Source organism: Electrophorus electricus, chromosome 20 (genome assembly GCF_013358815.1).
Source record: "Electrophorus electricus isolate fEleEle1 chromosome 20, fEleEle1.pri, whole genome shotgun sequence".
NCBI classification, from domain to species: Eukaryota; Metazoa; Chordata; class Actinopteri; order Gymnotiformes; family Gymnotidae; genus Electrophorus; species Electrophorus electricus.
Genome location: NC_049554.1, coordinates 7,808,618 through 7,934,412, shown reverse-complemented (window position 1 = coordinate 7,934,412; position 125,795 = coordinate 7,808,618). Strand labels below are relative to the sequence as shown.

At 40.2% G+C, this 125,795-nt stretch overlaps 2 protein-coding genes and 1 pseudogene across 11 annotated transcripts; 2 read left to right on the top strand and 1 right to left on the bottom strand.

Annotated features, from left to right (window-relative positions):
* Positions 1 to 26,620: 26,620 nt before the first annotated feature.
* Positions 26,621 to 31,325, top strand: park7 (parkinson protein 7). The gene is made up of 6 exons (XM_027002048.2): positions 26,621 to 26,777; positions 27,678 to 27,779; positions 28,710 to 28,769; positions 28,945 to 29,014; positions 30,333 to 30,419; positions 30,841 to 31,325. The coding sequence occupies exons 1-6, from the start codon at positions 26,631 to 26,633 to the stop codon at positions 30,999 to 31,001; spliced, it is 627 nt and encodes a 208-aa protein (XP_026857849.2). The 5' UTR covers positions 26,621 to 26,630; the 3' UTR covers positions 31,002 to 31,325.
* A 1,401-nt stretch (positions 31,326 to 32,726) lies between these two features.
* On the top strand, positions 32,727 to 108,712 carry kcnab2a (potassium voltage-gated channel, shaker-related subfamily, beta member 2 a). 10 transcript variants are annotated; one of them, XM_027001952.2, is made up of 17 exons: positions 32,727 to 32,851; positions 42,144 to 42,347; positions 62,355 to 62,543; positions 64,540 to 64,581; positions 92,051 to 92,094; positions 92,386 to 92,423; positions 92,713 to 92,792; positions 97,536 to 97,580; positions 98,328 to 98,372; positions 98,659 to 98,702; positions 99,002 to 99,088; positions 100,334 to 100,419; positions 101,017 to 101,137; positions 101,330 to 101,424; positions 102,496 to 102,616; positions 104,372 to 104,460; positions 104,913 to 108,712. In XM_027001952.2, exons 3-17 carry the CDS (start codon positions 62,467 to 62,469, stop codon positions 105,000 to 105,002), a joined length of 1,104 nt encoding a protein of 367 aa, XP_026857753.1. In that variant the 5' UTR covers positions 32,727 to 32,851; positions 42,144 to 42,347; positions 62,355 to 62,466; the 3' UTR covers positions 105,003 to 108,712. The 10 variants fall into 10 exon arrangements, with proteins under 10 accessions (XP_026857753.1, XP_026857754.1, XP_035376109.1 ...); XM_027001955.2 differs by lacking the exons at positions 32,727 to 32,851; positions 42,144 to 42,347 and adding exons at positions 42,418 to 42,725; positions 47,234 to 47,314; XM_027001953.2 differs by lacking the exon at positions 42,144 to 42,347.
* A 4,565-nt stretch (positions 108,713 to 113,277) lies between these two features.
* On the bottom strand, positions 113,278 to 118,709 carry LOC113572433 (annotated as a pseudogene).
* Positions 118,710 to 125,795: the final 7,086 nt, after the last annotated feature.

The following is a 125,795-nucleotide window of genomic DNA, read 5'->3' as shown; positions in this document are numbered from 1 at the left end:
CCTGTAACACTGGCGTAAATGTTACCAATTAAAGCTCTGAAACAGATCAAGGCTGGGTTGTGTTATTGGTTAATATATTTATTTTATCCTATCTACCACACATAGTTTTTATGAATGTTATCATTTACATTTACATTTACAGCATTTGGCAGACACGCTTATCCAGAGCAACTTACAAAAGTGCTTTGTCATTTACTCGTAGAATATATCCTAGCCAGTAGAGAAGCTTCGAGTTCAAGATACCACTGAACTAGAATGCTGTTGAAATACAGGAAGCAATGCTGATACCTAGAAGTGCAAAACCCATAAGCTCCATAACAGACAACAATAAGTGCAATAAACAATACCCTACAATAAGTTAAATATTATACAAATAGATGGGTCTCCAGCCTGCGTTTGAAGACTGCAAGAGACTCTGCTGTCTGGACAACCCGCGGAAGTTTGTCTCACCATCTGAGAGCCAGGACAGAGAATAGTCTCGATGCTTGTCTTCCATGAGACTTGAAGCATGGTGTTTCAAGCTGAGCTGTACTTGAGGCTCGAAGTGCTCAAGGTATGAAGTGGGCTATAACATGGTAAAATGAATAATAAAATATAAAAGTAAGATGTGTATTTCAAAAATATCATCTGTTGACTGATCATATAATTACATTTTCTCCTCAGTGTTTGAATATTCATTCATTCATTCACCCATTCATTCATCTTCTAAACCACTTCAAGGTTGCTGGTGGCTGAAGCCTATACCAGCAGCACAGGGCACAAGGCAGGAACCAACCCTAGTGCCAATCCGTCACTAACTTCAGTTAATGTACACATAGCAAACCTTTAAGGATTTAAAATGATCAATCGTTTCTTAACATTTTTCAACATCTATTGAAGTGCATTCCTGTTCTTATTTAGGCATTAATTCCAGTAGGAACAGCAATTATATGAATATCTTATACGTCCACGTCAGACACAGATACTGTTTACACTCTGATCAGTTTTCTCACTAATAGTTACATAGTTTTAATCCATTTTCATTAATCTGATTTACATTTACATTTATGACATTTAGCAGACACTCTTATCTAGAGCGACTTACAAAAGTGCTTTGTCATTTACTCATAGAATACATCCTAGCCAGTAGAATAGGTTAGAGACCAATATACCAATGATCTAGAATACTGTAGAAATACAGGGATCAATGCTGATGCCTAGAAGTACAAAATACATAAGATCTAATCTGATGTAGTTAATACATACAAAGACAATGTCTACAGTACACATTTCAATGTATTGTATTCTGTTCTATTAGATGAATGATTCACTACTCTGTTTTGGAATTTGGTCTTTGTAACTGAAACACTGCCAATATGTCTTTAACAAGCTGAATCAAGTTACAGGACATTTATTTGAGCACTACACAATTATCCAGAAGATTAACTGCTATCAAACATGCTGCCTAAATACCTAATTAATTTCAGATTTTCACTACCGTGACATCTTCCTCACTAACCTTAGCCTTTATGCTTGACTACCTATTTGGACTACCTATATTTAGCTAATAAGCTACTGGCCAAATAAGATTTTTCTTGAGAACCTTTACTACGCAACGTACATATTTTATAATAACGAAAATAAATTATAAATTATTAAGTAAATTGTTACTATTAATTAAAAATCATATTTGAAAAATCAGTTTAAGAACCATTTGTCCGTTTATATGCCATCTGGTGAAGGATATTGTTCAAGCTGAAGGAGGGTCGTGAATTATAGAGGCGCCACGTAAGACCCGATGGAAAGCGCCCAACTGGAATTGCAGGGGGCTCCGTCATCCAGTGTGATTGCCCCTCTGCCTACTATTCAGCTCAGACCTGCGGCCATACTGACGAGGCTCTTAAGTTACGGTGATCTACGAGTCTGACGCAGTTTATTTTCCACGCATTTCATTCGTGGAACTCCCGTCTCAACCACTATCTGCTCGCGTCTAAACGGGACGCGAGTAGCTCCGGAGCACCGCTGCGTACAGCTGTGGGAAGCTATTTATCCCGCCAGTGTCCAGCGCTGAAATCCCTCTCCACTAACGTCTGTCTTGTTTGGCCCGTCTCCACTCGCTGTGGTCTGGTGCCAGGGAAAGCAGTCGTCCAGACAGCTAAGATATGCCGAGCGCACAGAGGAATTCCAGTACTCTGGGGTCCATGCCTCAACTGCCACGCATATAACACACATATAATTCGATCACATCTAAGTGCATTCTTCTAGTGACATGACAAATGGTTATGCTGTACATGTATGGCATCTGTGGACAGTAGGTGATAATGATCCATTAATCATTAATTTACAATAATCTCTTATGGATATCCCTGCATCAGGCATGATGCATACCTCTGTAGAAATGAATCAGGAATATAAATTTAAATAATTTGTCATGAATGGCAGTATGATGTAAGATATCATTTGTTATTTAATTAGATAATACACAGGTGAATTTGTGTATTGATGTCCAGATCTATTTGCACTGTCACTTGGTCCTTCAAGAGTTTGCGTGTGTGTGTGTGTGTGTGTGCGTGCGTGCGTGTGTGTGTGTGTGCTTTTTCCTGCTTTGTGCTCTGGTATGTCTAGGATTAGGCTCAAGTATGTGTTCTGGCTGTCCCTTTTGCTCTAACGTGCATACTGAGGCCTCCAGCTCCACTCGTTTTCTCCTCCTCTCCCTGCTTCCTTCCATTCCTCCCCTGCAAGGAGGCGCCCCATTCTGCCACATGCCTCCGCTTTACTCCACTCTCCTCCCCACCTCCTTTGATGCTGTAATTGATTGAGCACAGGCGGAAGGATAAACAGAACCCACAAGAGCCAATTCCGCTCGCCTCTCCTGCAAAGGTTCTGATAAAAAAAAAAGTGTGCTGCCACCATGCAGGACTCTGAGCGTTCGCCTGCACTTAGACGTGCGGCCGGCAAAGGTGGCGAGGTGCCACGCTAGCTTAGCTCTGCCACTTCCTCCAAGCAGCCGGGGCCCTGTGTCCTGTCGGTAATGGGCTTGTTTAGATCAGAGGGATGTAAATGGCACTCCTGAGCTCCAAGAGGAGAGAGTGATGCCTGCAGCAGAGCTGCTATCTTCTGGGAGGCAAGCCTGTGGTGTGGGGCATGGTCTGAGCCTTGAGAGTGTGCTGTGGGAGAGAGGGGGGGACCTTGATTTGGATCTAATAAAGAAAAGTGGGTGCTGGTGAAAAAAATAGGTGCCAGGAAGCAGGGCTAGACAGGCATGGAGAATGAGACACCCAAGCTGGCCTGATTGGCTAGGACCTGAGAGAGCTGGGCTCAAAATGGAGTTCAGTGAAGGTGGTTTAATGAAGTCATTATTGCTCCACTTTCTGAACTCTTGATGTGAACTTTTGCACACATGAGAAAATTGTGAGGTGTGGAGGATTGGCATTTCACTGCATGGAATGAAAGAAGTGACACACCAGTGCTGTGTGTTCAACAAAGCAATTCCTGACCCAGAAATGCAAAGGTGATCTGTGTGATGAAATAATGGGTACTGTTTAGCACTTTTTCATTTGCATTACTGCAATGAATGATTAGCATTTTTGTTATGCCTTTAAGATTGAGTCATATGTGACATGTGGGTGCAATTTATGTGCTATCTATTTAATATTACTAAAAAATTAACACAAAAACAAACAAAAAAGCAAGGACTGAAGAGTGAAGATTGTACATTTGCATGTTTCACGTATCTCGGCAGCAGTGAACATGATCCCGCCACATTAGACCTTAGGTCTTCTTTTCCCAGCTTATGATGGATATGTCTCTGCATCTGACTCTCATGGCTGTCACGCTGAACACATTTATGGCCCATAATTCCCCAAATCCTGTAATTATTCCAGGATACATAATGTACCTGTGCCGCGGCCTGCCTGACTTCCCACTCTGACTCTGGCTTTGCACAGATGGAGGTCTTGTAAGCAGGGATTTCACTCTCATGTCTGGCAGTAGGAGATTTTTTTCATCTGAAAGGAACATATTCCATTTTTACTACTTAATATGGCTTTTAGAAAATGTGGCTCTAATCACATGTTAAAGGAATTCTGGGAAGCAGGTGGAATTAAAATTCTGATTCAGGTTGATTCATTTTGAATGTCTGCCATTCAGAGTGGATCATATTTCTGATTGGCTTGTCCCCATACTTAAGTCCTGTCCATGTGCCAATGACCCTACTTAAATCACTCTCCTTTACAGAAGACTCTTGAGTCTCATAGCATGTTTCACTTTGCCCTTGGAATACATGTCTTAACTTTGCAATAAAAGAAGTAATGAAGAACATGAACAATTTCCAGCTTTTGCATTTGACATATTCTTTCTTTTTTCATTCTTCACTCACATTTACACACACACACACACACACACACACACACACACACACACACACACACACACACACACACACACACACCTATCTTTCCTCCTCAGTAGATAAGGGAGGAGTTAGGGTAAAGAGGGAAAAAATCAGCAACTGAAGTTGAAAATCTGAGAGACACTCAGCTGTGATAAGAATCGCTGAGAAGACTGGTTTTGATTTACATATAAAATCTTGGCACGGCTTGCAGACTAATTAATATTAATAACTAAAATGGAAATGAGCTCTAGACAGAGGAGACCTTAAGTGAAGAACAAACCCCGGGTTTTGTTAGGGAGATGTACATAAACCCTCTCTGAATGGAAGTGAGCCCTTAACAAGCGTGACTCTTGGGCAAAGACCACCATACACAGAGACAATTTTTCTAGATAATAGCCTATCATGCAGGATACAATTTAAATTAAAAAATGCAATTTTCACCTTGAAATGAACAAATGATTACAATTTCTATACAAATTAAGGCATCCAGGCTGCGCCTCAGTACTGTGCCGAGGCCATGAAACTTGACATAATTACCATGAAATACATTTTCAAATATTTGTATTTTGCCCATCACTTTAAAACATGCCACTCTTGGCTCCTGTGGGTGTGTGATCTCACCTTCTGGGTGCAAACCCCCCCCCCCCCCCCATAAAATGTAGCAAAAATCATCAGAGATGAAAAGCTCTTCAATGGGTAAGATAAAAAATGTGAAGGAACAGAGGAATACACACACACACACACACACACACGTTTGTACATTTGTACACAGCCATACACACAGTAAATCAGCATAGTTCAGGTCTGTGAGCCCTGCAGCTATCTCTAAAAGCCAAATTATGGGTTCTTATCTGGATTATCATATCTAGCCGTTATCTGCTGCTATTACAGTCTCCCCTCTCCTGTCCCCAAACTTCCTCTCTCTCTCACTATTTTATGTGTGATTATAGCCTTGAATAAATGATACATGAACGTGCTTGGTTTCTGAGACTAAATGCTTTGCAAGATTTGGATTTACAACTTTGTTAGCTTTTCTGCAGTGCTTGTAGTAGCAGGTCTTATTTGAGCAGAAGTACAAACATAATGGCTGAGTACCATTTTTATTGAAATCTGGATGAATGAAATTACTCATATAGAGAAAAATATTTTCCTATTGAAAATAAATCGTAAGCCAGTTAACCCATATTTTACATATAATATCACCAATGACACCAGCTAGCGCAGCTAGTCTTTACACATTTATATGTATACTTTATTACATGCATATATAGTACATATATCAATCATTATAATCATAAGAAAACATTGTTTATCAATTATTTTTTATACCATTTGAAGATGTCTCTTGCCCTTTATGCTAGAAACATATGCACAGTCCATCAAAATAATGGGCAAACCTGGGTTTTCAAAATGTTTTTAATTTTTAAACAAGATAAAATTTTCTTTTTGCAATAAGTTAACATATTAAAAATTAAATTAGGTTTGTATTGAGGAAAACCATATCTCAATATTTTCTGACAATAATTAAAAAATAAACTAAACTATACAATCACCAAAACACCTAAGCAGCTATAATTGTTGCATCCACATTTTTAACATTATCATGCTAACAGTTTTTCCAGGCACTTTTCAATGATGCTTAGAAGATTTTCATTTTGCTTTTGCTGACATGTCAAATGAAAACACTGCTGGACATGATCCTGAGTGATACCTAGTCTTAGTGTTTGATGCAAACAATAATTTTGCAGGTATTTGTTCTTAAGAAAAAAAGTGCAGCAAAGCTAATGATGGTTAAAATAGAAATTAATGACCAGAGGCTAAGAGTGCACCCCCCCAATCGTATAACCAGACAATATGTGCTATGGGCACTGACACTACAATGCCCAAAGAGATCCCATTTAAGTCTGATCTCCTCCCATTTCTCCTTTCCACTCCAATCTGTGGGATCCTCTCGACCGAAAGGCACACATCAGATTTCAATAGCCGACCTCTTAATGCTGTGGGTCAGTGGCACACCGGCAACAATTTCACACCAAAGATGAAAGGGAAATGAGACGGCAGGATGCTGGGGGTGCCCACGGGGCCCTGGCCAGGCTGCGTGCCCTGCCTCAGTGAACTATGGAAAGGGACACAGAATGGAGGTATGGGGGGGTGACCTCCAGAGCAACACCACTGTGAGCTAGAGTGACTGCTTAGAGGAATAGTGTGAATAGAAATGCCAATTTGGTTAACAACTAATGAAAGCAAACAGGCCCAGTAATGAAATTCAAATGAGATTATACATAAACACTGTGCTACTTTCAACTGCTACACTGGTGATACTCCTCTATATGCATCAGCAAAACCAGAGGACATATACCAACTTAGTATTACTGACGAATGCACAAAGGACATCAGACACTGGATGTTGAGGAACTTTCTCACTTAATCCTGCCAAACAGAGGTGCTTCTATTAGGCCCACAGACAGCTAGATCCTCACTCTCTAATTACTTCATGAACCTCAATGATGCAGAAAAGCTAGTTCATGCATTTACTACTTCAAAATTGAACTACTGTAATGCCTTACTATCTGGCTGTACCATTAAGTGCCAAAACAAGCTCCAGCTAGTTCAAGATGCAGGAGCCAGAGTTCTTACTAGAACTAGAAAATTTTACTCCTACCTTAGCTACTTTACATTGGCTCCCAGTAAAAAATCCTAATTGATTATAAAATACTTCTAATGACCTACAAAGCACTGAATGGTCTTAGCACCACAGTACCTTAGAGAACTCCTAGTGCATTATGATCCACCATGTTTGTTTAGATCAAAAGCTGCAGGCTCTTTCCAATTCCTTAAAATAGGAAAATCTACTGCAAGGGGCAGAGCCTTTTCCTAGATCTGGGGGTCCGTGGGCATTGAGAGTTATGGTAACTGGGATGTTATGATGCTGTCACTTGACCTCTCTTTTGTCACTCATGTTTGTTGACTGAGAATGGCAGAGTGCTGATGTTCCAGGGTGCCCTCATGCCTGTGGTTCCTTCTGAGTCTATCCTTTCAGCTATGCTGCCATAATTAGATCTGCCAGAGTCCATCTTTGCACATTATAGTTCCCTAATTTACACACCCTCGTACCTGGACATGCCTAATAATCTATTCTCTTTTTCTGCCGACTTAACCCCACAGCCCTGATGTCATGATGTTACTGAGCATCAACCCATCTCAGCTGCTACAGTTACTCCCACCACCCACTGATGTCCCCTGCTGTAGCCCACCACACCTCCACCCCACCCAACTACTTCTCTGTAGGGCAGTGGTAGCTCAGTGGTTAAAGTACTTGACTTGTAATTGGAAGGTTGCTGGTTTAAGCCCAACCATTGCCACTGTTGGGCTCCTGAGCAAGGCTCATAATTGTAAGTCACTTTGAATAAAAGTGTCACATAAATGTTGCCACTGATGGACATTCTCTTGTGGGAAGGGTTTCAGACATGCACACAGCATCAGGACAAGACTAGGACTTCCAGAAAAATGGACTAGACATTGCTTAATTTTTCATGTTATTAGTATTTATTTATTTTTCTCTTAAAATTGTTACTATTGTGGTGACTGTTTTCAGCCAGAGGAGGATGCCCCCTCCCCCCCGCTGCTTTGAGTCTTCCTCTCAAGGTTTCTTCCTCATGCTCTAGGGAGTTTTTCCTTGCCAATACCACCCTTGGCTTGCTCACTGTGGGCTTGGACATTTGCCAAAGTCCAATAAACTGACTAAACTGACCAATATAAATGTATTTGTTGAGTCAAAATGTACAAATGGAAAACTCAACATTTCTACAAATAATGGACAAATAAAGCCATTGTATTTAAATAAACAGAGCAGTTCTAAAGGGCCCAGTTGGCTGAGGGACCAATCCGTATCTGTTTAACCGGCGGAATGGTTCCCAGAGAACCCAGTGCATCAGGAACATGACATGGAATAAAATGCCTCTGAAAAGCAATGTCAAGGATTCAGCACACCACTGGACTGATCTCTCCACCGGATGGGCTATAGAGAGATCCTTAGTCCTGTGTGTATGTGTGTGTGCAGGTATATAAACATTAAACATGACCATTGTTTCCAATATCAACTTAAGGTCTGTGAAAATCAGTATAGCAACATGAAAAAAATTCACATACCACTCTGAATAAGAAGTCCCACTAAAGAAGCATTTGCTTTGGTTGACCAGCAGCCTGCAGGCACAAGAAACAAACCCAGATGAACTGCCATTTTCTTCCTACTGTGTTTTCCCACTTCTTGCCTAAGGGCTGAAGCTCCTCTGAGTGATGTGTTCCTTAAGTGGCTGTCAGGTTTGCCAGTAGAGGAGAGGACTAAGTGAGTGTGTAAATACACTGTCAGATCAGCACCTCTGGGCACTGGAGTGGAGAGGGGGCTATATAGGTGTGTGTGTGTGTGTGTGTGTGTGTGTGTGTGTGTGTGTGTGTGTGAGTGTGTGTATTTATCATGTGTATTTAAGGTTTCCACAGTCATGCCTATAGCCCTTAGCGTCCCCTGGTCCCTATCCTCCATTTACTGGCAGACGCTCCAAAGGCCGTTGGTGCGCTTTCCCACACTCTGCTCCTCTCTTAGCAGGGGGCAGCTGAGAGCCTCCTTATGCATTCATGAGAGGAGCAATGGATAAATAAAAAGGTTCATTACCACGCTAAAGTGTTACTAATGCCATGTACCTGCCACCCAGCACCTCCGAAAATCTAATGTGACACACTAGAATGGAAAATCTATTCTGCCGCAGCAAGCCTCCAGTGGAGGCACAGCGCGCTCGGTGGAAATTTCTCTGTGCCTGCCCCTCCATTTGGATCTGTCTCCAACCAATATTTACAATTCCGTAGCCATTATGTCTTACCAGGCCCTCTGTGCCACTGCCGCGACCTCCATATTAGCTGAAAAATTGGACTTTGCAAACTTAGCAGGGTTGGGCTGTTCGGTTGGGGGGTAGATTGTCTAAAGCTTCCTCAGAGATAGTGCCTGGGTTTATACCATGGGGGATGACATAGGGGTAGCCCCACCTTGCCTTCTACCCCCCTGCCTTTTCCCAATGAGAGTGTATATTTAGGAGTGTTTTCTGGAGAGGTACAAATGTTTCACCTTCGCAAATATGCGCACACACACACACACACACACACACACACACACACCTTCCATCATTGAGCTTGGTCAGCATCCATACCTGTAACAATTGAAAATAATTAAATGGGAATGAAAGTAAAAGAGTTAAATAGCTATTTATGTATAATTCATTTAAGGTAGTTTTTAAACAAAACAGTCTATTTCCTATTCATAATATTCAGTGATTTCAGGAGTTGCACAGCTGAAAAATACATAAAATAACATTGCACATTAACTTTTGAGTTTCTTGTAATTAACTTATGTAAATAGGCATCATTATCCAGTGTTTCTAAACAGCAGCCGTGGAGTACGCTCATGTAATTAGCTCATTAATATTGGAGGTGCAAACTCAGATTTTAGCCACAGAAGCAACATCTCAGTATGCTGAGGAAAAGCCTCTGTGAGGCTACCATGGAAACAGAGCTTAAGTGACTTACTGGGTCCTCAAGTGTGCTTGGAGCAAAACGCAAAGGTGAAAGCGCAGCCTGTGTGTGTGTGTGTGTGTGTGTGTGTGTGTGTGTGTGTGTGTGTGTGTGTGTGTGTGTGTGTGTATGTGTGTGTGTGTGTGAGAGAGAGAGAGAGACATTAGTTTGGAACCATCAATGTATGTACAAAACGAAAGCCACAAACATCAACCTATTCAATTTTTATATTTACAGAAGTTCAATTACTGATGGCAAATGTGTGTTTGCTCATAATGAGTGTGAGTCTGAGAAAAGAACTCTACACAGATCCCTTCATATGTAGTGTGTTGTGCTCTAACCTATATCAAAAGAATACGAAATAATATAGAAAAATAATATATAGTCCAAGCATAAAAAAAAGAACAGGAAGGTATCAATCCTACAGCAAAATATTACTCGACACTTATGAAACATACCACAAAAACTGAAATCTTACAATCACTGTCTTAGAGGCTCTTAAATGCACATGAATCTGCTGCATAACATAAAACATTCCACACTCACCCTCCTTCAGGCATAGGTCCTCTACCACAGGCCTGACAGCTTGAGGGTCCTTTGTAGAATCTTAGCTGTTCCCAGGACTGCACTCTTCTGGACGAAGTTCTTGGATGTTGTTCCTGGGATCTGCTGGAGCCACCCTCTCAGTTTGGTGGCCATAGCCTGTAGTGCTCCAGTTACCACAGGAATGACTGTTTCCTTCTTTACACATATTTGCTAGCTATTCTCTCCGTGCTTGGTATTTTTTGGTTGTAATCACTTGGGATAGCTACATCTATCACTATGGTCCTCTTTGGCACTTTTGCCTCTTTGGCTCCATCACTACTATGTCCAGTTGATTAACCATTACCATTTTAGCAGTCTAGATCATAGAAGGCCCATAAGATCTTAGCTCAATTATTCTACACCACCTTCAGGGGTCTGTCCCACTTTGACCTCGAAACTTCCAGCCTGTACAAATGTTTGTGTATACTATGCCAGCCACTTGGTTATGGTGTTCCATGTACGCTGTACCTACTAGATTTTGCATCCTGCTGTTATGTGCTGGATTATCTCAGGGACATATTTTCACATACTGCTTCTGGGATCCTACCTTGTGTGGTAAATCCCAACCTCTATTGATCTCGTATTCAGAGCTTGTTCCTGTGCTGTCATGATCAATGCCACCATGCTGCCTTTCAATCCAGCATTTTCCAGCCACTTCCACAATATGCCAGTGGTACATACTAGGCAGGGGTTTGTCCTCCCATGATGGTTCCTGGTCCTTCTTATTCCCATCCTCCTTGGGTTTCTGCTGTCTGGGGTACTCAGTAGGCACGCAATCACTTAGGGCCATCATCCTGGTGTACTCCAGGATCTTGGTTGTTGAATCCTGGATAGTGGCTCTGACGCTCACTAGTCCTTGGCCCCCCTCCTTCCACTTAGTGTACAGTCTCAGAGTGCTGGATTTGTGATGAAACCCTCTGTGCATTGTGAGGGGTTTTCCTTGTCTTGTTTCCTTGTCTTCCTTGTCAGTGGCTTCTATCTCCTCCTTTGGCCAGCTGATTATGCCTGTGGGGTATCTGATGACTGGTAGAGCACAGGTGTTGATAGCCTGGATCTTGCTATTACAATTCCAGCTGACTTCTCAGGACTTGCCTCACTCTTTGTTGGTATTTGGCTGTAGCTGCTTTCCATGTGGCCTCTTCATGATTCTCATTTGTCTGTGGGATTCCAAAGTACTTGTAGCTACCCTCAACATGTTATATGTTACCTTCTTTTAGGACAATCCCCTCTGTTCTAGCTACCTTTCCTATCTTTTAACTATCCATCCACACTTATCCAGTCCAAAAGACATTCCGATATTGTTGCTGTATATCCTGGTGAGATAGATTAGTGAGTCAATGTCTGGCATACAGCTTGATGTCAACCTTGTAGAGGAGGTGGCTGATGGTTGTTGGAGATTATTTCAAAGAGAGCATCTCCTTAGTAAATCCCCACACCTAAAGGTGACATTATATATATATATATATATATATATATATATACACACACACACACACACACACACACGGTATTGTGAGTTCTCTCATAAGGACACCAACAACGCACCACCACCTTTTTTAAAATCATAACTGAAGCCAGCGATGAATAAGACAAGCATAATTAATGTCAATGAGCTAAGTAATGAATTTTCCTCATGGAGTGATGAGACTTAATATTTCATGAGTGTAGTATCCTTTGCTCTCATAGCCAAGCATAATTCTTTGTGTATGTCCCCATGGATCAGTGAGGTTAGGCAAGCTACTTCACCTGCCAAGCACTAAATTAGACTTTTAACTGAAAACATTAATCAAGTAAAACAACACGCAGACTGGCAAGCGCCTATCATTTTTTTAAAACTTAACAATACAACCAAAAAATAAAAATATAGCCTAATAAACCGGTCAGACAACTACATTTAATCTGGGATGGAGTTGAAGCAGTGCAGTTTGACTCGTGAGTTTGCACTATACCACCATGAAAGGTATACCATGGCTTATGCGTGTTTGTTCTTGGTGTTAGGGGTAGCCCTAAAGCCTCTGTATGACTGTTCCGTGGTCAGAGGCAATCACAAGCACTTGCCCTGTCAATCATTAACGAGGCAATTAGCACTATGCAAAGAGTGGCCACAGGGACCACCAGCCTATTTGCATGTCAGTGTGTATTGAACTCTTTTTTTCGAGCGTTGCTGACATAGTATGCCTGTCTCTCCCCTCTGACACGTTAGTTACATCTTTGAGAGCTCCTTAATTTAATCACTGTCCCCCATCAGGCCCTCTGAAATGACGCAAACGTCTGCTTGCCCAATGCGTCCGCTGCCGTTTGACTGATTAATTCAAATGACGCCAAACGGAATGTTCTGGCTTGTTTGTCATATTATCCCGGCTCTGAGCTCAGCTTTCTCCATTAATTGAACGTTTTCTGGATCCTCCTCTCGGTCCCTGCGAGCGGATGACTTCAAAAAGCCTCTTTCTCCATGAGCCTGGCACCGCGGGTCGCTTATTATGACAGTAATAAAAGGTAACAGCTCGGCGGGTGCCAGCAGCTGCCAGCTAGCGGAATTTTCTCCTTCCTCGTGCTGGCATTTCACGAATTCAGTGTATTTAGCGCAAGCTGTCATTGTGGAGAGTGTGTGGCACACCAGCAGGCTCTCTTTCTCTGTGCATGCCTGCAGCATGGAGGCCATCTCCTTGCCCAAACGCAACACAATGAGAAGATAATTACAAGAACGCGAAATCCACCTTGCTTCGTTTCAAGCTCACAGGCCCTCGTGAAAATCACAATGCGTTTGGACTCCCAGGGGTCCTATAAAACCTATTAGCCACTCATACAGTGTATTCATATTGTAGGGCCGCTACAGAATACAGCAAACAGTACACAAATATTGGCTTAGAGATGCCTTGTAATGTTGGTATATAACAAGGCCGTTTGGCTAGAGCTCAGCACATTATGCATTAGCTGAGACTTGGCTTGAGGTTCCTCAGGAACGGACCATTGATCAGCGTTGACTGAGCGTATTCTTTTCATAATCCTGACATTTGGTGTTTTTCCATGACTGACTGTTGCATCTGAGAGGCACGTGGTAACAGAAGGCGTCTTTTGGCATGCACTTGTTAACAATGCTTCCCTGTTCCTGGCCTTTGTTAGTGAAAGGTCAGTGGTGTGCTTTTATTTTGCTAATAGCCCGTCACCGACGGACTTCCTGTTTCTCTTTAGTCGTGCCAGGATCAGAGCCCAATCCCTCACACTCAGCAGATAAATAGGGGTTGCTTAAACCTGTTACTGTCAGCTTCTCACCTGGATCACAAGAGCTTTGCAACAGCTACTGCTAACCAATTCTCTTTCCCCCGTCACCATCCATCACCACGGGTTTCTCCGCCGTCGATCTCGCTCACAAAGGGTCCAGGTGAAGTGAAGGACAAATACGACGCTATAGAGTTACCGGCAGCTAAGCCAGCGCAGGAGCGTTACAATAGCAGGCAGGTAATAACAGCGTAGGCGCTAACCCCTCGTCCTCGTCCTTTTCCCCCCTTTCCCGCGCCTCATTTCCGAATAGCAACTGCCATTTCACAGCTGTTAAGTGCTGCCTCTCTCTTTGTCATGATTAGGGGCAAATTAATGGATGCCTGCCGGTAATCAGCTTTCATTAAAGCTGTCAAGTGTCCGTCATCAGATGGCGAAAAGGTCGTTCGGCGCGGTGGACATAAGGTGTTCTTCTCATGGTCAGCGTGCGGTACCTATAGTGCATTAGAGAAGATATAAGCGGAGAGAGGTGCGCTAACCGGCGCATTAGCCTCACCGACTGCGGTTTAGCACGAGGGAGGTCATCGTGGGAATAGCATTAAAAGCGTTTTTCCCAGGCAGGATTTAATTCACTCCATGTTAAAATGCACTGTGAAATGTACGTGGGGTCAAATAATTGATTTTCCCCCCAGAATGCAGGGCTGTTTAGTGAGTCATTTACAGCAGTAGAGCAGGACGGACTAACGGGCACTACTTTAGAAGAGCTCCCGGAGGCAATGACCGAGATAACACACACCTGACACCCTTGAGCAAACACACAGATGACATCGCGCCATGCGAGTTAGCGCATACACTACTGAATCTTCATGAGCTTCTCAGAAGAGAAGTGTAATAAAAATGTAGCCCTCAATAACATGGATAGAGCTTACTTTTTGTAAATAAGGGTGATAGACTGTATGTTTGCAACAATTTTAGATACATTTTCCGTTCGTATAAGTAGGCTTACACAATAAGTACACAATCAGACCAGACTAAATAACAACCCTGATTATTGATACAGTACACACACACACTCTCTCTCTCTCTCTCTCTCTCTCTCTCTCTCTCTCTCTCTCTCTCTCTCTCTCTCTCTCTCTCTCTCTTTTCAAGTACACCACATGGGAATGTTTGTTCATCTCATCTTCACTTCTGAGGAAGAAAGATGGGCTCTGTCAGTACAATGGCCAGTATAATGTAATTTTATTGATCTTCATAGCCATAAAATGAGCATTTATTTATACTGACAATGGCTAGAAAAAGGTACATAAAACAGATACATTTTGAGAAACAATTTCAAATAATTGTGAGGAAAATCAGCTTCTTTAACTTAGAAAGCAAAACAACAAGAATGTGGCATATATAAATGAATATCACATCCAGGTGTTGTAAATGATTGTTGTTTCTCCCTTAGTTCCCAAGTTCATCAGGTTTAGACATGTGAGGAGGTGTCAATAATCTTATAACGACATGTGTAACGAACTTGTAAATCTGTTTACTTTCTATTGTACACTCCTTTGCTTTCAGTTGTTTTTTCCTCCCTTAGTGTCAGCACCATGCAATGAATTTCATTAGATGTTTGCATCCATGCAACACATGTAGTCGCTATAGTCGCAGCAGCTTTATTCAAATAAATCGGGGGTTATGGAAAGCGTCTTTTTGCATTGAAAGTAATTACAATAGGATTGGATGTTCTGGTAAGAGCCAGCTTTCGCAGGTACGCCAGTAGATGAGATCGAGACTGCCCCCCCCCCATATCTTGCACATATGGGAAACCCAGCTGGGTTCCGAATTGGAGAAACAGAGAAGGGTGGGAATCGATTTCATTTGCAGGATCATTGGAATAACCGAGATGCTGTGTGTGTGATACATAAAGTCTCATTTTAAGAACTTACTAGACACAGTGTATGAAAATTTATGGGTGTCAGTGAGTCATTTTCATTTTCTAGAAAAATAGTTTACCAAAAAAGTTGACCAAGTTTGGGAGAAGTGGCCAACCTGTAGTAGTGGAGAGACCTATCAACAAGCAAATCACATATTTCAGTCATTCTCATATATTTATGTGAACACATACCATCATATATTTCTGCTTGCAAACTGCTGTAATGAGAGCAATGTGTAGTTTAGAAAGTTTAAGGCTTTCTGAGATAGTGTAACCCTTGGTTTAAAAGATCATTCTCCAACTTAAACTATGCTTGTATGCCTTTTACCTGTTCTGCCAAACCTAAAATTTAGACATGTGATTAGTGAACTTTTGCAGTGTGGAGAAACGGAGATAGGACACATCTTCCCATGGTAGTGAATTGAGCAGCTAGATCTTGCACTCGTTCTTCTTATCTGCTGTGTGAGGGTCCAGTGCTAGTACATTGGGTTTTCCCACATATAGAATGTAAAGGGGACAAGAAATCAGTACAATGCCGGATGGGTGACTAAGCTGTGAAATGAGACTGAAGAAGCCAACCAAGTTATACACCCTCTCTTGTGTTTTCAAAGTGATGTTAAATGCTGGGAGAGTGCTTGTGGTGTAGGAGGTGCTACCGCCTGCCACCATACTGACACAGCTGGGGGAGGAAATGATGTCACGACCAGGCAGCTGGCAGCAGTGAAGCGCGTGGTGAAAGTGGTCCTGGATTATGTAAGAAGCGGTGGGAAGCTGCCTCAGAAGATTCTAAAATTCCATCTGGAGAGAGCTAGAGAGCTGCTTGCTGCATGTTTGAGAATGTCCAGTTGGTTTGATATAATTTCATTATGGGCTGGGCAGGGAGTAGTGGGATCTTAAGTATCAATCCGTTATAATAAAAAACACTGAACCCAAACAGGCATGGTGTTAGCATGGCCCTGGGAGCTACCAGCAGGCCTGGAGCAGAGCTTGTTTAATAAGAGACTCCCCAGATCACTCTGGCCTCTGGCCCTATGGTATAGGTTTTGAGACTAAGGCCATTCTGACACGCAAGAAGTTAACACAAACATTTATATGCTTTAGTGTGCAGTATTTTAGTATCTTAGACGCTTTTGCTTTCGTGATGGAAGAAGAATTTTTTCCAAACCCATTATTAGCCTTTTGTGCTTTTCCACACTCCTTATAATGTCAGTTTACTTCTGTCTGTCCACTCACTTTTGCATGAATTTAAAAAAGCAAAAGGTCAAAAGATTTCTGTTTCACAAACCAAAAGGAATAACAACTTTTAGCTTTATCTTTGATAGCCTCAACGAGCATGAGTGACCGAGGCAATAGTGAAGATAGTTATGTGTTATGCAATAATACAATATTGCATTATTCATTATTAGGCGTACAGCCTCACGCTTGACCCTGCTTCTGCCACTGATGTCACTGCAGTTTATGAGAGGCGGGTTGAACTTTAGGCTGGGCACAGTGCAACATGCCTGCTCTGCTGATGAAGCAGAGGCAATGAGAGGCTAGGCCTGCTGCTTTCCTCATCGTGAACGTAGCTCCAGCTCACTTGGGTGTCAGTAGACCTGTTAGACTTCAAAAGGAGGCCAAGGACCATGGCATTCATGTTGATAGCCATGTTGATAATTCTGCAAGGCTGGTTATCACTCACAGGTTACCATTCTTTTTTAAAAGCTGAAAAAACATGGAGCTAGCACCAAAAATGATCTGTGAGTTGTAATGTTGGTAGACTTAAAAAGACTTTTCATTCTTGTTTCCCATGTATTTTGAGTTAATAACATGCTTAAATAGTTTAAATTGGTACAAATAATTGAGACTGTCTGGAAAGCAAGAGCATCTTTTAGTTCTGTTGTGAAAGTGCTGCTGTCTGCTCAAGAAAACAGGCCAGATTTACATTATTTTCATATTCTTTAGAGACCAATTGTATTATAATGTATAATCTAGACATATGCAGAATCTATATGAATTGAGTCTTTGTCTTCTGCGCAGTGTTGCAGATCAGGCATTTTGTAATGCTGCCACCTACCGACCAGACCTTGCAAAGTCCTTTTTTACTCTTGTAATTTATTAGGAACTCGACTGATTTGGTCTTACTGTCAGTTCCTCTAAAATGTAACTGTCAGGGAGACTTGTAAAGAGGGCATATTTGTTCTTTCAACAATTTGATTTTGTTCTTAAAATACTGGTTATTTTTAATCAAAGTAAAAGAACATTTCAGATATTTTTGAAAAACAGTAATTCACAAGTTGCTGAACTCGCATATTCCTTGTTCATTCCATTACATTTATGTGTTTTTGTTGTGTTAACTGACAGTGTATTCTATGTACATACTCTTTTTTGGCATCAGTAACTGAATACTGAGATTTGCCAAGTCAATGTAAAATATCCACGCAACTTTGTATTCATGAAAGCAAGCCCGGTCTCCATTTTATACCATCCCTTATCCCTTAAGGTTAAAAGATGTGAGACTTTTATTCCATTTCTAAGCCACTGAAGGCCACACAAGCAAACTCTTACATGGATGTACCATTGATTTCACATTTACCCATCCAGATTTAAAGAGACTAGCGGATTGCTCACAAATCCGCAAACCTGTGTGCAACTCTTAGTCTGTCAAGTTGACTCCAGCTCTTCCCTCTGTAAACTGGCGAGATTATTCACTCAACAGGATCCCCCTCTGCCTTTCATCCCCTGAACTGCAAGCCAGTATGAGCACTGACAGCTCTGTGATAGCATACAGATGTAAATGAAGAGACAGAGTGGTACTGTTTATTAAACATGCCAGGCTTGGAGCTGGACTGGACATGAGGGAGACTCTTCTGCGCCATGGCTTATGTTGGGAGAGCATCTTACCAGAGCGGCAGGATGGCAGAAGCCTTGGTAGCAGGAAAGCCTGCCAAGAAACTGTATGGATTCAACTTCTTGGGTACTGGCCCAGTGAGGAGATGCTGTGGCATTTTAGTGCAGTTCAGAACACTGAAAGACCAGAATGCAGAGAGCAGTTTAGGTTACAGGCTCATTAAGGTTGTTTTGTGTTTTTCTAGTATTTGTGTCTGGGATTTTGTTGCCATTTGGCACTTGCCTGGACTGGTTTTCTACACTAGTAAAAAGTGTACATTATATATGTGACACTGAGATCAGTATAAGTACTTCAGGGGATATTGTAAAATGTTTTTAAATTGTCAAAGTTTAATCAAAGTTTAATCAAGTAATTTATGGAAAACACCTGAAGCTGACTTATTTGTGTGGCCCAAATTGAATTTATTTCTACATGATGGTTCAGGGTTCAAAGCTCTGAGGGAAACTTAAATTCTGAAATTAGTCATTAATTTTTCATTAACTATCTATTTAATAGATTAATGAATGCTGCATACAATCTTGATATGATTGTAATTCAAAATTTGTAATTAAAAACAGGAAAGAAATAGCAAAAAGTAGGTTGTTTCTGTTAAAGTAATCCAATACAGATCTAAATATATGGAGCATCTGAGACATCTTCTAAATCACTATAGCTGTTTTGTATATGTTCGGGTGAGGGCAGGGATTGGATTAAAGGCTAACCTAAGATTATCTTTTATTGTGACCCCCTACAACACAACACATCCTGACGTGATTAATATGTTGTTGTTGTTTTTTAATAGCTAAATCTATGCAGCAGCTTGCCCTATGAAGATCTAAAAACAAACAATAATAAAAAAAATTAAAAAAACTTTAAATGGCATGCCCTTTATCTTAATTTTTAGGCAACACAGCTATCTGAAATGACATATTTTAAGTTCTATCTCCAAACGTATATTGATAGTTTTCACTGATTATTTTCACTTTGTTTACAGCATGGCAACGATTCTGACTGAAAGGATGATGTCTTTACTGTGAGGCCAGAACAATGTGCTAGGGAGAATCCTGATTTCTGTCTCCCTCTCTATGCTCTTGGTTCCCCGCATTCCTACTTATCAGTTCTTCTTCTTCTTCTTCTTCTTCTTCTTCTTCTTCTTCTTCTTCTTCTTCTTCTTCTTCTTCCTCTTCCTCTTTTTCTCCACATTGAAAAAAAGTCCTTAAAAAAGTGAGCGGAGGATACGGCTGCTGTTTGGCACATTCATGTCATACACAGCTCTGGCCTGTTATGCATGGCTAACTGATTACAGAAGTAGCATAGCCAGTGGTGAATCTTGATGGTGCAGCCGAAATGTCACCTGACTGATGTTACAGTGGCAGAGATATTAAAGGAGCTTTACGCTCAAAGGCTTCTGTTCATCTGCCTTCCTCTCCCACTGTGCTCTAGAAGAGAGAACTGTTTGTCACTGGGTTCTTCTTTTCTTCCCCCCTTTTCTCCCTTTTCAGAAGCTTAGATCACACATGCATAGTCTTATCTGCACTGGACAACAAACCTGCTTCTTTCAGACCATTGAAAATTTCCAATCAAAATGTTTGCATAATACAGCCTTTAATGTGTAAATCATAGTTGTGATGAGCAGTCTTGAGACATAAATGAGATATTGGGACATCTGTGTGCATATGCATATGATAGCTGCAAACATTCTTCTGTAGGCTAAATGATTCCTCTGAGTGATAAGAAATTTTTTTTGTTGGAGTGTTTCTGTGCTTGTGTTGTGAGTTATTTTTCATGGTGAATGTGTGTGGGGAAAATAGTACAGCTGCACTGACATACTTAGAGTGAGAAAAATAATAAGTAAGAACAAGAGATGTGATTGAAGAAATAATGAATTTACTGTTAATAAAATGTTAATAAAATGAGCTGGCCAGTTGAGATTATGAAATTAATACATCTTAACTATGGGACAGGCCTATATACATTTTTACTCATGCTCTAGACAAATGGTGAACATCATATATCTTCAGATATAATTCAGATGCCTAAAATCCTGTGCAACAAAATTACACAGAAAAAGTGTAAGCCAAATTGATTTCATAATTAATTCATTGATTCTAATTAATAAAAAGGTGAAAATATGTCATGTTTACACAAAACTGCAGAATATATTCTACAAAATAATTGTTAAAATAGCTTACAAAACAGTTACATGCAACACTAGTTCCATTTTTAGTTGTCCTGATTTCTGTAAAGGCATCTGGATCCACTACAACTACTGTAGCCTCAGTATGGAATTAAGTGGAGTGTAATCTGATTGGTTCCAATCAGCACGGTTGTGCGGCATGTCCAGAAATTCTTGGTTTAAAGTCCCACCTCTGTTTAGGCCTGTTGAATATTTCATCCTCATGATTTTGATTTTGGAATACAAGTGAAAATGTTTGCATAGGCAATCGGGCATGTGAAATATAAGTAAAGATATTTACATAGGAAATCTAGCATTTTTTCGTTTCAAATACTGGTGGTATATTGCAACATGCTGGTTATATCAAATTAGCATATTACATATTATCATTGCATATTATTTATGCTCAATAAAAGGAAGTATTTAATAGTTTGGTTTTATATATGACTCCATATAAGTGTTCGGAATTGATGCTGCAAGGTGACTTAGAAACATATTTTCCTTGTAAAACTTTTTTTTGAATCATAGTGAAAGCATGGCAGAACATGATTCCATTGCTATTATTTCAAGCAACCATTACTAAGGACACAGAGCACTGGTCTCTGAATGAACATGTATGAATGAACATGTAAACTTGGCCAAGCAACTTAGCCAACAGTCTCAGCCCATCCTTCAACCACATGAAAACTCGTGTGTGAATAATTGTTAGCATGACTGAGGCAAAAAGCAAGCTGATTTTTGGTGGGAAGCCTCAGCATGTAGACAGAGTTTGGACTGTGGTGTTGACGGGTGGATGGAATGAGTGGCAGGAATTGAGGCTGATGCTCTCCATCTGTGTATTGGCCAGGGTTTCCACAGCAAATTACATTAGCCAGAGCACAAACGGGAGCCAGCCAGGAGCTGGTGCATTTCATGGCTTGAGACAGCCAGTGTGTGATGAGGAGGTCTAGGTGTGGAAGAGTGGAATGTCAGGATCTGTCATGCTTCTTGTTTAGGGACAACAGACAAAACAGCTGCATCTCTCACCTGACTTCTCCCAGATGCATTTATTCATCAGACCTATCCAAAAACAAATCACAGACTGGTGGCAAACTGAATTTCCGGCTATCTTAATTGTGGTCTCCTTACCTGGTTCATACCTTTTAATTTGACATGGTAACTGTATAGTTGATTTGTTGTAACATGTTGCAATAGCAAATCAGAAAAAAGCCCCTCAAAAACTAGGAGTGTCTGTTATTTGTTGGGTGGGGATGATATTGTCTTATGGCCTCAGATTAGCTCATCCTCTCCCATGATTCAGGAACATGAAGGCAGAATCATTAGTGAGAGTTTTGCAGACACAGGAAAGGGAGGAGCCTGTGGTCTAAGTCTATGTGGTGTCTGGCACTCTTAATTATACCCTGCACAATAATCCATCTGTTTCTCTTCTGTTGTCTCTTCCAGAAATGCATGAAGAGATCATTCTCCAGGTCTGAATGTCATCATTACACTGAGTTTGAAGATAGGCCATGTATGGTATTATATAATCTAATTGTGGCTGTAGACAAGGGGAAAGGGCTATAAGTCCCTCTTACAGTGTGGGGGGACCACTTTAGACTGTTGGAAAGGATATCAGTATGAACCCAAATGCAAGTTACTACTAAAAACAGCACACCACACTACACGCCTCCATTTACACACACACACACACACACACACACACAATACACTGCTATATGGTACACTGTACATATTGGGAATAGTCACGAAAATGGCTCTATGAAACCAATGTTTCATAAGTGTCCAGACAAGGATAATCTTTTGTTTTCTTTTTTTTAACTTTGCCATTTCTATATGTCAGTTTCTGTGTACTGAAAGCTGTGTTCCAACTGCTGATTAAAAATTATTTCTGAAACCTTCATCCTGTCACAACTGGCCCTCCCTAGCATTCTATTCTCATGGTTTCCCTGTCTTGTGTCTTTGTTTTTCTTTCGTGTTTCATTTTCTCTGCCCATTATTTGTATCACCTGTATCTTGTTTAATGCTCGTTAGACCATGTATTTAAGCCCTGTGTTAGGTAAGTCTTGTTGCTGGTCATTATGAATCCAAGGCTCTGGTAGTTTAAATCCCTGTCATTAGTTTGCTACCTGTATTTGTATTCCTAGCCTTTGTCATGTTCGCTTGTCATAGATATTTGTGCATATTCATCTTTATGTAAGTCATGTTGTTCGTTATAACCTGCTTCCCCTTTCTGTTGCCATGTGTTTGTGTATATGATGTATTCCCAGACTCTTGGTTCACTGACCCTGGACTGCTCTCAAGACTCTGATTATGCATTTGCCCTAAATAAATCTCGCTCTTCTCAGTGTATGCGTCCGCCTCGTGATCACTCCATGTTACACATCCATACTATGTTGTATTTTGTGTGTGAGATGGACTGAATGATAAGATTTCTAACCCAGAAAAAGCATTGCAATAATTGGAAAGTGATGCAATTAATAAATGCTTGCTGGCTATAGTGTTAAAACAGAAGCTCCATCTTTTAAATGTTTTCTGGTTTAATTTGCTCTTATACACTACATAATTTTGGAGACTGTTGTCTTTTGGGGGGAAATCTTATGTGAAGATACCATTACAGGCCTGTATGTGAATGGAGCAGGGCCCTCAACTGCATTTTGTGCCTGCAAAAAAAAGAAGGGGAAAAGGTGTTTATTTCCATGTTTACACCATTTCATATTCACATCACTGGTAACAGGATTAATCAGTGACAAACAAGAATTTGTAGAATTCACTGACTTCTTGTTTTGGTTGGTTGCATTATTAAAAAAATCTCCTGCTATTAAAGAATCCAGAAGCCCCTCAGGTTTGAGTGGAAACCTCTGTATTGCACTGCATAAAGCTGAGTCTGCAGAGCATCTGGCAACCACAGGGCTGCCGTGGAGGATGCCAGACAAAGAGTCATGTAACTTCAATGAGAAACACTAAGGGTCCTCCTATTCTATTAGACAAGAAATGGAACCCCATCCCAATTCACTTGACCATACATTCACTCAAATCCAAGAAAAAAAGTCAGCATGTTTTGCAGGACTGCCAAATAGAGATCAAGGTGCTGATACTTGTTCCCTTCCCTTCTAACAAATTTGTTCTCTGCAGATTTTACACATTAAATCTGGTTTATATTAGTTTTCTTAAGCTCTGTTTTGGTGGCACATGATGTTGGGAGGGTTCCAAGATTGTTAGTGGTGACTGCTGCTTTATTTGTTGTGCTTATGACACTTCCTTGATTCTTTCCTGAACTCCACAGACAGCTAAGCAGAATTTCTAAGTGCTCTGAGTGCTCTGGGGACTCTTATCCGTCCACACTTCATCTTTTGAGGGTGACTGACATTTGTAGATATCTGCTGAAAAGTGACTTGGGTGGTTGTAATCAAGTGTTAATCTATAAATCACTCAAGTCATGTCTAATTTAGCCATACTGAGTATAGAGAAAACAACAACACAATAATAATGTAAAGATTATATTTTTGTAAATACTTCTGCTAGAAAAATATTTTCTGTAAACAAACTACAAACCAACAAACAAAAAATTATTTCTGTTTTATATACAATGATCATCCATTAATTTTTTCTGTTCCTCTTTACAGACATGGCAAAATAATTGGACAGATCTTCTGATTAAGTATTTCAGGGTGGCATGACATGTGTATAGGTGAGATTACATATAACTGCAGGTATATGCAGACTATGGAAACCCCATCAGTGTTGGTGTTGGCACACAAAAAATCCAACACCAATGCTGTGGTCCACACTAGACCCTGAGTAATTTTTGTCTATACTTGGCTCCTGGAGGGAGTTCCTGCATTAGAACCAGTCGGACTGCAGCCAAGACAACGGTAAGAGTATGATGCCACAGTGAGGGCTAATTCTCTATCCCACCCAGTCCCACACAGATGGTCTAGAAATATTAGTGTTTCAGAGCCTAATTGAAAGCCATACGAGGTTACTTGTGTTACAAATGATTTTAGGCCTTTTATGAAAATGATCGTATGTGCACTATAAGCTTCTTATTCAAAGGGTGGAAGAAAATAAATAATTAAATAAACATACATTTAGGGAAATGAACTGCAGAAGCTCAGAGGCATGGGCCCAGCAGATCCCATCTGAAATATGCAGGTAATATACTCCTGCCTTGTGGATTTGGGTGCAGGTACACAGCAGCCAGCTTGCTGCCAGCACCTCACACTTTTGTTTTTTGTTTTTTTTCACCTCATACTTTTGTCTAATCTGCCGCTGTATAGCACTGTCAGCTCTTGATAGTAGGCAACTGCACATCTGTATGTAAACACACAGAGGCACTGAAAATTGAGACACGTGCTCCAGAGACTCTTCTAGGTCTCGTGTGAGCTGTGAAAATCACACCTTCTGTAAAGCTCATTGAAGGTGCCACTAGTTTTCTGTAGAGTTGTCTCTTGATCTGGCTAAGGAAATTGTCTAAATTCATCCAATATGCATTTCGGTTATGGATGACAGTCTCTATTTAATTTGCATATAATTCTTATCAAAGTAGTTGTGTACTCTATAAGACATTTACTTGTTTTACTTTTCTACAGCTGTTACCATATTAATCACATTACATGTACACATATCCTCTACCTCTCATAGTAGTCCAAAACATTGTTCTTATGCAAAATATTCATTTTGCCATGCATTACATGTTATTTCAAATTTCAAAAGTCATACAGCTGTGTGGCAACTTATCCACTGTTGCAAAGTGTGATCAGTTTCCTAAATCATAATTAACATTGGGACTTTGCTATATCACAGCCTACAGTGCACTCTAGTGGTTGGAGATAAAGGAGAAATTACACTTTAGCCCCACACCAAAATCATAACCTTACCTAAAGTCATGGCTTTATTGATCATCTTACCATCCAGCTGTAGATGTCACCATCCATTAGCATTGGCTGTAAACTAGCCCTCTAAAAAAGGGATTTTTAAAGTAAAATTGCCTCCTTTTTTTTCCATTTTGAAAACACTGCTATTCCAGTATTTATGATCCACTGTATACCGTGTTCTGAATAACAGAAGAACATTGTTGCTGGTCTAAATGCCTGTGGATGACAGATGGAGTGACCAGATGTCTGCCTTTTTAGCGCCTTGTCCTCTGTGGAGCAAAAGAGCCTGGGCGGACACCTATTTTTTATCCTTCTGAAGTGGTAGTTGCTTTCCATTGATCAATATTATTTTAGTGTATCACTGGGTCACATACATATCAAAGTAAACACTTTGTATTTCATTGGTTTAACAGATCATCTAGTAATACCTCACCTACTGGCTAACCACAGAAAGTCAGTGGTCTAAATGAAATGTTTACAATAGTGAGAAAATAGCAAAAATGACTTCAGTTCTCAGGGATCAGCACATTATTTCTTTGAGCTTAGTTAATTGATTTAGAGATTTTACATAATCTCTGGATCTAATTTTTTAATTTGCAGTGGTGCTCTGGCACTCTGAACTGCCAAGGGCCTTGTGGTTAGAGAGCCTCAAGGCCCCTGCCAGTCAGAGGTTCTTGGGCACAGGCCTCACTGGCCTGGTCAGTAATCCATACCTGCACTTCTTACTACATTAAACATATTGGTGGCTAAATATAGCCTGTTTTTTAACACAGTAAAACATATATACCAGTGTTATTCAAATCTGAACCTATTATCCAAATCTGTTCTGGATTTTTTTTTAATCCCTTGTAGTTGATTAATGATTAATGTAACTAGTTGGGTACATTGTCATCATACCTGACTCCTGGGTAAGGAAAAGGTGGAAAATCTGTAGGGCCTGAACCTTAAGCACTGTGACATGAATACCACTCATCTACACCAAGAACCTAAAAGACTTTATTTTTGTAGAGTGGCTTCCCATAATTCCACTCTCACGGTGCTTTTATTTGCTCTGTTAAATGAACTGTGTTGGTTGCACCACAAGTCTGAGGTCTTCTGAGGTCTCGGTTTCAACTATGGCTGCGAAACGAGCTTTAGTAATTTTGTCGAAGGGTGCAGAGGAGATGGAAACTGTTATACCAGTGGACGTCATGCGTAGAGCTGGGGTTTGTAGTTAGCTTTAACTGTCGTATGTCAGTTATCGCGAAAGCACTGGGTACTCTACACTAGTACTGTTATTAACGTGTACATGTAGCTAGATAGCGTTATGCTAGCGTTAGCGAACTTGAGATGCACGCATGCTTTCCTTCGGAAACACTGTCATTTATTTACTTTTTTAATGTGTTTTAGCTAATGTAGTGAATGCCCAGGTTGAACATAATGCATTTTCAGCCTCGCGGGCGGTAAGAAATACCTAGCTGTCAGCGTAGCTACGTTTAAATTTACATTTGTGGCATTTGGCTGCTGTTACATGTAGTGGTGAAACTAGACTGTCAGTTGATATCTGTCTTGCTGTGGACTCGACACAGTGTAAACAGGCCAGCTAGCCAGAGGGAGTGCGCTCCAGCTAAATGTCAACGTTTGCTGCTGCCACACAGATATAGGCTTTGGCATCATCGCATTGACAGTCCGATGACTTTGGTTTAACAACAATGTACTTTAGCAGGGTCTTTTATATTTCACCGGGTGTTTCATATAATATTCCTGCATAATTCATATTTGATCGCCCCTGTCTGGTATGATTGGCAGCTGCTTTTTAGCAGGCTTGCCCTACGAAAATCTCTGGCCAGTTCAAACCACTTTCCCGAGGCCTGCTCCACTGGCCTGTTTTCGCATTCAGTTTCCAAAGCTTGATTAATAAGCATGGAAATTTTGGCTACCATACAAGACAAGCACAGTTATTAGCACACCAGTTTACTTAACACATTTGGCCAAATAACGAATTTTTGGTAATTTTAGATACAATTAAGACAGCAAAAATGTTATGATTCTTCTTGTGATATTCATAGGTGAGGTATATAAGATTAAAATTATTAACTGTGATGTATATTCTCTCTGACTACCAGGTCACTGTTACTGTAGCAGGATTGACAGGGAAGGAGCCAGTTCATTGTAGCCGTAATGTTATTATCTGTCCAGATTCAAGCCTAGAGGAAGCTTCCAAAAAGGTCTGTATTTTATGTATTAGGGCTGTGCAATAAATCATATGTTAATCATCATCACCATAATGACTTTTAAGTAATATGCAATATGTAAATGAGCCCTTTAACAAATCACTACTGCATCCTGACCAAGAGATGTTACCTGTTGGTGTTTAAGAGCCAATTATTGAAACAAACTAATGCATGCTATATTGGCCATGGTTACATGTATAGTTCACAAATGTGCTTTTAATATATTGATATTGTAAGAACTACATTATTTTTTTAGTTTGTTATAGAAGTTTTTCAGCATTATCTTATTTTTCAAAAATATTTATAAAGTACACTACCTGTTCATCATAGCATTTCTGACTTTGAATAAAAACTGGAGCTTTTATGATTTAAGCTTAGGTTTTTAATACCAGCAGTTTATTCCAAGAGTTAAAGTGGACTATATAATGCTTTCTGATACCCACCTCCCATCTACCCTCAAACACCGATCTCCCATATCTTCACTGTTAGTCTCTATTAATTGAAAAACAACTGGCCACTTCACTTTAATTGATAGTGTAATGCATCTGTAGTGTCCTGCAGGACTGAACTAAGAATCCCTGAAGTAATGTTTCCCCCTGCTGGACATTTTTTATTTATACATATGGAGCAGGGTGTTCAATTCTATTCCTAGCAATGGGGCCTCAGGAGCTTAAACCTTCTACCTCATAATTTATTTATACATGTTTTAACTTTCATTTTGCTCATCTATTTAACACTAAAGAAACAAAATACATAACTGTTTACTTCTATAAAATAATATTATGGACTAAAATTGAGCATTACCTTGCATGTACAGATTAAAAGCATGAGCTAATTGCTGATGAATGCTCAGTGAACTAACGTGTATTTAGCTCAATATTGTTTTTACTGAAGGGAGATATCAATTACATATTTACATTTCAGGGTCCATATGATGTTGTGCTTTTACCTGGAGGAGCACTTGGTGCACAGAACCTTTCTGAGGTAAGAAGTCATTGTATGTGCTGTTGTCAGATTTTACAGTATGTTTAAAACAGCATACTTGATGCATAGTAAAATAAGGCTTGTGCAGTTATGCGGGTACTGTCACTGGACACAGGATACTATTACGTTTTTCTCAGTGATTCATTGTGTATGAAATTTCTGTTATCACTTCCAGTCTCCTGCTGTGAAGGAGGTGTTGAAGGAGCAGGAGAGCAGGAAGGGGCTGATTGCTGCCATCTGTGCAGGTACTGTTTAATTCTCTGTCTACATTAACCTCCCTGAAAAACAATTGCGCATCACATGATAATCATGCATATAGGAACAAGAAACACCATTGCACATAATTAATTTTCCTTTTGCCCCCTAATTACTGTGCATGTTTGAATATTTCAGAATATTAAGATTGTAGAATATATATGAAGTCGATTCCAGTTGCGTAAAAGATGAGTAGATCTTCGCCAAATTTTAGTGAAGAAACAGGATATTTTTAACAGATGTGTAATGTGTGTACATGTGTGTTTGTGCATGTGTTTAGTATCATAGTCATCAATTTCATCACATTTTCTTAAACATTAAGCTTTTGGAATTGAGTGAGTGTTGGGTGGACAGCAGCAATTTTGATGAAGTGCCTTGCCCCGTATCTCAGTGCTGGGGGCTGTGCTGGAGAAGGGCGATGAAAGGAGATGCTGAACGAGGCTGTCAGGTCTGCGCACATGCCAGCAGGCAGGGGTGTCCTAGAAATCTACTAAGGCCCCCGCAGGGATCTCTAATGAGTGAGCAGTGACTCGCTTGGCATTCCTTCATAAGGTCCAGCTTATTTCCCAGTACCTGCTCTTGACATGCCACTTTTTTAAGTGTACTGTCAAACCATCTAGAGGAAAGGCACTTGAAGACACTGAGCTATGAAAGGTGGCAGATGAACAGAGGCAATCTTTGGCTAGGAAAGAATGAAAAAATTTGGTTCATGATCTGTACGACACTTTACGATTATGTCCTTTCTCACCTTCTTGAAAACATGATGTGGACGTTTGGCATAATTGAGCCATGTAAGAGGAGGTACTGAAGTTTAAACCTTAAAGTATCTTCTCAGATTGAGAAACTGTAATATTTAGACTACACTGCATGACTGCCAAGGTGCACAATCAATAATCAAGGCTGCTTTTTATCAACACATTGGATAAGATTACTGCAGAGTCAGTATGCTGCCTAAATTAATCCACTGAGCAGGGCCCATCCTTCTTAGAGCTACTCTAAATATGTCCCAAAGAGCTGGATGGAAATTAAATATTTGGGCAATTTTAGATAAGACTGTACCGATGTGTGAGACTGATACTCATATGTTGTGTGCCTCATTGAGGTGACTTTTGTTTTTGTACCAACAGGAGTTGACATTTCACATTATTAAAATAGCATTTGAAACATTCCCTCCTCCTAACATTTGAGTCCTTTCTTAACTAATGTGTTTGAACTATTTGACAATATTTTTAAAGGCTGAGGAAAAATGCTAATCTTGCAGAATTAATGTACTGAATGTACTAGTAATTCTTTTTTGTGGGTTGTCAGGGCCTACTGCGCTTTTGGCTCATGGCATTGCCTATGGCAGCACCATAACAACCCACCCAGGTGCCAAAGACAAGATGATGACTGGGGGTAAGGTCCATGTCTGACAATTATGTATTCTGATTTCACATATCTCCTTTCCATATGTAAGCATTTGAACACTCTGGAAACATGAATGTGTTTCTTGTTTTTCTTTTGTAATTCATTGTTTATAAGTGACTGTCCTCAGCTCTGTACCTAAAAATTAGCCAATCAGGAAATGTTTCTCTAGGGAAGTAGTCCTTCCTACCTGTAAATTACTTTGTATGTGTACACATCACATAGAAGGGAAGGCTAAGGTTAATGGTGCATTTCTTTGGATGGTGGGCATGGGACTAAAGAGACCTCTTTGGTGGCTATGTCTGTTGGAAATTATCAAGATCTTCAGAATCAATTACAGCATTAAGAAAGAGATGTTTATAGCCTTAAATTCCATGCATGATTTAGTACTTGCTACTTTGCTGTTTTTCAGATCACTACAAGTACACAGAGGCTCGCGTTCAGAAAGATGGCCATCTAATCACTAGCCGGGGCCCAGGCACCAGCTTTGAATTTGCTCTGGCAATTGTAGAGGAGCTTATGGGTGCTGAGGTAGTGGCACAAGTCAAAGCACCCCTGATCCTGAAAGATTAATTATAATGCACTGCCTAAGGCCTCTTTACTGTTTCCAGTGCCATTAAATGGAGCAGCAAAACCTTATCTATAATAAACGCTTATGTCAGCCATCTCTGTATGGCAGAGAACTTGGATTTCCCAGAATGCAAATAAATAAAAGCTTTATGAATAAGTTTATTTTGATGCATTTTGACACACAATCATATAACTTCAGTTAACTTGTATTTTGCAATAAAACCATGTGAATAGTCTTGGGACATCAGTGAAGTAACCTTACAGATCATGATAAAGTGACATTGTATTTATGGCCTTACATAATAAAAATCTGCAACGTGGCTGCAAGAGGTATTTTTTGTTTTACATAGGTGGTCAAATGGCTGTTACTGTAAATACCACTTTGATAAAGTTACCAAAATAACTAGATTATGTATTGAATTTCCAATATGATCTTCCCTTTCACAAATACATTTTCAGCGTGTGGGATTCAAGTACATGTAGTGTGAGATGGCAGAACTGTGGACACAATGTTTTAAGATATGGGTAAGGGCAAGGACATGAAGGAAGTTGTAATATTAAATGAAAGGACATGAAAGATGTTTGTAGTATTAAATTAGCCAAGTCTCAAGTTTAAATGTTCCATTAAATGGTTACATTTTCTAAGATAAAGATTTAGGTAGCTATGGGCAAACTTAATGAAACATTTTAACATTGTATTGTTAAATTTGCCTAACAGAAATTAGCATTACATGACCAAGTTTAGTTGCCACATGTCTGTGTGCATGCAAGTGTGTGGGTGCATGCACGCATGCATGCTTTTGCATGAGAATTGTGGGAGAGAGATAGTGAACTAGTGTTTGTGCAATATCTTAAAGGCATGTTCTCTACTCTTTTTCACCCCTCCCCTGATGAGTCTGGATTATGCTTTCCCATGAGAAAGATTTAGTTACATGTCTGGTTAGCATTTATGTGTGAATTGATATGTGGCATAATTATTTACAAGGAGGGCCTGCAGATTGTTTCCAGACCCATTTTGAAATGATTAAGTGAAAATCCAGTGAATAGTTTGAAAAGTGCTTTTGACAAACTAATTTAGGTTTAAAAAAAACACTTATAAGACACTTATTTGTGAGACAATGTCGAACAAAGTGCTGTACTGTTTAAATTGAGTTTCTTGTTCACAATTTAATCAATGGGATCGACTAATTTCTCTGATTATAAATAATCTTTTATATGTTATTGCACCAAGATCAACAGGCTACATCAAAGTCCATAAATGAATGTTCATAAGAATATTATAATAATTATATAATTATATATAATTATAATTATAATGACTCCCTTAGTGATTTGTTAATCCCATGTTTTCTAACGTAGGCAGCCCACAAGAAACTGACTGGGTTGTCTTATTTTACAGTTATGGGGTAGGCATTTCAGATACATAAACGTATGTGCAAAAGCACTGAAAAGGTGTATTTTCCATAATACATCCTCTAGAATAAATCCTACTATAAAAATAGATTTTCAGCAAATTCGGTACTTGAACTTGTACAACTAGCAAATAATAGCAAAGTAATACGTAATCTGCTCTTTACTGGAGCAGACGCGTGTCTAAAACAATTTCAAGCAGATGCAGAATAAAAGGCCAATGAAACGCATCTCTTCGTTGTCGTGTACTTCAACAGACCAATGAGAATCTCCCTGCATAAAACAAGCGTGTACTCTGTGGCGCGCGTGTGGAAGGTGTGAAGCGGTAAAAAGCCTCTTCGTAACACGTTGTCCTGTGTCTGCGTACTTCAGACTTGGGCATTTATTTGTGGAAGGAACGGTGAATCCTGTCCTCTTTTGAATTCCATTTGTCGTTTTGCGAGGTAGGTGTTGTGCAAATAATGCTAGTCACTTCATTCACTACATTGTGCTTGTACTAAATTGCTTTAAATATCAATCTCCACCTAACCATTTCTTTCTGGTGAGCTAACCAGTCTTTGCTAGCTAACGTAGCTAGCGTTAGCTATCCTGTCGTTACTTCAGATATTTCGATACTTTGATAATGACGTTGTAAAACCGCAATTTGAACTCGCTTCGAAGATATGGTTTCGTAACAGTTTAGCGTTTCGATGTGTTTTGATGAATCTGATTTAGCTACTACTTCGTGGTGTATGAGTGCGATGATATTGTGTTCATAGCAAAGGGATGATGTAGTATAATCAGAAAAGAGAAGAGTAGCAAGTTCGCTAGCTCTGATGATTCATGGTCTTCAAATGTCAATCACTGACCTTTGACAGCTAGCGTTAGCTAAGGAAAAGAGGATGCACATAGTTGGCTAGCTATATAGTTTTGTTATCTGCCTCTACTGGAATTCTCATTCCAGTTCACTTAACCGAATTTTTTATTCATACGGTGGTCTTTTTGATCTTTTAGGCTAAAATTGCATTTGTTGTGCATGCTACATGTAGATCCTGCAAAGTAGCTAGCTAGCGTTATCTAGCTAGATAGTTAACCTATCTATCGCCTTCCCCTTCGGATAATTATGGTTGCTAATTTTCACACTTAAGCAGAGCTGCACTTTTTACTCCCCTGCCTCGACCAAGTGTGAAGTGCTCAACACAGGAAGGTGAAGAGTTCGTAGTCAGAAGCAGTTGCAGTCCTTTACTGCTGGCCTCTGCTTTTACAGCACTGTATGCTGCTGTAAAGATAGAAAACAAATAGCATCCGTTCTCGGGAACAAGTTACGTTCTAGATTGCAGCAGCGCAAAACATGCAATTTGTCTGCAAAATAAGGCTTTTGCGCTCTCTCTCTCTCTCTCTCTCTCTCTCTCTCTCTCTCTCTCTCTCTCTCTCTCTCTCTCTCATATTCATATATATATGAGAGAGAGAGAAATAAAAAAAATAAAAAAATTATAACACTCATAACTGCTATTTACACCTTGATTGTTGATGCTTAAAATATAGAACATCCTAAACAAAAGGCATCTTGATTCAGTTTTAGCACACAGTACCTAACAGGCTATTTGTCATTAACTGCCAGTGGTGAATTTAGGTACTGGCTGTTAGAGCGATGTGCTTTTCCCTAAATTAACCTTGTACTCAACAAATTGATTTGTGACAGTTTATAATGTATTGTAACTGTATTGTAGTGCCTTTTCATTGGATTGGTTATGGTTGCAGGTATATTATTGTCTGAGAGTTAATTTGGATAATTCCTCTTAACATAAAATTCCAAACATGTAAAAATATTTTGAGCATGTTTTCAAAATTATTTACAAAATATGTTGAACCGTATCTGAATAAGATGAACGTTTTTTCCCTTTGTTTTCTGTATAATGTGGTCTAACTCACCAGCTAACACTCTTTGGAGAGTTATTTTTGTCCCCTCCTCTTCTTACAAGATGACCTGAGAAATATTTCTATAGTATTAACGTGAATAAAGACTAGCATTTTGCCACTTGACTACAATAGAGAGCTGGGCAGCTGGGCTTTCTCTACAAGGAGAGGTGAAAGCATCCACATTGCAACATTGGTTAAATGTTGAAAATGTAGAAAACATCTGCATCATCTGATTGGATCTCCTCCTTAGTGGAAATACTGTTTGTGAAGAGACTCCATAAGTGGCTGGTCCCAAGCATAATTGGGCAATGCTTGACTGAAGAATCTTCCACAGCCCTTTAAGGTTTTATTGACCTATGTCAGCGTCAGTGTCAGCTTTGTCATTCAGACTATACAACAAGTACTGCAGCTGAACGAGATTGTGTTTCTCCACACACACGCACACACACACATATTTTATTTATATCCTTACATCTATATATAATAAATGTATGTATGTATGTGTGTGTGTATATATATATATATATATATATATATATACACACACACACACATACATACATTTATTATATATAGATGTAAGGATATAAATAAAATATGTGTGTAAGGATATAAATAAATTGCACATAGGAATAAAATACTGCACATTGTTCCAGTGATTATTGCTTAGTATAACTGGTATTGTAAACTTAGCACTGGAAAATGTTGATAAGGTGCTCACAGAGAGAACATTAAAATTATTGCAAAAAGTAGCTACATATGAAGATGGGGGGGGGGGGGGGTGGGTTATAGATAGTGATCATAATAGTTCTATGTTTCTAGGTATAAAGCAAATTTAAAATAAATGTGTATTGTTAAAGGGAGTTGAGTAGTCTAATGGCCAGTGGGAAGAAGCTCTTGTTAAATCTGGCAGTCTTGCACTGCATGCAGCGGTAACGTTTACCAGAGAGCAGAAGGCTGAACAGTCCATGGTCAGGATGGCTGGGTTACCTGACCATCTATGAGGCTCTGCAGAGGCAGTGTGACAGGTATAGACCATGTATAGATGATGGAAGTGAGGTTCTGATGATTTTCTCTGCTGTCCTCACCACTCTCTGGAGAGATTTTTGGTCTGAGGCGGTGCAGTTGCCATACCAGACTGGCAGGCTGCTGGTCAGAATGTTCTCTATCAGCATGTTCTCATTCCGGCCACTGCATTTCAGCCCTGCCACAAAATGGCCTGCTAACCTCATTTCAGACGCGCTGGATGTTATGTAACACGGAACTAACAGGAGACACCATAACGAACTTGACAATAAATAAATAATAATAGGTTTAATAACAAACAGACAAACCACCAACAGAATGGAACCTAAGGAAAGACAGCACTAACAGGAAAGACGGTGTGGACAACAAACATAGAATGATAGTACTAACAATATCTAACTAAACACGAGGACGAGGAAAACCAAGAACTAACTGATTACATACAAGCTGAGAAACACCGAAAGCTAACCAAACACAGATCTTACAGAACCACAAATGTAATGACTAAAACAATGACCAACAACCAAGAGATGTAGGAACGGGGTTAACATAGGACTACAATTAGGGACAAACTCAGAACAGCTGGAGACTAAGGGGAGGAGATGGAGAACCATGGAGATGTATGAAAACCCGGAAGTGATTCGGTTGCCATGACAATGAGAGATGCACAGGTCTGTGGATGTGACACTCGTTAGCTCAGGAGAAAGTGTTAGACGGCAAGGCAGCTGACTTAATTCAACCACTTATCAAATCAAGAACTTCAAGCAGAGGGGTTAAATTACAGTGAAAAAGGTTTCGGGGCACCCAGCAAAGTCAAGAAAGAGTCAGGACTGTCTCCTAAAGAGGATGCAGCTACAGGATTGGGTCACTGCCGGTGAAAAGCTTGCTCAGGAATGGCAGAAGGCAAGTGTGAGGGCATCTGCAAGCACAGTGAGGAGAAGGCTTTTGAAGGATGGCTTGGTGTCGAGAAGGGCAGCAAAGAAGCCACTTCTCTTCAAGAAAGCATCAAGGACATTCTGCAGGAAGTATAGGGATTGGACTGCAGAGGACTGGGGTAAAGTTATTTTCTCTGATAAAGCCCCCTCAGACTGTTTGGGACATCTGTACAAATGATTGTCCAGAGAAGAAAAGGTGAGTGCTACCATGAGTACTGTGTCATGCCAACAGAGGGGCATCCTGAGACCATTCATATGTGGGGTTGCTTCTCATCCAAGGGAGTGGGTTTGCTTACAGTTTTGCCTAAGAACACTGCCATAAATAAGGAATGGTATCAAAACATCCTCCAAGAGCAACTTCTTCCCACAATCCAGGAGCAATAATATGATGAACTATGCTTTTTCCAACATGACTGAGCACCAAGTGGCAAAAGTGATAACCAAGTGGCTCAGTGAATAAAACATTGAAATTTTGGGTCCATGGCCAGTAAACTCCCCAGATCTCAATCCTATTGAGAACCTGTGGTCAATCTTCAAAAAGAAGGTAGACAAACAAAAACACAGAAACTGAACAACTCCAAGCACTGATTAGGCAAATATGGGTTGCCATCAGTCAAGATTTTGCCCAGAAGCTGATATCCAGCATGCCAAGGTGAATTGCAGGAGTCTTATAAAAGAAGGGTCAACACTGTAAATATGAAGTCTTTGCTTAAACTGGATGTATTTGTCAGTAAAAAAAAAAAGTATGAAATGCTTATAATTGTACTTCGATATGCCATATAAACATCTGACAAAAGCATCTTACCAAACAACTTAGTAATTTGAGCCAATCAGTTATTCATCACAATGTATAGCAGCACTTAATAATGTCTGTCACTTAGTTTTGTTAACTGAAGTGCTCACTTTGTTATGCTTGTTTAGGAGAAATTATTGTAATTTAATAATTAATCATCACTGTTCAACTTGAAATAATAGCGTTTGCATTGATTTATTGTTTGAAGCTGGCAATATGAGAGTCACAAAATACTACACCACTTAAAATCTCCACTGGCATGGAGCTAAAACTTGGTGCAAACAAATGTGAGACTGGCAAAGTGAGACCAAAAATCTGCTGTATTGCAATCTAGGTCCAAACCACAGCTTTTCCTTTATATTCCATGTAGTATCTTCAGATTCTGTGTGGATTTGTGTGTATCTGGGGCGAGGGACTGCGAGGAATGTGATGAGGGTTTAGCTGGTGGTAGAAGAAACGCACAATGCTTAAGAAAAGTACACATGGCCTGGTTAGAATTCCAGTTCATTCTAACCTTTTAATAGACATTTTTGTGTGTGTAGAATTTTGCCCTTGTTCTTTCAGTGGCAAATAGTCTGCAAAAGGGCTGTAGCAGCTGATCAATAACATTGATAATATGGGCAACAAATTATTTTTTGCTTGGTTAGTTAACTGACAACTCACCTTCACTGAGTGAATGGAGTGACTCCTTGCTTTCATTGCTTGAAATGTTTTAGTAAGAACCAAGGGTCTTGCTATGGAATTCTGTGATGACTTTCAAAAAAGACCAAAGGTTTTCTTTTGGAAAATGTAAAGTCTTTGAATTTTCTCAGTTATAAGGTATGCATGAGTGAAAATGTTCCCAGTGTACAATTTCACCTTCTGCCCTTCATCTCTAAAAAATTCTGTGTTCTAGTGATTGGGGATGCATACGTTTTGCTTTAAACATGGTTTGCAATTGGACACTTTATTTTTTTTTTTGTTTTCTGCCCATCTGTGTTACCATTTTATTATGTAAATAATGTGACAGGTACTCGCACTGTATGCTGCTGCTACTCCAACAGCAAAATGTCAGCTGTTTTAAAATATATTGAGGTTTGTCACAAGGATGTCAAAAGTGCCGACTAATGTTTGCAATGAAAGTCAGCTGAGGAGGAGCTACACAGAAGACTTTCAGTATAACCAATTTGATTTGTCACTTGAAAACCACACCCAATATGTCAAATAGCTATATAATATTCGCTGCAAACTGCAGAGACAAAGATGTGCCTCTTAGACAATTTTCATTTAATGGTGGTATTTCAGAAAAACCAAAGCTGTGGTAGAGATAATACAAAGCAAAAACCATTATGGGATGCATCAATCTATCGATGTAATGGAATTCATTGTGTTAGATCAACCTTTTTCGGTTGTGGATGATGCAAGATTTTGTCCAGAATGCACAATACTATATCATCACGTGTCCATAAAAGTGACATCAGTGCAGTCAGTTTTATAACCATTATATGCCATGTTAATGCAAGTCCAGTATCAATGCTCAGTTTAACAAACAGTGGATTGATGCTTACTTTGAATTTCTTAAAGTTCTCCTACATGCTCTAGTGTTTTCTGGCTCACTCTCAATTGCATTTGATGAAATGCTTAAAAATGGGACTATTCCACAGATCATAGTGCATGCAAGTCTGCAAGATAATGCAGGATTATGGAGTGAAGACATTAAAAAAAACAACAAAAAAAAACACTGTTTAGGAAGCAGCTGAGGAAATATTCAGCGAACATATGTTAAATTAAAGCCCCTTTTAATGTGTGGCTACAAATCTTGTTCCAAGGTGATGATGATGATGATTTTATTATTATTTTTATTATAACTAGCCTATTAAAATATGTATATAATCATGTCTGGCACAACCTAGTTGTTTACTTTTAATTAAAAGTATAATGATCAATATTTCCACAAATATCTCAAACTGAGCAGAGGATATGCCTCTGTATGTGTTGAAAAGATGTACTGGAGCAACCAGAAGCCAGAGTCAGGATGCTGTGAGCTTGAGAACACACAGGCATGACCAGAGCAGGAAAAAAAAATAAAATTTTGAAGAGGAACGGGAAAGAGTAGCAATTCAGCTTTGCAATCGCAATGCTACTTGTCTGAGGCACATATTCCAAGAATTGGAAGTGACCAGGCACTGGCGTGCTGCAAGACCAACAAGAAATGCTTTCCCTTGCTTGCTGAAGTTGCACAAGCTTATCTGTCAGCATCCTGCACCAATATAGACAGTGAAGTTTGTTCAACTTAGCGTCATGTGGTTGAAAAGAAAAGGAATAGGCTATGTTGGTGAGACTGAAATGCTTCTTAAAAAAAACAACGTGTAAAGAGAAGCCATAAAATAGACCATTGGCAAGTACAGGCAGAAGCATGTCTAAGCATTGCACTTATTTTGATTTAGTTTAGGTTTTTTTTTGTTGTTGTTTTTTTTTTTTAGTAGATTTTCATATTTAAAAAAAGATGATTCTCATTTAAGAACTTAAAATGATGGGTAGACTGTTATATTGTTTCCTTAATACACAAATAACCACTGTGGCAGGTTTTTCATTTAAGAATTTAAAATAACAATTTTGCTAGTTAAATGTTTCTTGCAATGTCAGTGTTGATGATAATAAATAGTACTTGAAATGTGCTAGTGTCTTTCCTGTATGTAGTTCATACACACAAAACAAAAAAAAAAAAAACGTCCATTAAAAACTGATGATCGGTATCTGTGCGTTACTAGTGATGGCATGACCTAACCTACAATGCTATAATGTTAATCATGCTAAAACTACATTTTTGTGTGATATTGAATTCAGTACGTTTTAGGAGCACTTTGAACACAAAGATGCATCATATGTTTCAAGTTCTGTTTTTTGTTTGAAAATTAATGGATTCATTGAAGCATGATCAAAACAGTAAGCAGTTGCACTTAGTCTAAGGTGCAAGTAAAAACAAATGTTTCCTGAGAGATTCAGAGACCTTTCTCTTGTAAGCTTAATACTTTTATGTGTAGTAACTTCAGACTGAGATGCAGTTCTTTTAATGGGTTTATGTGGCATGTTTTAAAAGTAATGTCTAAAGGACTCCAAATGGTAGTTAGACCAGACTGATAAATATTCCAGTGTTGTCTTTAATGTTGTAGTAATTAACAGCTTTGTGTCCTAAATGCAGCTTCCTCTTCTAATGTTAGAAACCATATTGATGTTTCTCCACATTGCAATCTCAACTGAGTGTCCTCTGTTTGTGTCTAGGGGCAGAGATTTATTATAATTGAATTCTCCCCCCCCCCCCCCCCCCCCCCCCTTAGTTGTGTGGCTGCTGTTAAGGTGCATGGAGTCATGGGTAATGTAGCTTGGCATAAGTCATGGATCAAAAAAATGTTTTCTGAGGTTTCTGGTACACAATAAATAAGCACTCTATGGTCAGTACTTGCAGGAACCACAATGAATTGTGGAATTCAGCTATTAATAAAAAGTCCTTCTTTAATACAGAATAATGCTAGTAAATTAATTGGTTATTCTTTGACTTTACAGGCAATGTAATGAGTAGCATCCATAATATGAGAAGAAGGACATGCTTGTTGCCATCAGTCACATGAACAATGCGAGATGGCTAGTCTCTAAGTGGGAAGAAACTTTGTTGAGGATGTGCACAGAACTTTTGATTGGGGGGGATTCCAAAAACCTTGTAGCTCCAGTAAAAACAAACACAACAAGTTTGAAAAAATGTAAATAAGTTTTTAAAAATTTGAATATTTAACATGTCTTTGCAGATTAGCTACAATTGGGTACAATTATACAAAATACATTTAATAGATGCATTGTTCTTTGCATCTGTGTATTCAGAGGTTTCTTGAGTTTGTGGTATTTAGCTCAAGATTAAAGGAGGAAGACTAGATTGGGCAAGATCAGAGAGCTTTAAGTCCACATGAGTCTTATGTCAGCTCATATGCCTTTGCTGCAGAGTATGAAAAATCCTCACTCTGAACTTTTTGTCCTATTTGGAGTGACTTGATTGCTGAGGACAGCATCCAAATGCCAGCCTTGCTTTGACGAAGTTCACATGGACAGGCTGCTGCAAGAGCAGGTGTAAGCAGGGTGGAAGGTGGAGCGATGAGCTCGGGGCATTAGAGCCTGGGCTGGGTGACGGTCAGGGTCCAGTAACACAATGGCATGCCACTCCTGCAGCCTGTGGGATGAACTGTTTAGCCTCGGATTCTTGATGGAGTAGAAGGTTGCGTTTATCAAGTTGTCACGGGTGAGTGCGATCCAGCAAGTTTTGGGTTTTGGCCTTTGAGCACTGTTGAATGCTGCAGGGTTGCTTTCATGAGTTTTGAATTGAGTAAAATTGTATTTACTGAAAGCAGAGTTGTGTGCACCAGCACCACTGCTCGAGCGGTTTTTGTATCTGAGGAGCTTGGATGATACTTGAGTGTGGGTAAATGGGTTATAGGTAAAATAAGACAGGACAGAGTGATTACAACACAATATTGCTCTGAAATAGTCCCATCCTGAGCTAAATTTCCCAAATGAACTGACTAAATGAACCTTCTCAACTCTCGCATTTATGAAAACAAAGCAAATTAAGGAAGTGCAGGTGCGCTCTCGGGTGTTGACAGCCTTCACACTGCTGTGTCTTACCATTTCTGGACAATACTCATTTTTTTTATTTCACATGGACAAGGTTTTGCTTCCAGTGTCACATGACCTAGCATTAGAGAAGCATTTCCATTATGATCACGTATTTGAGAAGGCTCTGTTGAATCGGGTTTTCACCAGAAAGTCTTCATAATACACCAGCTCTCGTTTCCTCCATTTTCTCATGTCCGTCTGTCTTAAGCCTTCTGTTCCTCCATATGCTTACTCTCATGCTTACTGTGTAGAGAGGTGTGTGTGTCATGCAAAAGGGTGGGAGCCCCCTTTTATGCATCTGCTCTGCACTATATTCAGTGGCGTGCACTCCTGAGATTCACTTACTCGCCAGAATTTCTCTCTCCGTCTCATCATCTCTCCCCTTCCACTGTTTCCCTCCTCTCTGTTGCATTACCCCCCCGCACATTCGCATTCACACAGGCACAGCACGCACAAACACTGACGGGAGCACAACGCGAAGAGACCGAACCCGCTCGCAGCTCCTCTCTTGTCCCCTCTCACCGCCTCTCTCCTATCTCTTGTGGCTGCTCCTGCTGCTCGATCGTGGCAATACGGCTGTGCCTGCCCCGCACTCCATCCCTGCTGAGTGGTGAGCGCTGCATCAGGCATCGGCAGAGGACAGAGGTGGGTAACTGAGAACCATGACTAGATCTGTCGTCACTCTTCCCTCATTTTTCCTCCCCCCCGACCTCCCATTTCTGCTGGTGTGTGTCTGAAGGGGTGTGTGTGTGTTTGTGTCTACATGTAAAGGACAGATGCTATGCAGAGAGGTCTGTCTGTCTGTGTCTGTCATTACCATTCTCTCAACCTTTGGTTATAGCTGCTGCATTGAGACATACCTGCATACTGTATTGCACCAGCAGTTATTTTTGTCTGCTTGTACCCCTGAGTATTTTGCATTTAATGCAAGCTGTCCTCTTTAATGTAAGAATGACTGACTGACTTGTCTCATAAACTAGCTGCATGAAAATCCGCTCTTCAACTGGCATTTGTCAAAAGGAGGTAAGTTTCCTCATTCTACCTGCTGCAATGACTATCTCTTGCCTACAAATGCTGCTTTTATGCAACACACTTAAGCTTTTGAGGTTGCCAAACTCCATACAGCCCTCTGTGACTGCATGAATCTTCATGATGTAATGACTGCGTTGCTCATCAGATCAGAATGCTGTGGTTCCATGGCATTGTCTGTGTCACTTACTGAAGGGGAAGTTGCAGCTTGTTCTGGGATGTGTGGATGGGTTTCTTTGTGGTTTGGGCATAGGTCCAACGCTAGGGTAGAGAAGGTAGGTGCAGGTTGCAGGGTTTTGGTGCAGTAAGTTGTTGAGGCAGGACGTACCGTCAGAGAAATCCGGTTCTTCCTTTGCAGTTAGTAAGCTGGCACACAAGATGTCCCTAATGTTATGTTGTGAAGCAGCATGCTTTTTATGCCATGTGTTCTCGACAATTCAGTATCTGCTCTGATTTCATGTTTTCTGTTTAATTTCAGAACGTGATAATAACATGAATGCTGCATTTGCTGCTCTGCACCAGTATGACTGTGCAGTCTTTGATTTTACTAGACTATTCTAAATGAGCCATGAACAATACATATTGGCATAACAGCACAGTAAATATTACAATTTTATGTGGGAAATTGCAGATTGCTGATAATGAGCTGAATTAGGGACTTTGCCTATGTTAGATTTTTTTTAAACAGATACTGGAATTGGACTGGAGAAGTTCAATAGTTACTAGAATGGTAGTTAACTTGTATAAAAAAATAAAAACCTAAACATGTTACATTATATTGGGAACTTATGTTTAAGGTCTCAAACTACCTTCAAGGTGACATAAATGATTGAGAGACCTGCATATACATACATCATATGATGTACCTGAAAGCTGGCCAAAAACAAAGTCTATAACCTCTTGTTCCCTAGGACAAAGCCAGCAATTCTGCTACTGCATGGGGTGGGGGCAGTCTTCCAAAGGAAATATAATTACATGAATATAATATAGTCCTTATTTATGTGTCACTACTATAGTATCTACAAATGAATTAAACTGCTAAGACTTGGCGAGGATGAATGCCCATGTTTTTATTGGTTAGCAGTAGCTTTTACATACTGCACTCCCCATAGGCATATATAAATTATGAATATCCATTGTCTGTAGACTCAAGGAGACTTGCATCCCCTTCTAAAAAAAAAATAAACTGACTCTATACATACAAGGATATTATGCAAGATACTTTTCAGAAACCAGACATAAATTGACATCGACTTGAATCTGACTTTCATGCATACATGTATATAAAGATTCTTCAGCACCCTATTGGTATCTTGTGATATTATATAACATATATTTAGCTACGCTTTCAATGCGTTTGCTCTTATCAGTGTGAAGTTGACTAACATATGGCATGACTCCTATTAAAACAATATTCAAAGGTTCAATTTTAACACAACTTTCTTAACTTTTTTAACGTTTCCTACTTTTTAGAATTTTGTATCTTTTCTGGTGGTTAAGTCCCAAAGGCTCATGGGTCTAGTATGTCCCATAGCTTTACAAATACAACCTGATCGAGTGATTTTAACACCGACATTTCTTTGTGGTTTTCAGCTTTTGTTACATTTTACTCTTGGGATTCTGTTTGTGTCTTCTGGCACCTCCTTGTGGACTTTTGATGTTACAGTTTTTGCATGTGATTGCAGAAGGTGATGATCTGGGTGTTTCTGCAGGCTTGATGATTGTGGCACCTTTCCAGTGCCTGAATAGATGCTGAACATGGATTGTAGTTTGTAGTACAGGTGGTTGCCTAGAAGATCTATCATAGTACTACTTTTTTCTCCTTTTATCTCAGGTTACAGCTGTTTACCAGTAGTTGCGAGGATGGAGCAAAGCCATCTCATGAAGAGTTGGCCTGGTGACTTCAGGCCATCCACCGGTTTGTTACTGTATTCTGACCGGCTGAGATAAAGATTTGTTTGTTTATTTCTGCAAGTGCTTTGCTCTTGAGTGAGTTTAGCTGTCTGGTGCTGACCCATTAGTAATAGAGGTAATAGCAGACAGCTTGTGATTGTGGTTGAAGCCCCAGGCATGAATGAAATTACTAAAGTCACACGAAATATAGCAAGGGCCATTTTTACTAATTACCATCTCTGGTATTCCAAGTCATGCAAGCATGGCCGTAAGCTTCCTAATAACTGATATATCAAATTAGATGTCAAATTAGACAGCTGCTTCACCTAAGAATAGCAACTGCATGGACTAGGCACTACTACCTAGTCCATGTGAACAAGTTGGTGGCAATTACTTGCAATGGTTGATCAGGAACTGGGTGTGGAGTTAGAGCTGTGCAGTATGGCAATTATATGATATTTTTTCCCCATATTGACCAATATCGATATTTAACACAGTATGGAATGATACTGCCAGCTTGAAGAGCATCCTGCTAATGACTGAATATAGTTTTTTTTGCAAAATAGAATAATATAATCTAAACATTTTACACTGCAGGCATGCTTTATCTGGTGTCTCTCACTTCCTGCCAATTGTGTGCACTTGGGAATCTATGCCTTCACTTGGGTAGCTGTTACAGTAGTCAGTGGATTTCCAGAGAAGGTGTTCGCAACTGGAATGTCCTTTTCATATTTCAGTAACTGTAGTATTATTTGCTGAATAGTGGGGTTTGGGGTTCAGCAGGTAAGGGCTTGTTCAATTCTACTGATTTGGCATCACTGTTGAATCAAATGTGGTCTGTTAACTGTCATGTATACAGGTATTGGTGAAAAATGCTTGCAGCCAAACACCATTGAATATAGCTTTTTTTAATGCACAATTTTTCAGTTTTGTTCAGTACTTTAGAGGCATATGCAATTGTCTTGTCACAGTGCATCAAGACTGCTTATAGACCATTCTTGGAAGCAGCAGCTTTGTGCACTAAATCTTTTGTATGGTTGAAAGATGAGGACAGCATCTGGATCTTGTGATGAAGTTGTTGACTTGCCTAAAAGGAAATGTAGTAGTTTGACCCCCATATAAACTCACTAGTTGTTCGAAAAAGCTGCTGAAGTGAGGCTTCATATGGTCTAGGGGCAAGTCTGGAGATATAGGTGGCTGTTCTTAATAGTCTCTTGCTTGGCTTTAATGTGAGGAGGCTCTCCATTTTGCTAAGGATCAGTCTGATCTCTGGCACATAAATTACACTTTTATCTGGGTTCAGTTTAATTCCCCTTTTTTTGGCATGGTTTACAGGTTGGCATCATGATCTTCCTTGCTGCTGCCATAGATGTGGGTTTTTCTGCCATTGTGGAAGATATCATTGAGCCACTGGAATGATTGTGCCTTGAACACGAGCCTCAGAAACATTTACCTGAAGCCAGTGTTGAACGTTGTCAGCATGCATGATTATATACTTATATAACTTTATGGTCCAATACCCAGACTTTGCATCTAGAACAGTAATGTCAAGATTGGGGCCTCTATACACACAGTGAGGTCTCTGGATGGTTTTATTCAGATTACAGGTGTCAATGCACAGCTCTCATCTTTCACATTTTTGTGTGTTACCTCCACTAGTGCATTCACCCATTCTGTCAGATCTGAGACCTTGTGGATTATTCCAGTCTTTTCCACTTCTTCTAGCTCACCTTTTGAGCTGTCTGCGGAGAGTGTATGGGATATATTGTAGAGATTATCCAACAGGTGTGGCTGAGGATTTGAGGTGAATGTTATTTTCCCCAGGAAACAGTCCAATCCATAGGAACATATATCAGCATACTCTTATTTAGTGCTGCAAGATTTTTTGGCTTGGACATGGACTAATCAGTTTTAAATCCAGGCATGCGCAGTACTGAGGGAGCATTTGTGGAAAAAATGTCAGACTAGTAGTGCTGTATATTCATTTGGTGTCTGCTTGTCAGCTTACATGAACCCTTCATGCCCACTATAGTGCATGCCCACTATTACCTGAGAGTTTACTGCATGGCAAAACAGACAATGTACTTGCATACATCTAGTGGAATGTGGTGGCTGCTATTGCATTGGTTTGAGGAAAAAAAAGAATAGCTTGTTGACTTGCTCTGAAGTGCCATCTTTGGGGACATAATGCATGTTTTTGGGCATTTATTTATTTAAACTCTGTGCCTTGCCTGTTGCTGTCCTGCACACTTTGGCAGAATTTCTTGCATTTGTTGCACTGGCATCGCATGCTGGACATTCCTTGGAACTACTATATTCTCTCCCACTGCATTCATTGTTTTGGCCTTTCATTACTGGTTATTGCAGTACATGCAGGCTTTCACAAGTCATTTAAGTTATGTAATTAACTCATCAAACATTTCACTGCTGAGCTGAATTTTGTCCTGGAACAAGCAGGCAAAAGTAGTAGTTTGCTGCAGCAAATTCCAAACTGCATGACTTAATGGTCATAGCAAGTCTTTATTTATCATAGCAAGTACCTTTTATTTGGTCCTTCCTCCAATGTAATGATGTTCCTCTCTTTCTCCTCTATCCACAACTTGAGGTAGATGCATTTCTTAGCCTTGGAATTGCCATGCAACTGAAGAACATGACCTCTGCATTTTGGCAGAATATTTGGCAAGCATTGGGTAAGTTGGACGAATCCCAGTCCATCCTGGATGAAGGGACTTCTAGCTGCTCCATCTCTACAGCTTTGAATTTGTTTCCCTTCTGACATTATGTAGTATTTCCTTATTTTTGTGCCACTCAGTATTGTACGTTCTGTTTATTACACCTCTAAATAAGAGGAGCCTGACTTTAGTCCTGGAGAGTCATGAGACTGATGAAGCAATGACGAGCGGAGTCCATTTTTCCTGTTAATCAAAATGCAGCTAGCTGACATTTAGGGTGGCAATAATACTTTAATATTTTGAATGACATGCTAGCATGGTTGTGTTATCAGATATGAGATGAGTGTGAACCATAGCTCCACTGCACAAGAGCAACCTAGAATACTGAATACCGATTTCTTTTTGTTCCTGTGTTTGCTGAAGACATAATTAAAACAGTTCTATTTTCATTTGTGTTGAATTTGGACAACTTCTGTGACTACAGCCTTTACATTTATGTTCTCAAACCCAACAGCTGCGACACATGCAACTTGAGAGTTGTTTGTCTATCCTGTGTTCTTTCCATTTGTGTGACATTGTTGATCATGTTGCCAATATTAGACTGAACCTCATTATGCCCCCATGCACCAAATTCATTTAATGGGCTGCTCAGGAAATGGCTGTATGGCTTAGCCCACTGTGTGGCCTCAGAAGTTGTTATTAATTCTGTCAAACCAGTCATGTATTTCTGATTGCCATTAAGGCATACACCTTTGCACACATCTGTTCATCCATTTATATGGACAGAATATCATTGGTAGTGCAGTATCATTTACAAAATGGAGAAGTGTTTAATGGGGATGTATTAAACAATTGACTGAATAAATGGGGATGTATTAAACAATTGACTGAATAAAGCATGGAATTACAATTGAATGAGCCATTTGACTTGGCTTTCCATGGCAGAGAGACGTTTTTGCAGTAGTGATGCTCATTCAAGCGTGCTTGCATTTTTATCTGTGTAATTTTAATTTTTTTCTTCACATCTGCAAAATCAGAATTTGTTTATTGATCAAGTATGTTTCTGCATAACAGGAATTTGACATTAAACATTTTATTCACACTGCAACATCCCTGATGATTTTCCATATGATGATTTTTCCATGGGTTAAATATAGCTGAGGCTGAGAACTAAGACCACTGTGAATAAGCTATTCAAGCTATTAAGTTAGTTGAGGTTTTTCTTATTCTGTTTGTTACATTCACCTATGTAATATGCTTGCTCTTGAGAGTCTCTGCAAAATGCATAATATGTAAATGTTGCAATATACTGGAGTGGTAACTATGCTAAGTTAGAAAGCAAAGGAATTCAGTAACTACTTAATGGTGGCTGGTAACCATTTACTAAACATTTAAATACGTTACACCGACTATTGAAATCCCGAAACTTCAATTTCTGAAAGTAGCGTGTGATTCTGGCCCACAATCAGGCTAGAGCAGCATCCTTTAGAATTTGTCAGGGAGTAACGGAAACGTCCTAGTTCTTTCAGATCACTTGGAACGTTTTACAGTGTGCTTCACTAAAAGCTTTCCTGGCTGCATTTACAAGGAAAAACAAATGCAGGAAGGTGTATTGATGATACTTGAGTTAAACCTAGCAAGAATAGAGCATTTTTAATAGAATAGGTTTTAATATTTTAATAGAAAGAGTAATTATTCAGGTATCTTGTACTACATTTTTAATCACTACTGATCACAAAACTACCAGTAATAACAGAGGACCATGTCTTCTAGGTGATGTATTCGCTACCATTCTACACAACTGTTTCCCCAACCGGCTGTCTTCTCTGTTCTCCTTGATTCCTGCAGTCCACTCTCACCTCTGGGGGGCTTTCTAGCTCAAAGAAGCTGTTTTAAAATAAGAAGGGTCTCTAAGCCAGTTTCCTTAAGTGATTGGCTCCCACCTGTCTGTGTGGGAAGTCACAGTGAGACGTAAACACTTCAGGCCAAATGTTCTGGGTCCCATGGTCCCTTTTTTTAATTCTGCCTCCCAAAGCAAGTTAAGATACATGGGGCAGATTGAGAGCAGATCAGGAAGGAACTGAGATCACACATTTTGGGAAGGTACAGTGTAAAGCAGTGAAAAATAGTTTGAAGATGCCAGCTGGCTGGCATAAAGTTGGTACAAAAAGGAAAAAAAATAGCATTAACAGGAAGGTGTTGGATATGGTGTTCTGCTGTTTAATTGTGCCTCAGTCTCCAGGTCTCCAGTCATACCTTAACAGGTGCCAGACTGTAGCATTCCCTGGAACATTGTAGTGTCTAGTATATGTAGCTTTCCTTCTTAAGCATTTTCCCTAATCTCCTGTGGTAAATATTTGGAATTCCTTTCTGGCTTCATTATTTCTCCGTGTACTATGCACAAGGAAGAGGATGTGCTCACAGGTGTGAGGAGCATGCACTATTTATCACTTCCGTGTGCTCAGCAGGTGTGCGTGCAGGTGCATGCAGGTTTGTGCATGTGCTCAGGAGGTTTGTGTGTCCTTATCTGGTGCAGTTAAATGGATTGCCAAAAAAACATCTCGGAGGACTTTTAGTGAGATTCTGCAAGGGACCGAGAGCAAGCTCACAGTGACAGGGTGCGTGTGTGAAAACAGATCCTTCCTCTCCAGGGGTACAGGATACAGACGTCCTCTCCACCTGCTTTTTGGCCACTGTGGAATGCATGTTTACAGAGTGTACCCATGTCCTGCAAAGGCTTAGAAGGTAAACAGGCTTACAAGGACTATTCTAGTGGAATTTCTATTCTCATATAGGATTTATTTTTTTTCATATGTATGAGAGAAGTACTTCTGAAGTTCTGAGGATAGTTGGAAAAATATCTTTAAAACAACATTCATAACATGAGCAACAAGACATTTCGTGCATATGTGTGTTGTGTAGTATGTATACACACAAACAGGATTGTCACTTTAATAGAGAATGGCCCCTTTATTAGAGACACCTGCCTCTAGCAAGATTTGAGCTTCTCTGTATGGAAATTAGACCTGTGACCCCACAATGCAGCATACAATCAGGTGAACAAGTTTTCCATGGATCAGTGTGAATCTGCGTTAGAATGAAAAAATTGAGTGATATGAGCAAATCTGAATGAGGCATGGTCATCGATGCTAGACTAGCCTGGGCCAGTATTTCAAAAACTTGCAATTATTTTTTTCTTACAAGGGTATCAAGAATATACTGAGAAGAGTGTGATTTTAAGGAAAAATGTATAGTGAAGGGGGATCTTGTGGACATAAACCACGCATTGATGAAGGAGGTCAGGAAGAATCATCAGGAATCATTCTGATGAACAGGAGGTGCACAGGCAAGCAAATTGCAGCCAAATACAACACTGGTGCTCCAGCTAACGCGTATGAATGCACAACTCTTCATTCCTTAGCACAGGTGGGCTATAACAGCAGTCAACCCGATCGAGTGTTTAACCTATGGCAGAAGGACATTTTTTCAGCAGGACATTGCACCATGCAACAAGGGTCAGATAGTTACTGGTTCCAGGAACATTGCAGAATAGGAATTCTGCAAAGGAACTGCACACTAGCATTAGCTTAAATTACCTGACTAATTTGAAACTACTAATTTGAAGTTTGTTAGCTAGTTAATATTATATCGATTGTTAAGATCCGCTAAGAAAACAAAATGCCTAATATCACCCTAAGTTACATGCCTATACATGGTGGTTCTTAGTGTCTGTCTTATTGATAAATAATTTACTGTGTAGCATTAAATAAAATGTAAGCTATCCATATAGCTAGCTATCTAATGTCAGAAAGGTTACAAACAGATACAGCCTGCCATAGCAATGAACATTTTAGAAACCGTGTCATGATTGGTCCAATGATGGGAATGGCAACAAGAAATCTGGCTGGAGTTAGTACAAATATTCCGGCATTTTACGTTGAGCAGATGTAAAATTTGAGAGGTTTGTGGAGCTGAGCACAAACATAGCTTCAGAGTATGTAAGAGATTTGAATGTGGATAGTGTTAAGTTTTCAAGTTTTGAATGAATGTGTTATTTGGAGCACATCTGAAGGTATTTAGCATTCAGTGCAGATACGTGCATTCAAGTTTATTAGCTGTGTGCTCAGAGCACTGTTATCCTTTCATAGTATGTTAAGCATGTTTTAAAAATGGGTGTGTTTTAGCATGGATTTACCAGTGTCAAATGTCTTATGGTTTGTCAGATCAAAATGCATCATGTCTTGAGCTCAGATTGTGGATTATAGGTTCGATGTTTGGTTGATTTGCATTTGGATAACTTGTAGGGGCTGAGGCAAAGACCTACAAATCCTCCCCACACTTAGTGTCGTGGTTGAAAGCAGTCTTTTGAGAGCAGATGCTTCAATCATATGTCTTCCTGTGTAGCTGTTTGAATGTGCAGCAGTCATTCCTCACACACTGCATAATAAATCTCAAGATCTGTTTGGCTTGTGCACTTGCTGTGATACACAAAGGCTGCTGCCTGTTCTGCAATTGCTTGTAAATGTCTGCTGGCCTACTGGAAACGTGCACACAAGCAGATTGAAGAATGTAGGCACATTTTGCATTGTGAGAGATTCCTTCTCCACCCACACACCGAGTCAGCTACAGGTACAGCCTAGGGTTGGGAAGGGGGTGCAACAGAAAAGTGTGTGTGTGTGTGTGTGTGTGTGTGTGTGTGTGTGTGTGTGTGTGTGTGTGTGTGTGTGTGTGTGTGTGTGTGTGTGTGTGTGTGTGTGTGTGTGCGCACACACACACACACACATTAGACACACAAGCACTGTAAGAGAGAAAGGCAGAAATAGGTTGGAAGGCATTCAGTGCTGAGAGACCAAAAGTTGGGGAAATGCTGTCCGGGGGTGGGGGGGGAGGTTGACTTTTCTTCAAAAAGGATCTTTTTGTTCTGTAGCTGGTCTCTCACTGCTGTATGGCTGCTGCAACCAATGGGCTCTTTCCCATCTACTGCTCCAATGCATACGAAAAAGGAGTGGTATGGCCACCTTCTCTTCTGTGCCCGGAGTAAGAAGGGTGTGTGTGAGTGTGCGTACATGAGCAGTGGAATGGTCACATTGAGCCTTTTAGTGGCTTTTAATTGCAGTCTAAAGACAGGATGTCCTGTGGCCAAATGCAGTGAAAGCAGGCCAGCTATGACATGTAAGTCATGCATGCAGACATGTAATTAGATATGTTTTATTCGTGTGTTTATGAATATTGGTAGTAGATGTTGGTCAGATCCATTAAGGCGAGAGAGAAGCCATCAACGCAACATATCACATCACTAAACCTTGGCTAGCCCCCCCACCCCCACCCCCCGCGCCCTGGTGTGTGTTTGTGTGAGAGAGTGATTTTTTAAAATATTTTTATATATATTATATTGGTGGGAGACTGGACACACCACAAAATCTGGAACAGAAAGTAAAGGAAGAAGTATTGCTTGGCTTATTAAAGATTCAAGGTTATGCACTACCATAACCTTGATGCAAATTCAACACAATGTTTGAAGACTGCGCTTGATCCTTGTTGAGTGCAATCTTTTCGGTTTGGGTATTTTTTGTTTGTTTTTTTAAAATGCATGCACCTGAAGCAAATGAATTTAATAAAATGATGCAAAACTTGCTTTAAGTTGTCTTGCACAACTTCAAACACATTATTTTATATATTAATATTTTTCTTTTTTTTTAAATTGTGAGTTCTGAATGAGTATCTTAATGTATGGAATGACGGTTATTAGCATAAAACTGTTTTTTGCTGTGTCATCCAATGCCTTGTGGAAGCTTGTGAGGTTTTTTCACCCTAGTACCTTATCACCATCATTGTTTTAAAACACTGAAATATGCAGAAAATATTTTTTAAGGAAATAATGTAATTTTATAAATGTTCTCTGCATGTGATGGGCAGTCAGGAGTGGACATTGAAGGACATCTTAACCCAGAAGATGATTCACTTTTTTCTTACAGGATAGCATTTGCTTATCCGGAGGCTACTTGTTTTGTGTTAGGAAGACAAAGGGGCATCCTGATAAAATGAGCTTTACCCTACAGAATTTTCAAATTAATGTTGCATGATTACAGCATACAGCACATGCTGTTTTCAAAATTTCATATAGCAAGGATAGTTTCAAGAAATAGGGCAGGTGCCTTGGAACCTGACTTAACACAAGTCAGATTTGCATTAACTGACACTAACAGGATCAAGTTTCTTTGACTTCCCTACTATTCTGTATAGGCTCTAGGTGAGAATCAATGTGGCTGGATTCACTGTTTCTTTGTCCTTAGCTTGGATGGCTACAGCTGCCTCAGCTTCTCTTGTTTGATTTGTTCTGTTGGTTTATTTTCTAATCTTTCTCTCAGCCCACAGGATGGCCAGTAGCTCCATACAGCCCCTTCTGGAGCTGTTTCTGAGTCTGCTCTCAGAGCTTGGGCATGCTTGTGGAGACTTGCAGCATTTGTGCCTCCTTTTAGTGTTAATTCTGAATAATTCTCATGGCATTTATTTCCCAATAGTTAGCAGTGGTATTAATCGGGTCGGTTTTTCTGCAAGTTGGAGGTATGTCATTTATGGAAATATAGGAGAAAAATATGTAGGAGGAAAAAAATACAGGTGGGGAAATTTTTTTTTGTTTGTTTGTTTGTTTGTTTTTTGAACTAGAGAAACTAAATGTATTTAAGTTTTTCTTTTTTTTTTGTGTTTTAACTTCTCTGCTACAGTGTAAAAAGCATGACGATGCAGTGTCTGCAAAACCATAAGCTGGCTTAATAATGTCACTGGTTAATGTTGGCTTGACTAACATTCCAGGGCATTATCTTGGAGGCGCTGAGCAATGAAGTTTGCTTAGCATGTGCTTGGGGCTAGACTCTAAAGTCAGTATCTATAAAGAAACCCTCCAGCATGGTGTCCTCTACTCTTTGGTTTGTCCCTCCTTACCAGAGTTTACTTTCCTAGGTTTTCCAAACTGCGGGAGATTGTTGTTTGCAGTACTCTTTAACATTAGAGTCTCAGCATTGCTCTGAGTTATCTTATCCACCCCAGCTTCCTGTACTGTACACTTATAACTCTAACTCTACACCCTCATGGTTACAGTCGTTTAGTCCTCGGCGCATCTGCACCTCAGCTGCCTATTGTGGTCAAGGCGGCAGGCCAGAGACCTGCATTTAAATGTACTGGGGCACTTGAATGCTCAAAGACCGAATAATCTGAAAGAGCACAGCAGCACACATGGTACCGGCCAGGTGCAGCACTGAGTTGGGTGGAGAGGAGCAAACGCAGCTCTGTGGTCAGCCATGCCAAGTGTGGAGGAGTAAAGCTGGCATAGACTGAGCCTCTGCTTGTGGAACAGCGAGTCAGACAAGACTGTGTGAGGAGCAGCCAGGGCTTCCCCAACCCCACTACAGCCAGATGATAAAGGCACTCCTCATGCCCTGCCATTGGATGAGGGTGTCCCTTATCTTGGCCATACAAGTTTCAAATGTTGTATAGCCAGGAGTGATCTTATTTTGTAGTATAATCCACTAATGAATTTGTTAAGAATGCGCTCATTGTTTTTTGTCACTCATTCACTCACCCATTTGTTCATTCATTTTCAGCACACTTTGCCATCATCCTCATTCATTTCCCCAGTGAATTACTGCATGTAAATCCTAATAAGCCAGAATCTAGGAAAATGTGATGCCCAGCTTTATTGAGATCCTGAGACGAGTCAACATGGGTTCATGCTCAAGGAGCATGGTGATTTAATGCTAGGGCTATGTAGTACATGTTATTTGTAAATGCAATATTAACCAACCTTGTATATATCACATGGGTATCTCATGAAGTCCACTTGCCTTTGTACCTTGTGTAAATCTTCAAATGTTTATCCTAATTTTATCATAGTATTTTAAGCAGCAAGATGGCACTAGCCATATTGTCCAAGCCATCATTTGTATGAAGGTTTGTGAATGTATTTCTGCAATAATGTGTTATTTTTAATTGATTGATCTTTTCAGTTTTAAGATTTGCATGATGCCTATAAACTTGGATGCCTATAAAACATTGGTGTGAAATTTCTAGTTATCACAAATGGAATTGGTTTAATTAGGCAAATAAGATAACACTTAGAAGAAATTTGTCTTGGTAGCGTTTATTGACTGACATAGTAACAAGTAAATTAAGTATGGAAAAAAGATTTAAAAAAAATTAAAAGTAAATAAATAAAACACTTTTGTTGTGCTTGTTTAACTATGTAGATTATTTATGATAAACCTACACTCGTAGCTCTAATATGCCAAATGAGAACAGAGTCTTTGTTGGAGTTGTGTTTTAAACAGGTTACTTGCATAAATGCTTTTGAGGTGGTGCTAATGTAATCAAGGACCCTATGTCTCATCTAAGAGGATCCTAATTCTCACAAGCTTGACTTATTATTGTCATTTTTTTTCCCCATGTGTGGGAGGTACGCATAGACAAGGACACTGAGCATTACCTGTTAACAATCTATTTTGCAGGGACCACTCCTAATAGTATGTAATATCTGTCATGGTACTGTGCATGGCAAGCCCATGCCTTCTGATTTTACTCAACTCTGTTTCCTGCCTCTGATTCCTCATAGCGAAAAATAAACCATCTGCATTAACTTTGGAGTACAGTATCACTCTGTATTTGAGTGTTATGCAAATTTTCCCACAGAAAACAACTTGGTCACTCCACCAAGTAAACTGGTCTGCACAAAGTAAACTGCTCTGCACCATTTATGAAATTGTGAACATTTATATTTGTTCCCTCATTTATCCTTTTTGGAGCACCAGTAGGTGAACATTTTGTCATGAAATGAGATTAGTTCTTTCTTAAGGTTTCTGTATAAACTCTCTGGTATTGTATACATTTTGACAGTGATGTAACTTGATGTCATAGATATATCAGAAAACTACCAGAAGCAGTGTCCTGGTGCCTCATTTAAAACTCTGTGGGTTCCAGTGTGAAAGTTTGTGTTCACAAATAACAGGAAATGGTGACTCCATGTTTATGAAACGCTTATGTGCACAAGTGAATGAGCATCATATCCCTGTTATCACCCATAAATATCTAAATAGTCAATGGTAAATTACCTCATGAATGCTTAAATATGGGGTCTCATTCCTTTTTATGAGAGAGTGGTGACGATACCAGAGTGAAAAGCAAAGAAGCATAATTTTGGGGTTAGAAAACATTTGGTGGTTTGTACTTTTCCCAGTTGCCAAAGCTTTGGTGAGGTCAGGTTAGCAAAGTACACTGTTGTGTTTTTATGGCCTTTGGAAGATTTAATTGCTTAGCTGCTGATGAGTGAACCATTATTGTTATTTATGTCTAGTAAATTCCAGGACAGTAGTCTAGCTTTGAGAATTTAAACTATATTGTTGAATACTACGCTAACTTTATTTTTATTTTTTTTCCTCTCATGTACCATTGCCAAATGACTAATTTGCAATTAATTGTGGTCTACACAACACCAGCTAATTCACTACAAATATAAAACAGCAACTGAATATTGTATAGCTGTTCAGTCTGGCATAGAATGTTTGGATACATGTAAATGAAACAAAAGTGGTACATGTCATGATTCGACATAAGCAATGGCCCAATTGCTCAGAACCATTAAAAAAAAAAAAATTGTTGAACAAGTTAATTGACTGGTTGCTGGTCCATTTGGGCCAGTGACAGTCATGAATCAATACTAACTGACTGAAGATGGTTTCTCAAAAATTACAGATTTTAGAAGACAAAAGCTAGCATAACATGTTGTGTTTCATGGCATTTATGAAATAAATACATTGTAACTTTGTAAGTTGGATCATTTTCACACTAGAGCTTTTTTCCAGACCTAGGTCTGTGCTCCTCAAGTTCGATATATTTAGTCGAGTGTGAAGGCAATTTTCAAGCCTGAAAGCAGTTCAGAGTTCCAATATCTGGTCCTTTGAAATCCATGGTCTGGGATTTGCTTCTAGCGGGCTCTAATGCGGTCCACAGCAAGTGTGGAAGCTTTTTGCTCCTGCCGCCATGTGTAGGGCTGGTTCATGTTGTTATGTGACTGCTTCGACATATGAGAATGGATCCTTGTTTGCAGGTGCTCCTGAACTGTGAAAATTCCGTACATCCCAAAGCACTGTTCCTTGCTGCCTGAGTGTTTATATCCAAGCAGTATAATAAAAGGCGGCTAATGGATTAACCTTCTACATGCAGAGAAGTGACGTATGGAATTGCACAATCGATCCATGGTTTGTGTAGAGCTCTTGTGTGTTTGAGAAAGCGAAACGGTGATTGAGCCCATTCCTCAAACGAGCCCAGAATCCGTCTTGGGTGTGGACTCGACTCAAGTACTTGGAACAACTGAAAACGCTCTTAGCCTCACCATTCTAGACGGCATAGTTAATAGCCTATCTTAATGGCAGATTTGTTAAGCATTGAACGTCAGGTGACAGTGTTGGGCTTCATCTCTCACTGAGATGAAAATAATTTTGACACATGCATCTCTCTCTGTCTCAGAATTACCAATCATGCTGTTAGTTTATCAAAATGCTGACACGTCAGACAACTTACAAAGCATAACAGGTTTTTATAATTCCAATGAAAGGTTTTTGTCAAAACCAGGAATGTAAATGTTGTTTAAATCTGTATTAGAAATCAAAAGGTGAAATTATGCAGATGAAATGCATAACAATGTGATATTTTAATTTGACATCTCTAGTCAAGTTTTTTGCGCTTTTTTACCTGGGACAACAAAATTTAAAAAGTGGCCAGACAAACTCTGATTTACTGGCATGGTGTGCTGCAGTCGGGGGAAAATGTCATGTTGGACACTGTGGTCTTACTCTCCAGTAGTGACTGTAAAATGGATGAGTTTGCCCAAAAGAAGTGTATGGATGCATTACATGCTGCCTCTGGGCAAAACATATTACAACAAAGGGTGGTACATTGAATTTGCAAGCACTTCTCATAATGCAACATCCAGCTCAGTATGCTAAACAGGGTCTGCGAGCAGAGGGTCTAATGAATCAACAAGTGCCTTTGCAAAAATGTCAAAATGCAGAGGTATTTGGCAGAGTCTGCCATGTCAGTACAGTTAATACGTCATTGTTCAGAGTGATACTTCAAATCATGAATTCAACACTTCTGAGCAGTGACACATTGTTTGAATTGGAACCAAATGTACAGCTAACGAGGGAAATTGAATGCCTTATCCTTTCAGAGCTACTTTCAAAATATGACTGCGAATCAGCAAAAAGATTGCTTCGCACTACAGTGTTGCTAGATTCCTGATTTTGTGGTGAATGCATAGCTGCAGAAATTTGTGGCAGACAAAATCCAAAATATGTGCAGAAATGGTCAAAATGGAGCTGGAGCAGGAACAACCCAAGTGTGTCATTGAGACGAGAAGAGGATGAACTGTCTCCCAGTCATACCTCCCCATGACCAAAACAACAACAATAACAAATCACTGGGCATATATTTGGCAAAAAACAAAACCATAATAAATCTGTCAGAAGCAGTCAGTGAAGAGGAACGAGCTGCTTCTGAATTGATTACATATGAACAAGACTGTAACGAACTCCCAGACACAGGTAAGTGAGGATCCAATAGCACAAGTTTATTGGCACTGACAGGAATGGGTATGTGGTGGATATGACCAGCAGTCTTCAACGCAGGGGGAGTTCGAACGAGGAGAGTCGAGGTTACCGTTCCCACTACTGGTCCGTTGGTATGAGTAGTTCAAGGGGCTAGAAACGAGGTGTAGTCTAAGGAGGAAGCAGAGGTCAAAAGCCAGGAGAATCAAAAGGAACAGAGAATGCTTGGTATGCATATAGGGATACAATACTTTGCAAATCGGAGGTGGGAAACAGATATTATATGGGTGACTGGAATGAGAGAGAGAGAGAGGTGTAGCTTATCAGTACTTATCAGTACGATGCTGTCACAAAGACCCAACTGTTGATGGAGATGTACGCACCAAGTACCCCATCCTAGGTTGGTGTTTGTCTCACACACATACAACTTAAGCCCAACAAGTAGGCATGTGCAGTACAAAATTTATCATGATAATTATATTCCATTTTATTTTGGTTTATGGTATCACAATATGGTAAAAACCAACCAACTAAAGTCTGAACAAAAAACAAAGTATGCTTAAGAACAACAACTAATTTTATTGCTTCCTGTTGTGTTGGTAGTGGCACAGCAGTTTTCATTAGTTTTCTGAAATTCAGGCTTTTCAGTTACTTGAATGGCCATCTCTTTGGTAATAAAGTATGCCATTATTTGATTAAATTAATACTACACAACTTCTTAAACATGAGAGTAACTGTTAAAGAAAGATACTTGCTGATCTTTTCATAGTTTCACAAGACTGCAGTGTAACTATTTACATAAGTATTGCTACTTATGCAACTGTTTCCCTTTATGTCCAGGTGTAAAATCTACCATATTGAGTATGAAAGATGCGAATTGATATTATACACCTGCAGGTTCGTACACTAACAGTATTGTTTTATATTGTATTGTTCAATATAGTTTTGCAGAAAGTCTAATGATTCATGTTACAGTGCAGTTAGCTATGTATTAAGAAGTCCACAGGACAAGGAACAGTAACATTTATTTACAGTATACTACATCTTAACAATGCAAAGTAGCCTGTCAGCATAGCATGTGATGATTAAAATCAAAACACAAATCGTTACTGGTTAGTAGTACTTAAGCCCTGAATCTTCACAAACTAAGATGTGTTTTGGAGGCAGATGATTCATAGCTGATGAAATTTAAGCACAGTTCCTCCAACTGTTAGCCACTGCATTAAATTCTCTTGCAATACTACTGTTACAGAAATACTTGGCTAGCTAGCATATTTCAGGCAAACTTGGCAAGCAAGGATCTACTATGATCTTTCATTCACATCTACCACTGTTTGTAAAGGTTCACTCGCTCTTCATTCACTGTCCACCAGTGTTCACTCTATACAGAACTGATTAGAGATTAGTATGACATTATGCTAGGCAACATTCCTCTTTTGCTGAGATGCAGGGAGATTATCACACCTAGCTATCTAGCTATAGATTATAACATTACTAATAACAGAGTGTATGAAGGAGAGAGAAAATATATTCATCTTGGAATGCTCCTTGGAATAAACGCCTATCTACTAGCTAGCTACATAATTTCAATCATTAGAACACAAACCCGCCCAACTTGATACCTTTCAGCCCTGTCAGTTTTGGGTTTGCAGACCTCTAATTACACATAGCCAGAACTTTTGTTTTACCAATTATTGTTAGACAAGTGCAACTGTTAATCCATCATGCTGTCCAAATGGGGTTACAGTCTTAGCATAAGTGCTCTAAGTTGCTTTGAGTGATTCACAATTACAACACAGTTACAACCATCCTATTCCTCCTGTTGGCCAACATTGCTGTTCCCACACATCATGTATATTTGCCAGCTCTCTGCAATCACCTGTTCGTTTTATCCGTAGCTGAAATTTTATCTGTGGAAAAGTTTTGGGGTCATGCCACATTCCATTGTGCTCTGCTGTCTCTCTTTATACCTCTCTCACAGCAGCAAGGATAGTGACACATGATCAGAGTGCCATATAGCAGTGCATGTGAGAGGTGGTTAATTCAGGGCTGCTTTGAATGTATGGAAAATAAGCCGTATGATTGTATTTTTGAAGTGTTCACAATATTACTGTAATGTAATATATACTGTATTACAGTATACCAGCACATGTCTACAGAGAAGGTTAACATTTCTTGTCTTTGTTGTAAAAATGTGACAAAAGGTTATGAATAAAGTTCGTTTTATTACCAAATGTAAATTTGTAGGGGTTACAGTACACTTGTAGTGTTCAGCATATTCTGCTATAATAGCCTAACCATTTAATTTATATTTTTGTGTTTTTAATTGTTTGTGTTTAATTTATACATTGTGTGTGCTTGTCGATTTAAAGTTAAAACTGGAAAGCAAATGCATTCTAATCTTTAAAATGAAATGAGTGTTTTCTCCTATGTTCCCTTCTTAAAATGATTTAAAGTACTGGGGAAGTGCTTGAATTCTTGGAGAGAGGGAGTACTTTATTCCTGCTGTGAGGCTGGCTTTGACAGGTAATTGAAGGCAGAACAAGGTCACCATCGTAAGGCACTGTGGTGTCATTACTGAGCCTGTCACCACGACATATAAGTGCAATGAGAGGTGGATGTGAGCGTATTTGGGGAGTGGGGTGTTCCCACCATGCACATTTCACGTTTCCTCCATTGCAGTAAATGCACACCTGTATAGAAGAGGAGCCTGGAATTTTTCAGACTTTTGGAAGGGAATGCTTGGAACTTTCCTTTTGCCTCTATTTCCTATTTGTAACTTCGCTTTAATAGGAACACCTACAGGTTAACTTTTTTTTTTGGACATTATTTTTTACATTATTGCATGGGTCAAAAATACTTAAACAGTGTGCATGATTTTCTTTCCTTTGTATGTCATGTTACTGCAGTTATGTATACAATGCCACATTTGTGTTGAAGAGAGATGTAAGAAGTTAAGGAGTGCATATAAGGATGTAAGGAGCAGTGTTGTGCAGTTGTTTATGTATAATGCATAAAAAAACATGGCATGATGTAGCTAGAGCAGCAGAAAATGGGCCAGAATGGTGTAGGGTACCTGCATAATGCCATGTGTGAAATGTGCTTGTGTCATGCAGCTATGCAGTGCAGTATCGTATGGACGATCTGCATCAAGTACTGCTTGAATCCATATTACTATGCTTCATTTTTGCTTAACACCACGATACTGAGTCATCTTGTGAAGATAACTGACAGATTTTGCCCACATTCCTTCATGGAATTCCTTCATGGAATGTGTAAGACTCATTGTAAAGTAATAGCACCATCTAGTGGTGTGTATGATTTGCTGTATTTGATTCTTTCTTTCTTTTTTTTCTTTCTTTTTTTTAAGTTTGTTTATTTGTTTATTTTTAACATCTTGGAATTTGAGTGAAACCAAAACTAAATACCCACACACTCTACCTTCTGTCTTCTCTCTATGCAAGAGACCCTGCGAAGAGAGGGGCAGAGCTCCTGGTGATTTGGAGATAGAGGAAAAATAGAGAGGGCCTTTCTCCCCATCGGCAGGCTGGCCACATACTTCAGTCTCCCGACTACATGTATCCAGAATCTACCACGGACTCTCCTGCTCGCCTGTCCCTCCGACAGACTGGCTCACCAGGCATGATCTACAAGTTAGTGACACGCTACTTGCATGCACACACTGTCTTACATGGTGTTCAAACCATGAACATTCACTAGCTTGTTAGTGAAGGTTAAGCAATACTTGATCTGTAAAAATGAAACAAGTTTTATTTAGCCTTATGTAGGGGTGTAACAATATACACATTTTCAGGTTTCAGATTTAATTTGAGTTTGAGGAATTTAAATAATTTTTAAAAATTAGTTTTAAAACATAAAAATTGCAGTGTACCAAGCAAGGAGGTGATCCCATAAAACTACATTTGAACTGTGAACAATATAAAACTCTGCACTGTCTCATATAACCTTTTTATATAGCTCAGTTCTGTATCGAGATATCTGGAAGAGATTGCAGATTCTAAATTTTGATGCAGCAGATGTACTGTTTTCTATTCAGAATCAATAAACTGAAATTGATACACCCTTAGTCTTATGTATTAGATTTTACCAGAGTTGCATTTTGTTTAATGTGTGGCAGACATTGCTCCCCATAAGATCTAGTCTCCCCCCATTTGCTTAGAAAGTGTGACAGGATTACATGATCTGTGACATGTGACATAGTGCTCAGGGCTTAGAAACACACATCAGTGTCCTTTCCTGAGGATACTATGTGCATGTGTTAGAGAATACATCTTAGGCAATCGTATTCTAAGAGATGCATCGTCACTGTTATTATATTGCTGACCTTACTGGTGGAGAAACATTGTTTATCCTGGTATGCATTAAAAGGGTTAGAGGTTGTAAACCATGGTTGAGTTGTTTCTCCCCTATTGACACTCCGCACTACAAATTTAAACAATATAATATTGACCCCAATTTCCCCTAGACTGCTTATGGAGACATAACATCACCTAACAAAATAGTTAAAAAGATGTAATTTCTCCTATCCTTTTCATATATAACAAGTGACCTGAATGAACTAAAATGTATACCATTTCAGTTAAATGTATACTGACAAAATTTATAGGATCATAAAATTGTGACTTTAATGTCTGGCATATTTTTGCATTTTTACACAAGTTACTTAAATTTCTCATTTTCCCACTGTCAGGTTCAAATGCAAATAGAGTAACTATAGTCAAATTAACAAATACTATACTCAAATGGACAAATAGTTGAATTTACAAATACTGTACTCAAATGGACAAATAGACAATTTAGACAGTCAGTGACATAATACAAGCAGATGATCAGGTTGCATTAAAGTTGGGGTGTTTTTGTGATTTGCCTAGTTCCTGCCTGATGCTCATTAGTAGGATTACTCAGTCCATTCTACTTTTACTGAAAGAACTGCTCCTGTGAGTCTGTTGGTTAGTCCCATGGGGCTGTGAGTGCCCAGCAGATGGTGCTAGAGGCTCAATTCCTATGATTCTGAGAACGCTGGTTTGGCAGAAATACTGTACTGTACAACACTTGGCATAATAAATGCTACAATGTGGTATGTGCCATATATCTAATGGACCTACCTAATGGTTTATAATGCTTGTATGTATTATTTTGATTTGTAATATGTATTTGGTTTTACTGAAGGATTTAATTTAGCTTTTAAATGTAAAGAAATGTTTGGTTGGGTATAAATATATAGTTTGGTGGTGTTATTGGTATACTGTATCAAGGTACACCACTTTAGCCTCTTTTTCTTCTGGTTTTGTTAAATGATGTGTAACTTTTATATAATGTTGTTTTTTTTTTTTTTTTTCTTAGTTTCACTGTTTTGTTTTAAATATGAATGCTCATATATCTACTCGTGAAGCACTTTTTGTTGTTTAACTTTTTTAAAAACTTGAATGTTGAGTCTCTTTTCCATTGCTTTGCATGATCATTTGTGTGACCCTAAGCAATGTCAGTAGTGACACTTCATGTGGAGCTTGCTTTATGACTCTCCATCTCTGGCTTTTCTTTCTGCTGTATTAAACTTGGACCGTATTTTTATTTTTTTATTTTTTATTTTTTCTTCTTCCCCCCATCTCTCCTGCTTCCTTGCCTCAGTGCACGGTATGGGAGCCCCAAACGACAGCTGCAGTTCTACAGGTACTTGTTCAATCTGATCTGATGTTTGACAGATGTTTGTCAAGTGTGCAATGTCTGTGTCTACTGCCATTGGGGTCCAATAGTGTTGTTACAGGTAAGTAACACTGGTGTTGGATGCAGTTACCAGTTAGAGCAGAGTGGAAAACATTCTGATGCACACCAGTGTATGAATAGAGTCTGTTACGGATAAACATGACTTTAGGAGTTTCCACCCGCCCTGATTTTGGGTTACTGAACAGGCACACTAACATTTCTATGTTTGTGTGGTATACAAGTACTCCCTTCACTTCAGAAATCCAATAACTAAATAGCAGTTGTGGTGTTCTGGTGTCCAGAAGCTTGAATCTCTCTCTCCATTTCAGCAAGGGGTTGCAAAAGATAGGACATTAATACACCTAATTTTGGGGAAGCAGGGTTGTAATGAGCTGTATATTGAATTTTGAGTTTCCTGCCTCACACATTTATGGGCTTTTAGTCACAAAACCTCCTGCTGACTTCTGCCAAATTATCAAAAGAAACGATCAGTTACATTGTTGATATGTCTCACACTGAAAGTGCGGCAGGAAATGATTACCTGTTTACAGTTATTCTTTTTAGCCCTACAACAACTGGCAGGTTTGCTTCAAAGAAATTCTTAGAGGTCTCAAACTTTATTTGCCAAGAAGAACCAGTTTTTTTGTTTGTTTTTGTTTTTGTTTTTGTTTTCTTGGTTACCATTGAGGTATAGATGGTGGCACTGTCCCACAGTCAGTTTAACCCTTTTGAGAACAGTACAAAAATGTGACCCTCTATAAAGCTTTTGTGAAGTGTACTAATTGATCATTGCTTTTACCTTAAAAATGGGATCAGGGAATTCCTGGTTGGAATAGCTTCTTACCTCTACTTCCTTTTTTTTTTTTGTGTTCAGACATACAGTAATTGATTTTGAAAATTAATTTTTAAACTCAGGCTCTTTTGACATTTATGAGTTTAAAACATATGTTATATAGATTTAAGTCAAGGATAATGACATTTATTTGTGGTATAAAAGTAAGAATTTATGATAATGGCTCTCTTAATGGACTTTGATCATTTTAGGACATGATATAAAGGCAGAGCATATGCTGGCACTAGATCTTGGTGGATTGTAAAGTGGGATTAGATGGCTACCTCTGTAACCACAAGACCAGCAAAGAGTGGATAAATTAAGCAACAGAGAGCTTTGCTTTCTCTCCCTCTGCTCACAACTTGACTGTGAGATGATGTGGTGATGTAACAACATTGTCTTTACATACACTGCCACCTTCTGTATTGCCGCGTCGATCATTAAATCAAATGAGGCAACTGAATCTACTGCTGTCAGTCAAACTATCCCACATGCTCAGAACCCTCTTGGACTTTGCCAGAGGGAGAGGGAGAGGGAGAGGGAGAGAGAGAGAGAGAGAGAGAGAGAGAGAGAGAAAGAAAGAGGGGGAGAATGTGGGTGTGGAAGTGTTCATATAGATCCATATGCTTAGGCCTCATTACATACAGGGATGCCTCTTGGTATTCTTGCCTGTGGAACAGCAATCAAAAGCTTTTAGCACAAAAGCCTCTGAATAATTTACCTTGATATTATTTGCTGTGGTGTGCAGAAACAAGCATGTGCTTCCCTCCTAAATGACACAAATGGATTTCTTTCGTGGACTCTATTAGCAAATGGTTAGAGAGAGAGAGAGGGTGGGGGATGCTCTTTCCATCACTAATTGGTTTAGATGATGGCTAGTAAGACACTCCCAGTTTGGGTGGATCACTGCATTGCTGGCTGCAGTCTGAGTTTATAAGGGCAGAGTGGCACCTGCAAGCCTTGTTCATGAGCCGACCCCCAAGACCTCGGGTGAGTGTCTCTTCTTTTTGAGCGTGTGTGTGGGTGTGGGTGGTGTTGTTTATTCTGTCATGGTTTTAGTTAGCATGGTTTTGTTTGTATACCTGCATGTTTTGGGGTGGTTCTCCATATTCTTCTAAGCTTGAAGTTCAGAGTGACGACTAATGGAGAAACCGGGTCACTCACAAGGAATATTTGATGGGCTATTTGCCTTTGTTTATTGTAAATCTTAGCAATGTGTGTCCACAGAATAGTTGGAGTAGTTGGCAAACCCAAAAATGACTTGGTTTAAAATTATTTTTGCATAGTAGTTATCAGAGATTTAAAGTGTTTGTATTATGGATTCCATGTTGTTGATTAGCACAGTGATATCTGCATTATAGAAGACATTCAAGAGCTATAGCACTCAGCAGACCTCCTCAGGATCAATAAGTGTCTAGAGGAAAGCATCCTTTGCACAACTACAGATTTCAGTGTAAAATACAAGGGGGTTATTGGGATGGAGTTGCACAGTAAGTTTTAGATAGTGTCTCCTTTTTTGCTTTGTAATGTGGTTTTATTTTTATAGGTGTATTTGAATGTAGGATATTTTTGTCATTTTGAACAGATTTGTCATGGTTATGAAATTTAAGTTGTCATAGTATATAGCCTATCATGATCCTGAAATTTTGTTGACATTTAGTTGTCATACAAGTGATTGCAATTTGTCACTTTAATTGCCTGTTTTTGTAGTGTGTGCTCCAATTATAGTATCATAATGTAACAGTACTTAAACATCTTATGAAAAGGGGTCATTTATTGAAAGTAAATATTAAAACATATAAATAAAATTTACAGGACAGACATAATGAATGTTAACTTAACTTAAATATACAAAGATTTGGTGCATTGTGGAATCTACTGAATAAGTTCCAGTACCCTAGGATCATATCTACAATGGTAGAAAATTGAAACACTATTTAGTTTATTACAGATGGAACGAGGTTGATTTGACATACCAAAGAGACGGATTTGAAATTGCTCAATCTGTAATGCTTGTGTTGGTCTACCTAACATTAAATAAGTGGCTCAAGACAGTTATTTAATATAGAAGAATGTTTTAATTAGTCATTTTGAGTCAGGCTTTTTCTGAAGTTATTGAAAAGATGCATAGAAATAAGTCCTGCAAAACATTCACATTATCACTGAAAGATGCACTCTTTTTTATTTGTATATTATTTTTATTTAGTTATTTATTTATTATTGTAATTATTTTGGAGCCTGTTCCAAGTGATGGAAATTCATTCAATAACTTGTGTAGTACATAATAGATTAGGTATTTTATTTTAATTGGAATGCAGTACGCACTGTTTCTCGTGTGTGTGTGTGTGTGTGTGTGTGTGTGTGTGTGTGTGTGTGTGTGTGTGTGTGTAAAATAAGGAAAAGAAATACTGCCAGTCCACCCAAGAATGTAACGTCCCATCTATACTACACTACTATTGTTACTGTGTTTTTCAGTGAATGTGCGCATATACAAATATACATACACATGTATACAAACAAAACTCAAGAAGAATAAACATGTTTTAGGTTTTGAAAGGGGGCATTCTGATATAAATACATTGTGTATATATATATATATATATATATATATATATATATATATATATAATGTATGTGTGTATGTGTGTGTGTGTGTGTGCAATTTACACATATATATAAGTATGTTCTGTCGTTTATTTACATATTTATATTTATTGTGTACTTTATTTACATATAAAGATTTGTAGGTGTGTATATATGTGTGGGTGTGTATATGTAAATGATACCATATCAGTTTATCTACATAATTTCGTCAAAAGAAATGTGTGGCATATTGCTACTTTGGCACTTTAGAAAACAAAAGACCTGGACTTAAATGAGCTGACACTAAAGCAACAGGTCTAGATAACGAAGTTTTTCTTTCCAACTAATTCACATACAATTTGTTGTGATGTAAATGTGATTTGTGGAATTTAATGATTGAGCAAAATGATTAGTCATCTTAAATTTGTCATGATTAGTCTTTCATGATAATTGCGTTTAATGAAATTATTCAAACATTTTATACATTATACAATTTAAAGAGTTTAAAACATCTCATTGTAGATTTCGCTTCTTTTCTCAAGCTCCCCATCTATAAATTAAGTTGCTGTCTGAAATCTATATGGAAATTGTTCAGAAAAATGCATTTGTTACGGCAGCGTGAAATGCCTGCAGATGAGTCTTTAATATAATATGCCAATATATAGAGGTTGGGAATCCTGTACACACTTTTAAGACTGGTTGTATATTTGTGCTTTAAAATTAATCATCAAAAAAGTAATGCATTAACTACTTTTAGACCTTTTGTGAGTAGCTAGCTTATGGGTTTGGTGTACATGTTGCTTGAAGTTGTGCAAACTAATTAATAATGAATATTTGTATTCAAAATTAAAACTAAATATTAGTTGGCCTGTAACTAAAGGGGCCAAGTATTTCTAGAGATAATGTATCATTTATTTATTTAATCTAGACCCATTATGCAATGACTAGGGTAATGTTGGTCAGTTTGCTTAGTCACTTTAACATTTAATGGGGAGTAAATGCTCCCTAATGCTGCATTTTACTAATTTTATAGGGTGCATGCACATTTTATCACCATTTGTTAAAGAATTTTGGCCACAGAAATACATGCACTAGCACAAGAGGCACTTGTGCTACTGGCTCCTTAAACCTGCTCTTGGCACAAATGTAAGTGCATCACTATTTTCCTCACTTCAGGGAGGCACATAAAGATTGTGTCCAATTTCTAACAATGGGATTTTGATCCTGAACATCACCCCATTTAAAAATTATATATCTCATTTGCTAACTAAATACAACTGATTTTTTTTTTTCATAAGAAAAAAACACTTATTGTGATTTATTAAATGTATCCTCAAGCAGTTGGCACATCATTCCTTACTGAAAATAGAATAATTCATTTTTTTAATAGTCATATCATAAATATGTAAATATTAATTTTATTCTTATCATAGTGAACAGAAAACTAATGGTTTGAGGTTTTTTGTTTTTTTTTTTGGAGCTGCTATCCCTCTATGCTCACTGCCATGATTAAATCATCATTGCACTGTCACCAGCTAGCACTCTGCTTTAAAGGGAATTGAAAGGGATTAATTTAATTAGGTATAATGGTGGCATGCCTAACCACACCTGTTAATTATATATTCAGTGTAACCCAATCTATTTTTGTCACTGCACTGCTCTGCTTCAGATTAGTGTGTGCAGGTTATGAAAATAAACAAAACATTTCTGCCACGCTCACTCATGCATGCACCATAGTACGATGCCTTTTAAAAACGTTTTTTAAAAATCCGCTACTTCAAATAAGGCAGTTGATTTGCAAAAAAAAAAGTCTGACACAGTATTATTTTTCTGCTGTACCTTGTGGTTTCACTAAGCACATTGCTGTTTATCAGGCTGCCATGAAGTATTGGGAAGCTTTATAGACATATGCAGCAAACTAATTGGCTGCACGCCTTTTCACTCCCATTTGTCAGCTCTGTTCTCCCCATGTATTCATGAATGCTGCTGTTTGTCTATGGATGACCTCTAGTGCATGTGTGAATGCGGAACCCCAATGGAGTCTGAATGGACAGGTTATTAGCATGTGTCCCATCCCATGAGTCTCCCAGCAGCTGCTTCCACCTGCCTGGGACCCTGTTGCTACTGCTGCTATTGTATCAGTCACAAAAGAGGGTGGGATCAGGTCTGATTACAAGAAGCTTGCCCACAGTACTGGGTACACCAAGCTGTATTTTTTTTTTTTCCCCCTCTTACTCCATTCCCCCCCCCCCCAACTTCTTCAGCCCCTCCTTTATAGCCTGTGCTATTTAAGGCGATGGCTAAGCCCGGCCAGCTCTCGCCTCTATCCTGGTCCCAGATTCCCAAAGCTTGTTCACATTTTGTGCACTGGAAAGGTGCTGGAGGGGGGTGTGCAAGCGTTTTTTTTGTTTGTTTGTTTGTTTGTTTGTTTTTGTTTTTTTGAGAGGGCAGTGGGGAGTGGGCACAGGGTTGGATCATGTTTGCGGGTGGGTATGCAGGAGGGCCCATCAGCTGGCGCCTATCCACCCTCCCTTCCGAAAACCCGCAGATCCCGAAACCGGCCGGGCCGGGAAGCGGCGTGCGCAAGAGCAGCAGCAGCAGTAGTGGGGGCAGGATGTTGTCCATGTCGTACAGCGAGAGCATCCGGAGCGGTGTTAGCCGCTACCATTCAGACCAGGGGCTAAACCAGGCCCAGAGGCAGACGGACCAAGCCGAGCTCCAGAGGCTCCGCGAGCAGAGGATCGCAGCACAGGTCAAGAACATGGAGGACTTCCTCAAGATGAATGGCCTGGCCTTGGAGGAGTGTGTGGCCTACCAGACAGGCATGAAGTACAGGTAAGGGGGTCAGACCTGAAGCGGTGGACCGGGAGAGAGGGCAAAGAACAGTATGGTCTGGAGCAAAATATCTGGATGCTGGATGGCTGATCCAGAACAATGGCCACTCGCCTGCTGGGCTCTGGCTCTGGTTTTCTTTCTTCAGTTTAGCGCAGCACTTTAAGCACATGGCTTTTAATTCAGCCTGGCTTGCAACAGGTTTGATTTCATGCAGGACTTCTCTGCAGTACTGTTGCTGCGGTGTAACACTTTCCTCCAGCCAGCCTGTTGCTTTCACACCATTCTAAGACCTCTGGTTTTATTTTCATTATCTAGGTCACTGCATATTTGCCCAACAATGTGAAAAGTGCATATCAAGCCTCAGGCAAAGGGGCTAGGAGTGATTCTCAGGCAGTGTGGGAAGGTAGTCTCGCTCCCTGCTACACATCAGCCTTGTGGTCCATAATGCACTTATGTTATATTCTTATTGTTAAGTCAAAGATTGATGGATATTTGCAAAATGTGAAATTAGTTTTTTTTTTATGGGAAGTATTACTGGTTATACTCAATGAACACAGTGTCTACCAGCTCTATTCTTGGCTTCTGTCATGTTGGCAGTGACCCTGAAACCATCTCTGTTTATCTGTGTGTTGAAAGTGACTAATTTAGTTTGCATGAAGATTACCATCATCGGTTCTTGTCTTGTGAATTACAAACGACCCTGTCAATTCAGTTGTATCTAGCTACTGGGTAGTAGGCCAGTCATCTGTTATTTAGTCAGAGGCTGGTGTTGTGTGTCAGGGACAGCAGTCACTCGACATGTTTTACTGTAACGCTTGCCCAGCTAACCATAAAGATCTGATCCAGTGTCAGTTCTGAACGCCAGAGTCCAATTACTGGACATACAGAAAGTTGACAGAAGTAGCTTGGAAGTAGCTTTTTATTTATTTCTCTGTTTGAGACAATGCTATTGAGCTGATTTCTGTTGATATTATAGTTGTCATCATTGCATTATGAATGTTTAGCATTACAAACATGGTCTTTTGAAACTTGCATAGATCGGTCCCAAAAAAATAATGGCTTGAGTTTCAGATTCAGAAACTTTAGCTGCTTCAGCTAAAGCTAGGAGCACAAACCTGGAGGATTTGTTCGCTTTGAGCAGTTATCCTTTGTGCCGTTATGGTCACTGCATCGGTGTCAGGCAGGTACTCGCATTTCCGACAGCTCTCATCCTTTCTCATTCAGGGTCTAAGCCCTTGAAATAAAGTAGAGAATGAGAGCGGAAGAGAGAGTGGCACTTTTACCCTGACCTGTTCCCCCTCATGAAAAATGCTAATACCCTCTTGTAACTCTAGCACACAAACATGTCACATAGTTAGGTCTGTTGAACGGGTCTGTTGTCAGTAAAGGTGGCCTAGGCTGGGCATTGATTGCCATGCAATGAACTAACTATAGCAACTATAGGCAGTCCTAACTATAGGAACTTTGGAGCTGCATCTATAGGTTTAAGCACTCAGTAGAATTAAATGGCGACAGAGATTGCCTTACCGTTGCTTGTCAACAGCAGTACAGCTTTTATGCTACTTGTCTTATACATCCACCATGATCTGGATGGTGAAGTCATCTGTTTCTGACAGAAGACATACAAGTTCAATCCAACTCTTTAGTTGTGAAGTTACACAACTAAATGACCTTGAATAAATAAAACTCTTTGTTCAAAACATCTCATTAGTCCATCTGTCTTGGATTCTAAGATGAGACAAGTAGACTCTACATATGTTAAAGGACAGTAATGAAGAACTGCCTATGTCTTATCTTGTGAACCTGTATTACTGCTTCCTGCTGCACCATTCTGCCATTTAGCCACCAAAACCCTCTCTGTTGCAAGTTGGATGAGGTTGGAAACGGTGCCATTTATTCGTTAATTCTGTTTTTAAATATGAGATGACAGAAAGAGTACAGCAACACTAGTGTCACTTTTTTTTGCTTCAAAATAATCCAATAAAGAATTATCAATCCATTATACAACAATAGGGACCTATTAGTAGCTGTAATGGTGAAATATAGGTAAAGTTACAATTGTCTGTAGGTGTAATGTACAATACAACCACTAGGTGCTGCAGATTAGCCAAAAAAAACCAAAACATTTAATCTGAGGTGTCTCCAAGAATCTGAACACCCCTGTCTGCATCCATTATTTCAGTTCATTGATTGGTGATTGAGATTTGCAGCAGCTCTAATTTCTCACCATGAAGAATGTGGTCTCATCAACTGGTCTGTCTGTAATTTTGCTCATTTCTTTTTTGTGCCACTGGGTGGCAGTAAGTGTCTACTTCTGTCTGACCATCAATGATAAATTGGAAAGAAGCATGTGCAGACCTGCTTGAAAATACACATGTGCATTGAATTTTAGTGTGAATATTTCTGGGCATTCTTCTTGTATGTTGTACAGTCACTTTTTGCAGTGCAGTATGTCACTTTAATCTTCTTTCTGATCTGTAGGAGTTGTTGGTATGACTGAGCAATGCTGATGACAACTTGAGTCGCTCTCCTGCCATCGTGTGTGTGTGTGTGTGTGTGTGTGTGTGTGTGTGTGTGTGTGTGTGTGTGTGTGTGTGTGTGTGTACTTGTGTGTACGCACACGTATATCAGTCCAATGTATTTGTCCAGTGCTGTGTGGGCAGAAATATGTTGTGCTAGGTACAAATATCAGGGTTCAGTAACCTTTGGACTGGAACACTTGATGCAATGTAAACATGCATGTATCTATCTAGCTATCTATCTGTCATGATGTGAGCATAAACTTCCTCAGTGTGAAATATACCCATTTCATTTTTGTCCCTTTTTCTCTGTCCCATTTTACTCACTTTTCTTTTTTGTATTAAGATTGTATTAAGGTTTGTCTAAATTTGTATGTTTTGATACAACAAACAGTTCCTTGAAACAAATATTTTTGGATTGCATTGGTCAAGCCAGAAAAACACGATTCCAATGACCAAGCTGAATCAGACTAATTTTAAGAATTGCTACTTGCTAATATTTCTGGTCTAGAAACATGCATGTACAGTTCAACAGACAATACCGCAAGTAAGACATGCCTTTGTATCTGAAATAAATTAGATATTGCATTGCTTTCGCTACAACATTCAGTTTGCTTTGAGGTCAGGTCTCTGCTCTTTCTAGCATCGACAAACACAGTGACATGCATACCCACACACTGAAAATCATGCCTGTTTGCCAAATTACAAATGTATGTAAAACACATTTTTGCCTAGCATTAAATGCTAACCCCTAATTACATGGTAAACTTCTTGATTACTTTATGGCCTCATACTTATGATTCATGTTTAAAGTTCATGTTACAACTTCCACAATGAATCGTTTGTGGTAGTGATTACCTCACCGAACTCGGCTTCAGCATTAAGCGTTTTAATATGGTACAGGTCTCTGTGAAATTACCTAGAAGTCCTCAAGCTTGTGAAAATATACAGTGCAATTTCATTATGGGCCATTGTGCTTAAGTGGTATTGTGGAGATCTTGGAGCAAGAGAAAACACCAGTGCTCCAACTTTATGAAAATCCACTGCTCTCCCCAGGCTAAATTGCATCACTCTGCTTCAGGCTTTGTACCATTCACCTACTCTTGATTCCAACTAACAAACTAAGAACTTTTAATGTTATTGTGGATCCTGCAGCAAGTAATGTTAACAAGTTTCTATTAAATTACATCTAATATATTAGCTCAGCATAGCTAGTGCTTAAATGCCCCCCAAGCACATTACATGTATGCACATATTGTAGCATAATTAAAATTCGGATGACATGGCTATGTTTGCGGTGTACTTTTTCTATGTAAGCGTGAGTCATTTGTGATGAATGTATAAAGAAAATAAAAGCGTGTTAAAATTTTCATTTTCATCATTCTCATCATTCACCACAATTGAAATTGGCTAATAAGGAAAAGAAAACCCTACCTTCAGTTTGGCTTTGCTATTTCATTAAATGTGTTATAAGTGTCGAAGCTAAAATCAAATGTGATGTATACTTTTTTCTTTTCCATAGCAATATGCTGTATATCTGACACAAAATACGCTGTAGCCTCTATCTCTCTGAAGCCTCTATCTACTCCTTAGTAGCCAAGATTTTAAGGAAAGCCACAATGGCTCTTTATCAGAAAAAAAAATGTAAGCATGGTAGCTGACTACCTTATGTCTGTGTCTCTAGCTATGGACCAAGCTTATGATCATTTCATGTTTGAGTGGAGGGCATCTCATGAGATTTCCTAAGCCTGCCCAGAAATGGAGAGATTATACAGGGAGGATTTCCCTGAGATCCCCTGCTGCCTCCCCACATCTTTGCCTCAAGGGACATGGATGAATCGTGACAGGAGTTTTCTGTTTGGCTTACTGAAGAACTATCCCGAAACGAATCATTTTACTCTCTGTAGTCTGTACTGTGCAACAGAAGACATTTATGAAACTGGAAGATAAATTGGATCAATGTATAAACCTAATAGGTAGTTTAGTAGAGTGACCTCAGATATAAGGAACATAAAGTATAAGATGTATATAAGAAAATAGAAAGTGATCATGCATTAAGGGATGTCCTTCAGAATTAAGAAGGTAACTGCATTTATAGACATGCACCCACCTTACAGAATAAGATGGTACACCCCTGTGCAGACCTTTATGATCACCACGAGATGGTAGTATTAAATCCCATATGCTTAAAACACAAAGTATATCAGAACACAAACAAAACAATCCGGTGCTTTGAGAACAAATATGAAGACAGTTTTACCCAAAAGTACAAGAAGTGTGTTCCTTACCCCAAACTCTTGCAGCACAACACCTACAGGTACCAGGACTGCGAAATTAAGAGCAATGTTTTACAGACTCGTGGCGGTGATTAATTGCACACCTTGGTCAACCCTGCTGCTCACTTTCAAGAAGTTGCAGAAAAGTCGTACCTCCCATGGAAGGTCCATACTTGTGTTCATGACAACACTAGAGATTTCTGCAATGGATCTTAGCCTGCTGTTTCACCCACACTCTTCATCTTGCAATCAGTGATCGGTTCAGAGAAGCCTGCATGAATTGTAATTTGCTCTCTTACGGCAGCATTTTCTACAAGAGCACAAACTTCAGTGCTACTGGATGAAACACTCCACTGAGCATACTAAGAACAGTGTTTTGAAATTGGAGTTTTCACATTACTACTGATTTCGGATTAATCTTACCTTAAATTGTAAATTTTCACATTTTGATATTTAGAAAACTTTTTAAATGTGAATTTTTGAAATGCGTAAAACTTCATCTTGCTTCAGCAGTAGCTGTCTCAATTAACTGCTCATTTTGAAGGCATTTCATTGGGGAATTATGCTCTCTTCCACACTATGCCAAGTTCAGAAACTACAGTAGTTGGAAAGTATGGTAGCTCCAGCCAATATCAAGCCAAGTTCTCCCTAATGAACTTGAGAAGAAATGGATATATATAAGACCCTGTTCTGTCAGGTCATTCTGGCAATCTGAGATTATGACAAAAGCAGCCCATTGTTCAAACCCTGCTTGTGGAGTTTTAGCCTTTTACCAGCTTTGCTCCCTCCTGTTTTTGGAGTTTGATTGATGAGACTGAAGGGAGTGCACTTGGGTCAGACAGAGAAGTAGTTAGATGATTACTGTCAGACTGCCTGTCCCTTCGGTGATTGATTGTGTTGTCTGTGAGTGACCCATGCCTGGAGCCTGATGTATGTTGAGCCTCTGGTCCCTGTAGACACTCACAGTATCTTGGCATGAGTGATTGGAGTAGACACAAGGTCTAAATCTTCTCTATAGCTCCAGAATTTACATGGCTCTGATGATGATGATGATTTGATTTTCTGGTTGTGCTGTGGAAGTGTAATTGACAATATTGTCTGCACTAGGTGGGAATCTGTCATTGCCCTTTTCTCATCAGGCTTTGAACATTTATCTTGGTAATATCATTCTCGCATTTTATTTACAAACAGGCTTGAATGCATGATGTGTAAATTAGGCTGGTTTTGTGCTTTACTGCAGTCTGGTCTACGATATAATCTGCAGTAAACTGCTGTAACTTGGATTGTGTGAGGAGACACTGCTTCCAAGAGTAGTTTCACACAATTTAGGTTTTTGCATAAGATTCAGTTAGGCTCTTAATCAAAAGTCAGCTACTTGAGCCATAATATGAGAGTAAAGTTAGGAGCTTCACTGTGCCGTGGAGAATGAGGTCTGCGTTAAAAAGAAGCTTCTGTTAGAGCGAGCAAGAATTAATCTGAACCTCTACAGTCATGGCCAAAAGTTTTGAGACTGACACACATTTTGGTTTTCACAAAGTTTGCTGCTTTTTTAAAAAAAAAAAAAAATTATTTTTTAATTTTTTTCTTGTTAGATCCTTTTGTCAGATGTTTATATAGTATAGAAAAGTGCAATTATAAGCATTTCACTTTTTTTAACTTGACAAATACATCCAGTCTAATGGTAGTGCTCACCTTTATTTCTCTGGGCAATCTTTTGTCCAAATGTCCCAAACCATCTGAAGGGGGCTTCATCAGAGAAAATAACTTTACCCCAGTCCCCTGCAGTCCAATCCCTATACTTCCTGTAGAATGTCAGTCTGTCCTTGATGTTTTTCTTGCAGAGAAGTGGGTTCTTTGCTGCCCTTCTTGACACCAAGCCATCCTCCAAAAGCCTTCGCCTCACTGTGTATGCAGATGCACTCACACCTGCCTTCTACCATTCCTGAGCAAGCTCAGCACCTAACCTGACCTGATCCTGTAGCTGCATCCTCTTTAGGAGATGGTCCTGGCCTTTTTCACTGCAATTTAACCTCTCTCCCTTAAGTTCTTGATTCGATAAATGGTTGATTTAGGGGCAGCAATGTCCTTGCCTGTGAAGCCCTTCTGATGCAATGAAGTGATGCCTGCACATGTTTCCTTGGAGGTAACCATAGCTAACAGAAGAAAGTTCAAGCACCTCTACCCTTTTAAAGCAACCAGTTTGCTCTTCTAATCAGCATGACAGTGTGATATCAGCTGCCTTATCCTCATTAATCATCCCTGAAATTATGTTAGCAAGACGTTTTGTGGGAGGGCTGAAATGCAGTGGCTGGAGTGCAGTAATTTTTGTGATTAAGTTAATTTTCATGGCAAGAAATGGCTGCAGTTAATGCAGTTCTTCTGATCCTTCTTCACAATCTAGAGTTTGTGCTAGTGTCAACTTTTGGCCACGACAGTAGTTTAAACAGAATGCCTCACTACCGCCACATATTGGCAGTTTACAAAAACTAATTTCATGGCTTCTTGAAAAGGTTTACCAGAACATGGAGAGCTCCATAACTCCAGATGTGCTTAAAAGAGCCCAGTGTTTTCTTGGATTTGATTATTTTTAGAATATTTTAAATTATATGGGCAGTTTATCTCGGCGCTAAAGGTAATAATGAGAGAATAGAGTTATGGCTCTTCATGCCCTTCATGGCAAACCACATCCACATTTTCTCAAACCTGGACTGACCACACTATCTGCTGTGAAGAAGTCCCAAGAAGTGGCTCAATGGCCCAGAACCAGAAAAAAAGTAAGCTGCACAGGTTGATTAGCCAGTCACTGGCCTGTTCGGGATTCCACCAATCACAGTCACGCTTCACAATTTAACTGTGACACTAACTGACTGATTCTCCAAAAAAAAAAAACGGATTTCAGATTTTAGTAGACCCATGTTAGCATAGCTACATTTCACATTTATTAAATAAACACTGCATAGGTAGATCAAGTCACAATGGTACAAAAAACCTTATGCAGTTTATGACTATATTATCTCATTTCAAGTCAAATTTAGACTGAATAACCAATCAGAAAACTACCTCAGGCTGACTGCCGGTGCTAATTCAGCATGTACAGTTGGTCAAAACAGTGCTGACAAGTATCAACTAAGACACTGCAGACAACAGGCAGTGGTTGTTTTGGCAACTGTGGTCACGTTCTAGTTAAATATATCCATCAACAAAATACATTGAGACTGATATATTAAATTACCTTTTAAGCAGTAATTTTGGCATCACTCAAAAATGTGTCCCTTAACAGCAATGTTCATTATATTTAACTACCTCTGTCATGTTGTGCTGGAATGGGAATTAACTGGCCAGATGAATTGACATGCTCACAGCAGTCCAGCTATGATTATGGATTGCCCGTTACCTGGCAACTATAACCCGTGCGCAGGTCAAAGCATTTAAAATGAGCAGCATCCCAGATGGCCGATCTCGTGCTCAGTGTTGTGTGACGGTAGCTTGGTGTGGTTTTCAAACCAGCGTAGTATGTACTGATACTCAATACAGTAAGAGAGACCCCTTTCCCTGCTCAGAAATGACTCTTGGTACCAAGAAACATATCCTAACAGGGCATCATGTTTCCACTTTGCCTGTGAGTATTAGTGTGTAATTGTCTGTTGGTTACATGCTACATATGGTACTTTGTGAAATGGGACTGCAAGGAGAGGCATGCAGCTAGACCTCTGAAACCCTGTTGGAATGTGTGTGTGTGTGTGTGTGGGGAGTTGGAGACGGGGTCGGCTGGATTCTTTTGTTGGAAAAGCACTGCTCTGCTGACGTTTACACACCTGTGGTCTTCTGCTCTACATCACTTGTAATTATCTTCTAAATAGACTTGTGGCAGGTCCTAGGTAGATGAGTGTGAATATTTTATCACTCTATGAACACGTGCCCCAGCAGGTTCTTGGTTCTTTAGCCAATCCCATACTCTCTAACTATCATGAAACGTCCTTTGACCTGCCAGCCTTATTTTTAGCCTGGGCTTCCATGTGGTGAGTTACTTTTCATTGCTGATCTAATTGGTTGATATGTTTCCTCTCTTTGGATATGTCACACACTCAGGTAGCACTATGATAATTGGCTTTTTTCGGCACATAATTGAAAGAAACAGCTGTCAATTATGGGAAAAATATATTTAGTACACGCAAGGAAGATAGGAGAGGTGGCATAAATTGGATATAACCGGTTTGCTTTATAGCTAAATTGTCAGATTTGGACAGGCCCACTGGGAGGTGAACTCTTAATGTGGCAGCAGTGCTGTGGTCTGCCCTTACCTCCTCTTTCTTTGACAGACATTCAGTCTCAATTGCATAATGTGCATTTTACACAAGTGCACATTTCGAAGGGCCCTCCTCTGAATCGAGGTTTTTCGTGTTTGCAGCACTTGCTTGAGCGCTCTGCATCTTGCTTCCACAGTTGTCCATGAAAAACAGGGAATTGGGGAGAGACTTCAGAATCCAAGCCTCACAACACCACACACTGGAGAGAACTCACTCTTGCCCCACTCATGCATCCCTGGTCTAGGTCCTCATTTATTTCTCTCTCTCTTTCTCACGGTCGCTTACCCTCACACACTCCCCACGTTTCAGTCCGTTTTCACTGTCCCTCCCCCCTTCACACATGGTCTGCTTCTTTGTGTCTTGCTCTTGGCACACTCTTATAAGTTGAATCCCTGCGAAGCAGCAGCAGTTGATTTTGAGACACCTCACTATGTGACATACAAACGCTGGGCTCCCTACAGAAGACATCTCCTCCTGCTGAGTGTGGCTTCTCTTCTGCTCATCACAGGTGTGTGTTCGAACGCATTGTGTCCTGTTCCCCCTTAGCAATAACCTGCTATGCTGTGCTCGAAGTAGCTGGATGCTGCTTACGTTAAATCTGCTGGTCGACTGAAACAGAAGGTTGCAGAGACTGCATCTGAGCTGCTGAAAATGGACATTAGGAGAAAGAGCCCACTTCTCTGTGGACACAGCGCTGTGTAAGACAGTGTTTGCTGGAACTGCCTGAGAGCGTATGTGGCGTGGGATCTGAGCAGGCAATGCTGTGGGGTTGATCGGCACGGTAACCAAGCTCCGTGCGTCTCCCTTGCTGGTTGGAAGACGCAGTGAGGCAGCTAGAGACAGCGACGGCAGCAGCACAGAAGACGGCTGTGTGTCCGAGCGACCAATACACAGAGAAGCGCTCTATGACACACACTCCCTGCTCCTTCTGTTGCTGCCTGCGTGTGCCTCCAGCCATCTCCTTCCAGCTCGCCCAGGGCTGAGACCTAAGAAGCAGGCGGAGACTGAGAGAGAGCAGTTCTAGTAGGAAAGAGGAACTTCAAACAAAGCTTTGCTCCTGGAGACCTGCCTTTTCTTTTTCCACTGCTGTTGCAGGAGGGAAAGAGGGGTGATTATTTGGCTTATCCTGATCATCCCGCATCCTCCGGGCCAGGATGCAGGTCTCGTTTGTGTGCACAGACCACCGGTCCATGAGCCGCAGCACGGACGACAGGCTGAACAGGCAGAATGCCAACAGCCCAAACACAGGCACCCGGAGCAAGTTCAGAGCTGTGGCCATGGTGGCGCGGAGCCTCGGGCAGCTGTCTGTGCAGAGCGTGCCCTCCTCCAGTGACCAGAGCATGAGGACGGGCATGAAGTATAGGTAGGACATGCACTGCAAGTAGGGCAGTGTCACTTGGTGATGGAATGTATCCTATGAAAGGACATGCATTAAAAAAAAATAATAATAAAAGTCGGGGAATGTTGACATCAGCTATTACTTTTTGGGAAACTTTCTTTGCTTTTGGCAACAGGTTTTGCATTTGTTTTTCTACATGTTTTGCTCTTTATGTAAAGATTAAAGATAAGAGTATTGATACTGTAGAGACAAAAATCTTTGTTTTGGGGGTTTTTGTCTTTAAGAAAAAAGCATTTCAGAATTTACACATTCATTCCTGTTTAAAGAGTAGTGGTGAAAAAATTGGATTTGCTCTGTTGTGGACCATCTTGATCTAGTATGCCTTTTTTATTTCTGTATTACTTTGTTTATTGAGAATGAATTCAGCATGATAATACGATTAGCCCTCCAACTGTGCAGCGTATACTGTAGCCTAAACATAACGCAGCCTGAAGATTGATGCTAACTCTGGTCTTTAATCAATATAACCCAGTTGTCCCTAGTAGTCAGTGTTAATAATCCTTCGGTGTCTCCATCACTTCCTCTCCATAAATACCCTATGACTAATTAATTAAATAATACTTTGAATTAAGATCAATTTCTCAATGCAGGTTGTGTTGGCAGACAGGGCGGGGCGGGAGGGGGGGGTGACTGCGTGACTGAGAGTATGTGATGTGCATGTGTGTGTTTTCAGAGCAGTAATTTAATTTTGGTAACTGCTGCAAAATATAAATGCGTATGCCGCATGGCATTGTGGTGGCTCTTATCAGAGAAAATTGCAATATAAGTTTTTATTGGGACCTTTGTATTGCTTTAGTTTTGCTTTTTTTTACTGGAGTTTGAAGCTACCCTATATTGCTGCCAGTGACTCTAATTTGTCAAGCTTTATGATGCACAAAATTAAACACATTTTTTCATGAGAAGTGCAAGTTCTATTTTGTTTTACCCATATATTGGTGTCACTAAGCTATTTGTGTAATTTTTATTTTGTTACTGAAAGTCACTGGCACTGCCTGTCCATTTTAAGACCTGTGGTGAAATGACCGAAGTTTGGTAGCAGGCCCTTCTGTTGCCTTTCTGGATGTAAGTCATAGCTCAGTACTCAAGCCCCCCTAAGGGACCTGTTCAAAGACCCTTCCGGCATGAAGAAAGCCTCCATATTGACTGCAGGGTCAGCATCTGATCTTCTGCCAGAGGTTGAGTTTCTGTGCAGACAAGCATGAGTGTAGTTCTGAGCATATCTCTAGTAATGCTCAGGGAGACAGTAAGAAAGACACAGTCCAGCCATGAGCAGCTAAAACCCTGTGTGTCGTAGTGGGTCACTTGAATTAGGACACCCCCCCTCCCCCCACCTTGCTTCTTCCCCGCACTCGCACACACCAACACACAAACACATTCTTGTACACACACACACTTGTACTGCTCTGGTGGTGTTCTCCAAATGTATGTGTATATTTGCTGAGGCACATGTGATGCCCTTTCCCTCGAAGGAAGATCCCAGCCTGGGTTGTGCTGCAGTCTCATCAGTGTGAAACTCGGTGATGAGCCCCCTAATGTAAACACATTTCAAAACTGTAGTGTGTGCCGATGGGCTAGCATTCCAAACATTATTGCTGATGTTATCCAATGTTTTGTGGTAAAAATGTGTCCGTATGTTAGTTTATTGGTCCCCAAAAAGTCTGTATTTTTAAGCATGCAAATGAGCTTGGCAACTGCCAAATGCAAGTTTTAAGAATAACTGAAATTGGATTGCAGTGTTGGTGCAAGCTGAAGCTTTTGGTCAAGAAAATTTTGTGTATGTATACAAACTACCATTTGAATATTCACATAGCATTTCAAATGAAGGAAGCTAGCTAGCAAAAAAAAATGACTGAAGCTAGCAAGCTAAATGCAATCATTTGGAAAGTTATGTTGCTTAGCAACAGGATGGGCTGTCCTGTTGCCTTGATGGTTACGCTTAAAGATGTGCATCAAGTTTCCTAGAGGTAGTGTTATTGGAGATGGCTATTTATGAAAGCCTATAACAATGCTGATGCATTTGATTTATAAAGTAACTTGACTGTTCAAATGCTGTTCTTTATATAGCTATCAAGAGCTGGATGAACCCTGTGCTCTTAATGCTGAGCCTTTTTAGTTTCAAAGCAGATTTAAAAAAAATGCAAGATATGTTTAATACTTGTGTTTAAAATGTTATACTGCAATTCCCATTCAATGAATGAATGCATGAGCTGCTTAGTAATATTATTTTAAAGATACAGCCTTAGAAAACTGCATCTGCTGCCTGGTCATTTTATGCACTTCGGTTTGGCTGCCTGTCAGATGAAATGGAGAAGGCTGTGCAAAGGGAAAGTGAGATGTTTTGCTTCTGCAAGATTTGGCATAATCTCTGGCCAGTAATTTAACATGTCTGTCTATGGGTTATTCTAATGTGCACACAATAGGCCATTAGGACTGGTCCTGTGCAGGGTGAATAGAGATTAGTGATCACCAGTATGAGAGAGAGGGGATTCCTGTTGTTTGAGGTTCTTTGTGCTTCTTCAGTTCCAACAAATTTTGCAATGACCAATGATAGATGCAGCATTACATTAAAGTGTTCTGGCAGCCATTTCAAATTTGTTCAAATATAATGAGCGTCTTGTGTCATTTATGAAAGTGCTTAAACATTTGTCTATTTTAATGTTCACATGATCAATGTTGGCAGAAAGGTGGAGCTGTTTTTCAGAACAAACTGAAATTACAAATGTCATTCCTGGGATCTGTTGCAGCTACTCCTCCAACTTGGGGGTCACAGCCCCAAGTGCCCCCATCACCATGGTGTTAACCATCCATATTCACTCTGTTTCTTCTTTTAGTCCCCGTTACTTCTCATAATCCTTCCTTTGTAAAGTTCTAATTAATTGGTCCCAACACACAGCCATGCTGTTTTCTGATTCTGGCACATTTATTACAATGGATTTCTGCATTTTGGGCACTGTCATAATGATGCACCCATGCATGGACACACACCAATCAGCCACAGCAGTAAAAACCACTGACAGGTAAGGTAAACAACATTATCTCAATACAGTGGTACCTGCCTAATGTACTGCACCAATAGACAACAAGAGAATGCTCAGTAGCTCAGTGGATAAGATACTCGACTAGTAATCATAAGGTTGCCAGTTCAAGCCCCACCACCACCAATTTGCCACTATTGGGGCCCTGAGCAAGTTGGTCAAATTGTATTCAATCATAATTGTAAGTCACTTTGGACAAAAGTGTCAGCGATTATATGGCAAAAATGTAAATGGATGTGCTAGAAGCAGGGGAAATGGGCAAGTGCATGTTTCTGAGCAACTTTCATCAGAGCATCTCCAAAACAGCATGTCTTGTTTCCAGTTTGTAGTAGTTAATACATATTGGTCCAAGGACAGACAACCAGTGATTCAGTGACATGGGCATGGTTCAGTCCCACAGAAGAGCTGCTGTAGCACAAATTGCTAAAAAAGTTAATAGTGACTGTGTTGCACTGTGTTCTGACACTTTTGCATCGCAGCTTGCTGCTTGTGTTTGTGTAGCCACAGACCATTGAGAGTGATCCATGTCCACATACAATGTGCACATGAACATCAGAACAGGCCTATGGAGCAATCATGTTTTCCTTTGCATCATGTGGAAGGCTGGGTACACGTTTGTCACTTACCTGGGAACGAGATGGCACTGGGATGCACTGTGGGAAGAAGGCAAGCTGGAGGAGGCTGTGTGATGCTCTGGGCAATATTATGCTGGGAGACCTTGGGTCATGGCATTTCTATGGATACTACTTTGACATGTACGGTATTCTCTAATGGCAGTAGCCTCTTTTGGCAGAATAATATGCCCTGTAAAAATTTGTTCAAGAATGGTTAGAAGAATGGTTACAAGTATATGACACATAGTTCAAGGTGTTGAACCTCTAAATTCACCAAATTTCAGTCTGATCAAGTATTTGTAGAATGTACTGAAAAACAAGTCCGATCTATGCAGACCCCACCCCGCAGGTTCAGGACTTAAAGGATCTGCTGCTAAAATCTTTGTGGCAGGTCCACTGTGTGTCTTGCTGAGTCCATGCTTTGATGGCGATGCTGTTTTGGCAGCATGAGGGAGACCTACATAGTATTAGGCAATATTACGTGTGTGTCTGTGAGGAAGGCTCCAGGTAGTAACTGGAGTAATCTTACACTTTATAGGCCCCTCCTCCCCGCCTTCTGGTGAAAGAGCCCAGATACAGAAGTTTTTGGGAGGCAGAAGGGGCATGCAAAGATCCACTGTCCAGGGTGAGGCATGAAACATCCATGAATACATCCAAGTAATGCCAAATCACAGTGATCATATTAAGCTTTATGCAGTCTTGTTGGTGATTCAGGCTATGGAAGGTAGTTGCTGCATGTTGGCAACATAGGTGATGTGTCCTCATGTCTTCTGAGTTTGTCACAGAGATGAAGAATCTCCCCACTCAAATGATCCACTGTGTGTCACCACTCATCCTGCACTCTTAAAGGGAAAGAAAATACTATCCACTCTCTAGTCTATGTTTAAGCTTGCTTCAGTCACTTCAAAAAAAAGTTCTTGCTGCTTACCAGGAGCACACGTGTGAATTCAATTTGCCAGCGACCACCAACTGTCAAATCAGGAGGGCCTCTACACAGGTGATGGAGACCACCATTACTATAGTAGAGCCTCAGGATGAAATGCTACTTTATTGGAGATGATGGCCAACTTGTCATTATAGCTTAATACCACCCTCTTTCACCAAGACATTGTGGCCCTTTGTGGATCTGCTCAACAGACATTATATGGCTTTGGTCGTATCTGAATTAATGGGGCAAATGAAATAGTTTTTGATTATAGCCTCTCCTAGCTGAGCTGCTGCCTGTTTGCCGTGGCAAATCAGATTGGGAACCAGTCCAGCAGAGCTGGTTGGTGAGTGGGCCTGACAAGTCTCTGCTGACACAGTTTTGACAATGACCTGTTGTGGTTTTGCTGTGAAGTGGAAAGCCAATCTGATTGATCTAATTGTGCCCTCAATGTGCAATTGAAGATGGTACAACCCCCATGCTTGTCCACCTGCCATCTTGGTAGAGGAGTGTTTTAATGTTTTTGAGTGTTTTTAAGTTTTAATCTGGTATCTTCTTCATTCTCATGCTATTTAGTGCAGGCAGAGGACAGATGGTCTATAAATTGCACAGCTCTTACAATATCTTTCCTCGTTTATTTTGCAAATATGCCCACATTCCTTTAAGGTAACCAGGATACAGATGGAAATGTTTGTAATTTAACAATCGTATTGGTTAATATCAGCCAGAGGGTGCATCAAAATAGGTCAATAACCGAATGCTGACAGATGGCAGAGTACCACTGACATGCCATTGAAATGAGCATGGTTTTCCAGTGTGTCCAGTGTCCATGTAGAACTGCGTGGTTTAAAAAAAATCAAAACTCTCATAAATGCTCAGTGGGGTTTAAGGGAGAGTGTGTATATGACCAGTATTCTGCATAAAGAAACTTTTTGCCATCTACAGCACCTCCTGTGTGTTTGGGTTGGGGAAGCGCTGAGAGGAGTGAGGTGATTGTACACTGGAAGTGTTACTGAGTAGGCGTGCTGAGATTTTACAGTACTTGTGGTGCTCCCTATTACTGGTCTAGCTTTGATATAGCCTCACTCCTACATATAATAAGATTAGATGGATGTTTAAGAGCCAATGTGAAAGGCACATTGCAGTAAAGCACTGAAACTTGCATTGCTGCAGTAGATCTTTGCAGCACAGAAAGTGTGTGTGTGCGTGTGTGCACATAAGTGTTTTGTTGAATGAAAACAGCACATCTATCTGTTGTATACTGTTCTGATCAGGTTTAATTAAAACATGCATGTATGCAGTTTAGTTCTATTTACAGTCTCTCAAGCAGAACATCATTTTTTTCTGAATGCTCCAGAAGTAGATTAAACCACATTCTGCCAGAAACAGATGCTAAGCTTCCATTCATCCCTACTCTAATTTGTTTTGCATTAGTGTACATGTGTTTATAATGGCTGCTTTGCAGGCTATTTGTGTGCTTCTCGTCGGATTCTAAATTTAATAGTCTGTGTCAACTTCTTGTTCATTCTTATCATTGTTGAATCATTAATGAATTCCCTGATCTGTTTGAGTTGTTCATTCAAAAGTTGTTGTGGATTCCATGCTGATGTTAACAGGGGGACCAACTCAGTGTTTAGGTGGACCAATACACAGGAGGTGCAAAACATTTTCATGGCCTTTGTGAGTGTGTTTGGCAGTGTTTGGCACTGTTTAAGATTCTTCAGCAGTGAGCAGAGTCTGCTCCCTTCCCCCTGTTCTGAGGCAGCTGCAGCGATCATTTTCTGCCTGCCCATCTCTTTCACCCTGGTAACTAGAAACCCAATATCTTTAACTAGGGTCAGCATTACATCTCTGTGCAACATCAACAAAAAATTTAGAATAACCGGCTTACGTTGCAGTTCTGAGTAGTTCTAAATCTCATTTGGCCCATGTCATGTGTTGCTTCTTGGGTTATCATTTTTAATGGTTTAAACTAATTGATGACTGTCAGGTAGCTGAAATAAGTACCAGCATTTTGCCATAATAGATCCTCACCCTTCTTCTGTGTCGGCGCATACATGCGATAACAGGTGGCTGTACTTTGAGATGTGCATGTAATAAGTGGCCTACTGCACTGAGCCCTTTAAAATTTTAATATATTTAAAGTCTAATCACCTTGGGGTTCTCTAATGCCCCAGCTTTCCTAAGCTTCTGTCAGCAGATTGCATGTTCAAATTTCAACAATGCCATGAAAGTATAATTGGCTGGGTTCTCAAAAAGATGTGGTAGCTGACTTTGTGTCTCAAGAGGAAGTCTCGTGTCAAATGCCGTGCACTGGGAGGAGACCTAGGTAGTATGGTGGAAATTGGTAATAATTAGTATAGAAGAAAAATGTGAGGTAAGAAAATGGGTTTAATCATTTAAAAGCCTAATTGGTGGTTACTTGACTGATACTTACCAGTTAACAGTCTTGCTGAGTGGCTTATAGCCTACATTTATTCAGCACATGTGTGGGGGCTAAAGAGAGAAGAGGTGGGAGCAAGACAGAAGATATAAGCTTGAAATGGGCCCCCCTTTCTGAGCATAGATAAAGGTCACCTCAGGTAGTGTCTTCTGCTGTTTGAAGAGGGAGTAGGTGGATGAGTGGGCCTGAATTGATAATAATCACAAATTTTTGTGAACAAAGGTACACAAAACCTCTTGGTTTTGCCAGTTCTGCCAAATGAGAGGCAGCTGGTGGACTTGGGATATCTTTGTGTAAACCTTAATGACACAGCTGTGCATCATCTTCAGGAGCCCATCAGGGATTGTAAACAGGGATTGAGCTCTGTGCTTCATTTTGGTGTAATCTGAAATAATCAGATTAACAGTTATTTTGAATGTAGCACTCAGCCACCACATAGTGTTTGTGAGCATAGCACTGTGGGAAGAGTTGTGTATATGTTTCTACAGTTTTTACTGCAGCTTCATCATGTTATGCAGAACAAATTAGAATTAATTACAGAAAGCGAATGAGTGTGCAATTCAGAATTCACTGAGGAATACTCAGCATCTGAAACTGCTCAAATTACTTCTCAAAAAAATTACTATAATGTACCCTTTTTGCCCATTCTTGTATAACCCTTCTTATCCTCATTACCGGAGCCAAGTATCCTCACTATCCCTCTCAGATCTTCAGGCTGTGAGCCATATACCATCAGTACTGAGGCATCACACACTTCACTTTTGTTCAGAGAAGCCAGATGAAGGGTAGCTATCCTTAGTTGGCACAGTGAGGCCCCACTACCACAGAAATTAGATTCTGGCACACCACTCCAGAGGACTGCACAGCTCACCTATCTGACTATGGATTGATCAGCATGGTCAGCCTTTCTGAGGTAGTCTGAAGTTCTCACCTTGAAGTTCGAAAAGATTATTGTGGCAAAGAGCCATGTCCAAGATCAGTCATTCAGTTGGATCTCCTGCATGCCTTGTTCATCATTATCTGGTCCTGATGAGCCAGGGCACGGGCAACCCTATGTCATGTCATATTTAGCTTTGCTGTGAAATATTCAGTGGGACATAGTGCCAGCAAGGAGGCAGTGCAATCACAGGAGCACAGTCAGCCCCAAATGCACAAAACATCTTGGTTTTGCCAGTTCTGCCAACTGAGACGCAGCTGGTGGATTTGGGATATCTTTGTGTAAACCTTAATGACACAGCTGTGCATCATCTTCAGGAGCCCATCAGGGATTGTAAACAGGGATTGAGCTCTGTGCTTCATTTTGGTGTAATCTGAAATAATCAGATTAACAGTTATTTTGATGTCACAAAATGAAAATGACTTTTGCTTAATCTCTACTTTTAAGGCAAATTTAGTGCACATACTTTTAACAGAGACCAAATGTAGCCTAATTTTCGCACTTCAAAATGACCAACACTTTGCAGTGGTAGTAGAATTTTGGTTGAATTGTAAATAACACTGGAATTTATCTGGAGCATAAAGTTTTCCTTTGGATGCTTGAAAATGTGTTGGCAAAGCTTCCAGCTGTCAAACTGTGTGTTAATCAAAGTCTATGGTGTGGGCCCATATAGTCACAGTGGTCCTTGCTTACAACAAAATCATTGAACAGCTAAGAGCAAACCAAAAAATGTGATCCTGTTTTCTGTGCAAAAATTAATCAATGCTTTTATATGCATTCCTAATACCTCCTTTTTTATTCCCCCAGACATAGCTTTGTGAGCAGATGGAATGCAGATCAATTTTGTATTAAATCACCAGCCAACAATGTGTCACTTGTTTGCCATCATTGAAGTAGTCATAGAATGCAAGATGAGGTTTTTGTTTGTTTTTTGCTAATTTAATAGTCATTCTAATTATTGTCAACTGGTAATTGACCATTGAACACTGACCCTCCCTCTCACCTCCTCACTGTGATATATTTAAGTTGATGAGTCATATTCTGAGAGAATTCAGAGAATGCAGCATGAATGATGAGCAGTCATTAACGTCTCTAGTCTGTCGTATTCCCCAATGTTTTTAAGGATTAGTGGTGTTTCCAGTACAGTGTTGTCTTTGTGGTATTAATGGGTTAGACATTTTCTAGAGTTGGAAGTTTGATACTGCTCCTCACTTAGGGCTTTTATTTTTTTGTTTATTTTTATTTCATGTACTTTCCTGGAATCTTCACATTTATATTTGTGTGTGTATATGCATATGTGCACTCTTTATACTCCTACTCACACAGAAAATCCCCTAATCCCCAACACACATGTTTATCCTTGCACATGGTGAATAATAGAACACACACAAAAGCTGTTTAAGGTCTTATTTGTTCAGTGGCTGTGCTTGCATACATCAGTACATCATGTTCTAGAGCTTGTTCATTTTAAGGCACTAGTCATCGTAGCGCACAAATGGATAACTCTTGAATCTTTTATATATCTTTGCTGAATTTTTGCAAGGGCAGCTGAATAAAGAAGCTTCTTACCTAATGATCTTGTTTATTATATTTTACTTGCTTTTGCCTCTGACACAACCACTGACCTTTTAACAGCCTTTTTTTCTGATTTTTTTTTTTTTTTTCAGATAAGAATATTATCTAATACTGTGTAATACTATGTAATCACATCTCTTGGACTTATTAGAATTGGGGGGGGTTTCCACTCTCGAGCTCTTGAATGCCTTCCCCAAGGTATGCATTTTCTGCCCCAAATCTTGCTCTAAGTTATAAGGCTTCAGGTAAGGAGAACCTGTCTGTAGAAACAGGTTTAATCAGGTTTAATCAAAGATTTACCTGCCTGTGGGAACACTTCAGTGTTCCGTGAGTTTTTGTGTAGAGGATGCCAAAATGAATGGGATTAAGGGTTCTCTCAGTTCCTGGGCACTTGATCCTTGGGCCGGATAGGCATTTGTTCATGTCCTGGGCCTCTTGGCCTTGTAGCTCCTGGAACTTGCAGGCTCTGAGGACTTTGTTTAGCTATCCTAACAGGTTTCTAATTTGGATTTTAAAAAAAGTTATCAGTGTTAAAAATTAATTATTTTAAAAATACGCATAACAGAAAAGTGAATAAGGTAAAGTTACCGCCCCTTTTAGATAGTGTTTTCACACAGTACATAACTCATGTTAAATGTCACTAACAGTTGTTTATGACCTTGAGATGGTGGGCAGGCTCACAGCCCCAAATTTCAGTGCTGGTTTGTGATTGCTGTGAGCCAGTCAGTGAAGGATGTCATTCAGTACTTAGGAACATTACGGTGGGAACAGAAGCATCATTAGAGGGGTGTGCCTTTGGGCTTAAGCCCCAGATGTTTCAGTGCCAGCCCCGAATATGTTTATTAAATAGTGCTGTACTTTAAAGCAGTATTGACTTTTAGGCTAATGAGGGACAAGTAAAGCAGCCAATTTATAGATGGACACTTAAACCTTTTTACTGTCAGTGAATGTGATCATGAGAGGCAACATCTGATTCTAAAAGTTCTGTTTTTATTTTTAAATTATACCTATATGCTGTCCATTTCCTTTAAATATAAGAAAATTACCCGCTTAAGGGTGTTCTAATGACCACAGTTACCTTTTCACATTTAAGTAGCAGCTTTTTTTTTTTAGGTTAAAACCATTTAAAAATACAAATTATATTTTCTCTTCACAGAAACCTTGGGAAGTCTGGACTAAGAGTGTCATGTCTTGGTCTAGGTGAGTGGTCTTTAACACATTAGAAAATGTTGAGCTGTTTATCTTCCCCCTGTAAAACACAAGATATATCATATCATATTTTTTCCCTTCGAAGTGCTGGGGACAACTTGATGATGGTGCAGTCTTTTCATGGATGGTTCTTTTCAAGAGCGCATTATCACTCTCTTGATTATCACCACAGATAACTGTGGTTTCAGATTATGTCTTTCTGACCTCTTCAGGAAGGGCAGTAATACAAAGTGGATTATCTTTATGCAAAGCAGATCTGATTCCATCTTTTTTCTTAAACAGGAACATGGGTGACATTTGGTGGTCAGATCACAGATGAAGTAAGACCTCATTAAAAACAATATTTGTTACTCCTTAAAGATAATTGTGCTTAGAGTAGTAACTATGAAAGACGTTTCATACAAACCCCTTTATACATATACTCTTGAACATTTCTATGCACTATTGAGAGACATGTTCTTTGACAAGCATTTTAATCCAAGCCAACATGTAGCTGGAAGTTGGCCTTGTACACATGGAGAGTTCCGTGCTGAATAATTAAAGAGACTGAAGACCCTTAAACACTGCTGTCCCTGTGTATCCCTCCCCTCCTCTCTTCCCCTCCAACAGATGGCCGAACAGCTGATGACTCTGGCTTACGAGAATGGGATCAATCTGTTCGACACGGCTGAAGTCTACGCTGCAGGAAAGTGAGTGAGCCAAAGGTGTCAGCCGCCGCAGTTCATCACACTGAATTTGCCACACCGCCATACACACGAGTGTATGATGCCATTTTGGCTCAGCCCCACTAGTTGCATAATCAGGATGGCTTCAGGAAGGGCTGACATACATCATCAGAGGATAATATACTTTGATAATATATATCAAAAATATACATATATTTTTGAAGGCCAAAGTCGTATATGAGGAGCACGTGGGTAGACACGGAGGTAAAAAAAAAAAGCAAAAAAAAAAGCTATGGACATGACTGATAAATGAAAAGACCTGCATGAAGGTTTCCAGCAAAATTCTTTAGAATACCCATTAAACAGCAGTAGCACATTTTAGCAAGTCATTTATCTAAAATGTACAGGATTCAGTCAGCAGGGGTTAGTCTTTGTTGTGAGCAAAATGAAGCACAATAATGAGGGATTTCCCCTCCTACTACAATGACTAACATTCCACAAGCCAGAGCCATCGCTGCTCCCCAGAGTGTCATCACTGTTCTTTACAGTGGATACTGGTGACACTTATCCTTCCTGAAAGCACACTTGGGGAGGATGAGAAGGAATTAGACCACAAACATGAAGCAGAGAAATAAGACATCCATTGTATGATTTTCAAAGGCGAATGATGAATATCTACAACTGTTATTGCTGGGTCCACAACCTGATTATTATCTAGGAAAATGGTTGATGCGTTCATAGATAAGAAGATTCCAGATATATTCAAAATTTTACATTTAGCTGACTTTTATCCACAGAGATTTACAATTATGTCTGAATACAACTTGAGTAATTGAGGGTTAAGAGCCTTGCTCAGGGGCCCAACAGTGGCAACTTGCTAGTGGTGGGGCTTGAACCAGCAACCTTCCAAGTTGAGTACCTTAAGCACTGAGCTACCACTGCCCTGGTAATAATTGATAAACAGGTTGAGAGAAGGCCTGCTGATCAATTTGTTAACATCTTCATACCATCAGAATTAAGCTTTTGTCATTTCCAATGGCAAGCATTTTAATGCTTAATGACATATTTGCATTGCCAGTTGTTGCTATGGCAGCAATGAAGTTGGGAAACTCAGAGAAAAATATCTGATTTATACTCTGCACTTTAGAACCCCATGGAATAAATGTTATGATTTAAACATATGCTTTTTCTAATGTAGGCTAGATCCACCTCCTAGAAATTGAAAGACCTCTGTGTGTCCTGTTTTTCTGCAAACCGTGTATTTTTTACAGTTTTGAACATTGTGCTCATCTTACTACAGTACACTGCAGTTACTCACCTGGACTCTTCAGGTTTATGTATGTGTATATATAACACACAATCTCAACGAGCTCATCTTTGTTTTGTGCAAGATTGAATAGCAGTTGACCAGTTTAGTTAGCTGAGCTGTCCCAAGACATTGCCATCACTACTGCAGGAGTTAGCGAGTTCAACAGTGATGTCCATACACATGTTGGTGTGATGATAAACCCCCAATCTGACACCGCTGTGCCCTGCACCACTCTGGAAGACCCCAACCTCACCTCCAACCTGCCAATGCTGAATGAGAAGAGCAGGCTCAGACATGATGCCTGAATACCAAACTGTGTGTGGTTTTTAACATATCGGGCAGATGCCGTTTGGAGTGCACGCCGCCCTCACAGTCATGTGCGTGGGTCTCTGGCAATACAGGACAAACATCCCAGAGTAAATGTTCACTGCAGCCATTGCATAAGGAACCAAGTTCATAGATGCACGTGTGTGTGTGTGTGTGTGTGTGTGTGTGTGTGTGTGTGTGTGTGTGTGTGTGTGTGTGTGTAGATAGATATATATATATATATACACACACACACACACACACACACACACAGATGCATAAAGGCACTTGTACATGGCTTGGTGTATGACCATAATCAATTCATATAACCTTTCTCTCTTCCTTTTTCTTTCCCTCTAACACAAGCAAACAAAAACAGGCTGCATTGCCCACACACCCGTCTGCCTCTATCTCCATATCTCCGTTTCTATTACACAACACACACGCTTTCAAAGATTCTCACTTATTTTGATAGGGTGCTTGAAAAAAGGCTTCATGACATCATTACATACACTGCAAGTCATTAGCTGCTCTCTTCCATCAATGATGAAAGTTAATTGAAATGCATAAGCCATCCAATTGATCCCTGAAACTAAAAGTCTGCCTCCTAAAAATGTCAGGACGTAAACCAAGTGTTAATCCACCCCACCCCACCCCAAATGTAGCATATTGAATTTTAGGAAATGCATTCAGTGGCTATCCAGTGCCATTTAGCTCACTTGAATCCTTGCAGATTGACTGCATTGAATGCTGACACATCTCAGAATAGGGCTAAACAGAACATTTCAAAGAGGATGCTGAGGCCAGACTAATTGGACATCTGCTATCAGGCACCACATTGCTCTCCTCCTCCACCGATGAACCTACCGCACCACGCGCACACACTTGAGTGAAGAAATGACGAGAACTGTGGGCGAGTTCAGAACAACGAAATTTATGTTTGGTGAGACAGAGAGCAGGGGAGGGTGACAATTAGAAATAGAGAGTGAAAGTGTGAGAGTGAGGGGCACTGCAAAGGAATGCAGCTGGCCGGTGAGGTGACGTGGGGGTCAGGATGGGGCAGCCCTACTTGTTGCGTGGGACATGTGGAGCTGCCTCGTGCAGGGCTCATCACAGGCCCATGCTGGGGGCCAGTTAGTACCCACAGCACTGTTAATGGCTGTGATCATTAGCATTATGTTAAACCTGCACAAGAAAAAGAGAAGGGAAGCTCTTCTCAATAAGCAAATTTAGCAGGATCTTGATGAGCTCTGATACATACTCATGTGCTCTTACTGTTTGTTACATATTTGCTGTATTGTTTGCTTTTGTTGGCTTGGGTTCTCACAGAACATGCAGTAGTTATAGGTACTTTAAGTCAAAGTAAAATGTATGTATGTAGTGCTTTTTATAGCAGCTGTTGCCACAAAGCTTTATGCAGGTCCATGTCCAAGCCCCATAGTGAGCACGCCAAAAGCAACAATGGCATGGAAAAACACAGTAGCCACAATATAAGTAATGACAGGAAAAAAAATATATAAAAAAAATAAACAATGAATGTCTGTTTTGGTTTTCTACAACATGGGTTCGATGAGTGTACATGTTTCCAAAATCTATCTTGCATGGGAACGTCTGTCCAGGGCAATGGAGAAGTTGCTGACTGGGGTGTAGGAGGGGTGGGCCACAGAAAGGGGCCATTGGGGTGGTGGGAGGAGCCATAGCAACTGAGCCACAACTTGTTTCAGCAACGTCAACATCGGTGTACCTTGACTGAAAGAGAGACTAGATTAATAGGCATATCCAAGTACAAAGTTGTGTAAACTAAGGAACTATTATATTCAAACATGAAGGTGGCAGATCTAACTATGGCAGCACAGCTAAAAAGGACAAATCCAAAATGAGATACAGGCATGAGGGCTCCCTGGAACATCAGCACACTGAGTGAACAAACTTGAGTGACAAAAGAGAGGTGAAGTGACTGCATCATAACATCCCAGTTTACCATAACTCGGGCCCCCAGATCTACACCTTTACCTAAAATGAGAAGTAGTTAATAAAATGCCTGACTGTACAGATAGGTTTTCAGCCTAGCCTTAAATATTGAGACAGTGTCCGAGTCTCGAACATTTACAGGAGGGTTATTCCGTAGTGTGGGAGATTTATAAGAAAAGGCTCTGCCCCTTGCAGTAGATTTTCTTATTCTTGGTGCTGGTGGTTAAGGTACTTGAATTGTAATCGGAAGGTTGCTGGTTCAAGTCCCACTACTGCCAAGTTGCCACTGTTGGGCCCCTGAGCAAGGCCCATAACCCTCAATTGCTCAAGTTGTACTCAGTCATAATTGTAAGTCGCTTTGGATAAAACTGTCAGCTAAATGCCATAAATGTAGTAAAGAGCCTACACTTTTTGTGGTGGGTCGTAATGCACTAGGAGTTCTCTAAAGTACTGTGGGGCAAGACCATTTAGTGCAAGTCATTAGAAGTATTTTATAATCAATAATTTTACTGGGAGCCAGTGTAAAGTAGCTAAGATAGGAGTGATGTGATCAAATTTTCTAGTTCTAGTAAGAACTCTGGCTGCTGCAATTTGAACTAGCTGGAGCTTGTTTAGTTGTTTATTGATACAGCCAGATAGTGAGGCATTAGTCCAGTCTTGAAGTGATAAACACGTGGACTAGCTTTTCTGTGTCATTTGAGGACAGTTTGTTCCTAATCTTTGCAAGGTTCCTGAGTTGGAGAAAGGCAGCCCTAGAAATATTATTTAGATGGGCTTCGAATGAGAGACTGGAATCCATAATTATTCCAAGATCTTTAATTGTTAGGGAAGATGAGAATGAGAGACTGTCGAGGTTCAATGAGTAATTAGCGAGTGAGATTGGGGCAACATCATAATTTATTGGAAAAGTAGTTACTTCAAATGAATTTTATTTACAATATTTGTTATGCATATGTTTTAGTGAGTGCACATGTACCATACCAAACACACCTTCATGTCATTTTATTGTTCTTAAGACCGCTGACAGAGTTGTGATGCTTATCGCTTACAATGAAGAATTTTGAGGGTTCCATGCATGATTGATCTATTTTTTCTTGAGTTTCTTTGCAAGGAGATTACAGTGAATCAAATGTCAGTGTAATGATAGATGACCGCAATAACTACCTGTCTCTCTGTACCAGGGCCGAGGTGGTGTTGGGCAACATCATAAAGAAGAAAGGATGGAGGTACGCTTCTAAGTGGATGAGTGCAACTTTTAATTTCTGCTCAGTCATTCCCTTATTTTTGCTGGATCGCCTGGTCTGGTGTAAAGGCTGTTGATGAGAAGAAACATGCATACAGCATGTCAGCAGAGAGATGAAATATTAAATCTTGCAGCGGTGTTTTTACCATGCCGCCTTGTTGTTTAAATAAAATCAGATGATTGTCTGCAGGCCCTCTTTCTTACCAGCTCAACTCTTAGTATGTTTTTGTACTGGAGTTCCTGTCTGTTAAAGGTGTTTCCTCTTCCTCAGTAACAATCCTATTTTAGAAATTTTAGCCAAGGAGAAAATCTCACTTTCACCAATAAAGCACAAGGTAGCTGAGGTGTCCCTAGGAAATTTTTATGAGCTATGTGTTTTGTGACTGTGTGCTCAACTGGCAATACTGCTCCTGAGTCATCTTGCCAGTCAGTTTCAGGCCGGTCAACAGGCACCTTCAGAGAGCAGGAACATGTCGTGTGTGTGTGTGTGTGTGTGTGTGTGTGTGTGTGTGTGTGTGTGTGTGAGAATTGTTGATGTTGAATGCACATGCATGTGTCTGTGTGTATAGGTAATCTATACATTAGCACTTGCCTGGTAGGTATATTCCAATTATTTAATGCATATGTTCAACTTGCATTTTTGTGTACTGTGTTGTACAACCATAATGAAAAGTTGTGACCCACTTTGATATAATGCACTTTTTTTTTTCTTTTTTCTTTTTTTTTGCAGACGTTCCAGTTTAGTGATCACTACAAAAATCTTTTGGGGTGGAAAGTATGTTGACATTTATCATTTGTTTATTTTATATAGTCTGAAAGATTTTGCCCTGCAAAATGTGCTTGCTAGAATCAACCCATATAGAATGTTGAACAAGCCCCACAGTTAGGCTGTGGCCTTTTTGAAATGTTTGTTTGTTTAGTTATTTCAAGTTTCAGAATTTTGCAAAATGGATCATTCTAAGTTTTTAAAAAGTTACATGACAGAATAACACTCTTGTGGATTAAATGTTTGTGTTGTGCATGTGCATAAAGTAAAATAACCTATTGCATTTGTTCTCCAGGGCCGAGACTGAAAGAGGACTGTCCAGGAAGCATATTATTGAAGGTATGCCTAGATCAGGCCTCTGCCACTGGTGAACAGCTATTAGAGTTGACGAGGTGCATGAAGCAAAAACCATTTTAATTAGGGTGCTTTTTTTTAATTAGAGGTTGAGGCCTCTTTGGCCCCAGCACTGGGTAAACTCATTACAACCCTGCATAACAGAGAATTACTGCCAACAGTGCAAGCCTCTTTTCGTGCACAGCTGAAGCTAATGAAGGCAATGTGGTTGTATGTCATGTGACTTGACAGGTATAACTGTGATTGAGCATGTATTAATTGAGGGCTACTCCACTCGCTTGCAGGTTTAAAAGCCTCATTGGAGAGACTGCAGTTGGAGTACGTGGACGTGGTGTTCGCAAACAGACCAGACCCCAATACCCCCATGGAAGGTGAGTGTTTGGGTGAATCTGTTTTGACTGGCAGAGAGAGTGTGAGCAATGACCCATGCTCTCTGAAAAGTGATTGGTGGGGGAATTATGATAAATCCCAGCAACACCCTGCTACTCAGACCCCAAGGAGACCCCCTTCTCATGTGTGTGGGGGACCATTGGCTGCACTCCATTAGTATTAAAACAGAAATGTCTCATTTCTCTTCATTTCTGTCATTGTGAGTATGAAATACAAATAGAATTACGAAAAGAGTGTTCTATATTTTTGCTGTTATCTTTCTTATATTGATCTAACTTTCAGAGTCAGTATGAGAACTGGCATTTTTAATTTGTTTCTTCAAAAGGCCATTTTTGCCTAAGGGTTTAATATTCATGTTGAGCAAGTCTCATTTCCCTGAATGCCAAGCCACATTTTCACACCATTGGGTGTGAGTAGTCTTTTTCAGAAGGAGGTATACGGATTGTCTTTATTTGGTTTTCTTCTGCTGCCTTTTCTAAAGTTCATACAATTTGTGCGTTAGTACAGAGTTCAAGCCTGGAGTGCTTATGACCGTCTGCTGTTTGCCGTCGTCCATGCATGCTCTGTCACACATGTGACACTCTCAGTGGGTTTATTGGTACATCTACTGTACATTTTTTGCCAAAGCACTGGAAATTGGAGCAATTTCAGATGTGTATATAGTTTAATGTTATCAACAGGTATTACAGTAATAATAGTTTTATTAATTATAATAATGCAGCGATAGTGATAATGAGGCATCAGTAACAATATTAATGGCAGCTGACAAGCCAGTAATGCTTTAATTGGGTATTAGGGTGTCTCAGGCAGAAAAATTGAAATGCAAAATACATAGCAACGTCACCACCTATCTTTCTGACTCTTTCTCTTGCCGGTCTCTCTCTCTCCTCAGCTTTTTTCCAACTTAACAGAAGAATGCTCTTAGTCAAACATGGCTATCAGACCAACAGCTGTAAACTGACTTGCTGGAGCTCAGGCCAATAAGAGTTATTTATTTGAGTTGACAAGTTTTCTGTGGTTGTTTGTCCCCTCTTCCCCATCTGTGCAATTGTTTCCCTTGAGTCTCCGTTCAGGAGGAGGTTATTTGCATTGAGTATTGATAAAATGTGCAGTCTCTCAGGGAGGTCAAGTGTCTAGCATTCACTTTCAATTTTTTCCTTCTGCAAATGTATTTTGATGGTAGTGTTTTTATATGCTGTGCTATGTAAATCTGCTCTGATTGGCAGAGACGGTGCGAGCAATGACCCATGTGATCAATCAAGGAATGGCTATGTACTGGGGGACGTCACGCTGGAGCCCCATGGAGATAATGGTGAGTCACTTCATCATACTCTTTTACTCATGCATTCAGCTCATTAACTACACCACTCCCACTCTAGACACACATGTTCATATAATCCCCGCTCCAACTCTTTTGACTCACATGTTCATCCCGTTACCATGCCTTATCTTTGACTTGCATGTCTTCCCCCATTGGCACCCTCCAGCTCTTTGACTCGCCCATTCTCCCCACGCACCCACTCACAAATTCGGCTTATCACCATGCTCCTACTCTTTGACTCATTTATTCTCCCCATCACCACGCTCACATTCTTTCCATCGCCACACACTCTGGCTTTTCCAAGTAACTACTGCTTCATTGAAATCTCCATATCCTTCCTCACTTTGAAATAAATCTGTTAAAGGATAGCTCCCATTTACTGGCTCCAGGTAGTGAAATGTCATATTGAAGGCACAAGTCACCCACAAGACTCTGTGTCAGACAGGACAATGTGTAATGTCTACCATAGCATTACTTACTGACAACCAGACATTAGTTGTCTTGAATCACTGAAGTCATAGTTGCTATAGCCTTGGAAGGAACAGTCACAAAAATGCGTTTAACACTAATCTTCATATCATCTTCTAGGAAGCGTACTCTGTAGCGCGGCAGTTTAACCAGATCCCCCCCATCTGTGAGCAGGCTGAGTATCACATGTTCCAGAGAGAGAAGGTGGAAGTGCAGCTGCCTGAGCTCTTCCACAAGATCGGTTAGTACTGTTGCCCTCTTCAGATCTGGAGGTCTAATAACAAAGTTTGCGATGGTTTAACAGTGGTTTAACAAAGTTTGCGATGATTTTTCTTAGAGACTCTGTGTGTGTGTGTGTGTGTGTGTGTGTGTGTGTGTGTGTGTGTGTGTGTGTGTGTGTGTGTGTGTGTGTGTGTGTGTGTGTGTGTGTTAGGCGTAGGGGCAATGACATGGTCCCCCCTCGCATGTGGGATCATCTCAGGGAAATACGACAGTGGGGTGCCTCCATACTCCCGTGCATCTCTCAAGGTACTTCGTTTCCCATCAGTCTCTGTTTCTCTGTGTTTTTGGCCTTCCAGATCATTTGTGGCATTGTATATGGTTCCTCATGTCTTTTGGTGTTCTAATGGATGTGTTCGTGTCTTCCAGGTTCTAGCTTTGGGTGTTTCTGCTGTAGATTTGTTTGTCTGTGAAAGTTCCTTGTTGTGGCATGAACCTTCAGACCAGATCTTCGACATTTTGTTTTGTCATGTGACAGTTTCTCTGTGGTAACTCTGAGGAGGATACTTAATGCTAGTTATCTGCCATACAGTCTCACTCACTCACACTCACACAAACAAAACCTTTCTGCGGTGCAGTATTATGCGACTGGATGTTGAAGTGGCATGCAGTGTTGTACTGCCGTTGGTCTTGGCTGGATCAGTCATCCCTTCATCTACCCATTCCCTCACTGTAGCATCAGGGTCATTCATACTTCATTCTTTTACGTCTCTGTAAATCACGTATGAAGTGACACTTGAGAGATGACCTGCGCTGGTGATCTGGACAGTGATGGGTCTCTTTGTATTTCAGATCTATGAGTGCTTGGATCATCAGCGCAGACCAAACCCTTACCACTGATAATCTTAACCAGTAACATACTGCCCGGGGGAACTTTATCATGCCTCGGCACACACAAACATTGTGTTGATCTGTCAATTTTAATCAGTACACCAAATTAATACTAAATAAATTTTTTTTATTTTTTTTTTCAATTTGATTCATTTTCATCTGAATTTACAGTTTAATAAAGTGAGAGACTGAGCACATACATTTCAATTCAACGGCCATCTAAAACAACCCATGTTTGTGTGTAAAGTCTATTTAACCTTTAAAGTTGTTCAGGCAACAACGGGGGGAAAAAACGCTATGGTTTGTTGTCTGCCTGTGTCAACTTTGGGGAAGACAGAGTCACATGTTTAAAAACAGGCCCTCGCAGGTGCTGCTTGGTGTATACTTGTGCATGGGTGTGTGTGCGCGTGCGTGCAGGCGTGTGTGTGGTTGAGCAACACCATGCACTGGGTCCCCTGTTTTTGAGCAGGTGTGCTGTGTTGTTGACAGGGCTACCAGTGGTTGAAGGACAAGATCTTGAGTGAGGAGGGCCGGCGACAGCAGGCGAAGCTGAAAGAGCTGCAGGCAATCGCAGAGCGGCTGGGCTGCACACTGCCACAGCTAGCCATCGGTACGCGCAACCGCCCCACCCCAAGCCAAAAAAGACACACTGCCGCTCTCTCTCTTTCTGTCTGTCTGTCCGTCCGTCCTGTACCTCGCTCACCCTCTGCCCATCCCCCAACCACCCCACCCATCCAACATGTGCGTGTGTACACACACACAGCTTCACCATAAAGATTAACGTGAGTAGGGTTCGGTATCCTTGTCTGTGTGAATGTTGGGTGTTAGGAGTGAAGGTGGTCTGTGACGGTCTGGAGAGTGTGAAGGCTCAGAGGAGTTTTCACTTTCACAGCACTGCACGTGCACGTACATGTGTTTGTGTACATAACTCGCAGTCTGAGTCAGGAGACCCACATTTCAAAAGTTTCTTAGCTCTTTACACTCCCGTCCACCTCCATACTGAAAGCTCCAAGCAGTTGTAGTCCTCCACTAGTCCCAATAGTTCACCAGCTCTACATTTTCCATGCTGACGGTGCACTGAGGCACTCTGCAGCTCTGCACCCCTGCAGACGGTTTTCACCCACCTCACCCCCGTCCCCGCCAACCCAAATCCACAGACGCAGCACTGTTGATCACATTTTTCACCCACTTCCTTCCAGTCCCAAGAAATCCCTCTTTCCCCAGCATTAGCCCACTTGGTTACTTTATGACTCAGCTAACAGATTACCCCCCACCTCCCACACACCCCAACAGTGAGCTACCATTTGAAGAAATAAAGCCCAAGGTGGATTTACTGCTATAAGTGGCATGCAGCAAGCAAGTGATGATATGGGGCATGATGAGAGGAGCAGGAATTGAGTTTGCTGATGTTGGATCTAAATGGAGGGTTTGGTTGGGAGACATTGCTCTTACCATAATTAGAAAGCTACAGATGGAGAGAGATTTCCTTTTCTGCTGACTCTGAAAGCTCTTTACTATACTCGGTGTAAAAGTATCAAATAACTTTGAAATTATCACTTACAATTAAGAAAATTTTGAAATTGTTTATAATATTACTGAAATTTTTAAAAAATATATTGTTTGGAAGTATTTTGCCTCAGTATTTAAACATGGATTAAACATGAATCACACATGCACATGACACAGTAGTGCCTTCACATAGTGTGGCAGAGACACAGATGGCCTCAGCGTGCGCACACATACATGCACACCCTTGCTCTGAAGGAGTTGGAGCCCCACTGAGTTTACCCTTCAGTGTGTGTGTGGCTGAGGTGTTGCATGCGCCGTCTCATTGGAGCTGCAGCATTCAGCACATGGCTTCTCTCACCTCCTCTCCAAACCTTTCCTGTGGGGTTATTGCATCCACAGCTTCTTTCTCTCACCTCCTTAGGGAGTGAAAAAAAAAATTAAGATATTTTTGTCTTTTTTCCATTTGCCCCGGTGTTGGGATCCATGGTAACAGTGTGGCCTGGCAGCTGTTTTTTTTTTTTCTTTCTTTCTTTTCTCCTTCCTTTCCTTTCTGTGTGTTTATGTCTGTGTGTAGGTGGAAAAGGTAGCTACGGTCTTTTTTAATTTTGGAATCAACTTAAATTTTTTGTTGTGCATATAAATGTTTGCACTCAGTATGGATCGGTAGGTGTATGATTTGTTTTTTATCTTTATGGATGTGTGTGTGGGTGTGTGGATGTGTGTATGGATGCATACGTGTATGCGTATTGGGGGGGGGTGTATTTTGTGTGTGTGTGTGTGTCTGTGTCTGTCTGTCTGTCTGTCTGTCTGTCTGTCCTGATGTTGCTGGGTGTGATCGTGTGTTGGTCCTCTGCAGCATGGTGCCTGAGGAATGAAGGCGTCAGCTCTGTGCTGTTAGGGGCCTCCAACACAGATCAGCTCATGGAGAATATAGGCGCAATACAGGTAATGTCAAGGCCTTAGTCACATTTGTGTGGAGTAGGTGTGGGGTTGCATATGTTTCTGTATATTAAATTCCTCAATCAGTTTCTAATGGTTTATGTTTAATTTTGTCCACTGCTTGCCAGTGCATTTCTTAATTATGACACACTCCCCCTAGTGGCTATTATAAACCATATTGAGATGTAGCATGGCTGCCCAGTACTGTTCTTGCTGATGTTCCACCCAGAGTTCTGCCTAGCACATCTAAGCCCATTGATTAGATATTCATGGCACGTAGCACTTGAATATTAGCCAGGTCTGTCAGCACTCACCTCAGCTGGACGAGCTTCAGTAAAAGGTTTCGGCAGCCCTTTTATCTAGAAAACTGTATTCCATGGTAAACGTTGAAGTATACACTCCATTTACCAAACCAACAGCTGGAAAGGCTAACTCTAACCATGCTGCTTCTTTTTCAGGTCCTTCCAAAGTTATCCTCCTCCATTGTGCATGAGGTGGACAGCATACTGGGGAACAAGCCTTACAGTAAAAAGGACTACCGCTCCTAGTGCGTGGGGCGGCTGAGGGCTCGCCCTGCACCGATCTTTGCCTGTTCCTCCGTTTGCTTGAGCTTTTACTGAATGAGTAAGCAGCGCATGAAACTGGCAGGCACCCCAGCCCTGGAGGGGAAAGCCTTTTAGAAACATACAGGGCGAGACAAACACAAAAGCAACCCCCCCCCCCCCAAAAAAAAAAAAAAAAGAGGAAACAAAAATATCTAGACAGTAAGTCGTAATTATAATTACAGAGAAAAGGGGAACCTGCTGGGTTTATGCATTCTGATTTAACTGTTATACATTAAACTCTGCCGGAAAAAAAGGAAATTAATATGGAATAAAACTAAAGATAACATGGAAAAAAGAGAACAAAATAACACATGCTTGCTTGGCTGTTGGAAATACTTGGTTTTCCTCTTTGCAACTTTTTAATATTGAATGCATATAGAAACAAAATGGAGCTTCAGTTACTCTTGGTAATCATCATTTGTTGCACATCTTCCATAGCCACTCGTAAGGTCTGTTAGTTCATTTGCGAACACCAGTCACGTTATCAAAACTTTCTCCTCTGAAATCCTTCATTGTCTCACCTGCACAAGGATTGCACGTGCCCTTTTGCAGATTGGCCAGTCAGTACTTTAGAACATCTGAAGGAGTGGCTGGGGGAGCGGAGGAGTTGCTGATGCCTAACGTGAGGACAGAGAGGGAAAAAATACCATCTGTTGTCTAATATTTTTTGTTTGTTTGTTTGTTTTGTTTTGCTCTTCATTGCTCGATTCAGGGCACTTTTTTTAGTGTCTGGTCCCTACTAACTGGCCTGCAGCAAAGTTCAGCCTCCAGAGATCAGCAGGGCTTTGCCAAGGTAGCCATGTTAAGATCGGGTGTTACTGTGGACAGTGGCTGCTTTTAGATCTGTTTTAATCAACAGTAGGAGGCTCGAGGTCTGTTCAGTGAGTTCTGGCCCACTCCTAGCACACACATCACCCTGTGCTTATGCCTTTGGTGAGCCCTCACTGAGAAATGCATTGGGTGGAGTCCCTCATGTTAAGTTACTTAATTATTATTTGAGCCTCCTTATGGCACTATTCAGTCACTTTGCATTTGGCAATCTGATGAAATTCCCTCGACATTTCAACAAAAAAAAAAAAAAAAAAAAAAAAAAAAAAAAACTATAAGTATGAGATCTGTTGTATATGTACAGAGAATCATAGCAGCACTGCAATTTGTATCTCCTGTGCCGTGTAAGAGCACAGACGTGTATTGCCAGATGTTCTGGGCCCATAAACACAAGACTGTTTCATGTCATTAGTTTACCTGCCCTATAGGAGCATAGACTGGTTCGTGTCAGCAGCTCAGGGACTGCAGCTGCATGTGTGCATGCGTGATTGAGTGGCCCTTTGTGTGTGAGTGAGATGCAGAGCATGCATTGTTTTTGCAAAGACAGGCAGAACACGCCATCTAAATGTCTCACCTGGACACTCAACATTACTATAAAAAGAACAGTGACATTACATGTGGCTAAAGCCAAAGATTTAATCCCACTTTCGTCTGCATCGTCTCGCTGCGTCTCTGCACTCCGGAGGTGAAAAGACCCCTGAACAGCATGTACTTTCTGGCTTTTATGTATTCTATGCCATCTCGCCTTTCACTTGTATATCCTGTCTGCTGAAGCTCTCTAGCAAAATAAACACACATATACATAGCCATGTTATATGTTGTGTATAGGGAGGAGTCATTAGAATTGTGTTATATGGATGTCAGGCTCATTATCTAGCAGTGAGCTCAGATTGAGGGGAAGATGACTGTGACCCATGCATTCCTATTCTCTCAAACTTTCCTGAAGTGAGTACAAGGGAAGTGCATGATGTCCATTCTTACAATGCATGTTCCACACTTAAAGAGGAGGAATTGGCTCATCATTTTAGGATTTTTATTGGTATTATGTCAGTAATGAATTTACACCGACGTTCCTACTCATATGGGATTTGCACAGACATTGTTGTATTTACGTTCATAGATGTTGCTGGATATTTTTATGAATTGGGTTAAGCTTGAACAGTTCAGGTTCACGTCTTGCTGGAGAAAAGCTACTTTCACCAAAAAAGAGAAACCTGTGTCATATCAGGGGTGTGTTCCATTCTGTTTAAACCACTCTGTTTCTCAGCATTCATATAGGGGCAAGTACAGGTTACATTTTGCAAACGCCCAGTGTAGATCTTTGTAAAGTTCCATTCTTGGATGTCAATATGTCAATAAATAAGGAAATGCTTGGAAATGTAATGCTTGTCATCTCTTCAAGATCTGAGTAGTGAGGGGGCTGTTACAGCACATTTGGAGCAATTTTTATTACAATATATGCTACCAATTCAGTAATTCATATTTTCTGAACAATTTGCACTTTTATCAGATATCAGTGTTATATTAATCAGATATTCTGATCCCTTTTATCAGAAAATGCATGTGGTGTTTATTACCAAAAACATGTTGCATACCTTTTGAGTGGTTCATAATTAATCACGCATGCTAAACTAATTCTATTTAATGGCAAATATTAATCACAGAATTAAATGAAATCAACATCCAATTCAGTGACTAAAAATTAATTGTAGTCTAACACTTATACTAATTGCTTTCTTTTACTAATGGTTTGGTGAAGTGCCATCATTAAAGGAGGTACTTGCAGTGGTGTGCTCCATACATAGGTTCAGTATGCTGCTATATTTGAGTTAAAGCTAAATCAAGTTACAGGCAGAAAATGCTGAAACACTGAGAGCAGATATTCCTGTGCTGGCTTTGAACTGAATCCTACTGTAATTTGTGGAGACCCTCTGTTGCCCTGTGTCCTTTATATTACTGTTTTTATCATAGCCTGTGTCACCCTGTTTCTTTGCAAGAGATCCTCTCAGGAAAAAGGCCATTACTGTTTGTTGTCTGCAGTGAAAAATTAGTCCCATTGCAAGATGTTGTAGTGTGTTAGCTACCACATTCGGTCATGAGTTAATTATGCATTTGAAAATATCAGTGTGATCTGGCTGTGAGGTGAACACATGGAGCTTGCTGTTGATTCATTCACTAGGCAAGTATAGTGTTGGTGGTATTCCTATCTAAAATGAGACCAGTATTTAACTATAGCAGTAATTAAATGTTTCTTTTTTTCAGTTATTATACCAGGAACGATGAGAGCATGTCTTATTTCTCTTGCCAGTGTCACTTCTGGTATGTTAATATGCATCACAGCCACAGTGTAACAGAAGGTGGGATTAAGTGCTGATTCCCTAAATATATCAAATCTGACCTCTAGATATGGGAGTGGGTGCTTATTTCACAGTATCATCTTTTATTTCCCAAAAGTTTATATTTCAGTATTTACAAAGGTTACGGGTGAACAAAATTATTTTTTTCCAATCTTTGTTACCTTGAATTGATATTGATGGTGGTGGTGATGAGGACAATGAGCAGTCATTTGCACTGAAGAACTGTAAAAGCTTGTTTCCACCCTGTGTGGAGAGATGCTGTATGTTGAGACAGATATTTGTTTATAGTTTGACCTTTGTACATATATACATATAAATGGTTGTGGTCACTTTGGCTTTTTTTTTTCCTTTCATTGACAGGCATTGCTAACTGCATTGTGCTTGAATCTGAATTTAGATATGTACAGCTTCAGTATGTATGAAATGGAGATTACAAAAATGATGACAATGAAAATCTGCCATCTTGTCTTGGTTTGATTTTTTTTTTTTTTTTTTTTTTTATGATTATTGTAACTGTGGGAAAACAATACTGAAATATACAAAGTAAAAGATCCATACTGTGGGGAAAATGGTCAACTCAGAATTCAAATCAAAGTGGGGGAAGCTTCAATAGTTGTGGTGAAAATTCTTAAATTAAGACAATTTCAAAATTCACACCAAGAGGACTTTTCTATAAGAATAGAACTTGAAAATTTCCTTGTCCACCACACATGAAAATGTCAAAAAGCTATACAAACTTGGCAGGGTAGGGCATGAAACTTGGCAATAAAGTTAAACTGAAGCCTAAATATTATGCAAGGGCACACTATTGTATAACCTTGCCAATCAGTAATCATGAATTCAAAAGACCAAATAAATAACTAAATGCCTGGATCTAAATAAATTGCGAGGCAAAATAGCTCCGGATAAATTGTCTAGTATACACAATAGCTTCATGGCATTCACACAAGAATGCCCCTAAAGTAATACAGTATTCTGATTTCTGCTTTTTAAAATGTGGAAAGTGTATAAAACATGAGCATGGTTAAGAATTACAATCTCACAATATGGAGGATAAGATGAAACAAACAAATGTAAATGCCATGATAAGAGAATAACATAATGGTGATTGTATAAATCACTGAAGACACGTTTGCATTCTAGATTGCACCCAATTTAAAAAGTCAAGGATCTCCTACATTAAACAATGTGTGACCTAGAATCATTTGTTGTCTTTCATTTCTAACTGAATGGTCTTTTTATTTGAAGGCAGTATTTCATGGTAACACCCAAACCCCTTCTTTCTTAACAAGCTGATGATTCTCCCGAATATAGAGCCACCATCAATAAAGGAGCTTATGGGTGCATCAGTGAGAAGGATGAAGCTGGCATGAACTCTCACCAATGTAAAGACCATGCTGAATTGGCCTGAAGTCATCCTTACAGAACTCTCAAGGACTCATTCCTATGTTTGGCTAAATTGGTCCAAACTACCTCATTGTAAAATGCTAGCCAGCCAGAAAGCTAGCTATAAAATAAGTTAAAAAACATAGCCTAATATTAACTGTCTATATATGGCAGCTAGCCAGCTCAGAACTAGTCTGCTAAGTAGGTCTCCTCTTGATGTCATTATCTGTAAAGGACCATGCCCAAATGGTCACCCATGAATTAGTTGGCCTGCATGCTGTCCAAACTACCTCAATGAAATAGATCACTTTTCTGAGCTAAAATATTTTAGTAAAAACCAGAGTTTTCCCCCTCTTCCTTGATGAGGCTCACCAATATACACACACAATGAATGTTTTTCCTCTTCTCAGAGAATTCACAAGTGTATTAAATCAAGTTTATTCACTGACCTGCAGCAGCCACTTCAACCTCCAAAGGCTGGGTGAATGGTTGCTGGTGCATACTGTACTTATTGGTTTAGTCTGGGAGCTGATTCAAGTGGGACAGCTCCACTGAGTTATTTAGATAGAACTGATCCACTCTTGTTTTATCCATCCAGTTGTGAATGTCCATCATATCAGACATTCCTTAAATACAATAGCTCAATCCTACAAAGCAATGCAACCATGTGATAAATCACAGCCGACAGGAAGTATATGATTTTGAATTTGAGGGTATAAACTGGTGCTTAATATTGATGTAACCAATCAAGAAAAATCCATTCCATTAGTGACTGGAGCTGTCTTGTTCAAAATTTCATATTGCATAGATTTTGCATAAAAGACTGGTGTTTTAAGGTGTATGAAAACTGCCTCCTTAATGTTTCAGGTTCTTTTAGAAAGTTGAGCTTGTTCCTTCCAACAGGAGTCTATGAACAGTAATACCACTTTCAGCCAAAGTTTTAAAAAATTATGGTACTACATGACACCACCTTCTGTACAGATTAATCCAATCCAGGCACTTCAACACATGCAGCGGCCATTACGATTGTCACAGTCTGCTCCATTCCTACACTTGCAACTCAGCAAACAGTCTACATTCTACATTCTAACAATTGCAGCCAAACAGATCAGAAAAAGGAAGAGAGACAGGAAAAGTGAGCTGCAATGAGTAACTGGAGGAAAACTGGTTTGCTTCCATTGCGGAAGTTATGTGTACCTACCGACATCACACCTGCTTCCAGTCTTCCCAGATGAGCAAAGAAAGCTGGTTTCGCAGCCAGCACCATTTTGGAAAAATTGAGTTCACACACAATGTATAGACTCAATAGACCTAAGCTAAAATATTACCTGCCTGTTCAAATTAACCAAGTTACACTGAACAAGTAAGCACTGGCTGTTTCCCTTCAGTGTGCAAAAATAGATGTATGACCTGTTTGGCAGCGTGGTCTCTGGTAGGCAGCTGGGCAGAGGCAGTAACCAGTTCAGGGGTGGCACAGAGTGCCATTCACACAGTCACAGTGCTGCTGGCACTAGTGCCCATAAAGACCTGTAGGGCAAACTGAAATACAAACACCAATCATCCTAAAGAGCATGGAAGAGTAATTACCACAGGAGCAGATGATTATCATTATCCCTGAGGGTTGGAAGTGTGTGGAGTTGGAGGGCAAGAGACGCACCATGCTAACATGTCCATAGTAGCCTGGTTCACATTGGCAGGCTCCTGTCACTTGGTCACAAAGTTTAGACCATACCAGCCTTCAGGGCACTGCCTCACACAGTCAAGCAGTTACACTAGCATTCCTCTTGCTAGATTGCTAGAGCTAAAAATATTAACTAGTGTGTTTAATATTGTGTAGAAATACCACCATTTACTTCTATTTCCAGTCGAAATGGTTAAGTACGTATTTTTCAGTATCAGGGAAAACCACAGGAAACCTTTAATAGAAGTCTCTCTCTCTCTCATGTTCATATTAAATCGTTAAAGAGGTATTTCTGAGATTAGATATCATTTACTTGCATAAGGAAGAAGAAATAACTGAGGTGCAGGGAGCCATTTTTCACCTTTTAAATAAACCAGAGGGTTGGTTGGTTTGCAACTAACTAGCTGGTAGCCATCATCAGTGCAGGACAAAAATACAATAAACCTGCTCATAAAAAAGGCCTTTTTTTTAGAGATTTTAAACACAAGAAGTATTCACAACAGAAATCTAATTTCAGCACCTGACATAATCCTTGTGCCCAAATGGTTTTGTCCCAAAGCAGTGAGTGAATAATCCTGATAGAAACTAACCTTTTTCACAGAGGGATCCAGTGAATCCCAGTCTACATGTGCAGTTCCCAAAATTGGTGTCACACACACCCCTGTTACTGCAATTACAGTGCTGAGAACAGTCTGGTCCAAAACCAGCCAAGATCACAGTCTAAGCACGCACACACATGCACAAATCATATAGCACTATACTGAGAAAGCACTATAGTATTAATAATGGCCTTCTCATATTCAACCAACCTTGACTGGAGCCTTCTCCATGACACCCAGGGACATATTTTCCTGTGACCGGATCATTTTCTGCCCCTTGGTTGCAGAGGGCCACGTGGGCACAGTCCAGCCCATAGTGCCTGGCTGAGCACACTGACAAACATATTAGGATTGAAGTTTCTGACTCTCAGCATAAACTGTAGTAAACTTGAAGTGTTCACTGCTCCTGGGGCACTATCATTTTTGTGTTCTTGACATATGGAAAGAACCAAAATGATGATTCTCACACTTGCAGCATTGTGTATATTTTTGTAAAACCTAAGAGCTTACTAATGTTGCACTGAGCTCCTATATAGCCAGGTGAGCATTCATAGGTGCCTATAGCAGCCTGACACCATTCAGGTGCTGCGAACCCTGGAGCTGAGCTCCATTACAAAGTTATACTTCCCCAGAGCTAGACCTCAAAATTCAGTCAAAACCCTTTCCGCATGAGATATGCAGTAGCCCTGTGTGCTCTTGCCATTTAATTATTTATCTGATTGCATCTGACAGCTTTTGTGAGTAATGTATTTTTCTTGATCAAATTTTAGACCAGAGCTAGAGAACTGACAGAACAGCAACACGTTGTTTGCTCTGCTAAAGCAATATTCCACCAAACCTAACTGAAATTTATTTGGAATTTTACTCTCTGGCCTAAATTGTAACTAACTGGGCCAAGTAAATTGGAACTCTGGTGGGGCTGGACCTTAGCCCTTAGTTGTGGGTTTGTTTGTTTTTTGGTGGACAAGCAATAAAACATGATGTGATGACAGTTAGTGGAATTTCATATTAGCTTTTAAACTTGCATTGCATTGTTCTGGCAAGCCAAAACAAAACCAAAAAAAACCACACACACAACTAAGGGCTAAGGTCCAGCCCCACCATCTGGGAACAGCCTTCACCATACAAACCAACTGGACAAGCTATAATAGGTACAGAGAGCACAAATACGTCTTACTCACTCAAAAAGGTTAATAGTAGCTAATACTCACTGTTTCCTAATTGTTGGAAGTAACGTTATTATTTGGTGAAATGGTAAGCGCCATGCTAAGATTTTTACCTGTATTGATTTAGAATTAGTCTCATTAGCAGACTTGAGTTTTAAAGGTCGTTCCTGAGCCCAGAGCAAGATCAGGTGCTTACTCTGGTTACACTTGGGAGCCAGCCAGCCAGCCAGCCGGACACACACATGCACCAGTGAGGTGACACTCACTTCTGCTGGGAGACCAGCCCATTGAAACCCTGTGGACAGGCTGAGAAGACACACAGACACAGCAGTTAAAGGCACACTGAGACTGGTATGTGGATTAAAGTTGTGGAAATAACAACAAACTTAAATTTTTCACAAAATGTTCCAGTCCAGCCCACCTTGCAGGTGCAGGCCCCACTCACATGGTCACATGATGCCTCATTGTCACACTGGCAGTGCTGTTGACAGTCTGGTCCAAAAAACCCAGTAGGGCATTCTGGGGCACAAAGGACAGATGGCTTGAATACCTATTATATGGACACAAAGATGAGTCCTGGACATTATGAAAGACTAAATACTTTTCATACAGTGGATACATTTACTACTGTGAAACAATAGCATTGTTGCAGGTAAGGTGAATCCAAAGGGAGCAGTTTTGTTAGGAGGTATTTCTATAGTGCTGCATTGTCAAGTGGATCTAAACAAAGGTAGGCAGAGAAAGCTTACTCACTCTGGTCACAGCAGACTCCCGTAAAGCCAGGATCACAAACACACTGGCCGGTTACATCATCACAGCTGCCACCACTGTTCCTGCAGTCACACATACTAGCGCAGTCCACACCCCAGTATCCTGCATCGCATGCTGTCAAGACAGCATAGCCACAAACGTGTGCGTGCGTGCACACACACACACACACACACACACACACACAAAGACCCACTGGCATAGAATTCTATTATACTTTAAAATATAAAGCACTTGCAGCATAGTGTTTTTCCGGCAGTGGGTGAATGGATTCCCTTAGGACAGGCCAACAAGCTGTACATTATGACATGATTTCATTACTAATTATTTCATAAATGTTTACAAGTTCAGCACTGAGATGACTTTAGTTTAGCATTTTGAAGAAGTGGTATAGAATGGCAAGCTGTGCAATGTGTGCCCTTAAAGAAATGCCAGTACATAAATAATAGCAACCCACTGAGCTGTATGCAGCGTATGTAATGAAGATCATTCGGATAGTGTTTGTGGTGTACCTTTCCTGCAGTTATTTCCGGTCCAGCCCGCAGTGCAGGTGCAACGGCCAGTTACAGGGTGGCATCTGCTACTGTTTTCACATACGCATTTCATCTGGCAACCCTGACCAAAATGACCAGTTGGGCATGCTGGAGAGACACACATGCAAAATACATACACACAAACAATAACTTTTGGTATTTATATCCTAGTGTGAGTGCAGTGTGGACAGAATGCAGTGTGAATACAGAGTAGGCTATGCCACTGTGCTCACAGTTTTGACACAGTGTGCCCATGTAGCCAGGTGGATAGAGGCAGGTGCCATTGTGTTTGTCCTCCATTTTCACATGCTGGACAAGCCTCCCTGCAGTCCACACCCCAGTGCCCTGCATGGCACTCTGTGAAAGAGACAGATAGAGAGAATGATTAAGATCAAATGCATAACTACTGGCGTAATTAATCAATTTAAAGCCCATCATTAGGATTTGCATGCAATGATAGCTCACCCTTCTCACATTGGCTACCCAGTAGGGCATTTTCACTGGCCTCTCACCTTGTCGCATGGTGTCACATGTCTGATAGCAGCCAATCCCAAAGTTCCCATCTGCACAGTCTGAAACAGCACCAGCAGATTGTATCAGATTGGCTGCACACTACACATCACATTTTAAATGATTAAAACATCAGTACCCCATAGGTGCTGAACTCATCCTGGTCACCCTGGTTTTCTCCCTCATTGCCTGCTGGGCACTGCTGCTGACATGCCCTGGCAACAGGGTTACATGGCATACCTGATGGACAGGAAATTTCTTTTTCCTCACAGTGCTGACCATAAAAGCCTGCATCACACCCTACATGCAGAAAACATACAAGCATAAACCCAATGCAAATGCAAGTTATTATACCACACAATAGTAATGTATAAATTTATTCCACCTATTTGTAATTGTAATGTGAAGTTTGTTATGGTCTTCCCTATGATTCTGACCTTCTTGACATCTATCACCCTGATAACCAGGCTTGCAGATGCAGTTGCCATGCCGACAATAACATTCTAGAGTGTTCTGCTGAACACACTTACACTCCTCGGAGCAGCCTGCTCCGAATACCCACTTAGGGCAGGCTGCTCAAAACAGGAGTTCAAAATGAGCAAAAGAGAAAAATAACCAGAAACAAACAAAAAAAATAACAATTAGTAAAAGCCATTTTGTTATTGTGTTGTCACAGCATACCAACCACTGTAATTCATTGTGCTCATTTCAGGGTACTTATGCTTTTTGTTTGTTTTTAATTCTTAGAAGATACATGACTGACCGACTGAGACTCACGCAGGTGACAGAAGCGCCTGTAGAGTCCTGGGTCACACAGACAGGCCTCATACATGCGGTGGCACCAGCCATTGTTAGGACAGTTGCATTTCTTATTGCAGTGCCTCCCATACTGGCCTTTGGGGCAGCCTGCAGACAACAGGTATACTCTTTCAACCTGTCCATATCTGTTAGATTCATTCAAGTTGTTTTCTACATTTGCCTATAATTCCATGTACATTTTGTGCACTGTTAAGGTGCTGGCCACCATTACATGGTGGATCTGCCTGTTCCACCAGTTGAGTTACACATGCATCACATCCACGTCATGTAGGAGTTAATGATTTTAGCAAGCATTTCAAAGCTTCTTAACTGACCGTCCTGGCAGAGGTCTCCACCGAGGCCTGCTGTACAGTGACAACTCCCAATCACTGGATCACACACACCTCTGTTCTTACATTTACAGCTGAAGGAACAGTTTCTGCCATACCAGCTCTCAGGACATGCTGCATGGGACACACACATATACACACAAAGGGCTGAAATACTAAACTTTATAGCATACTGTATATACTTGTATACCTCCTATACAGCCACATGTAACCAAGGCCAATATTGATAACCAACAAGAAGTGTAAGACATATGTGCCTGATATTTCCTAGCTCATAGATCTCAGATTTTGAGCTGTATTCATCCTGAGAGGCTCACTTTGCCAAGATGGATGGACTGGAATCATCTGCAACCAGTCATAGCCACTTCTGTGAGTGTTACAAACCCCTCCATTTACACAGCCCTCACAGGTCAAAATGCAGTCAAAGCCAAAGGTCATTCAAACATACTGGAGGAGAGACCAGAAGAAAGTAAGTGTGTGTGTGTGAGAGAGAGAGAGACAGAGAGAACAGTCCTGGCATGTACTCCCTTATCCCTTTTTGTCCACACTACAGATTTAAGTAACAGGTTTAAGTATATTACCAAACAAAACATCAATACACACTTCATCTGGAGCTCACAATATTGCTCCAAAGGTCCAAAGGTTATTTTCCCCCTCCCCAGCTTGTCCATGACCACGCTAAGCCACCATGTCTAACTGTCGTCTCCCCTCAACAAATCCCTGCTGCTGATCCAGAGGCTGCAATAAAAAAAAAAAGGAAGCTGTGTCTAACCAAATTTCTCGGTCAGCGTGCTCTCAGCACGCAACTCGTCGGCTCCCTCCTCATAGTCATTGTAACGCTCTGAAGGATCATAGTCCTGCAGGAGTTCTGGCTGTAGATGCGGCCTGATCACTGGCCAGCCAACCATCAGGGCCTCCTCTAGCAGGGTTCCTCTAGCACTGAGGAAACATGCAGACACACAGGTGACGTGTACAGTTATGGGGGAATCTATGGTTTGGGGAGTTGGGGGGTTGGGGTCAGAGCCAGCTCTTTATCCTCACTACCAAATTACTAGATTCCTTCCAAATAATTTACTGAATAATATGTTGTATTTAGTACGCATTATGTACTGAATAATATGCCTTAATAACTAAATAATAAGCCTGGCGTTTAACAAATTACTCCTTATGGTCTATTTCAAAACAACAGTTTCAAAACAATGACATCTGAGTCACTGCAAAAGCAGAGCCAGTGGATGAACATGCCAATGAAGGAGCTGGACTACATTAAGAGCACATGGCCCCACTGAGTATAGATTCACCCAGCATCTGACCAGACAGGGTGCTGGCAGGGACATGTAAACACTCAGATGCAGAAGCGACCACCCTTGTCCAGGTGGTGACCCTGACTGCAATAGCATTGAAAGGAGCCAGCACTGTTCTGACACATGTGCTCACAGCCACTGTTCTCAGCCAGATACTCATCTATATCTGCAAACACACATTTATCTAACAAACTCTCTTCTTTAAATGTCTACAAAAATGAAAGGAAAATGTTGGAGTAGTCATTAGAATTTAAGGAATTATGAAAATAAGAAAGATTGAGAGGTATAGAAGTATGCTGAATGTGGCCTCTGAAACACTGCCCACCATCACAGCTGTAGCCATCAGAGCCGAGGCAGCAGCCAGCTGCACAGTAGCACGCATAACCTCCTGGGTAGTTCATGCAGTCCTGCTCGCAACAGGTGCTCCAGTCTGTACACTTGTCCAGGTCCGACATACACCCAGAAATACCCAAACTCAAACATTTACATATGACAAATGCTTGCAAACAAACACGTTCACTCACACACACTGTTGGGGAAACATTAGAAGAATTAAAAGGGATACAAATTTAAAGCAAGTTCCATGTTAGCAGATTGCATTTTTCTTTACCATTGCAAGTGTTCAGGTCGTCATCCACCTGGTAGCCATGGTTACATGTACAAACTGGCCCATTGGTGGTATGCTAACAGTGATGAGAACAACCACCATTGTTGGTCACAGCTGTTCACAATTTCTATCTTGATACCTATCAAACCCAAAAGGGACAAATTTAGCAATGCAACTTACATACAAGGTCCCACATGTGTATGTCTTTAAAAGGTAACTTACGCTTATTTTCCTTGATTTAACATTGACCCATATAATTTTCAACAGGTTTTAACATGAAATCAGTACAGGACTATTGCATTTCTGACAAAGAAATTGGGATTAGAAAATGTTATTACAGCTATTATTAGTCATATGTAGCAGCTGTGAGCTGCCATGCTTCAAAAATATGGACCCAATACCAAGCTTATCACTACTGAAAAAAGCTATATGTCTCTGTGAATTTTGTGCTACTGGTGGATACTGCCAGTTTAGTTCATATGAATAGGATAGTTGGTATAAGGTATTATTATTATTATTATTAAGTAAAAGGGCATGTTCATATAACAGCTACAATATATGAAACTTTCATGTTTGATGCAAACCTCCATGAATAAACATATACTGCGTTCCTGAAGTGTGTGTGTGTCATGCAGTGTATAAACTCACGATAACACTACTTGCCATCCTCCCCAAGCTCATAGGCAGTATTACACACACACACACACACACACACACACACACAATTCCGCTTAGGTAACAGAAATGCCACTAGTGCCTTCATGACCTACTGAAATAACTTTGGTTACTCTCAAGGTTATCAATAAATCTAAATATTTCTACATATGACAAACAATGTTGCCATAAGTTGGTGTTCAAATGACCTATAAGTTCCAGTTTCATTTAAGAACACATATGTAATATTTGAATGCAACTGTCTTCATTAAGAATTTTTATTCATTTTAAATTTTTTTATTTTCAAAACCTTTATAGATTTACAAGTAATAAATTTTTATTTTCATTCTTACATTTTATCTTTTTTTTGCTAGTGTAAAGTAAAAATACAGTTTATTAGTAGTTTTTTAGTGCATTCATTAATTTAATCTGACTATATTATTGCAATTTTACTGAACTATAGTTACTTCACAGTAATATATGATATATATGATGACTGACTGATGTCACAGTATACAGCTGTAATTTTACTGGAACTAGTAGCCAGTAATTTACTGTAATACCACAGCCTAATATTTTACAGTGCAAATTCTCTGTATATATTGTTTCTATAAAGCTGCTTTGTAACATCTTGTAAAATGTACTACACAAATACATTTTAATGAACTGTAGCCGGACTGACAGATGCACCAGGTCCTTCCACCGCCTACACTCTTGAGAACAACCACCATTCCTCACTGTGCACGGGTTCAACGCACACGCATGCATAAACATACAAAAAGAAAAACCATAAAAACTTCATATGAGGACAATATGAGAGCTGAGTGGTGCAGTATGCTTCTAGATGTCTTATGCATTTCAGTGTTTTCCGTGGGAGAAAAATTAATCCGCTGTGTGTAACGCTGAGCGGTAACGATGCGGACGCAAGTGCGGAAAAGAGCGAGATTTATTAGGGCCAAACCCAAAGTCATGGTCGTTAGTGTAGTCCAGGGTCACTTTACCAACACGAAGAGTTAGAGGATACGTGACGACCAAGGGCTAGGGTACACGAACAACTGAACACAAACAGCAGATAGAACAAAAACACACGAGGCTTGAGTAAACGAAGGCAAGAATTAACATACGGGTTAGAAAAAATAAGTACGATTTACGCACATTCACATATATGCTTTCAGATTTTCAAACATTCAATGAACAGCCGAGACACAGGGTTCAAATGTATGAACTAATTAACTCAAGACTCAAGTAATAACAGGCGTGGAAAAACAAACGAGGGGGCGGAAAAAACGAAGCCAAGGAACGGAACACCTAGGAAGTAAAGGAAAACAGACACACGACAGGGAAACCACAGAAACAGGGATGCCAGGAGGGTGGACCATAATATTAGCTCTTTTCATACTGTTCAGGGTGCCAAGGCACAAGGGTCAGTGTAAAGTTTCATTTGACTTTATATTGTAATCATAATACAAATTCAACAACAACACAATAATAATAATAATAATAATACAAATTCTTGCAATCTACAACACACTACAACTGTCCCCTGGTTTCAATTTTGTGAATATTATCATTCGTTTTCCTGCTGAACAGCTGGGAAATAAGACTCAAACACTATGCAATAAACTTTTCAAAGCCAACAGTTTTAATCAAACTTAAAGACTAATTATTAGACTATCACAAGGCAAGAAGAGCGAGGGGGGGGGGGGGTTGGGGGGTCTAAATGGCAGTAATATTTCCCTTTTTTGGAGTGAGAGTGAGTAAAAGGGTGGGATGAGAACCAAATGCATAAATTAGCCACGTGTCACTACTAAATTTTCCATGGTTGGTACAAAACAAGACAACACTTACATTCACTTTTAGCGATCACACACATTTAGCGATTCATCTGCCAATAGGAACCAATAAATACTCAAATATATCTGTTTGCCTAGCTCATAGCATTACAATACTGTATGGCTTTCCATTTTAACTACAATTTTGACTGCTGCTAAAACGAAATTTAATGCAAAGCAAATGCAAACACGTACCACATACCATGAAGGAATTCACAATACGCAAAGCATTTCACAATCTATGATGTCATTTATGTTGTAAGCTTTAAAACACAAAAAGATCCAATACTGCTGACATTCTGATGCAATGGTGAAAGGTTGTATGTCATATGATGTAATTTATATGATAAAATAAAATAATCTAAATTGTAATGTTATTTTTCTAATAGATTTGGTAACTTGGAAAAGGCAAGATTTAATTGCACATGATGTTTTCTGAATGTCCAACTGGGGGGTTAAACAAGTTGGCAGCATTCAGGAAATTAAATGAGAACACCATCAGCTTTGCACAAGGGCATAAACAATGCTGCTGGGGTGGAGGGTGGTGTGTCAGTCCCAATAAGGGCGGGGTGGAGGGTGGTGTGTCAGTCCCAATAAGGGTAGGGTGGAGGGTGGTGTGTCAGTCCCAATAGGGGCAGGGTGGAGGGTGGTGGGTGGGGTGACAGTCCAAATAAGGGTGCACACACACTCACGCTTGAAGTGTATGCCATCCAGGGTGAGGGTGTAGTTGGAGTGACATTGGCACTGGAAATGAGCTGCAGTTTTCTGCACGGAGTAGTGCTCACACCCTCCATTACTAATGCTGCAGTAGTGGACAGCTACATGCACACACACACACACACACACAATTAACTGCTTTAAAAAAAAATTAATTGGCCCACAGATTTTCCAATCAGCCCATAACCTCAGAAACTCAATACAAACACTAATTCAGGAACCCATAAAAAATTGCTTCAGTTCTAGCTTCACCATTAGAACAATTGCAGTTGGGTCTAACACCAAGTCTGGCACAGGGAAGGATCACTACTAATTAAACTTACATGATGAGGTCGCCTTGTGCAAGATGAAACTCTTTGTCCTCTCCTTAGTGTCATCTCCCTTTCTCTTGTCTTGTGAAAAAATTTCAAATTGTTCAAAATTACACCATATTTGTGTGCCTGATACAGGAGTTGATTTAAATAAAAACAAAGGTTGTACTGGTAAGGTGAATAAAATGTTAATTTAATTTCTATCAAAATTCTTGCAATTCATTTATGACAGCAGGTCATGGTGTTTCTTAATTATTGTCTTTGTATTTCAGATATGTATTTCCTTTCCAGTGGCAAGCTCAGCACATGGCACAACTGCATTTATAACCTGGACCTCCCATCCAGAATGTACACTGGCACTGCTAAGTTGAATGTCCAACTTTTCTTCATTAGTCAATATGCTTCGGTTTCAGACTTTTAGTGTCATGGATGGAACTGTTACTCCTTTCAGTGGCACACACATACACAGCATGACGCCCCCGTCCCTGCGCCCACCTCCACCTCCAGCTCCAGCTCCAGCTCATATCACCAAAGGTGTAAAGGTTTTTTTCGTTTTTTTTGTACATTGTTTTAAATACATTGCATAGTTCAAGGTGCGCTATGCATATTTTCCGCTGTACAGATGAAGACAAACAAAACAAACCTGACATATGCTGTCTCTATAACCTTATGAGTATGGAAGAAGCTGCTTAGGAATTTAATTTCACAAAACCAATTGGCTATACAGGAGCAGAAGATGGCTCAGGGTTTTATTGTCTGGGTGTGGTCTTACTGAGGCAGGTGCAAGCATCCATATGCAGGTGGAATCCTGGCTCACACTGGCAGTAATAGGAGTCCACTGTAAGCACTTCAAATCCCGACTGTGTTAAGGCTTCATTGGGAGGTTGCTAACAGTTCACTGACTTCTCAAGTCTCTCACTGAGATCAGCACTATTCAAAATGCTCCATCTACAAAGGTGTAAGCATTCTGCTAATGCTGAACCGAGATCACATTTAAAGGATCCATGCTACATTTCCAGTATCAGTGTCACTGTATAATCTTAGACTACTTTCCCATGAATTTAGCAGACAAACACACCAGAACACTTCATTTATTCAAGCCACCATGTGTTTCATTCTAGCCAGGATGATGGTGGAATGAACTTCTGCTTGCTGTCCAGATAGCAGAGTCCCTTTCAATCTTCAAACACAGACTGAAGACTCATCTATTTGTGGAATATTTAAATGACCACTGACCCACTGAATCAGGGAAGAGGGCAAAATTAAATCATTTACATCATGGAATTGTTACTTTCTTTCGCTGATACATTGGTTGGCCACGTAAACCACGTATGATCTATTTTGCAACACTGCTTATTTACTTTTTGTAGTAGTAGAAAGGAAAAAAGGAACCAAGCTAACAATCCCCCTCAAGGGGCTTTAAGCTATATAATGGTCCCAAAACAATGGCACATGTCCAAAAGGTCCAGAACCAACATACTTATGTAAGGTAAGATTGGAGACCTTCTGAACTAAGCATGTTTGTCTTTGGCCAAGTATGCCCTCAATACAGTCTCAGAACACACATAAAGCCTCCAAACTCCCGTGCCAGCACAAGGGCGATGTCTGACCATATAGCTGTGCTAAAAAGCAGAGTGCCAAGCCTATCTGGGTGGTGTGGTAGGAGGGAGTGATAAAACTGAGTGCCTATCTCTTTGCAGAGCAAAATGCAGCCCACCCGATGACTGGATGTCTGCCAAGTGGATCATTCGATCAGAGCTGCACATACACAGACATACATTATATATTCATTCACTTTTCAAACAGTGTATATTCATACTTAGCCCTAAAATGATGGCATATAGATGCATGTGAAATAACCTAACTGCCATTCTTCTTCTCAGTGGGTGCAATACTATAAAGTTAAAAGTACTATAAAGTAAAAGGTTTTAAGTGGAAATTAAATTAAAAAATACACTGCATTAACTCAATATACACATACTTGTAAGATAACTGAACATTTGATGGTGCCAAATTATGGTTATGGATATGAAAGGCAAAAAAAAAAAAAAAAGCAACAAAGGATGCATATAAACACTCACCTGGTGTCAGGTATCCAATGCTAAACCTGTTATATGCATGAAACAAGGTGGCCTATAGCAGTTCCTGAAATAGTGCAAGTAGCCAGAATAATAGGCACTGTAGACAGGGCTGAAACCCAGAGATGAAACCCAGTGTAGACCAAACAGAGCACCAACTATTTGCCCAATAGCATGGTGAGGAACCTCCCGAGCAGGGTGACGGACACGAATACATATAAGTGCAGGGAGGCTACAGTCAGAGTGAAGGGAGAGGAAATTTAGAGAAGAAGTGGGACCCTGAGTTTGTTTTCTTCTCTTCCTCCCTTTTTCCCTATCCCCTCAGATATATATTTGTACTCACTCTCTTGCTCTCTCTGTAAGGTCAGCTAGGTGATGACATCGACAACCTACTGGGTGAGCAACCACACGCTAATGAGGGTGGGCCCGTGTGAAGAACACTTAGATCTTGGATCAGGGAAAAACAAAAGAAAAACTAAACATCATGCCGAGCGTGGAAAAGGGGAGAACAAAGGACGCCACGGGAAGAATGGCGACCCCGATGCACTGAGGGAAAACCAAATGAAAACTTCCCATACAAAACCAGAAAACAGGGAGGAACTTTAATGGCTAAGGGAAACCTCAGGAGAGAGACAGACTTGAGAGGGGAGGGGACATGTAAAAACACCAACACCCTCGCAGGGAAGAAATGAGATGTAGCACAAGGGCTCACAGACCTCAATACCTGAAGTTACCAGCTAAGAGCTTGGCTCAAAACTATGGCCAAGACCCAGCACTGAATGACTTGGTCACTGGGGCTTTTACAGGTCTAGCCCAGCTGTTGGGCATCAAGCCTGATTAGTAGTGTGGTTGACTCGAGGCCTCCCTCTGGAGGGGGCCTCGGCCTGGTGCCAACCCTTACACTCTCTGTCTCACTCACTTAGACCTCCTCCACTATTACCCAGACCTTTCTTGACTGGGACCAATTAAATTGCATTAATAAAATGTCATACATTTGATTTATTTAAATGTTAATTTACTCACACATATTAAACTTTTTTTTTTTTCACATGCCATAATGCCTTTCACATATATACATTTGACAAACAAATTCTGAAGCTCTACATGTTTTCTACATTTCTGAAATGGAAGATATTTACATGGCTGCTTTGATAAAGGCAGTATTTTTATTATGTAAATGCATATTTTACAGTAATGACATACATCAGGGCTGACACTACTGCAAACATCACAGTCAACAATTTTTACAACCTTAGGGCTTGAGAAGCACATGTAAATATTATTTCTTCTTGGGCCAAACATATAAATCATGCCAACCGTTGGCATGGGATCAGACAGAACTTATTGGTGTGACTTTAACTGAATTTGAAGATTTCTTTAGTGCATTCTTCTCTGGTATGTACTTCTTTTAATTCAGCTAAATGGGCTCTACCAAAACAAACTACTGTATAAAATGGTAGAGAAGACAAAATTAATCAAAGAAATTACAACATTGACAGAAGTTTCTGTACATTGATTATTGCCACTGTGTACTATTACTCTGGAGTTAAAATGTTATTTTTGGCCAGAGTTAACAGACATTTTGTTCAATGTCTGACATACCAGCTATTTATTTATTGTAGCTTGCCATAAATTTCAAACAACTGCTTCACACAGTCCAAAGACCAGCCAAAGCTGATATGAACTTCATCCAAAGTATACATGAGGGACATCTTAACCAGATGAAGGCCAATTGCATGTTCAATCCTGATGTGTTCCAGAATGGCTGCCATGTGCCCACATGCAGACCTGTCTTCACGGACAGCATGAATCTGTGCAGCAACTCCAGGCGTAAAATTTCCTCGTTACTAAATATTCCAAAGTCAACTGTGAGTGGTATTATAACCACTAAGTGGAAGCAATTTGGAGTGACAGAAACTCAGCCATGAAGTAGTGGACCACATAAAGTGACAGAGTAGGGTCAGTGGATGCTGAGGTCAGTGCGCAGAGGTCACCAACTTTCTGCAGAATCAATCGCTACAGACCTCCAAACTTCATGTGGCCTTCAGATTATATCAAGAACACTGCGTAGAGAGCTTCATGAAATGGGTTTCCATGGCCGAGTGGCTGCATCCAAGCCATCACCAAGTGCAATGCAAAGCGTCGGATGCAGTGGTGTAAAGCATGCAGCCACTGGACTCTATCGCAGTGAAGACGTGTTCTCTGGTGTGATGAATCATGCTTCTCTGTCTGGCAACCTGATGGATGAGTCTGGGTT

What these genes read in the sequence shown, in the direction of transcription:
- kcnab2a (XM_027001949.2), top strand. Translation starts at nt 81,121, where the DNA reads ATGCAGGTCTCGTTTGTGTGCACAGACCACCGGTCCATGAGCCGCAGC. An exon ending in ACTCCCGTGCATCTCTCAAG is followed by an intron (nt 101,425 to 102,495) that starts GTACTTCGTTTC and finishes TGTTGTTGACAG; the next exon opens with GGCTACCAGTGGTTGAAGGA. An exon ending in AGAATATAGGCGCAATACAG is followed by an intron (nt 104,461 to 104,912) that starts GTAATGTCAAGG and finishes CTTCTTTTTCAG; the next exon opens with GTCCTTCCAAAGTTATCCTC.
- park7 (XM_027002048.2), top strand. Translation starts at nt 26,631, where the DNA reads ATGAACTGTGTTGGTTGCACCACAAGTCTGAGGTCTTCTGAGGTCTCG. An exon ending in GATTGCTGCCATCTGTGCAG is followed by an intron (nt 29,015 to 30,332) that starts GTACTGTTTAAT and finishes GTGGGTTGTCAG; the next exon opens with GGCCTACTGCGCTTTTGGCT. An exon ending in AGACAAGATGATGACTGGGG is followed by an intron (nt 30,420 to 30,840) that starts GTAAGGTCCATG and finishes GCTGTTTTTCAG; the next exon opens with ATCACTACAAGTACACAGAG.